Source organism: Podarcis liolepis (genome assembly GCF_965112155.1).
Source record: "Podarcis liolepis genome assembly, chromosome: 7".
Classification (NCBI taxonomy): domain Eukaryota; kingdom Metazoa; phylum Chordata; class Lepidosauria; order Squamata; family Lacertidae; genus Podarcis; species Podarcis liolepis.
The window spans coordinates 83,481,582-83,623,512 of record NC_139561.1 but is presented as its reverse complement, the minus strand read 5'-3'; the positions used below and the strand labels follow the sequence as shown (position 1 = coordinate 83,623,512).

At 48.8% G+C, this 141,931-nt stretch overlaps 4 protein-coding genes across 6 annotated transcripts; 2 read left to right on the top strand and 2 right to left on the bottom strand.

Annotated features, from left to right (window-relative positions):
- Window positions 1-4,491: 4,491 nt before the first annotated feature.
- MEGF8 (multiple EGF like domains 8) lies at window positions 4,492-69,697 on the bottom strand. Of its 2 annotated transcripts, none has more exons than XM_083515705.1 (43): window positions 69,600-69,697; window positions 67,594-67,857; window positions 66,118-66,281; window positions 65,597-65,803; window positions 63,889-64,069; window positions 63,637-63,725; window positions 62,225-62,447; window positions 60,972-61,152; window positions 58,935-59,080; window positions 56,932-57,051; window positions 55,881-56,047; window positions 54,751-54,858; window positions 54,016-54,163; window positions 53,056-53,219; window positions 51,520-51,711; window positions 48,753-48,953; window positions 47,413-47,652; window positions 45,230-45,348; window positions 42,979-43,110; window positions 41,971-42,084; window positions 40,000-40,248; window positions 38,999-39,195; window positions 37,520-37,730; window positions 35,013-35,232; window positions 34,030-34,162; window positions 32,698-32,912; window positions 31,309-31,419; window positions 30,399-30,517; window positions 30,107-30,311; window positions 29,453-29,624; window positions 28,988-29,151; window positions 26,890-27,034; window positions 23,282-23,516; window positions 21,863-21,992; window positions 20,202-20,412; window positions 18,691-18,905; window positions 18,332-18,539; window positions 17,395-17,557; window positions 15,938-16,130; window positions 15,087-15,257; window positions 13,303-13,433; window positions 12,114-12,246; window positions 4,492-10,005 (listed from the first exon to the last, which is right to left on the bottom strand). In XM_083515705.1, the coding sequence occupies exons 2-43, from the start codon at window positions 67,778-67,780 to the stop codon at window positions 8,809-8,811; spliced, it is 8,211 nt and encodes a 2,736-aa protein (XP_083371831.1). In that variant the 5' UTR covers window positions 67,781-67,857; window positions 69,600-69,697; the 3' UTR covers window positions 4,492-8,808. The 2 variants fall into 2 exon arrangements, with proteins under 2 accessions (XP_083371831.1, XP_083371832.1); XM_083515706.1 differs by having other exon boundaries at window positions 23,282-23,513.
- On the top strand, window positions 5,922-7,683 carry LOC310712730 (cornifelin-like). Its single transcript, XM_083516071.1, has 3 exons — window positions 5,922-6,052; window positions 6,376-6,512; window positions 7,187-7,683. Exons 1-3 carry the CDS (start codon window positions 5,935-5,937, stop codon window positions 7,277-7,279), a joined length of 348 nt encoding a protein of 115 aa, XP_083372197.1. The 5' UTR covers window positions 5,922-5,934; the 3' UTR covers window positions 7,280-7,683.
- A 10,562-nt stretch (window positions 69,698-80,259) lies between the features above and the next one.
- On the bottom strand, window positions 80,260-120,214 carry TMEM145 (transmembrane protein 145). Its single transcript, XM_083515897.1, has 15 exons — window positions 119,729-120,214; window positions 106,488-106,562; window positions 105,940-106,017; window positions 100,262-100,348; window positions 94,331-94,432; window positions 94,159-94,243; window positions 92,409-92,480; window positions 91,507-91,575; window positions 90,584-90,664; window positions 90,187-90,265; window positions 87,325-87,418; window positions 85,599-85,771; window positions 84,786-84,906; window positions 83,253-83,453; window positions 80,260-81,360 (listed from the first exon to the last, which is right to left on the bottom strand). The coding sequence occupies exons 1-15, from the start codon at window positions 119,861-119,863 to the stop codon at window positions 81,139-81,141; spliced, it is 1,674 nt and encodes a 557-aa protein (XP_083372023.1). The 5' UTR covers window positions 119,864-120,214; the 3' UTR covers window positions 80,260-81,138.
- A 9,655-nt stretch (window positions 120,215-129,869) lies between these two features.
- Window positions 129,870-140,127, top strand: LOC310712585 (uncharacterized protein). 2 transcript variants are annotated; one of them, XM_083515783.1, is made up of 3 exons: window positions 130,014-130,037; window positions 136,721-136,763; window positions 136,835-140,127. In XM_083515783.1, exon 3 carries the CDS (start codon window positions 136,875-136,877, stop codon window positions 139,770-139,772), a length of 2,898 nt encoding a protein of 965 aa, XP_083371909.1. In that variant the 5' UTR covers window positions 130,014-130,037; window positions 136,721-136,763; window positions 136,835-136,874; the 3' UTR covers window positions 139,773-140,127. The 2 variants fall into 2 exon arrangements, with proteins under 2 accessions (XP_083371910.1, XP_083371909.1); XM_083515784.1 differs by lacking the exon at window positions 136,721-136,763 and having other exon boundaries at window positions 129,870-130,037.
- The last annotated feature ends 1,804 nt before the right edge of the window (window positions 140,128-141,931 follow it).

Here is a 141,931-nt window from a genome sequence, read left to right as displayed (position 1 = left end):
ATCGTGCTCCGGCGGCGCGGTGGCAGCAGGAGGCCCCATTAGCTTAAGTGGTGCTTCAGGTTAAGAACAGTTTCAGGTTAAGTACGGACCTCCGGAACGAATTAAGTACTTAAGCCAAGGTACCACTGTACTAAATTAAAATGAAAGATAAATCCACTACTAAATTAAAATGAAAGTGGGTTTTCTGGAAAATTTTGGATTAGAAAAATATCCACGGTCCTGAACTAAACTGGGATCTGACTTCAGTGGCTTCTGTTTCCACTGTTGGAGGCAAGGCACTTCTCTGCTATCCAATTTCTGGGAATCACAAGAGCACTCTTGCTGTCAGCTCCTGTTTGCTGGCTTCCTATAGACATTGGGTTGGCCACTGATGAGTACAGGATGCCAGACTAGTGCAATTTATTTTTACATTGTTATAGGTTTGGCAGGGGTCAGTCTAGATGATACCTGTGGGTCCCTTTCAGACCTGTGATCCTATGACTGAGGTTAGAGTCTGCAAGATAAAACAGGGCAAACCAGTCTGATTCTGCAAGCTGGGAAGACAGAGGTATGTTTTGCTCTGTGCTGGACTCAGATGTGTTTGGGGCTTCCCTTGAACTCTAATGGGGAAGCAAAAACTGCTGGGGTGCTCCTGCTGTGCGCCCCTCCATCCTGTGAGGAGGTTGTAGACATGTGTAAACAAAACCAAATATCCTAAGGCCATCACATTCTCCATCAGTGGTTATTCCAAAGAAATGGAAGCCCTGGGACCACTGGAGCTTCTTGATTGGAGTGGGCACAACAATATGATTGTGCCAATGCTGATGTGTGGTGTTTCTTTTTCCTGTTTTTATTTTTCTTTCTTACATTTCTGTACTGCCCTTCATCCAAGGATCACGGGGCAGTTGACAATATAAAAACGCAGTCACAAGCGAAAACAGTACCCCCGTTACGTACACACATGCGCAGCTTAAAAAGCCCTAGCTTGTTTAATTAGCCAAAGGCCTGGGAGAAGAGGAATGTTTTTGCCAGGCGCCTAAAGATAAGCAACAAAGATGCCAGCCTTCCTGGGAAAATCATCCCCATTGCCAAATTTTAACTGGAATGAATTCATTGTGTAACTAATTAAAATTTTATAGGAAACTGCCATTCTAAAAATGGGGGGGGGGTGTCCACCGAAAAACATAGTAAAAAATATTGAATTTCCAAATGGGGGGATGTACCCCACATCACTGGTTTCAGCTGCTATTTGAAATACATTATCAGTCGCCCTGATCCTCCGGTATCAGCCAAAATTTATCTAACAGAAAAGTAAAATATGTTATCTCTGGCAGGTTGGAGTAGGTGCAGCCACAGAGAGATGACGCTGTTTTATTTTGGAGGTGACTGGGTTTATATCTTAAACTCATGCATCTCTTATCTGAGGGAACTGCCCTAGCTAATTCACCGGCAATAAATTGGAGGGGGAAAAGAAGGTAGAATCGCACTTGAAAAGCTTTGGAGGCCGTACGCCCAATTTCCAGGTGGAAGGGGAAGTGGTTGCCTCATTGCTCAGCCTGTGAGCTTCTCAGTCATCTCATCTGCCTATCCTGTGGTTGGAGGAACGAGGACCATTGGTGTTACTGCCGTAGCAATGATAAACTTTCGCTCAGTGCATTAGCTGCCTTACGGAACACCCTGCCACAAGAAAAGGGGACGGCAACAAGTTTAGGAGGTGTTAGAACACAAGATGGATTGGGCAAACTTGTGGAAGGGGATAGAGATCTACAGCTGATGTTCAACCCCAGTAGCAGCAACAGGAGCTGCGGTCCACTTCCAAGTCTTGCTCAGCAGGTTGGGCTGCACATAAGCTGCTTTTGGTGAGCCTGAGGTGTGGCTTCCATAATCTTTCGGTTGCCTTACCTTGATCACATTCTCTGGTTTCTGGTCAGTCGGCACTTCAAACAGGAGGCCGAAGAGAGCGAGCGCCACGGCTTGCACCACCTCCTGCCTCCCTATTTGATGGAAGCTGCACAGATCAGCTGCAAGAAATGTTTCTGCAGCACTTTCCAGAGGGGTAGCCATATTAATCTGTTGCAGTCATTTTGTAGCGCCTTCGGGATTAGCAGTTTCATTAAGCTTTTTTGTGGAGTGAAAAGCTGCCAGAATTACATTTTGGTGCTGCAAGACTCTCTGTTGGTTTTGCAGCAGTAACTCAAGCGCGACTCCTCCCATGCTAAGCATTTAACTCTGTTAGAATCTTGCTTTTCTGCTTACAGTGTAATCCGAACCCAGGATCCACCTGAATGAGAGTTTGGAGGTCTTGCAAGTGTAACTCCCTCATCCCCACTTAAACTGCCCAAACTTAAGCTGGCCTGTTCCCCAAAAGCAGCATGGCAGGACTGGGCAAGGAGAGATTTACAGCTATGCCAAACCCCTTCCAGCTCAGTCATGGAACTGGCAAGCTGGTACAACTTACACAGAAGTGTGGCATAAGTGAAATTCTCCTTTCAAGGCTTGTTTTCCCTCCAGCAGGCTTGGGATGACTCGTGTAAGCAGTATAGCCTTGCCCCAAATGGAATCTGGAGTAAGGGTAACTTAAACCACAGAGCCTAGGACTTGCCGATCAGAAAGTCGGCGGTTTGAATCCCCACGGCGGAGTGAGGTCCCGTTGCTCAGTTCCTGCTCCTGCCAACCTAGCAGTTCGAAAACACGTCAAAGTGCAAGTAAATAAATAGGTACCGCTCTGATGGGAAGGTAAATGGTGTTTCCGTGCACTGCTCTGGTTTGCCAGAAGCAGCTTAGTCATGCTGGCCACAAGACCCGGAAGATGTATGCCAGCTGCCTCGGCCAATAAATGAGCGCCGCAACCCCAGTGTTGGTCACGACTGGACCTAATGGTCAGGGGTCCCTTTACCTTTAAACCGGCGTTAAGTTCCACCAGCTTCCTAGATTTAGGATTGCTCTGCCTGATGCAGAAACAGACCCAGTAAGGCAACGCCTTTGGAACGGCTTGTGTTTAAAATTCTAGAGCGTTTCCAGGTTACACAGGACTCCTCTGCAGAGTGAAGCAAGAATGCAAAGTTATGTTCCTCTGCCAAGCTAATATTTACACCCTCTCCAATTCTTGTACACACCATTTGCATTAGTGGAAGTCACTTGCAGAAGTAGGTCACCAGATGTGGACACTGCCCCTGCCACTTGCCTTTATTTTAGGTGACAAACAAAAAGACAATTAATTCTGTTTTGTATGAAACACCCCTTATTAGTCAATGGTTTAATTAAGATTTAATCAGGCATCTATCTATGTTACCAGTTTGTGCAACTTGGCTAATAAATGTAGATGCACCATCAAAGGACTCTTGTTCCAATAATGGGGCGTTCCGGCTTTGCTTCCTGACTGGTGCTCGTTTCAAGTGGGATTTCACCATGCAGCAGGCAATTCGGGCAGCTAAATTAGGAGCTCATTGGAAGGACTTGCACAACGAAAGATTGGGCTTTTTGTTTCAATAAAGGATGGGGGCTGGAAACTGCGAGACAACCCCTTGCTTTTAGGAAATGTTGCTGAGCCGTCCCAGAAAAAAATCAGGCTCACGAAGCATCTAAGACTGCCTAACTTCCCAGCAAACGAAGCTCCCTTTGCCCTTTTAAATTTAAAGCCAAACTCCTCTTCATAGAAGCTGTTAATTAAAAACTAATCTGGGTGTGGACTTTTTCTCACTGTTTTAAGCCTTGGTATCCCTTTGGGGCTTGTCAGGGTGCCGACTTTGCCAGTAGTATATAGAAATGAAGCCGTGAGAGGGTCTGCATCTTGATGTAGTAGGGGCTGTAACAGGATACAAAACCTTAATCCTCCCATTTGTTTGTTTGTTTGTTTAAAAAAACAAATCTTTAAGGTCAGGAGGAAAAACTTTGGTGCTGGTAACACAGCGGTTTGATTTCACCCTCCAGAGGCACACTCCATTATCTCTAGAGACAAGATGGGTGCCAACAACACCGTGTAGCACACTCACCGATGTGCTAGTATTACTAAGGAATATCTGGATTTAGGGGGAAAGTATGGGTTGGCAGCAATTGGAAAATGCCGCATGAATGAGGAGGAATGAGAGGAAGCAGGCGAGATTCACAGGCCACGTTAAGCTGAGGTGTGGGTGGGTCCCTATGCTCAGCTGCAGAGGGTCAACACAACCTCTTGGGAACTAGGAGTGTAAAGATTAATTACATCTCTCCAGGAGCAAATACAGCATGACTATTAGCCATTGATAGACCTATGCCAGGCATAGGCAAACTTGGCCCTCCAGATGTTTTGTAGCACAATTCCCATCATCCCTGACCACTGGTCCTGTTAGCTAGGGATGATGGGAGTTGTGGTCCCAAAACATCTGGAGGGCCAAGTTTGCCTATGCCTGACCTACTATAAAACTGGTCTTACTTTATTAAAACTGGTCAAACCTCAGCAGTTAAGAAAACGAAGCCATCCTGTTGTCTGAAAACAGATAAACACACACCCCCTGCCATAAAGAGGTGCTCAAATAATTTATAAGATTTTATTGAAAAAAAACCATCATGTACTCATGTGTCAAATCCGTCAATAATTTACTTATTGGCTCGTGTCGTTCTTAACAATGAAGCAACTGGCATGCAGATGGGCTGCTTGGTGAGCTCGGCTACGTGAGCAAGGGGTCAGCTGCCAACTCTGCAGGGGGAAATGATCTGCACTGCTTTGACCCAATTTGTGGGGAGAGCTTTCAGAGTGCACCAGGTTCAGTCCAAGTCTGTTACAATCCCATGAAGCGCTGTGATGACTGTCGACTGAAACGCTCCCATGTTACTGAGCTGAAACGCTCAATAACGTGGAGGCAGCAGAACGGGGGGGGGGGGGTCTGCTGCCACAGTCCCCAGATCCCTGGAAATCAGTGCTCTTCCTTAGATCCCTGAAAACAACTGCTGCTAACGGTGCAGAGCAGTTTCCGAGGGGTCTTGCTGTTTTTAGGTGCCACTTCCAAGTTGCCAGGGTGGGCTGAATGATGCCCACCACCCCGCCATCCTACACTATTGCTTCTTCAAAATACACAAGTAACCTTTTTGCACTTTGGTGCACCTGTGCAAAGCTTATTGCACTTGCACAACACGGAACACCCTGAGGCCTGGCTTGTTTGCTTTCTGGAGAAGTGCTTGTTCCACCCACCTGAAGACAAACCCATCATCAGCGGTTACGCTACAGCCAATCTTGAGCCCCAACGGCATGCACATCGAGTCAGGATTCACCCCCACCCGGGCTTCTCCGCACTTACGCTGAACAACTTCCATACCATTTCCCAGCCACCCCATTTAGAAGAGTTCCTGGACAGTTCTATGCAGATTTTACCTTCCTGAATAATCTGGTGCCACCTACAAGGCTGGCATGTGGCAGACCGTTGAATGCACGTTTCTCATCGCTGTTCAAACAGCACAGCTTGCCACTGCACATTTGGGGTCAGGGGGCAGGGCTTTCAAGCCATTTCACACCTGGAGACGCCCTTCCCTTTAAAAGCCTGGCCACTGAGTGCAGCTGAAGGCATTTCTGAGTCAGTGGTTTGACACCCACGCACCTTCCTTCTCCAGCTGTGTTGCACGTTCAGCCTCCTTTTGAAATTATAATCTTTTCCCTGCCGCCAGTTTGGAGTGGCAGGAACAGTAGCAAAATGAGCTTTGGGATTCTGTGCAACCTGCAACCACCTTCTCTTCTGTGTGCCAAGACTCACACCCACGGCCTCCCATCATCGCAGGTGCGCTGTGTTCCAGCTGCAAGCCTTTGCAAATTCCTCCAAACTGCTCCGTAAGACACGAGTCTCGGTAATTCAAGCGCTCCCCCCCGGGTGATATCTAACTGGGAAAGTAGCTGAAAACTGGATCCCTGTGACTGGGAGCTGATACTTGGCGACCTCTTCCTTCCGATCCCCGGAGTGCCTTCTCTTCCTGGCACCATTCTCCTTCATGGCTTTCCAGCCTTGCCCTGTGGTCACTCAGCCTGCGGCCATTAACAGCAGCTGCCCGTGTCCATACAGGGATTGGAAATCGGGATTGACGGACTGCAGCTCGGACCAATCGATATGTGAGTGTTGCTGGGGACTGACCATGCTGGGGGCAGGGAGGAGGATACCCTGGACACGGCTGCTTCGCGCCCCATCTTGCAGCAAAGCCACCCTACTGCTGCCTGGCACCTCTTAGGTGCAGGGCTCAAGCCTCCCTCAAAGCCATGTCTTTCCCCAATGGAGGCTCTGTTCTTCTGTACCCGTTTGCTGATTTACAGGTATTCGGATCAGAGGCGCTCAGCTTCAGGGTCCAGTGCAGAGTGTTAGCGTTGCAGAAAATTGTCCAGGGCTCAACCTGGCAATCTCCATGTCAAACTGAAGCCCTCTCTGCCCCCTCCCCCAGGTTTCTGCGGGATCTTCTGCCTTCCCTGCCTCATGTGCAAGGTGGCCGCGCAGTACGGCGAGTGCTTCTGCGTCCCCTTCCTGCCGGGGGCTCTTGTGGCCATGCGGACGGGCCTGAGAGAACAGCTGCGCATCAAGGTACCCGTCTCCGGGGGGACTTCTGGGAAAGTTCCAGCAGGTGATTGCCAGGAGGCGCAAAAGCGAGCTCTCCGCTTGGCACACGGGAGTTATAGCCAGGGTGAAGGAGGGAGGTGCAGGCAGGCAGGCAGGGAGCAAATGCACAGAGCTCTGCAGCCTTTCGCACAATGGACACCAGAGCTCTATCCCACCGCAGCAGCTGTTGCAGCAGCCAACGTTCTTTGTCGGGCTGCAGCCCATCGTCTGGTAGAGTCAAGGAATTAGCCACTGGTGAGACGGAAGCTCGCAGCTCTTCCTCTTGACCACGACATACCAAAGTCCAATGTGGAGAAAAGGGAGAGGTTGCCGGATTGGTGCAGTTTGGCCAGAGGACAGAGTTTGGGGAGACACAGGCTGCTATGCAGATCCAGGGGGTCTCATCTTGAGAGCACATCCTATCAGTAGATAGTTCCCATCATGCCATCCCTGCTATTAGTGGGAACTGGTTTGAGGTGCTGAGAATTCTGCCGAAAACCCTCCACGGAACCAAAGATGGAATGGCTGTTAGATTGGGTTTAAAGCAGGCAATCTACACTGGCTATGTTCGGTGTTTAATCTGGGGCAGTGGGGAGGCGCTTGGAGGCAGGAGCGAAGACAAGGCTTTCCCCGACTGATGGTCCTCTCCTCTTCCACAGGGCTGCGTGTGCTGCGACTGGTGCGCTTTCTGTTTCTGCTGCCCCTGCGCTCTGTGCCAAATGGCACGAGAGCTGAAGAGCCCATGTTGTTAGCCTCATCCTGAGCTGGACACTCTGGAACCCTCTTGCTGGTCAGCCCCGTCCCCTACTGCGTTGGGGGTGCTGTGGGGCTCAGGTGCCTGGAATGAACTGAACCGAACCACTCGGGGAAGCTTTGAAGCTGAGTTGCAAAGCGCTGCCAAGTTGGTTTCCAGCCGACTGATGAAGCGCAGGCATAGGAGAACTGCAAGCTTTGGACTGTCGTGGCTTGTGCCTCTCACTGGACTTCAGGTGTTGCTTCACTAAGGACAGTCACAACCTGCTCCTCCAGTGTGTGTGGGGAGAGCCACATCGCCCTCTCTCCCCCTGTTAATATTACACTGTGTGCACATAGGAAGTTGCTGGCGTTGTAAATAAATAAGTTGGGGAGGGGGGTACAGCTCTCCTCCTGCAGCAAAGCGTCTCGATTCTTCAGCTTCCAGGGGTTGGGTCAAGAAGCTGCATACACAAAAGGCAGTTGACTCAGAACTGTGATGCAACATCCCTGGGAAGCGAAGCTGCGGTTCTCAAAATGCTGAGCAAAACAGAAGGGCCAGTTGTCTTCAGTCATAGAACTGTAGAGTTGGAAGGGACCCCAAGGGTCATCTAGTCCAACCCACTGCAATGCAGGGATCGAGGGAATAAAGCTTTTCCTAGGCTGTGCCATTTGAAGCCATGTGACACGTGCGGAAAGGCTTGGCACAAGCCCTTCTTCCTGGTGCCCTAGAGTCGTAGGTGCAGCGAGTGTTTCTCAAACCTGAACCCCAACTCCGCCCCCCATAGTCTGAAGTTGTACAATACATGAAAGGTTTCCGTAAGCCATCTCTTTGGCAACCTGGTGTGCGGGCTGGGGGCTGATGGGAGTTGTAGTCCAACAACATCCAGGTGGCACCAGGTTTGGCAACGGCCCATTCAGCACTTGATTGTGTTGACTCCACAAAACCACCTCCAGCTCGGCTATTTTGCTAAGGAAGGAAACAGTGTCAGGGAAACTCTATGACCTTCTGAGGGCTTTCGGTGTCTGTGTGCAGGGGGTGGGTGGGCAGGCAGTGGTGGCCAAAGGACTGTAACAAAAGTAGGTGGGAGGGACGGGGTTAAAACGCAAAAAAAGGAAAACAACACTGAGAAAAATCAGAGAGGGGATGTCAAATCCCCTCTGCAAACAAACACATGGAGTTTCCTTCCGACAAACCTGTCCCTGACTTTTAATGCAGAAGAAGAGTTGGGCTGGCGGCCACTTGCTGCCCACTCCTTCCTACGCAGCTGCACAAGGGAGACGGGGAGGGAGCTGGCGCTAGAGAGGCCCCCTCCCTCCCCACACCAACACTTTGGAGCTGCAGGAGTACAGCGGCGCCCTCTGGTGGCAAGGTCTGTGTTCCATGACATGATAACGGGAGATGCTTCCCTTGCCTTCCATGCGCAAAGGCGCTTCTCCTGCGCACCCCTTCTAGGCTGCCTCCCTGAGGCGGCGAAGGGTTGCTGAGCAGGCGACACAGGCAACGAGTCCCATCCCTTCCGAAGCCCGGCAGGGCTCCCCCGGCGGCTCAGAGGGACATGCTCGTGAGGTTCTCGTGGCTGAGGAGTCCTTTGCGGGAGCTGCTGACTCCGTGGCTGCTGCTGCAGTAGTCCTGGAGATTGTGGCGCAGGGTGACGAGGGCGGAGCCCAGGCAGGCACGGTTAGGGGCCTGCAGTCCTCCGGGCAGCTGGAAGAGGACCGTGGCCACCCCGGCCATCCCGTCGTCCGTCGGCTCCAGGGTGATGGGTCCCACCCGGAAGCTGGAGTAGGAGTAGCCCATCAGGTGGGAGAGGAAGGGCTCAGAGCGTCGGAAGTGGGCCACAGGGTAGGGTACCTCGTGGTATGGCTTCAGCCGGCTGGGCTGGGCAGCGGTCAGCGCAGGGTGCTTGTGGGGCCGCGCAGGGAGGAAGACCAGCTCAGCCGCAGCCCCCAGCGCATCTGGCTCGAAATAGATGGTCACTTTAGCGAAAGGCCGGCTGGCCATCTTGGTCATCTCCTGCAGGTGGCGCCGCTGCTCATGCCGCAGGTCCAGGAACTGCTTGACCTTCCAGAGCAGGACGCAGACGGAGAGGAAGAGGAAGAAGCAGGAGAAGAAGACGGAGAAGAAGACAAAGAGGTCAATGTGGGCCTGGTCTTGGCGGAAGAAGAGCAGCCCCTGGGACTCAGTGACGTTGGGGCTGGTGCCCCCAATGCCCAGAAGGATGACGTAGAAACGGCTGGATTTCAGGGCGTGGATCTCGTGCGGGTAGGTGATGACCACTCGGTCCCGGACAGCTCGCACGACCAGCACCGCTTGCTGCTCCCGCACGGTGATGTAGGTGATGAGCCCGTGGGTCCGCGCCTCTCGCACGGCCGGAGAGGGCTGGCTCCCGTTGCCGAGGCCGCTGCGCCCGCCCGCCTCTTCCCCCGGCGGCACGACGCGCACGGAGTGGAAGCCCGTGGCCCGGTCCACGTCCACCACAAACATCTCGTAGGAGGTGGAGATGTAGACGTCCACCCCACCAAAGGTCACGTCGATGGTGATGCGGATGTCCACGTTGGTGAATTTGGGCTGGACGCCGAAGAAGACAGAGCGGCCGAGCAGCAGGTTCTTGATGTTGGGCTCGTGGAAGCAGTTGAGCTGCGACGTCGGGTCAAAGCAGCTCTCTTGGTCCACGATGATCAGCCGGTAGCACTGGTGGCCGCCCACCGGGTTGCCGTGGAAAAACTCGCGGCACTTGGCACACTGTTGGGGACAAGGGGGGAAGGCAGATCAGTTTAGTGGGACTGGGGGGTCACGCAAGCTGTCTCATGCCCACCCTACACAAATTCTTCACTCTGTGAAAGGGGCACAAATGAAACGACTCTGCACTGTTGCTTCTTATTCGAAAATCTTTACTACTTTGCTAAATTCACTTTGCTTCTCCCAGTTGAACGGTGGCACAAGGTGTTCTGCAGGTCCTTGCCCTGACCTAGCCACTGTGATCCACGCAACGGTCACCTCCAGACTGGATTATTGTAACTCACTCTACGTGGGGCTGCCCTTGAGACTGACCCAGAAACTCCAGCGGGTGCAGAATGCCGCGGCGAGACTCCTTATGGGGTCCTTGCTGCGAGATCACATTCACTGGGTGCTATACCAGCTGCACTGGCTCCCGGTGGGGTACAGAATCAGGTTTAAGGTGTTGGTTTAAACCTTTAAAACCCTATATGGTCTAGGACCCTCGTACCTACGGGACCGCCTCTCCTGGTATGTCCCACAGAGGAACTTACGGTCTTCAAATAAAAACATCCTGAAGGTCCCAGGCCACAGAGAAGCTAGGCTGGCCTCAACTAGAGCCAGGGCTTTTTCGGCTGTGGCTCCAATCTGGTGGAACGCTCTGTCACAAGAGACTAGGGCCCTGCAGGACTTGACATCTTTCCGCAGGGCCTGCAAGACGGAGCTGTTCTGCCAGGCCTTTGGTCAGGGTTCAGTCTGACTCCCTCTCCCCTTTCATAAGAACTTGCATGAAAGTGGCCTCCCAATTTTTCTCACAGGCCCATATAAGTTCAGCACAAACAGTTGGGCCTGGTGAGCATTTAAGGTCCCCAACCCTAATCTGCGGGTTGCCATCTGATTGGATTTTATTCTGATCCTGATCTGATTTGAGGATGTATTTTAATTGATTGTCTGATTTTATGTTAATGTGTTATACATTTGATGTTAGCCGCTCTGAGCCCGGCTTCGGCTGGGGAGGGCAGGGAAATAAATAATAATAATAATAATAATAATAATAATAATAATAATAATAATAATTATTATTATTATTATTATTATTATTATTATTATTATTATTAGAAATGCCCCATAACCACCACATTGTGTGCTTTTGCTGTCCCTGCACAGATTTACAACACAATACGGTCCCTATTGGTCTTCCTGCCAAGATTAGTCATCCAAATACCACAGAGGGTGTGGCAAAAAGGACATCACCTACACTCTTTTTATCTCCTAGCAGTGGTATGCGATTTCTGAACAGAGAATGATGTTCTGGCTACCATGGCAGGTCACTATCAAGAGGCTACGTAGGTTTATGCAATCACAGCCCAACACAAAAGCATGTGGCAAGGAGTTCCATGGGTTAATTATGTGCTTTGCTCAGAAATCTTTGTTTGCCTGGAAGTTCTCCTGCATGGCCTGGAGACAGGGATGTACCTAGGGGTTGGGCTGCTGCCAAGGACACAGGCCCAGGGGGCCGCGAAAATTGCCCCTCCCCACTCTGCCTGCCCATCTATGCACTCCCTGGGCTGCTCTGCATGCTGGGCAAGGTATGCAAGCTCCCCTGGGTGCCTTGGCGGAGGAATGTGGTTGCTGGTGTGAGCAATCACAGCAGCCTCAGTTGGCCGATGGCGCTATTAGGCGTATGTGTGGAGAGCCCACTAGGGTTTGGAGAGAAGAAAGATGAAGAAAGCAGGTGAGAGTTGCAGGAGCAGGAGAAAGGGAGGGAGGGAGGAGCCAGAAGGGAAAGCAGCAAGCAGAGGGAGGGAGGCAGAGCAGAGCAGACCCAACCCTGATGGCTGCAGAGGAAGTCGCCGGCAGAGCACGAAAGGTGACAAAAAACAAACTTTTTCCATTTCTGCTACAAGATCTCTCCCAGCTGAGGGCAAGGGAGCCTAGGTACACCTCTGCCTGGAGACACTGTGCTTGGGAGAGAAATGATTCTGTCCCCTGCCCCATGTGTGATCTTGCACGGCTCCCAGTTATCGCAGTGGGGATTGTGCGGGAGAACTTCCGGATGGACTGCGCCTTGTTCCGTAAGCTTCTTTCATCCCTGCCAAGGACCCGCCTCCTGCGGCCGCAGCCCCGCCCCTCACCTGTTGCTTATAGCAGTCCTTTTTGTCTGACTGGGCACTGTTCTGGCAGCCTCCTGTCTCCGTGTTGTTCTGGCAGGGGCAGCCGGTCCCATCCAGCTCGTTGCACGAGTCAGCGTGGCCGTTGCACTGGCACCTGGGAGGAGAGGGGTCACCGGGAGACACAAGAACATGAGCAGAGCCCTCCTGGATCAGAGCAACAGCCAAGCCAGTCTGGCATTCCTGATCTCACAATAGCCAGATGCCTATTGAAAGCCCCAACCACAAGAGCCCCCACCGCTCCTGTGACTTCCAGAAACCAGTATTCAGAAGCATGCCTGCCCCTAGGGAGATACTGCATATTTCGCTCTCTAAGACGCACCTTTTCCCTCCTAAAAAGTAAGTGGAAATGTGTGTGCGTCTTACAGAGCTAATGCAGGCTGCGCAGCTTTCGCTGAAGCCAGAACAGCAAGAGGGATTGCTGCGCAGCAATCCCTCTTGCTGTTCTGGTTTAGGGATAGCCGAGCAAAGCCTCTTCAACAACATTTGATTCAGAATATTATTTTTCTTGTTTTCGTCCGCTAAAAACAAGGTGCGTCTTATTGTCGGGTGCGTCTTGTGGAGCGAAAAATACGGTATATGCATGGCCCACCCATTCCCAATTCCACTGGTTTTTAAATGGACACTGAACGTAAGACTACAATGGTACCTCTGGTTATGTACTTATGGAGGTCCGTTCTTAACCTGAAACTGTTCTTAACCCTGAAACACCACTTTAGTTAATGGGGCCTCCCACTGCCACCGCGCCACCGTGATGCAATTTCTGTTCTTATCCTGAAGCAAAGTTCTTAACCCGAGGTACTATTTCTGGGTTAGCTGAGTGTGTAACCTGAAGCGTATGTAACCCGAGGTACCACTGTATAAGAACGGTCATGAAAGGCTCCAGCCAGTGGCAGATCCGTGCCCGAAATCCCAGCCAACCAGATATTGTGGGAAACCTGTTTCTAAGTGCTTTTAATATGTGGCATTCTCTGTTGTTTTTACTGCTGCCGTTGTAGCGTCACAATGTTTCAGTTTGATACTGTGGTTTTATTGATACTGCATATGATGGGAAGAAGCCCTGGGATAGGTTTTGCCCTAGAAAGCAGCATATGTTTGTTTTTAAAAAAAATAAATAAGAACGAGACTCAGCCTTGGCCTCCCGGCTCCTTACTTGGTGCACTTTCCCTCCAGCAGGAAGTAGCCGTGCAGGCAGCTCTCGCATTTCTCCCCAAAGCTGTTGTTCTGACAGTTCACGCACACGGCGGCGTCCTCAGCTGGCCCTTCTGCCACCCATTTGGGGATCTGTGGGGAGGCAGGGAGACGAGCGAAATGTGACTTCCCACCCGTGCATTTTCCCCTGGCAGCAGACTAGGCTCCCCAGGCTCACAATCCTCTGACGCAAATGCTGATCCTGTCGTGACGCAAACGCATTTTCTCTCTCTGAAAGGCAGCTGGTTACAGTGGCGTAGCGTGGGTTGTCAGCACCCGGGGCAAGGCAAGTAATTTGCGCCCCCCTAACCCGTGGATTTGCGCCCCCTAACCCGTGGATTTGCGCCCCCTAACCCGTGGATTTGCACCCCCTAACCCTAACCCCCAGATGTTGCGCCCGGTGCGGCCGGCCCCCCCTGCACCCCCCACGCTACGGCACTGGCTGGTTATAGTGGAATGGGGCTTCAAGTAACCTGCCCAAGACTTGCACGCTGCTGCGTTTCCATTAGACCCAGCAGCAAGTGTTTTGTGTATTCGTGGGCGCGAAGGCCAGCTTCAAAATGCAACTAGGAAATATGTATTTCGAGGGAGGCAAGGAGCCTTAAATCACTGCCTTTTCTCAAGAAAGGCGATTTATTTCTCATGCAGAGAAAAGTGCACAGTGTGGGTGGCACTGAACTACCTCGCAGGGTTGCTATGAGGATAAAACGGGGAAGAAGAGAACCCCGTAGGTCACCTCGAGCTCCTTGGAGAAAAGGAGGGATAGAAATGCAACAGTTAAAACTATCTTTTACTCAGGGGAGGCCCATTGAAATAAATGAGCATGGCTAAATTGGGCCCATTAATTTCAGCAGGTCTGTGCTGAGCAACGTAGTTGAATAGCACCCCATGCGTATGCCAGCACTAGCGGCAAGTGCTCATTCGTCTATTTTACAGGTACACGGAGGAGTGACCAAAAAAAGTAGTAGTAATAATAATAATAATAATAATAATAATAATAATAATTTATTTATACCCCGCCCAGCCACTATGAGCGGCTTCCAATAGAATATTTAAATACAATAACCTATTAAACATTAAAAGCTTCCCTAAACAGGGATGCCTTCAGATGTCTTCTAAAAGTCTGGTAGTTTTTTTCTCTGACATCTGGTAGGAGGGCGTTCCACAGGGCGGGTGCCACTACCGAGAAGGCCCTCTGCTTGGTTCTCTGTAACTTGGCTTCTCACAGTGAGGGAACCACCAGAAGGCCCTTGGCACTGGACCTCAGTGTCCGGGCAGAATGATGGAGGTGGAGACGCTCCTTCAGGTATACTGGACCGAGGCCGTTTAGGGCTTTAAAGGTCAGCACCAACACTTTGAATTGTGCTCGGAAACGTACTGGGAGCCAGTGTAGGTCTTTCAAGACCGATGTCACCAGTCTAGCGGCCCCATTCTGGATTAGTTGTAGTTTCAGGGGCACCTTCAAAGGTAGCCCCAATTAGAGCGCATTGCAGTAGTCCAAGCAAGAGATAACTAGAGCATGCACCACTCAGGCAAGTACCTGTTCAAAGGTGTGGCTATGATGCAGTAAGCACAGGAGTTCTACAGATGATGGCACACAACGAAGGTGCCAACATGCATTGGATTCTCTGAAGAATATGGATGCCACTCTTTTGACCTGGCAGGTCTGCTTACACCAAAGGAGCTGCTAGCAGTTGTCCCGGCAAGCCAGGCCCGGCTCCCCCGCCACCCACCACTGGCACTCACCAAGGCCGGCTCCAGAGGGAAGCGGGCAGGATCCCGGCGGGCTCTCTCGTACTCCTCCCGCGTGATGCAGACGTTGCTGTTTCCCCGGCAGAAAGTGTTGCAGGGGCGACAGGAGCCGCCACTCAGTGCCGACCCCACAAAGAGCGGCTGGCATTTTTCACAGTGCTGCCCCTGAGGGGAAAAGAGGCGAGGGGGCAGAGTTGGGAGCAGGCACGCACAGAGAGCGGCGGTTTGCCTTTTTGGTCTGCCGGGAAGCCTTTAGAGGGAGGCAAGTCCGTGCAAGAATACAGGAGCACAGGGATTTGGGAAGCTGCTTTCTACTGAGTCTGACCATTGGTCCATCTAACTCAGCCTTGTCTACACTGACTGGCAGCAGCTCCCCAGGCTGCTTTCTACTGAGTTCAACCATTGGTCCATCTAACTAGTCTTGTCTACACTGATTGGCAGCAGCTCCCCAGGCTGGCTTTCTACTGAGTCCGACCACTGGTCCATCTAACTAGTCTTGTCTACACTGGCTGGCAGCAGCTTCCCAGGCTGGCTTTCTACTGAGCCCGACCACTGGTCCATCTAACTCAGTCTTGTCTACACTGACTGGCATCTACTGAGTATGACCATTGGTCCATCTAACTAGTCTTGTCTACACTGACTGGCAGCAGCTCCCCAGGGTGTGTCTCCCAGCTTGCCTGGAGATTGAACCTGGGTGCTTCTGCATTGAGGACAGATGCTCTCCCATCACCGCCCAGTGTGAACCCAGCTGCAGGTCTCCTCTTCCAACTGGCCTCCGCTTGCGCCCCCAGCTTCTGCCCTCTCCCTGCGCCCCTCGGACCTTCTCAGCTGCCCGCTGCCCTCACCATGGTGTTGTTGAAGCACTGCAAACACTGGTCCTGGGCCTCCACCCCCTGGCAGTTGCTGTGCTTGTTGCACTGGCACTCCACGGAGCAGTTCTGCCCCACGTAGCCAAAGTGGCACTGGCAGGCGTTGGGCTCCACGCAGGTCCCGTTCACGCAGCCCTGCTCACACACCGGCTTGCACAGCCCCGTCACGCTGCAAGGGAGAAAGGAGGAGGCGCAGAACAATTGGTACACAGCGTGTGCGATCCCCACCCCCGGTGGAAATTCTGCAAAGGTTTTCCCATACGCTGGTGTTGCCCGGCTAAAAACAGTGGCTAGAAATTGCTCTGCCTAATAGCAAACTTGAGTGGTTTACTGTGCATTACTATGGAAGTGAAAGACAGCCACAAAAAATTATGGGAGTGGGAGACGGAGGTACACAGAATTATGCGAAAAGGATTTTTAACTTAATGAGATGTTTTTTAAAACCCACAAAACCTGCCCAACAAGAACCTGTGAGTTTATAGCAGGGGTCAGCTAACATTTTCAGCTGGGGGCCAGTCCACTGTTCCTCAGACCTTGTAGGGGGCCAGACTATATTTTTTTTTGGGGGGGGGAATGAACGAATTCCTATGCCCCACAAATAACCCAGAGATGCATTTTAAATAAAAGCAAACATTCTACTCATGTAAAAACACCAGGCAGGCCCCACAAATAACCCAGAGATGCATTTTAAATAAAAGGGCACATTCTACTCATGTAAAAACACGCTGATTCCCGGACCATCAGCGGGCCAGATTTAGAAGGCGATTGGGCAGGATTTGCCCCCCGGGCCTTAGTTTGCCTACCCATAGTTTATAGGATGTTGATAGCCTTAGGAAGCCTTTCTCAGGCCTGAGTCCCCAGATGTGCTCAAACCACAACTCCCATCATCCCTGAGCTCTGGCCAGGCTGGCTAGGAATGATGGGAGTTGTAGTCGAACAACAGCTGGGGACCCCAAGTTGCGGTTCTGAGAGGGATAATCCTTAGCTTCACATCTTGGTTTGCTTGGGCAAAACAAAGCCTAAGCACTCTAGCTCAGGCTTCACAGGAGGCAGAGATTGTGCTTGCTTTGTCGCTTATGCAGGGAGGAGAGCGAAGCAAGGATCTCTGCATTCTCAGCACGCCATCAACAAAAGTCTGTTGTGATGTACAGACATAACCTACGTGCGTTTACCCTGGAGGAGGAAGGGGTGCTGAAGGGACAAGGGTTCCCCTAAATTTGGGAGGGTGAAGCTGCAGCAAATGCCACCCTCCATCAATGGAGAAAAGCAGCCAGTTCGTGCGCAATATCTAAAGAGACCAGGGTAGACAGAAGGGATTTCGCAGCTCAGTTGTCTGAAATGCAATGGTACTTAGTGAAGCTGAGGCAGCTACCGCCGAGAGCACAGGCTTACAGTTCCCTGCTTCATCTCCGTCCCCCTCCCACGGCACTCACTTGTCCAGCGTGTAGCCGTTCTTGCAGGTGCACTTGTAGCCGTGGGGCAGGTCGTTGCAGTTCTGGGTCTCGTTGCAGTCGTGGTGCCCGTTCAGGCACTCGTTCTCGGGAGGGCAGGCCATGAAGGCCCAGTCTGCTTTCAGGCCACACGACTCGACCAGCCCTGCAAGGAGGCAAGAGGGACAGGAGCTGCAGGCAATCCTTAAGAGCAGCTGCCCCCAACCTGGTGCCCTCAAGCTCTTCTGGGCTGCATCTCGCAACCGGCTTGTATCAGGCTCTCCAGGAGCAACCACTTAATCCTGGGCAAAGGGCTTCCCCAGACAACAAATAAAAGGAAGTATTTCTGATAAACACAATTACTATTATTATTATTATTATTATTAACCGCCGTATACCCGGGGGTCTCAGGGCAGTTCACAGAATAAAATCAAAATATAAAATCACAAAATACCTAATAAAAATAAAACAACAACCCAATAGCCCCCCCACAAAAGAACACATTTTAAAAGGGCATAATAATAATAATAGTAGTAGTAGTAGTAATTTATACCCCACCCATCTGGCCATTCTGGGCGGCTTCCAACAAAAGATTAAATATACATTAAAACATCAGTCATTAAAAACTTCCCTAAACAGGGATGTAAATCGGATCAACCAAAGGCCTGGTTAAAAAGGAACGTTTTGGCCTGGCGCCTAAAGATGTATAATGAAGGTGCCAGGCAAACTTCCCTGGGGAGAGCAGTCCACAGACGGGGAGCCACTGCAGAGAAGGCCCCGTTCTCGTGTTGCCACCCTCCGGACCTCGCGGACAAATGCCTTGTTTGCAACTAGGATTTGTGAGCATTACTGCCGGGCCGCCACTTTCCACACTCCTCCCTGAGAAGGTGCCATTGACCCCCCCACCCCACCCCTATTCCCGGTTCTGCTCGGTACGTACCGTGGTGAGGTCCGCTCCTCCCTCCCTCCATGCACCGCCCTTTGCCGTTCTCGCCGCGAAGGCCGCACCAGCCGCACCGGGGCTGCTGGATGCAGAGGGCGCACTGCTGGAAACGGGAGCAGGACGGGGTGCAGCTCTCGGCCCCGCTCAGCACTCGGCCGCACATCCCGGCTGCGCAGCGCATGGGCAGGTACGTGGGGCTCATGCACTGCGGGGAGACAGGGGCGGAAGAGGGTGCCTGTTAGAACTCACGTGGGCGCACTTTTCCCGATCGAAACCCTGCACCGTGAATAAATGACGCAGAGGAAGTTAGCAGAATTACTGCAATCACAAGCTCTCTCGCTCCCCCCAGGGATTACCTGCTGCAAGCTGACGCTCCAGACACACTGCTGCCAGCCCCCGTCGGCCCCCTTGGAGCTCAGGCACTCCCCACAGGTGCTGTGGTTGTGGCACGGCGTGGGGCAGGCCAGCGGAGGCGACGACTCCACCGGCATGGGGGACACGTTGAGGAGAGAGTGGCTGAAGCAGGTCCAGTCGTAGGTGGGCTGCACGCTCAAGATACGCCTTGTCTCCCCTGGGCCAGAAGAGGGAGGAGAAGAGTCAGAGATGGTGGCCTTTGCGGTGTCCAAAACGCCTCCTCCTTTTCCTCACACGTGGCCTTAGAAGGCACGTCAGCTGATTCCCAAGGGCCATTTAAGCACCCAGGGGCCTGACTCGTGGGACGCATGCACAGCACCCCACAGAAACAAAGAGGAGCTCCATGCAGCTGGGGCAGGAGAAATCCATGGTGAAATCCGCAAACTGCTGCTGTCAGGAAAGCTGCTTGGATTTCTTTGTCTCGGGATCCCCTCACAAGCCAAGTAACTACCAATTCACTTTGCTCTTTTCATCAGCTCCCCCCAAACGCTTCCATTCACCCTTCATTCCACCAGTGGCAGATCTTGGGGTCTCAAATTTGGCATGCCCCCCACCTCTCACCTTCCATTCCACATCATAATCCCAGAGTCCCTGAACCTCTGCGACTGAACCGCTCCCCTAAATCTGCCTTTGATTCGCTACGGCCTAGGACCCTCGTACCTACGGGACCGCCTCTCTTGGTATGCCCCACAGAGGACCTTATGGTCCATAAATAGCAACACCCTAGAGGTCCCAGGCCCTAAGGAAGTTAGATTAGCTTCAACCAGAGCCAGGGTGTTTTCAACACTGGCTCCCGCCTGGTGGAACGCTGTGCCTCATGAGACCAGGGCCCTGCAGGATCTGATTTCTTTCTGCAGGGCCTGTAAGACAGTGTTGTTCCACCTGGCCTTTGGCTTGGGGCCAATTTGATTCCCTCCCCCTCTTTCTTTTTTCTTTTTCCTTTCTCCTCCTGTGATGAGGCTGCATTTTAAAATTTTAATGTTTCAATATTGTATTTTAATCTTGTTTTAAGTTGTATTCATTCAACTTGTTTTTATTATTGCTTGTTAGCCGCCCTGAGCCCGGCCTTGGCTGGGAGGGCGGGGTATAAATAAAAATTATTATTATTATTATTATTATTATTATTATTATTATTATTATTATTAGTGGCTGTCTGACCAATAGCTGACTTAGTGTGGTGTTCTGTCCTGAAGAACCCAATAACGTAAGATCAGGCCATTGGGCCTCCTAATCCAGAACTCCCCATTCTCACAGTGGCCAACCAGAGGCCCCTGGCAAACCCTCAGGCAGGTCCCCTGCCCAAGAGCAGTCTCCACTCCTGGGGCTTCCAGCCACAAAATCCCCATTTGCTCTCCTGTGCAGCCCCTTCCCCTCAGCTCTTCCTCCCTCCGCCTGCAAGGCCCATCAACGGTTCCCTCCCCGCCCCCACCGGCTCCCACCTCTTGCCCCTCACCTGTGCGCTTGAACTGCCGCGTCCACATGCACTTCCCAGAAGCCGTGCACTTGGCACAGTCCGAGGCCTCGCACGAGATCTCCGAACAGTTGCTGGCGACGAAGATCTCGCGCTGGTTAATGCGGCAGTCGTTCTCCGAGGTGCAGCTGCCGGTGCTGCCGATGCAGGCGCCCTCGGGGCAGTTGGTGCACCACTTGCACTGGGGTAAGGCCTGGGGAGGGGGTCAGAATGCAAGGTCAAAGCCTCCCCAACTGGGGCGCGTTCACTACAAACCAAAGGCTGGCGACAATGCTTCAACCCCCCCAACCCCGTACAACCCCTTGGCTTATATAAGCCTATTTCACAAATTTACATTTTCATATGGTTTTGATTGTATGGCTGTCATAAACCACTTTGGTTTTTTAAAGTAAGGCAACAGTATGCAAATATTTTTATAAATAAACTGGCACTGTAACCTTTCTGGCGCTGGGAGTGATCTGAGTAGCATTGATGCTGATCTGCAGATGGAAATTAGGGGTTGCAATCAGATCACTTTCCATCATAGAATTGTAGAGTTGGAAGGGGCCCTGAGTGTCAACGAGTCCAAGCCCCCAGCAATGCAGGAATCTCAACTGGATCATACACGGCAGGTGGCTATCCAACCTCTGCTTAAAAACCTCCAAGGAAGGCAAGTCCACCACCTTCCAAGGGAGCCTGTTCCACTTTCGAACAGCTCTTACTGTTAGAAAGGGCTTCCTGATGTTTGGTCAGAATTTCCTTTCAGTGGTTTGGGTCGTAGCCTCCAGAGCAGAAGAAAACAAGTCTGCTCCAACCTCCAAGTGACAGCCCTTTAGATATCTGAAGATGGCTATCCAATCTCCTCTCACTCTCCCCTTTCCCAGGCTACACATACCCAACTCCTACAACCGTTCCTCATAAGGCTTGGTTTCCAGACCCTTGACCATCTTTGTTGCCCTCCTCTGCACACATTCCAGCTTTTCAATATCCATCTTAAATTGTGGTACCCAGAACTGGACACGGTACTCCAGGTGTGGTATGACCAAGGCAGTGCTATGACTTCCCTTGATCTGGACACTATACTTCTGTTGATGCAGCCTAGAAGAGCATTAGCCTTTCCCCCCTGCTACATCATACTGTTGACTCATGTTCATCTTGTGGTCCACCAAGACCTCTAGATCCTTTTCACGTGTACTGTTAGTAAGCCAGGTGTTCCCCATCCTATATTTGTGCAGCTAGTTCTTGCTGCTTAAGTGCAGAACCTCCCATTTGTCTCTACTCAAGTTCATTTTGGGCCTAGTTCTCCAATCTGCTAGGGTCATCTTGAACCCCCATTCTGTCCTCAATCCTTTTTGCCATTTCCCCCTCCCTGTTCTCAGAACCCACTCCCTTGGGACATGCTGGAATACCTGGCCACGCTTCAAATTCCGCACGTCCCTATCATTCCCCTGCACCCAATTCGGGGAGCGTCGGGAACTGGAGAGGTGGGGATTATGTGCTACTACAGTGTGAGCCGAAGGCCACCACCTGCCTTCAGTGCTCCCTGAAAAGTGAATGCAGAAGGGCAGAGTTTGGAAGCCTCGCAACCTCCAACACAGAAGGAAGAAGAGGGTGCTCCCCAGGCAGTGGGCCAGCTGCTAGAAAGAGGGATGGGGGCTACTCACTGGAATGCCCAGGCTGTGGGCCATGGCACGAGGGTGCTGGGCAAGGCACTCGCTGCAGGTCCTCAGCCGGCGGCACTCATCTGCGGACCTTGGGGTGGGGAAGCAGGAGGTCCCACCAGAACAGCCCTGCCTGCAGGAAGGAAGGGAGAGCAACCAGGAAGCTCAGTGGGGGAAAAGCTCTTCCAGACTCTCCTCCTATACCTATAGGGTCAACCCTATTTGCTCAACCTTCTCAATGCGTAATCTGCACCCCCCAGATTTACCGTATTTTTCGCTCTATAAGACACACCAGACCACAAGACGCACCTAGTTTTTGGAGGAGGAAAACAAGAAAAAAAACATTCTGAATCTCAGAAGCCAGAACAGCAAGAGGGATCGCTGTGCAGCGAAAGCAGCAATCCCTCTTGCTGTTCTGGATTCTGGGATAGCTGCGCAGCCTGCATTCGCTCCATAAGACGCACACACATTTCCCCTTACTTTTTAGGAGAGAAAAAGTGAGTCTTATAGAGAAAAAAATACGGTATCTGTTTTTTAAAAGGGAGCGAAATTATCTAAAATGAGAGGCTATCATGATGAATCACATTGTTAAAGGAGGTCACATCCATCTTCCTGTAGGCCTCCAGAGGACTACAACTCCCATCATCCCTCACATCTGGAGGGCTACAGGCTCCCCATCCCTGCTCTAAACAAATGGAGGAAGGGGATGAAAAAAAGTTTATGGGATGAGAGCAAACAAAATTGGCTTGCATGGAAACAATGAGAGGAAAATAAAGATGGAAGAGGACAACCAAAATAAGGGTCTTAAAGCAATTTTCACAATGAAAGAATTAAGAACAGGTGGTACGCTGTTCCCAATAAACGATTCAACCATCTATCAGCTGAGATTCAAAAGTTAATCGGTTTGGTTATGGAATTTGGTGTATCTATGGCAGTGCAAAGGTTCGGTAAGGCTCAAGGGAGTTTTCGGCAAAGTAGAAGAGCCTGGAAAACAAATTAGCAAGGGAGCAACAGGAAGGGGAGCACTCGTCTGTACTTTACGGGAAATTATGGATCTAGGAGTACAATGTGATTTTTTGGGTAGAGGATTCAGTGTCTCTTCTGTATAGAACTTTATGGAACTACGCAGCACGAATGTGAAATCCGTTTGCTAACCATTGTGCACTCCCTAGAATGGCTACATTATAATAACCTGAAAGCACCTGATGGAGCTTTGGCAATGCCTCATTTTAACTCCCATGACTACTGGGCATTTCCTGCCACCAATGAGCTCCACCCAAGCAGCTCCAGCCTCCAATTCTTCTCTCTGCTTTTGCCTAGTCCCACCCTAACTGCTAACCACACCGTCCTGTTTCCTAACAAGAGGCACGGTCCAGCCACTCTCTCATCTTTGCCGCTTGCCCAGACCCTGCCCCTCCTCACCTCTCGGCAGCATCTGCAGAGAGGCAGCTGGCGTGGCACCAGGTACAGCTGGCGTTGGACCTGTTGCAGGCTTCCGGACTGCTGAAGATGAGGCAAGGGTCGGAGGGCACGGAGAGAGCCACCATGCGCCCCAGCGCCACCCCGTTGAAGCCCCCGGAGAGGTAGATGCGCCCTCCGACAGCGGCCACGGCGTGGGCAATGGACTCCATGATGGGCTCTCCCACGACGGCTTCTGCTGCAGAGGGGAAAAGGAAACGCACAGATGAGCAAAACTGGAGAGAGAACACACAGGGCTAAGGACAGCGTCCGGAAGCACATATTTGCACCGATGCAGCCAAAGCGAACAACTGAAGGTGTTCTTTCAGAAATGTATGGAAGGAAACGATTTGCAAGGCAAACAGAGAAGATGAGGAAGCACTAGGGAACTTATAAAGCAGTAGATGGGAAGGGGATCTCATCCTCCAGCTTGGCCAGAGGACAGGAATGATGTGAATAATAATAATAATAATAATAATAATAATAATAATAATAATAATTTATTATTTATACCCCGCCCATCTGGCTGGGTTTCCCCAGCCACTCTGGGTGGCTTCCAAAAGAAAATTAAAATACTATGGTACATCAAACATTAAAAGCTTCCCTAAACAGGGCTGCCTTCAGATGTCTTCTAAAAGTCTGGTAGTTGTTGTTCTCTTTGACATCTGGTGGGAGGGCGTTCCACAGGGAGGGCGCCACTACCGAGAAGGCCCTCAGCCTGGTTCCCTGTAACTTGGCTTCTCGCAGTGAGGGAACCGCCAGAAGGCCCTCAGTGCTGGACCTCAGTGTCTGGGCTGAACGATGGAGGTGGAGACGCTCCTTCAGGTATACTGGATCGAGGCCGTTTAGGGCTTTAAAGGTCAGCACCAACACTTTGAATTGTGCTCGGAAACGTACTGGGAGCCAATGTAGGTCTTTCAAGACCGGTGTTATATGGTCTCGGCGGCCGCTCCCAGTCACCAGTCTGGCTGCTGCATTCTGGATTAGTTGTAGTTTCCGGGTCACCTTCAAAGGTAGCCCCACGTAGAGCGCATTGCAGTAGTCCAAGCGGGAGATAACCAGAGCATGCACCACTCTGGCGAGGCAGTCTGCGGGCAGATAGGGTCTCAGCCTACGTACCAGATGGAGCTGGTACACAGCTGCCCTGGACACGGATTTAACCTGTGCCTCCATGGACAGCTGTGAGTCCAAAATGACTCCCAGGCTGCGCACCTGGTCCTTCAGGGGCACGGTTACCCCATTCAGGACCAGGGAATCCCCCACACCTGCCCGCCTCCTGTCCCCCAGAAACAGTACTTCTGTCTTGTCAGGATTCAATCTCAATCTGTTTGCCGCCATCCATCCTCCAACCGCCTCCAGACACTGACACAGGACTGTCACCGCCTTCACTGGTTCTGATTTGAAAGAAAGGTAGAGCTGGGTATCATCTGCATACTGATGAACACCCAGCCCAAACCCCCTGATGATCTCCTCCAGCGGCTGCATGTAGATGTTGAAAAGCATGGGGGAGAGGACAGAACCCTGAGGCACCCCACAAGTGAGAGCCCAGGGGTCTGAACACTCATCCCCCACCACCACTTTCTGAACACGGCCCAGGAGGAAGGAGCGGAACCACTGTATGACAGTGCCCCCAGCTCCCAGCCCCTCAAGACGGTCCAGAAGGATGTTATGGTCGATGGTATCAAACGCCGCTGAGAGATCCAGCAGAACTAGGAAACAGCTCTCACCTTTGTCCCTAGCCCGCCGGAGATCATCAACCAGCGCGACCAAGGCAGTTTCAGTCCCATGATGAGGCCTGAATCCCGACTGGAAGAGATCCAAATGGTCCGCTTCTTCCAGGCGTGCCTGGAGTTGTTCGGCAACCACTCGCTCAATCACCTTGCCCAAGAATGGAAGATTTGAGACTGGGCGATAGTTGGCCATCGTGGCCGCATCTAAAGATGTTTTTTTAAGAAGCGGTTTAATAACCGCCTCTTTCAGCGGGTCTGGGAAGGCTTCCTCACGGAGGGAAGCATTCACCACCCCACGAAGCCCATCGCCCAGTCCTTCCCGGCTAGCTTTTATAAGCCAGGATGGGCAAGGATCAAGGAGACAGGTGGTTGGTTTCACTCGTCCAAGCAGCCTGTCCACATCCTTGGAGGTAACAGATTGGAATTGATCCCACGCAATTTGACTAGACAGGACTCTAGCACTCTCCCGCCCCGGCCCTGCTCCCACGGTGGCGTCCACCTCTTCCCGAATCTGAGCGACTTTATCTGCAAAAATGTGAAGTGAAATCTGCTGACGTCTGGAGGGCCAGAGGTTCCCCATCGCTTCACTAGATAAATGAATATAATTTCTACAAGGGCCCTGCGCAGACGTAACACTGGGCAGTCTTTTAGACAATTGAAAGCATCTTGCAGGCCACACTCTGTGCCCTCCACTCACAAAGGCACCCTTTTCAAGTTCAGAGCTAACCATGGTTAGCTTTCTGTCTACAGTGGTACCTCAGGTTACATACGCTTCAGGTTACATACGCTTCAGGTTACAGACTCCGCTAACCCAGAAATAGTACCTCGGGTTAAGAACTTTGCTTCAGGATGAGAACAGAAATCGTGCTCCGGCGGTGCGGCAGCAGCAGGAGGCCCCATTAGCTAAAGTGGTGCTTCAGGTTAAGAACCGTTTCAGGTTAAGAACGGACCTCCGGAACGAATTAAGTACTTAACCCGAGGTACGACTGTATAATGAACTGCTAACCATGGTTGATGCCAAGTGAGAGCATGCAAGCAGCTTCAGAAATGGATTTGGCAGTAGCTTTGTTTGGCAAAAACTCTGGTGTCAACGTAATGCTAAGCACAGCTAGCTGAAATGGAGGGATAGAGAAATACCCACACTAGGCAGCAGGAAGTCCCTAGGGGGTGCCCTCCGCTACCTAACTATGGATAACAGGTGGGCACAATGTCTACAGTCAGTTAGTACACGTTGTGGGAGGCTCACCCGCTCTCCTTCATCACGTGTGCGAACATGGAAGACTTGAAGCCCCAGGGATCTGTGGCAATCGACTCAAATTCTGAACCAATAAGGTATTGTTTCGTTGCAAATTCAAATGCCTTGCATCATTTATTCTGCATGTCAAATAGGGACCAGGAAGTACAGTGGTGCCCCGCAAGACAAATGCCTCGCAAGACGGAAAACTCGCTAGGCGAAAGAGTTTTCCGTTTTGGAGGTGCTTCGCAAAACGAATTTCCTATGGGCTTGCTTCGCAAGACGACAATGTCTTGCGAGTTCCTGCTGGTTTTTTTTCCTCCCCCCCCCTTTTTCTAAGCCGCTAAGCCGCTTATCAGCTGATCCGATCAGCAGATAAGCCGCTAAAAGCCGCTAATAGCGCTAATCCGCTAATCCGTCAATGGGCTTGCTTCGCAAGACGAAAAAACCGCAAGACGAAGAGAATCACACAACGGATTCTTTTCGTCTTGCGAGGCACCACTGTATTATTTGTAAGGAAGCTCAGGTCGTTGGGCCACAGACTGATGCGCTTGGCATGCCAAATCCTGTACCTCCGATCTTACCAAAAAATCCATCCCAGCCCTGACCTGTGCTGTTGGGTAGGATCCAGGTGTTGCAGTTTAGCTGGTAGAAGAAAAGGTGGTTGGTGAAATTCTCGCGCTCTGTGCGCCCTCCGATCACCACCATGGTGTCCTTCAGTACTGCTGCGACGTGGAAGAAGTGAGCCAGCGGCTGGTGAGGGTAGTAAGGAACAAGGGATTGAAGAAAGACAGGAAAGAGCCGTTTAGTAATAGCATATCACAATTCCCCCCAATATGAGCCTCGTACTCCACGGGGCCCCTTCTCAAGCCCATTCTTCCCACCAGATGCTCTGCTCACCCGAAAGACAGAGATGGCTAAGCTCTGGCTCTCCACGAAAGACTATATTATAACAATATATAGTCTTCATTGGCTCCCATTACGTTTCCAAGCACAATTCAAAGTGTTGGTGCTGAGCTTTAAAGCCCTAAACGGCCTCGGCCCAGTATACTTGAAGGAGCGTCTCCACCCCCATCGTTCAGCCCAGACACTGAGATCCAGCACCAAGGGCCTTCTGGCGGTTCCCTCGCTGTGAGAAGCCAAGTTACAGGGAACCAGGCAGAGGGCCTTCTCGGTGGTGGCACTGACCTGTGGAACGCCCTCCCAGCAGATGTCAAGGCAATAAACAACTATTTTACTTTTAAAAGACAACTGAAGGCGGCCCTGTTTAGGGAAGTTTTTAATCTCTGATGCTGTATTGTTTTTAATATTCAGTGGAAGCCACCCAGAGTGGCTGGGGAAACTCAGCCAGATGGGTGGGGTATAAATAATAAATTATTATTATAAATATAACAATTCTGTTCCAAATATACTGGCTGCCTGCACTGACCCTCCAAAGGAACAGCACTGGTTTTGACCTTTAAAGCTCTTCACGTCTTAGGACCCCAATAACAAAACCCTTGTGGTTAATGCAAGAAAGAGCTGGAGTGGGTGGGTTTGGACTCCCATCCCACAGTAAGTGCAAGGGAAGGAGGGAAAGAAAAAAAATGCTAAATTGTTCCATCACTGAAATTGCAAGGAGGCAAAGCGCCCTCCCTGGGGAAATGGTGGCTCTGTCAAGTGTTTGCAGGATCATGGGCTCATCATGGCCAACCTATACCAGACAGCAGATAACTCACTCGGGAGGAACAACGAAATCCTCCACAGGAAAGGGAAGACAAATTGCCGAGAGTGATTTAAGGCTTCAGCTGATGTCCTTATCAGCCTGACTCACACCCAGGGGATGACAAGGCTAAGCGTGCATTACATTGTTCTGTGCAAAGGTTTCGCTCAAGGCAGCTCGCTCCTCCTCCCATATCGGGGGGGGGGGGAGATCCAGGCCTTGAAATCACTGGGGAAGGGCAGTAGATCGGGGGCTGAAGATCTGCTTTTCATGCTGAAGATCCCAGGCTCAATCCTGGACCAACTTCAGATAGGATTTGGAAAGACCTCTGCCAGAAACCCTGGAGATCTACTGCCAGTCAGTGTAGACAGTATTGAACTAGATAGCTCTAATTCTGCATAAGGCAGCTTCCTAGAGTCCGATCTTCTGACCTCCACGCCACGTATTTAAACTTCCTGCTTAATTGTGCTTTGTGTGAAGCAACAGAGTCATTGGGATTGTCTACCTCAAACACCCAAACTTCTTGCACTGAGCTTGCCTACGTTCTACGTGATCTCGCCTCTCCTGGAATGTATATGCAAAAGAGGGCACACATGACACAGGTGCAGGCACACACACACCATGCATGCACACACACACACACACACACACACACACACACACACACCATTTTCTCATTCCCTCAACCTGATCTGTGAAAATGAATCTTTTCTCGCTTACACTATCCTACATTTCCCTGCAACACATGGACTTGTAGAGCTGGAAGAGACCAAGAGGGTCATCTCCCAAAGCAGGAATCTCACAGACAGTGCTAAACAGACCTCATAATTCATTCTGGGCCTCAGGGCTGTTCAATAGCAGCACCAAAGATGGGCAGAGTCTTCACACTGGGGAAACTCTCTAGTGGTTTCTCCATACCAGAAGCCCTGTGTCTTTTTGGGGAGGCTAGTACTTAACAGCACCCTGGCCGCAACTGTTACATTTCTGCCCTGGCAGCAACTCACCTTTGGCCCCTGAGACGGAGCCAGCAAGCTCCAGGTCAGGTTGGGATAATAAAGGCTGTAGAGCTCAGGGGAAGCAGAAACCATCTCCACGTGGAAGCGATGGCCGCCAAAGACATAGATGGCATCCGTGCCCTCGTGGTACACAGCCGAGTGTCCGTACAGACCTGAAAAGTAAATTCAATACCAGGTGTTTGTTTGCTGGGTGGGACTGGGGGCTGGGTCTGTGTTTGATCTCACTAGTGGAATTATGGAGTCAGACACTGTGGGACATTTGTAACGTTTCCCAGCCTGCATGCCTTGCAACTGTGGCACCAAGGGTTTCTGGGATTCCCTGTCTTAGAGCTTTTCAGAAGAGGCGGCTGTCTCAGATCAAGGCAACCTTGCCTTCTCAAGAGGAGCATTTTTTGGCTCCGTAACCACCTGGTTAATCTCAGGGCCCCACAGCGGGTCAAAAGGATCCCCTACCTGTAGGGGGCGTTCCAGCCTGGCTCCCGGCACGCCAGCTCTCCGACACGACGTTATATTCCAGCAGTTTCTTGTTGAAGCCGTTCTCAGGGGAGTAGCCGCCGATCAGGAGCAGGGAAGAGCCGCGGCGAGCCGTGAGTGTGTGACCGGCCACGGCTGGGATGAGAGGGTCCTGGAGAAGTCGGGAAGGGAACAGGGAACCTGTCAGGATCCAGGGCGTATGAAAGAGAAGGGCACAGGGAGTGGGGCACAGCGTTCCTTCCTCTTTCCACCAATGTGGATTTATCTGCAGCAACACTGGTGGAATGTGAGGGGGCCATTTATAGGCTAAAATGCATTCCTTCCCCTCCACCATGGGATGGCCGAGAAGAAACCAGTAGGCTGCATTGTGGAAACAGAGGAGCATATGCTTTGTGCATTAACCCCAAGCCTTTGCCCTGAGACCTCCCGCACTCAGGTGCTCTCCTCATTCCTCAATTGGTCATGTAATAATCTGCTGCCAACACCCACAGTTTCGGATCAGGAGAAGGTACACGCCCAGCTTGGGAGTGTCCTGGAAGCATCTGGTTGCCTGCTGTTGGAAGTGGACTGGCCTGATCCAGTTAACAGGGGCCTGCCAACCGATCACAGTCTAAATGAGGGGGGGGGGGTTACCTGCACGAGCCTCCATTGCAAAGTGGTGAGGTTGAGCAGCCAGAAGTCGTTGGCCACCCCGTCGGTCGTCAGTCCACCAAGCACATACATTGCCTTGCAGGAGGGGATGTAGGCGGCCGCGTGAAAGTACCGAGGGTTGGGTCCTGGGCCTCTGTCCTCCGTCCCTGCCAGCATCTGGGTCCAGCGGCGCTCGGCAATGGAGTATCTGCGGAGAGACAGCGCCCTCTATGGCCAGGATGGGAAAGGCAGGGGCAGCCATTGGAATAAGCCTGGCAGGGGGAGGGTCTCTTACCTGTACACGTTGCCCAGCATCCCCTCTCGCAGCGACATGCCCCCAAACATCCAAAGCGTGGTGTCCGGCCCCTCCACCATGGTGTGGCCCAGGCGGTGAAGAAACCGGCTGGCTGTGTCCTTGGAAAATGCACAGGTGAGGGTTAGATTATAGTGCTGGAGTTGTCCTGGGTCTTTCTGCATCTATGCTCACTTAGTGGCCAGTCATTTAGTGGCCACAGAGACCCTGAGTGCGTAAAATCACAGAATTGTAGAGCTGGAGGGACTCCAGGGGTCATCTAGTCCAACCCCCTGCAATGCAGGAATCTCAGCTAAAGCATCCATGGCAGATGGACATACAACCTCTGCTTAGAAACCTCCAAGGAAGGAGAGTCCCCAACCTCCCGAGGTAGTCCATTCCACTGTCGAACAGCTCTTATTGCCAGAAAGTTTTTCCTGATGTTTAGTCGGAATATCTTTTGTTGTAACTTGAAGCCATGGGTTCGAGTCCTACCCTCCAGAGCAGGAGAAAGCAAGCTTGTTCCCTCTTCCATGTGGCAGCCCTGGAGATATTTGAAGATGGCTATCATATCTCCTCTCCCTCTCCTCTTTACCAGGCTCAACAGCTCCTTCAACTGTTTCTCATAAGGCTTGGTTTCCAGATCCTTGATCATGTCAGTTGCCCTCCTCCTCAGATAGAGGACGAACTAATTAGATGCCCTGAGTGTGTAACAAGCCCAAAGCACAGCTATTTTCAAGAGTGACATTGCTCAGAGCAGCAAGAAATTTTTTATTTTATTTAATGCAGTATGCTCTCAGTGATAAATTACCCATTCTCGTGGCTCAAAGAGTCCCCAGGCCGGATGACAGATAAAATGAACTGAAAAGCTAATGTCAGAGGGAGCCTTCAAGGGATGTAGGGGTTCACTTACAGCTGTCAGCTGGGTGTCGATCAAGGTCTCCCAAATGATCTTGCCAGCATCTAGAGGGATGGAACAATCTTTGCCGGCAAACCGATCGCTGCAGACACACAGACCCAGGCTCTAGGGAAGAGATGGGGCGGGGAGGAGACAGAGAGACAAAGAAGGGTGTGAAGACAATGAGACTCGCAGGAGGAAGCATATGCACAGTGCGCACAAATTCTGGAAACTGGAACTGGCTCTGCACTGCCATCATGATGCTCAAAGGTCACCGTCAAACCACCTGAGGCTCATGGGAGACAACTTTAGATGCAATGGCTCGCACAAGCAAAGTGTTAGGATATTTCCGTTCCACCTTAAAAAGGGAGCAGGTTGTTGTGTCACAGCCTGCGTACTTCCGGCTCACAGGAAGTTTCTGTTTTGTATATAGCTGTTGTTTTCTCTCTGTGCCTGGACACGCAGGCAGGCAGTCATGTTTTTTTCTTTGTTCTGACCAATGCTGAATAAAGTTGTAAATATGCTCTCCTGAGTGCATCTTTCGTTGTGCGAACTCTGCGAAAGGGCGTGCACCAGTCCTTGGAATGTGGACTGCTGTTTCTGAGGCTTGTGTCGCTAATTGACTGATACTGCGTTTCTACGGGAGATTGATGGATCGTCTGGAATCGACGTGGGGGCATGACGGCCTTTGTCTCCCTGGCAGTATCCCAACACAAAGTACCCAAGTAACTCCTGTACTTCCCATCTGTCGATGAGCAACTAGATATGACTCCTGCACTTCTACCCACAGTCTGCTTGCCTGCTTTTTCCTAAGGTGTAGACTCAAGACCACCTCACCTATGTTCAGTTACCCACCCTGCCATCATTCTGCTCAGCAGAACGCAGCCAAGCCTACCTGTATCCAAGCACTGCTTTTGTCATGCTGTCGTGCAAGGCCCTTTGGACATACCTGTATCACTGCAGACCAGGCCTGGAACTTAATGGCTTCCAAGCTCGGGAATGCTTTTTGACTGGGCACCCATGTCAGCTCCTAAGCTCCCTGGGCAGAAACCAAAACTGGAGAGCCAGTGTGGTGTAGTGGTTAAGAGCAGTAGACTCGTAATCTAGTGAACCGGGTTCGCTTCCCCTCTCTTCCACATGCAGCTGCTGGGTGACCTTGGGCCAGTCACACTTCTCTGAAGTCTCTCAGCCCCACTCACCTCACAGAGTGTTTGTTGTGGGGGAGGAAGGGAAAGGAGAATGTTAGCCGCTTTGAGACTCCTTAGGGTAGTGATAAAGCGGGGTATCAAATCCAAACTCTTCTTCTTCTTTCCCCTTTGCCATCGAGGCCACCCTTGTCCCTGGACCTTTCTGAAATATTCCTGCCCTTCATGCACACACACAAACCAACCCCCCGGGGCTCACCCTGTTGCAAACCCCCTGCCCCACATGAGCGCTGCAGTTGCCTGGGCAGATCTGAAACTGGCAGCTGGGCCCCGTGTAGCCGTTTCTGCAGATACAGCTCCCCTCCTGGCACTCCTGGTTGGGGTGGCAGCTGGGACGGCAGCGGTGCACCGTGTAGGTAGCGTTGAAGCCCGAAGCCTCGGTGGAGTTGGCCTCGTAGTAGATGACCAGAAGGCCTGCAAGTACAAGGAGGGAGAGAATCGGAGGAGCAGCATTCCCAGATCGTGGAACTGCCGAGCTGGAGGGTCATCTAGCCCAGCCTTTCTCAACCTGTGGGTCCCCACATGTTGTCGAATTACAACTCCCATCACCCTTAGCTGGTAAGGCCAGAGCTCAGGGATGATGGGAGTTGTAGTCCAACAACATCTGGGGACCCACAGGTTGGGAGCTGCTGATCTAGCCCAACTCGCAGGATTCAGGAACATGCAGTTGTCCCGTATGGAGATTGAACCTGCAACATTATCAGCACCACAAGTCTAGGTAAAAAGGTAAAGGACTCCTGGATGGCTAAGTCAACTAGAGGGTTGCAGTGCTCATCTCACTTTCAGGCTGAGGGAGCCGGCGTTTGTCCACAGACAGCTTTCTGTGTAATGCAGCCAGCATGACTAAACCGCTTCTGGAGCAACGGGACACCGTGATGGAAGCCAGAGCACATGGGAAGTGTTTACCTTCCCACCACAGCAGTACCTATTTATCTGCTTGCACTGGCATGCTTTCAAACTGCTAGGTTGGCAGGAGCAGGGACAGAGCAACGGGAGCTCACTCTGTTGTGCAGATTTGAACCGCTGACCTTCTGATCAGCAAGCCCAAGAGGCTCAGTGGTTTAGACCACAGAGCCCCCCGTGTCCCTATACCACAAGTCTAACCAACTGAACTCTACAGCATTGCGTAGAAGGATTCAGATTTCCTTTATCAGGACGAGAGTATGGAGGAAAGAAGCAGGAATTTATATTGTGCTGCTTCTAAGGGCATCCAGAGGTCCCTTCTGTGGGAGTCAGCTTGCCTGTTATTAGACAGGCTGCTTCACAACACACAGCCAAAGAGATGCTCTGGTTCATGAGTGGTGATGCTGATCCCTAAGAGGCCGCTGGCCTTTCGTAAGCTTTCATTGCCTCTCACTAGTGGGAAAGGAAGCCTGCCTTTCAAATAAAGGTATGTGATTTGCCATAGTCAAGAGTCGTAACGTGGAGCTAAGCGGACCACTGATCTGACTAGCAAACGAATTCACTAATTTCACACCCCGCATCAAAACTCTGTTTTCCTTTTGACTCCAACCTCCTTCCTCCTTCCTACCTGATACAGCCTCCACAGTGATGGGACGGGGACGGCCCTGGCCGCAGAAAGCTCCAATGAGAGTGCGATCCAACTGGATCAGGCCTGTGTCGAGGAAGTCAGGAAGTCCATCAAAGGCATAGACATAGTTATTCTAAGAAGAAAGCGAAGGGGAAGCAAGCATGAGTTATCAGCATTGGATCAAACTTGCTTCAAAGAGACGCTAAGTTTTTTAAATACAGCCCTCTGGTTTCTGTTCTGTGACTTCCAACAGGGGCTCTGGATCAGGATTTCCCAGACTAGGGTCCCCAGCTCTTGTTGGACTATAACTCCCTTCATCCTTAGCTAGCAGGACCCCGTGGTCAGGGATGATGGGAACTGTAGTCCAAAAGCAGCTGGAGACCCAAACTTGGGAAACCCTGATCTAGATGAAGTTCTCAAGTGATTTTTCATACCCATTTCCTGCAATTAGTGTGCTAAAAAGCGAGTTCACAACAAACATATGCTTAGAGAAATACACATGCATTTTTGGGAGGAGATTTTGTGGGTGATTCAGCGGCAAGAAATGTGGAGGGGGGGAAGGTATTTGTCCAGTTTGGATTTTGTTTCATTCAGGACTGGGCTCCGTTAAATAAACTGGGAGAGATAAAGGAGGGTGGTGAAAATTCTTACAATGCCACTCTAATCTTTTGAGCCAGTATCTCATTGTAAGAGATGGGGAAAGATTTCAAACTTCCAGCGCCCCAAGAAACTGCCTCCCCCTTAAAAAAAACAAGGCTTCATGCTTCTAGACACGCTTTTGAGAGACAGCAGTATGTTTTTAGGCAAAATATGCCAAATGCCATAGAAAACAAAAGAATGAGGAAGCTTTAGTCATGTCCATCTCCTCCTGCTGATTTCTGACATTACTAATGTATTAAATGACAAGCATCTGCCTCTGGAAGATATCACTTGCCTACAGAATCAGCCCCCTGGACCCCACTGTGCCCACCCCCTGTGCTCACCATACAGAGGGTATCGGGTTGGATAGTAAGGGTGATCGTAGGGCAGATCTGCTCAGGCCGACAGGGCTGCATGTCCTCAGTGGTCGACAAGACCCAGACGCAGTAGGAGAGCCCACCCTGCGGGGGGCCCCCAGCCCGCTGAGAGCTCAACGACGAAGAGGAAGAGAGGTTGGCAAGCAAGGAGCGCCCCACACACTCCTGGTAGCAAACGCCCTCGTTTCTGGTGGATAAAAATAAAGCAGACAATAATAGCGCAGCCGTGGCACTGCCAAAACAAATCTTTTTGGTTTTGTCATGAAGGGCTGCGCGAAGTCACCCTGCCCTTTAAAGAACTGCTAAGTCTGGCCCAACCTAACAGAAATTCTGAAAATGACAGCATGGCCACTTGGTCTTTTGAGGAATCGGCCGGGAGGCTTAAACAGCGCTTTGTTTTGGTGATTTTGCAGCGTGTTTATTTTTTAAAACCACCAACTCTCTTCCCACCCTGCTAACTTAGGATGGGGAAGGAAAAGATAGCCCATAATTAGCTTCCGCAGGAGCCAGTCTGTCTTGGAGGTAAGCAGAAGCAGAAAAAAACAGAGAAGGCAATTACCGTATTTTTCGCCCTATAGGACACACCGTCCCATAAGGCGCACCTAGTTTTTTTGGGGGGGGAAATATGGGGGGGAAATTTATTTCCCCCCCAGGCACGGGGCTGGGGTGGGGGAAGCCCGAGCTTTCCCTGACCCCAGCCCCCAGAACAGGCAACTCTCCACAAGGCGCGGGAGCCCGGCGCGGGCTCCCACGGCTTGCGGAGATCTGCATGAAGCCTGAAGAGCGAGAGGGGTGGGTGCGCACCGACCCCTCTCACTCTCCAGGCTTCAGCGAAAGCCTGCATTCGCCCCATAGGACGCACACACACTTCCCCTTCATTTTTGGAGGGGTAAAAGTGCGTCCCATGGGGCGAAAAGTACGGTACTCCTCCAAATGTCAGGGATGAAGATTGTAAAGCTAATTTGCCTAACCCTCCCTATTGGAGTTAGAGTTTCTCACTGCAGGACAGCATTCTCCATGACAAAGAATTCTGCAGAATTCTATGCAAAAGTGTATAAGCTATGCAATTATGCACAAGTTTTCCTTTATAACTTATTCTGGTTTTGCAAGTAAGTGAGAGAGGCAAGCGGGCATGGAAGGTACTAAAACCAGCAGGGGCAGCACCCTTTCAGGTATACCATTACACCATCGTAATGACCAGAAAGCTTCTGTTACTTTTCCTCTTAAAGGAGGCTGAATTCTGCTCCCAGTCATATTCTGTGAGCTTTCCCTTTTGCAATGGACCCAAGTCACACACACAGCCCTACATAAATACTTCCTGTTCCAGGAAACCGGAAGCATGTGTGTGCATATCAGTCTTTGTTTTTTTGCTTGTACACGGCACACATCAGGGAGCAGGTTGATCCATTTTGCACCTCTTTAATGACGTGTGAGAGTTTTGCATTAAAAATACGCAGTTTGGGCCCAAATGAAGGGCAGCCAGAAACAAAAGACCTTTAAAATAAGAATATAACAACACTAAACATTAATAGAAAGTTTGATGATCCCCATAGCATGTACCGTATTTTTCGTCCCATAGGACGTTCCGTCCCATAGGAAGCACCTAGTTTTTTTGGGGCTGGCCGATGTCTGCCCGGCACGCGGGGCGCTCTGCGCCTATCGCACCGGGTGGCAGGCTGCTATCCACACCGTGGGGAGCCCTGCGGGGAACTCCTGCAGGGCTCCCCACGCTGCGGATGTCTGCCCGGCGCGAGGGGCACTCTGCTTTCAGCGCGCCCGGAGCTCCGGGAAGCAGGCTGCTATCCGCAGCGTGGGGAGCCCTGCGGGACCTCCCACAGGGCTGCCTAGGCTGCGGATGTCTTCCTGAAGCCTGGAGAGCAAGAGGGGTCGGTGCGCACAGACCCCTCTCGCTCTCCAAGCTTCAGCGAAAGCCTGCATTCGCCCCATAGGACACACCCAGATTTCCCCTTCATTTTTGGAGGGGGGAAAGTGCGTCCTATAAGGCGAAAAATACGGTATGTTGGAAGAGCTCTCTGTGTTTCATTGTTTTTCAGGAGGCGAGTCTTTGGAAAATCGGGGAACTGCAGGCTGTGGAAAAAGTAGTTCAACATGACCACTTTTATTGTGAGCTTGGCAAGTGGCCCGGTAGTCCTCAGCAACCACCAGGCGAAATTTCAAAAAGTGGGAGAATTAGAAAAGGTGGGCAAAGTTTTGCACAGACCAAACGAAGAGCTGCTTTGCTGTGTCAGACAACAGCTGCTGGCCAGAGGTGCATAAATGACTGTAAGCAGCCAATCCTACTGCTTGTATCTAGCAGCTGGTAGTCAGTAATATAGACAGCTCCTGAACACGGCAGCTCAACTTAGCTCTTCAGGTTAATAGCCTTCAATAGAAGTTGCTTATTTGTGCAACTAAGGTAGTATTGCCGTAATACAGGGGATGCAACCACAGTCAAATCAACCAGCTTCTCTCACCTGGGGTCCCCATAGTAGCCGGGGGCACAGCGCTCGCAGTGAAGCCCTTCGGTGGGTGGGGAGCAGTAACAGGCTCCTGTGGCCCCATGGCAATAGCCCATCTCTTCCAGGCCATGCCCATTGCAGGCACACTCCTGGCAGCCGCTCTGATTTGTGGCGTTCCCGTAGCTGCCAGGCCGGCAAAGGTGGCAGCGCTCACCATGGGTCCAGTCTGCAGAGGAGGAGAAAAAAGAGGATGAGACCGATGTGGACAAGGAACAGAGGAAACTGCATTCAGTCACAGACTGGCTGGACGCAGAGGAATGGTGGGGAATCCACAAAGGAAGAAGGCTCAGAGCCTGGGAAGTGGAGGTGGGATGACGATGAGTGATCAGAGGGAGAAGGAGAAGACTGGGAGGTGGTGTCGGAAGCTGAAGAAGCAACAGGGTTTAGTGAGCAGGGAGAATCTGTGGCAGAGAAAAGTCCAGGACCAGAGGCCGAAGCAGAAGGGCAGGAGGCGAGAGGCCAAGGGGCAGAGATGAGTCAGTCTAGTGAAGACTCAGGGGTGTCTGCGACAAGCTCCCCTCCCCACTTGTCTCCCCAAACCAGAAGAGGCATGAAAAGGGCAGGGCACAGGGCAGAGGTTGGCTGCAGGAAAACACCCTGGAAAGGAGGGGACTTAGAGGGTTGTGGGGAGGTGGGGACCTCCAGTCTCAGGAAAGGCTTCATGGGGGCAAGACCTGCCAGAGATGAGTTCAGCATGACACCTCTGTATCAAGCGTGCTTTCGCTAATAAAGAGTTAACCCCAACTTGCATGGTGTGATTTACTGCTGACTCGCTCCTGACAATTACACTGAGTCAGGCAGTTGGGTCCGTCTAGCTCAGTACAGTGCTACCTCAGGTTAAGAACTTAATTCGTTCTGGAGGTCTGTTCTTAACCTGAAACTGTTCTTAGCCTGAAGCACCACTTTAGCTAATGGGGCATCCTGCTGCTGCCATGCCGCTGCTGCGCGATTTCTGTTCTCATTCTGAAGCAAAGTTCTTAACCCGAGGTACTCTTTCTGAGTTAGCGGAGTCTGTAACCTGAAGTGTCTGTAACCCGAGGTACCACTGTATTGACTGCAAGGACTGGCAGTGGCTCTCCAGGGCTTCTGACAGGAAATCTCTCCCAGCCCTTCCTGCGGTGGGCAGGGGTTGTATCTGGGAGCGTCTGCATGCAAGGCAGATGTGTGCCTCTTGACCTATGGCCCTTTCCTAGAAGGAGAGAAGGAGGAGGCAAGAACTGAAGACCTGTCCTCTTATACCAAACCACCACCAACCTCAGGCCCTCCACAGGTTTTGGACTACAACCTCCATCAGCCCTAACCAGCACAGCTGATGGGAGCTGTAGTCCGAAAACCGTCTTATACCCTCCGAGGTCCACACTGACGGTGCTTTACTGGCCAAAGAACAGCGACGCAACAAAACCGTAGAAACAAAACAAGAAACATCCGGCTCACTCTGGCATTCGTCGCAAATGCCGGGCCCGCTGAGGCCACAGCTGCTGTGGAAGTGGCACCCGCAGTCCACATTGCACTGCACCCCGCTTGGCGGCGGGGTGGCCCCCATGATGGTCTCGGAGGTCCAGCCCAAGTCGCACACGCAGGTGAAGTTGGGGGCCCCGCTGCATTCGCCGTGTGCGCATTCGTCGTAGCAGCTGTGTGAAAACAGAGAGGGGGAGATGGAGAAAGTCCTGGAGAAAGCTTTTCCCAGAGCTACAGGGCCCATGCCCTCAACTAAGTGCAGTTCCCAGGATTCTCTGGGGGAACTCACAAGTTTTAAATGCATGTTGAAAGCGCTTTCAATGTATGGTACAGATCTGGCCAAAGTTCCTTCCTTCAGAAGGACTGGATTAATAGAGAAGGCGCAACCAAACTAACACAGAAGTTTCAGAAAGATGAGAGTCTGGGGTCACAGGACCATCACAGGCTCACAAATGCGTCCTGCCAGGGGGCTTCCTGGCATCAGAAGGTTGTCAGAAAAACCTCTGCAGGATCTTGCCACAGGCCCATCTAATCCTGTTCTCACAGTAGCCAAACAGATGCCTATGGGAAGTCCACACCTGAGAATTCTTCTCTGCTTACGATACTCAACATAGTGCCAGTGGAGAGAATTACAGAATCATGAAATCATAGAAGGTATCTCCAAGGGTCCTCTGGATGAACCTCTGGCAATGAAGGAATCTCAACTAAAGCATTCATGGCAGATGGCCATCCTGGTTCGTAGCCACTGAGAGCTGTACTCTCCATGAATCGGTGTAATCTTCTAAAGCCAGGCTGGTGGTCACCACTAAATCTTGTGGGAGCAGATTTCATTGTTTGTGAACACTAAGAAGAAATCTCTGCCTGCTTGCCGACCATCTCTGGTTCCTGTAACCAGAACCAAGCTCAAGGAACACCCCCAACCCCACCCCAAACCTGCCAAAAGCATTTTGCCCGCCTCTCGTGCCCACCCTACTCACGTCTGGTTGCAGTACGCCACCCCGTCCCCTGCATAGCCTCGGTTGCAGTGGCATTCAAAGGAGTCGGGTGTGTTCTTGCAGCTGGCAAAGGGATGGCAGTTAGCCAGACCCAGGCGGCACTCGTCTACATCTGGGCACTGCCCGTAGGACCACTGAGCTGGGTGGGTGGGAAGCAGCCCGTGAGATTCCCAGAGGGCCACAGAGCAGTTCAGGAAGGTGTTCAGGCCTGAGAAATCCCCAGGGAGGCACCTGCGGAAGGGAAAAGGAATAAGTTATTCCCCTCACAACGGTCCCAGGGTTGAAACTACCTTTGCTTTCAAAGGATTCCCTGCCTATAACACCTGTATGACAAGGAGAAATTAAGCAAGCGCCGTATTTCCCTCTACTGACCCTCCACTGATGGGGAAAACCTCTGGCTGTTGATTTTTTTTGCTGCCACTCAAAGAAAAACAACGACCCCATGGAAAAGACTTGGCAACCTTTCCAGCACAAACACAGCAGCTCGTAATTTCTTCCTTCACAATTTTACTCATTTTATTTACAGTGGTGCCCCGCAAGACGAATGCCTCGCAAGACGGAAAACTCGCTAGACAAAAGAGCTTTCCATTTTATAGGTGCTTCGCAAAACGAATCTCCTATGGGCTTGCTTCGCAAGACGACAATGTCTTGCGAGTTCCTGCTGGTTTTTTCCCCTCCCCCCCCCTTTTTCTAAGCCGCTAAGCCGCTTATCAGCTGATCCGATCAGCAGATAAGCCGCTAAAAGCCGCTAAAAGCGCTAATCCGCTAATCCGTCAATGGGCTTGCTTCGCAAGACGAAAAAACCGCTAGACGAAGAGAATCACAGAACGGATTCTTTTCGTCTTGCGAGGCACCACTGTATTAAATTTGCATACCACCCTTCACCTGTAGATCTCAGGGTGGTTCGCAACGTGAAAACACCATATTAAAAAAGACAGAATACATGATAAAAAGAAGAACCTCCACAAACCAATGATCCCCGCCCTCTCCCGCAAGATGTTTAAAAGGGCACTGGTGGTTGATCAGCCAAAGGTCTAACTAAAGAGGAACATTTTCGTCTGGGGCGAAAAGGTGTGTAATGAAGGCGCCAGGAGAGTCGCCCTGGGGAGAGCATTCCACAAACGGGGAGCCACCACAGAAAAGGTCATTGTCGCGTTGCCAGCCTCTCGCAAAGGAGGCACACAAAGAAGGGCCTCAGAGGATGATCACAGGATCTGGGTAGGCTCATGTGGAGAGAGGTGGTCCTTCAGATATTGCAGTCCTGAGCCCAACCACAACTGAAGTTAAAATGGTGAAACTGAAGTCAAACCTGAGGTTCCTAATTTGGTGCGACGCACTAAATGGTGGATTGACAGCCCTGCCCCCTTGTTCTACTCACCCCCTGGAAGTAAGCTTAATCATAGAATCATAGAATCATAGAGTTGGAAGAGACCACAAGGGCCATCGAGTCCAACCCCCTGCCAAGCAGGAAACACCATCAGAACACTCCTGACATCTGGTTGTCAAGCTTCTGCTTAAAGACCTCCAAAGGAGACTCCACCACACTCCTTGGCAGCAAATTCCACTGTCGAACAGCTCTTACTGTCAGGAAGTTCTTCCTAATGTTTAGGTGGAATCTTCTTTCTTGTAGTTTGGATCCATTGCTCCGTGTCCGCTTCTCTGGAGCAGCAGAAAACAACCTTTCTCCCTCCTCTATTTGACATCCTTTTATATATTAATAATAATAACAGTAATAATTTTATTATTTGTACCCCACCCATCTGACTGGGCTGCCCCCAGTCCTCCAACATATATAAAAACATAATAAAGCATTACACACTGAAAGGCTTTCCTGTACAGGACTGCCTTCAGATGTCTTCTAAAGGTGATATAGTTACTCATCCCTGGCCAGGCTAAAACAGGCACCTTGTCTGTATGGTGGGGAAGAAGAACCACTGTAAACATGAGTCTTACCTGCCCAAGGTGGGGTTGTCCGAGTTGCCGCACCAACCACATTCAAAGTTCTGCAGGCATTCCCGGCAGGTGTTGAACCGGGTGCAGTCCAGGCACTGGGGCACAGAGTGCACGCTGGGGGGAGGGGAGGGGGGGGGGAAAGAGATGGGTGAGCAGCTCCTGCATGCACTGGGTTCGAGAAAGAAGGAAAAGAGGGAAGAGGGGTCCAGAGGGCTAGTAACCTGATGCCTAGCAACTTAATTTGTCAATTGGATGACTCTGGTTTTGCTGTAAATAAATTGTTTTGAAATTTAAGTAGTCAAGTTACTAGCCCTCTGCACATCTTCTTTCCTTCTTTCTCAGGAACTTGGAACCAGCTACAAAAATATTTTTCTGGGGCAAGGCGGAAAGGGGCCTTTGCAGGCTCTTTCAATGGTGTTTCGAATATACGCGATTTCACTGAGGGGTGTGGTGCCTCGGAGTGTAACTCCTGCATAAATGGGATGCTTATATGCATCTTGTGGAATGAATGAATGAATGAATGAATGAATGAATGAATCGCCATCTCCTTTTCCACTACCACTTCCCCTCACGCGGTGCTTAACCTGGGCTGGGGCTCGCCCATATTTGATCATTCCTTCTGGAAACCTATTACAGTGGTACCTCGGGTTATGAACTTAATTCGTTCTAGAGGTCCATTCTTAACCTGAAACCATTCTTAACCTGAGGCGCCCTTTCACTAATGGGGCCTCCCGCTGGCGCTGGATTTCCATTCATATCCTGGGGCAAAGTTCTTGACCCGAGGTACTACTTCCAGGTTAGCGGAGCTTGTAACCAGAAGCATTTGTAACCCGAGGTACTAGCATTTTTATGAGCCAGGAGTGTTGCTCTTCCAAACTGCGGCCTGCTAGTGGAGGGAAGCTCCTCTGAGCCTGTGCAGATTCTGCCTTTCTTCTTTCCGCCGAACAACCACAAAGGAGACCGTGACTTCCTCATGCCCCGAGTCTTCCTGCTGCATTGCCAACGTACCTGTCATACCAACCACGGCAGTCTCCATAGGGGTATTTGGCCAGGTAGGCAGCAAAGAAGAAGCAGCTACGTGTGGACTGGCACCAAGCACACTGGCTGGAGTTGGAGAGGCACTCGGAGCAGGTATTGCGCCTGGAAGACGAGAGGAGAAACCAACGCTTTCAAGACCGGATCTCAGAACTACTTTGCCCCTTCTGCACCTTCCAGGGACGGATTAAGACCTTTAGAGGCCCTAAACATTTAAAAAGACTTTGGTGCCCCCATATTTATCTAATTCAAACTATAAACAACAATAAACCATAAAATAAAACTCAAAATGAAACAAAACCTACGGTACGATGGAAAATGAATGTTTATTTTTGTATACTTCTGCTTTGTATCTGATTTTCCCCCCTCCTGCTCTTTTCTAATTGCATAGTCTTGGATCAGATCCTCAAAACTAATCTTACATAACATATCTGCTTCTATACTAGGTAGAGATAAGGAATCCAGCCTGTCTTGTTGCATAGTTGTTCAGTTGGGATTTTTAATATGCTCCAACTGAGAAAACAAGGAATTTGCGGCCATTAATGTTAGAAATCCAACAATGGAAAATTTCTGCGGTGTTTCCTTGATGCCTTAAGCATGTGCTTACTTTGCGTAATGGTTAATCCAGCCCTGGCGCCCCCACCTCCTGAATTTTTTCCCCTGTTTCTGCCGCTGCTTGAACCAGGGCTTCCCAGGTCCAGGCTGTGCTAGGAATCCAGCATCTTTGATTCCTGCATTGCAAGGGGTCAGACTAGATGACCATCAGGGTCCCTTCCACTTCTACAATTCCATGATCTCAGGCTTCTTGATGATAAGACAGTGCTGCTGCTTCCCCACTGGCGAAGAGCAGGCATTAGATGCTGGATCAGAGCAAGCTTTCTGACCTGAGCAACCAGAGGACTTCCCAAATACTTCCAAGCTTCCCTTTTCTAGTTTTCCCTGCTGCCTCCTTCCCTGCAAGGCCACATGTCTCCCATCTGCTGGCTGGCACCTCAGCCCCAGCCACGGACTGCCCCTCGCTCTCCTGACCTGGCTCTCGTCCACATCTGTTTGTGGCCTTCATGCTTGGTAGGGCAGAGTCTGACCGAGGTTCCTTTCCACCGCGGCCTTGTCCCAAACCTTCCCGCCGCCCCCCTGGCTCACTCACTGGTGGGTAAGTACAGTGGTGCCCCGCAAGACAAATGCCTCGCAAGACGGAAAACTCGCTAGACAAAAGAGTTTTCCGTTTTGGAGGTGCTTCGCAAAACGAATCTCCTATGGGCTTGCTTCGCAAGACAACAATGTCTTGCGAGTTCCTGCTGGTTTTTTTTCCTTTCCCCCCCTTTTTCTAAGCCGCTAAGCCGCTTATCAGCTGATCCGATCAGCAGATAAGCCGCTAAAAGCAGCTAAAAGCCGCTAATAGCGCTAAGCCGCTTATCAGCTGATCCGATCAGCAGATAAGCCGCTAATAGCGCTAAGCCGCTTATCAGCTGATCCGATCAGCAGATAAGCCGCTAAAAGCCTCTAAAAGCGCTAACCCGCTAATCCTTCAATGGGCTTGCTTCGCAAGACGAAAAAAACCACTAGACGAAGAGAATCACAGAACGGATTCTTTTCGTCTTGCGAGGCACCACTGTAATATCCAAGGCAACACGATGACCAAGAACAACAATGCGATGTCAATATAAACTCTTTATATAATCTATACAGAACATTGAACAGCATGAAATATATGAAATATGCACTCTCTGCAAAACCAAATAAACAGAAATCTTATAAATCTCTGAAAGTCACAAAATATGCACTCTTGATGGATTCTCTTGAAAACATACAACCAAATAAACATAAACATATGCAGAGAGTGCATATTTCATATATTTCATACTGTTCAATGTTCTGAATACAGTGGTACCTCGGGTTACATACGCTTCAGGTTACATACGCTTCAGGTTACAGACTCTGCTAACCCAGAAATAGTGCTTCAGGTTAAGAACTTTGCTTCAGGATAAGAACAGAAATCGTGCTCCGGCGGCGGGGCATCAGCAGGAGGCCCCATTAGCTAAAGTGGTGCTTCAGGTTAAGAACAATTTCAGGTTAAGAACAGACCTCCGGAACGAATTAAGTACTTAACCCGAGGTACCACGGTAGATTATATAAAGAGTTTATATTGACATCGCATTGTTGTACTTGGTCATCGTGTTGCCTTGGATATTACTGATAATTGTTTGCAACACAGGTCACTCACTGGTTGCAGAGTTTGGGGCAGTCCTTCGGAGAGCGGATCGCAGTGGGGAGGCGGCCCCGGCGGCTGCAGAGGAAGTCCCCCTTCTTGCTGCTGTTCACTTGCCACTCGCAGAACGGGTCCTGGAGCAGGGGGACGAAAGAGGAAGCGTGGGGCTCGCATCCAAACGAGTGCCCAGTCTCTCGTTCCGTAAGTGCAAGGATTTACACTTGTGCAAGAGAACTCTCCCCCATTCTGCTCCCCATCCCACCCTCGCTAAATCTATTCTGGGATCGGACACTCAAATTAGTGGAAGAGATCAAACCAACACTCGCTCCATCAGCCCTGCCAAAGGCCGGCTCCATCGGGTACCTCTTACCCCAGAACTGAGCATAATGAGAACCACTGTTTAAGAACTGGTGCTCGATTTTGGGGGTTTCCCCCATTTTCCCTTGTTTGTCATGTTCTTTTAAATTTGCAGGCATGTGGGCAAGGACTGCCTTGTTCTAGCTAGTTGTATGTAAACCACTCTGGGAGACTTTTGGACTGAAGAGTGAGGTCCAAACGCTCTTTATTATCACCATCATAATCAGGTTGTGGGAAGGTGCAGCAAACACATAGATGTGTTGTTACCATTTATTTATTTCAGGGTGGATTTGATTTAAATCAAATTGATTTAAATCATGATTTAAATCACTGGTCAGTAAGACTTTATTTAAATCACTGGTCAGTACGATTTAATTTTTTTTTTTTTACAGAAGGACTCATTCTTGCTGGTAAAGGTAAAGGTACCCCTGCCCATCAGGGCCAGTTGTGTCCGACTCTAGGGTTGCGCGCTCATCTCGCTCAAGAGGCCGGGAGCCGGCGCTGTCCGAAGACACTTCCGGGTCACGTGGCCAGCGTGACTAAGCGGCATCTGGCGAGCCAGCACCAGCGCCGCACACGGAAACGCCGTTTACCTTCCCGCTAGAAAGTGGTCCCTATTTATCTACTTGCACTTGGGGGTGCTTTAGAACTGCTAGGTAGGCAGGAGCTGGGACCGAACGATGGGAGCTCACCCCGCCACGGGGATTCGAACCGCCGACCTTTTGATCGGCAGGTCCTAGGCTCTGTGGTTTAACCCACAGCGCCACCCGCGTCCCCCATTCTTGTTGGTATAATCTTTAATATTTACAACCAGATGAAGGTTTATTTTTGGAATAATGAATTTTCAGAGTAGTTTTTACAATTATATCGAAAATTGCTGATTTGGTTATACTATTAGAAATACATAGACAGGTAAATATGAAATTATTGTGTCGTTTAATAACTTAACTGTTTATATTTGGACAACTTTTCTGCTGTACTTTATTGGAAGGAGAAAAATAATCATTTCCGTAATAACAATTTAAACAATTTATTTAAGTATAGCAATAACATTATAGCATATATATCCATGTTTGTTAACTGATGTGGTTAAACAATTAAAAAAAAAAATCTAGACTGAGTTTTAGCACACATGAAAAAACTTAAAACAAATCCTTATTTCCTGATGAATAGCTTTTGGACTATAATGTAACTGAAATAGAAAACTATCTTTAGAAAGATTTTTCCTCCAAATAAATATATAACTATTAAATATTGTAAATATTAAAGATTATACCAGAAAGAATGAGTCTGACTAGTGATTTAAATCAGTTTGATTTAAATCAAATCCACCCTGTTTGAATTATGAGCAACAGAAGGAATTAAGAGACTGATGTTATGATATAAGAGAGAGAAGATAGGGAGCAGTAAGGGGGGGAATAATAAAAAAAACACACCATGGAAAACGGAGTGGGAAGTCAACAAAACAAAAAAAAGTTTTTGTATTGGGGTGTATATGTGAAATTTAATAAAATATAAATGCGGGGGAAAGAAAGAAAGAAAGAAAGAAAGAAAGAAAGAAAGAAAGAAAGAAAGGGTCTCTGATGTAACTGCGCTGCAATGCAGTGTTGACAATCCATCTCCATCGCTCCTATGCCTTTAAGATTTTATCTCTTAGCAGAGAAATGGGTTTCATTGACAACAACTTACCCTAGACAGATCAGACCCATCGTTCTCCATGCACAGATATTGTTGAAAATACAATGGTCCTGCCCGCTGCACTGAACTGCGCCTGCCTCCCCCTCTCCAAAAAAGGCTCTGCCCCAAGGAACACACAAACCCGCAAGCCATATCCCTCTCACCTTGCTGCAAGCGTGGCAGTCTCGGTAGTCCTCGCACAGGATGCAGTTGCCGGGGGCCAGGATGAGGCGCACGCTGCCAGCGCCACAGCCACCGGCATCGTCCTTATGCGCCAGCCGCCGGTGGCAGGTGGCACTGACTGGGCACCAGCCGCAACCCTGGTCAGCCAGGCAAGCCAGGCAGGAGCGGTAGGTGGCGCACAGCTCTGAGCGATAAGGCTCCAGGAAGAAGTAAGAGATCTCCTGGCAGGAGAAGAGAAACGAAGATAAGCATCACCTGGTATAAACATCGCCGCATCTCTCTGTGTCGGAGGGGATGCAGCGAGCGAGGTTCGCTTCCTTTATTTCTATTTCATTTCTTAAAATTTATATACCACTTGATTGTTTAAGAAACCAACCAACCTCAAAGCAGCTTACACGACAAAACATGGAAATAACCAGTAAAAAGCAACAATTGTAAAGCTTTAAAAAATAATTAACATCTTGATGTTAGCATTAAGATAAATTCAACTTGTAAATTCAAATTGTAAATAAGTTTTGATGGATGTAATAAAGTAATACGGAATGGTTTAGTTTATACAAAATATGCAGGGATTTATGTTACGCAAAATGAACCATGGAAACAGAAGAAGGGAAGTCACTGATATTTTAAGGTTGTTTAAATGAATATTTTAAAACGTAAAACAGAAAATTTAATAAAAATTACAGAAAAAATAATAATTAACATCTTCTTTTTCGGACAATTTAAAGAAATATTCTTATATGATGAATACGTTAGCAGGATTTGAACTGTGAGCAACAGAAGAACTTGAAGATTATAGCAGTGTTGTTATGATAAAAGAGACATGAGACAGGGCGCAGCAGAGAGAGAGTAATAAAAACACAATGGAAAAGGGGGTGGGAAGTTGACAAAAAAATAACAAAGAAAAATGTTTTACTATGTACTGAAATGTATGTGTTCAATTTTTGGAAAACTTGATAAAAAATATGATAAAAATTCATTAATATCAGCGATATACTAAAAACAGATGTCAACATTCTACATGTCTACATAGACAAAAATGTTTTGGCAGGCGCAGGAAAGAGTACAGCTGGTGTCAATTGGCAGGGAGTTCCAAAGTGCCACACTAAAAAAAAAAGCCCATGGGAAGCCCAAAAGCACCAGAGCCCTCTCCCCTCCTCCTGTTCCTCCCGGATCCTGAATATTCCTAAAAAGCCCTTGTCAATGGCAGCAGCCTGAGCTCGTGGCAACATGAACCAGAAAGCAGTGGGTTCTGCGCTCGAAGTCCCTGAAGACGAGCGAGGCTGTGAACCTCTCCCCACGGAGAGGGGGAAATACTCACGCTGCCCCCGGGCACTCCTGTGCGATCCCACGTGAGGGTCAGCTCGCTCGTCTGCCCGTTGCCAGAGTTGTTGAGGTGGCCTTCGACCAGGACGGTGTACTTATTGCCCCTCTCGGTGCTGGGGAAGAGGCGCTCAGCCCCGGGGCGCTGCAGTAGCCGCTTCTCTTTCTCCTGCTGCACTGCCCAGCGGCCCACCTCCTCCTGAAAGGGAAGGCTGGAGGCTTAGGAAGAGCATGTTCTGCAGCCTAGAGTGGCCTTCTAAGCGAGTCAGAAGTTGGGGAAGCTTTACAAAGATGCACTTACTTACTTACTTACTTGCTTGCTTGCTCGCCTGCCTTTAAGTGTAAGAGTCTCCTGTAGGCGAGCTGGTCTCCCCCACCAGCCCCCCATTACTCTCCTTTTAAAAAAGGGGGTTTCTGGTGACTGGGCCGCTGCCTATGTTTGATTATGGTCACCAAATGCTATGAATCGGAACCATTTTAACACTACAGTGGACGCTCGGGTTGCAAACATGATCCGTGTGGGATGCACGTTTGCAACCCACAGTGTTCACAACCTGCAGCGGTGCATCTGCGCACGTGCGGGTTGTGATTCGGCGCTTCTGCACATGCGCAAAGCGCGATTTAATGCTTCTGTGCATGCTCGACCGCCAAAACCTGGAAGTAACCCGTTCTGGTACTTCCGGGTTTCGGCGGTCCGCAACCTGAAAAAACGCAACCTGAAACGTCTGTAACCCGAGGTATGAAATAAAAAAATTCCTTCCAGTAGCACCTTAAAGACCAACCAAGTTAGTTCTTGGTATGAGCTTTCGTGTGCATGCACACTTCTTCAGATACACACGAAAGCTCATACCAAGAACTAACTTAGTTGGTCTTTAAGGTGCTACTGGAAGGAATTTTTTTATTTTGACTATGGCAGACCAACACGGCTACCTATCTGTAACTGGAACCGAGGTATGACCGTACTTAAAACGGCATCATGTAGCAGTGGTTAAAGTGTGGTACTAAGGCCATCCCCTGTTGGCCATGAAGTTTGCTGGGTGACAATGGAGTGCACTTCTGAGGGTGAAGTCAAGCCACTGTGTTAGCAGTGCCAAAGTAATCTCCTTGGGAGTCCAAGCTTGGGCAGTGTGGGGGTCCCGGGCTGCCCAGGTGATGAGACCCCCCTCTCAGACTCACTGATGTGGTCCAAAGGAAAGCAGAGGAAGACATTTGGCACCGGCTGGGCGGCAGGAGCTGCCGGAAGGAGGCGTACGAGACTCTATCCAACCGTCCTAGGGACTGAACTCCGGGTTTTTGCAGGGATCTCTCCTGAAGATATCCCACAAGGCAGCAGAGGTTTAGGGTCAAAGTTTGCCTTCTCCTAGATGGGCCACCTTCCCAGGTGGAGAAGCCCCATCTGCCCCTCACTTCCCTCTACAGCAGGTGTAGAAACCACCTTCTTGACTGTTGGACCCAATCTTGGTCCCGTCTGCTCAATCCACCAGAGTCTGTCTCTGCATGCCAGGAAAGTCCCTAGCTCACCACGGGTTTGAGATCCATTGGCTACTCTCACCTGGTTCAGACTCTTCCTTAGCTCTTAAGGCCCCCCACATTCTCTCTCATAGGCCCCGTGGGGAGTACAACTCTGATCTCTGACCACTGGCCATGATGGATGGGGAAGAGGAAGGCTGCCCCAGAACCTTTCAAGCAAACAGCCCCACCCCCACCCCGAAACCCCCCAGAATTGAAATGCTTTATTGTCACTTGTACAACTTGTATACAGTGAGATTACATGAGCAACCCCCACTCATCTCTCTTAGTCTTAATTCCCCTCGTTTACTGACACACACCCACCAAACCCGAAAGTCAGTTGCCCTGTTGTTATCTTTTCATTCAGCAGCCTAACAGCCCACGGATAGAAGCTGTTCTTTACCCTGTTGGTGTGACTAATCATGCTTCTATATCTTCTGCCTGAGGGCAGGAGATCAAGAAAGTGCCGGCCATGGTGTGAATCATCCCTGAGAATTTTCCTCACTCTCCTGAGGCAACGTTCTTCCGCGATGTCATCCAGCAGATTCATGGGACAGCCCATAATATCTTGTGCTGTATTCACCACCCTCTGTAGGCACTTCCTGTCAGTTGATGTCAAACCAGCGTACCACACCGTGATGCGGTATGAAAGGACACTTTCTATTGTGGACCGGTAGAAGGAGATCATTAAATGTTGATTGACATCGTTCTTTCACAATACAGTGGTACCTCAGGTTACATACGCTTCAGGTTATATACGCTTCAGGTTACAGACTCCGCTAATCCAGAAATAGTGCTTCAGGTTAAGAACTTTGCTTCAGGATGAGAACAGAAATCGTGCTCTGGCGGCGTGGCGGCAGCAGGAGGCCCCATTAGCTAAAGTGGTGCTTCAGGTTAAGAACAGTTTCAGGCTAAGTACGGACCTCTGGAACAAATTAAGTACTTAACCCGAGGTACCACTGTACTCTGAGGAGATGGAGTCTCTGTTGGGCTTTCTTAACCATCTGGGTTATATTGATTTTCCAAGTAAGGTCTTCACTGAGATAAACTCCTAGGAATTTAAAGGAAGAGACTCTTTCCACACAGCCCTCCCTGATGTACAGCAGGGCTAGTTCTCCTCTCTTTCTCCGAAAGTCCAACACCATCTCCTTTGTCTTGCTGATATTAAGGTATATATATTCCATACCCTGCGGCACCTTATCTCCCTGTCGTATGCTTCAAACCCGAGTTCTGCCCCCGGACTGTTGTACCCTTACCAGCTCAGACGCGCCCGGGGCCCGGGCCAGCTTGGCAATCACAAAGAGGCGCTGGATGCGTGCCCAGATTGAGATGTCTTCGGCAGGTCCAGAGCTGCTGACCAGCGGGTGAATGAAGCCCTTGTAGACCAGGGAGACGTCCATCTCCGTGCTGGGGTTGAGGGTGATCGTGGTGCTGCGGACGATGGAGACCTAGGCAGAGAGACAGTTGTCACAGGCTGATCTCTTGCAGAGTCCAGGGCAGTGCAAGACCACCTTGAGACGGCTGGTCTCCCTGCCGCTTCTCTCCATTGTCCAGAGCTGGGTGGCATCGCCCACCTGGCACCACTCAGGCCATCAGTTCAATAGCCACTGCATACTCAGAGAAAGTTGGGGAGAATGGCAAATTAGGGCGTTATTAAATTACTGTTTCGGGGAAAGAAATAAGAGGGTTTGCTCTTCAGATAGGGCAAGAGAAAAGGCAAAACAGTACCCCAGAGCCCCATCCAGACCAGGCAGTCAAGAAGGATTACTGTAGTCGATGTTATCGAAAGCTGCTGAGAGGTACGGCGGAACCAGAACTGTCCCTGCCCAGCTCCCAGCTTTATGTTATCTGCCAGAGACTTAATGGAATTAAGAGACTTAGCATGATGGTTAAGAGCATTGGACTAGGACCCGGGAGACCAGGATTCAATTCCTTCCTCAGCCGTGATGTTCATTGGGTAACCTTGGGCCTGCTGTTACCTCTCAGCCTCACATACCTAGCAGGGTTGTGTTGAGGATAAAATGGGGAGGGGGTGAACCATATATGCCACCTTGATCTCCTTGAAGGAAAGAGGGGATATAAACAGAGTCATAAATGAAAAATAAAATATCTGTGGCATCCAACTTCCTGAAGAATTGTGGGGAAAGATGTGTAAATCAATCAATCAACAAATTGGACATTATTTTATTTCTTTTTTTTTCTTCCCAAGTGTATTGTAATATTTTTTTTAATTAAAAAAACCCCATATTTTGAATAGGTTACTTTTCTGAACATTTTAATTACAGATAACCTATTATGGAGCTGAGTTAAATTAAATTGCACTGTATTCAGATCACGGCCCTCCCATGTGATGGATGCGAGTGTCTTTTAATGAACACAGCAGAGTCAAATATTATGAGTTATTGCAGGGAGGGAGGGGGGTGTTGTGTATGAATTTAATAGCATTTAGCTTACTTTTTAGTTGCTATCTTGTTAATATCGTTTTACAGATTATAAATGCCTTATTGATTTGTTAATCGCGTGGTACGACTTACGCTGTAATTGTGATGTTTAGCTTATATCTTAATTGCCTGTTTGTTAATTGTGTTTTATAGACTGCAATTGGTTTACAGACGATTTGTTAATTATATTATATGATTTATGCTGTACTTGTGATGTTATGCTTTTTGTTATTTATTGCTTGTAACCTGCTTTGGGATTCATTTGACTGGAAAGCGGCAAAGAAATGCAACCGATCAATCAATCAATCAGCTGATTGTGTTTATAAATCTGAAGACCACTCTCGCCATTACCTTATCAGGCTGGGAATCGTTGCGTGGCTGCTGGTAGGTGATGAGGTGAAGGCCAGGGAGGAAGTTTTCATGCTGACATTGCGCCAAGGAAGTGACAAAGAAGGGCTGAGGACCCCACCAGCCATAGGTCCCAGAGATTTTCCCCACCTGGCACCTGCCCTGCTCTGTGGAGGAAAAGGAAACAGGAGTGTCAGAGAGTGGATTTCTTCAGCACACGGTTTCTGTTGAAATATGAAAGGCGCCGTCTCCTTACGACACACCTGTTTGGACAAGCATTCTCCTGATCTGAATCTCCTGTTTTTATTTTTGATTTTCACTGCTATGCTGCTTTAATGGGCTTGTTTATTATGCATTTCAATTACAGATGTTTCAGCGTTTTGAATAAATCGCTTCAGGGTGTATTTAAATATTATTATTAAGAGCATTTACAACCCATTCTTCAGCCAAAAAGAGTCTCAAAGTGCCTCACATGCACTCAATTAAGAGAAGGCGGTTCCTGCCTGCAAGCTTACGGTCCTTTAAAGAAAGGCACACAAGGGGAAAAGAAATGGAGGGAAGAGGAAAAAATAAAACTCAAGCGCCCCAGCTCTTAAACAGAGGTTCTTCTAATGCCCAGCTGCAACTGTTCAGAGGTAGGTGGTGCCTGCCTAATGGAGTTTCCGTCAGCAAAGTAGATGAAGTGAGTCCCTGCTTCCCATTCTCCCTCACTGAGGCAGTCAACTGCCTTGGTTTTCCTTCTTGAAATCAAAGGCGATATACAACTTCTATTATTTATCATTATTTTTAATCTCTTTAAAAACAACAATGAGGAATACAGTGTTCATTCCTGTCAACTTGCTCCCAGGCTTGTGGCGAGCCTGTAGCCCCCAAGAGCAGTATTTGTAATGTCACTTTAAGAAGTGTGCCTCGTAAACGCAGGTTTCTGGCAACAGGAGGAATGGCCCGGCTTGGCTCACTTACCTGAGAGAGGCATGCAGGTCTCGTTCTGCACACACCAGCCAAAGGGTCCCGGGGCACGAGGCAGAGAAGCGTTGGTGCCGCCGAAAGCCAGGCAGGACTGGCAGTCAACTAAGAGGCGGGCCAAGCCCAGGCAGCCAGTATTGGGGCACTGAGGGGAAGGAGGGGGGAAAACATGAATGAGCCCTAAAAGCTTGCACTTCCAGTAGCCAGCATGGTGCGCTACAGATGTTGTCAAATTACAACTCCCACCATCTCACAGTGGACAACCAGTGAGATTTCCATTCCTGTCCATGCACAGCTACTCATCTCCAATCGTCACGCACCTCACACTCCCAAAGGTAAAAAAAGGTAAAGGACCCCTGGACGGTTAAGTCCAGTCAAAGGTGACTATGGGGTTGCGATGCTCATCTCGCTTTCAGGCTGAGGGAGCCAGCATTTGTCTACAGACAGCTTTCCGGGTCATGTGGCCAGCAGGACTAAACCGCTTCTGGTGCAACGGAACACCGTCCCGGAAACCAGAGCGCACGGAAACGCCGTTTACCTTCCCGCCGGAGCGGTACCTACTTATCTACTTGCATTGGCGTGCTTTCGAACTGCTAGGTTGGCAGGAGCTAGGACAGAGCAACGGGAGTTCACTCCGTCACAGGGATTTGAACTGCCAACCTTCCGATCGGCAAGCCCAAGAGACGCAGGTGGTGCTGTGGTCTAAACCGCTGAACCCCCAGAGTTACTCACAGTGCTGTGGGGCTGGGTACTCTGGCAGCCTCTCATACACCAGGCACATTCTGGGTCCTTGGCACACGTGGTTTTTTCGGTGTAAATGGAGCAGTAGTCCAAGTGGTACTGAGGCCGTGGGGGGAGAAGCAAAGGTGTGGGTCAGTGACCCCTCAAGTCAGTCCTGCATCCAGAAAGGCACTCAGCTGCCTTACAAAGTGCTCCACACAAAGGGAGGGTGTGTAACTCCTGCCCCCCACACCCTGCCCTCCAGCAGAATGCAAAGACTGTCTCTGCAACAAAACACATTCTTTATTTTTTAATGTATCCATTTTAAGGTGTTACAGACAGCTTGAAATAGAATAATGTGACAGTGATAAGCACATCCCCAAACTTGGCATGGGGATTTCCAAGGTGGGGGGTAGCAGACTCTGTACGTGTTTGGGGCACCAGGCACCATTTTGAATCAAGATGGCAGACTAACACTTTTGGCGTGACTTCACCTGATTTTTGGGAAGCGGGTCCAAAATCACAAACTGTGCTGTCCTTTTTAAAAGCGCAGTTTTTTGTTTGGTTTGTTTGTTTCCACAAATCACCAGACACCCCTGCTGGTTATAAATAAAGCAATAAATAAAATAAAATAAAATAATCTTAAGCGGTGAATAAGAGTACTGAGGGAGGGGAACATAACACGTAAATCATAAAACAAAATTTCAAAGCCTAATTAGAATTCCTCCATTGCATAGACTATCAGTTGCAAACTAAAACAACAGTTCATCTGGAGAAAGCTTGGAGGAAAATAAGGGTTTTCAACAGGTGTATAAAGCACAGAACAGAGGGAAGAAAGGAATTGCATACATGAACACCTCAGGAGAGAACATTACTTCCTGGAGCAAGTTAACCAGCCTAATTCTCTAATGAACCCCAAGTCTCATGCATTTATTTGTAAAATTTCCCAGTTTTACGATTTTACATCTGAGAGGCCCTAACTGGGGTGTATGTGGTTGGCCTGGTTAAGACCAGAAGGCCCTCTCCTGGAGCACAGGGGACAGGCCAGCTCTTAGGATGCTGAGGTTTCGATGGGCCCACAGTCAGGCAAGCCCATTGGAAGCAGGGAAAGGGAAGGGGTTAAGGGAGGCAGAGTCACTTACCATCTGAGAAGGCACCTGGAAGACAAAAGTGGGCACCTTGTACGCTAGGAGGTCTCCCCGCGGCACCCCGCTGTAGCCGCCAGCCACAACCAGCACGTTCCCGTTCATGACTGCGGCCACATGGGAGTAGCGGCCTCGCGCCTGGGCCTGAGTCTTGGCCTCGTGTTCTGAGGGAAGGAGAAAGAGACCAGGTCAAGGGCAGCCTATTGCGGTGTCACAACAAGGCGCTGGAATTGGGACCCGGGAAAAATAGGGTGCCATATAAAACTACACATTTTGGAAAATGGTTTGTCTGTCTATCTGTTCCCCGTGGGTTTAGCCACCTCTCGAGATATCGTTGCCAAACTTGGCACGAGTGTTCTGAGGTGGGGGCAGCAGTCTTTGTCACCAACTGGTCACTAGGTTACAAGTTGGTGGACCAAAATGTGACTTTGGCATGACCTTGCCCCCTTTTTTTTTGGCGTAAGTTCGTCCATCTCTTGAGATATCATCACCAAACACAGCATGAGAGTTCCTGAGGTGGGGTGGAGGGGGTCTTCATCAATATTTGGGAGCCATTTTGAATCAAGATGGCGGACCAAAATTTAACTTTGGCTTGATTTTTGGTGTGACAGATCAAAACTCACTGATTACACTATCCGTTAAAAAAAAAACAACCAATATTTTTTTTGTTCCTTTGCAAGAGGAATGAGCAATCTGTGATCTGGTTCAGATGTTGCTGGACTACAACTCCCATCAGTCCCGACCATTGGCAGGGCTGGATGAGGCTGATGGGAGCTGGAGTACGAGGAGAGATATAAGAGGGATACGGGCTCCTGCTTCATGAGCTCTGTGGCAAAAGGATGCTCAGCAAGCTCAGGTGCCCCCTTTCCTTTCAACGCTGCGATGAGAGAAGCTAGACCTGTGGAACTTCTCTCCTCCCCAGAGTACTTGATACAGAAGTGCTCTTTCTATAGGGAAGTTGACCACTAAAAATTCTGTGGCACCATCACGACCCTGCAGCAAACTAAGAGGGCGAGCGCAATTTCCTAGAATCAGAACCTTCCCTCACCGTGGGAGAGTGGAGGCGCCAGATCATGACTGGAGACCCACTGATGGCAGCCCAGGTGGTAGAAGAAGATTTCGTCCTCGTAACATTTCTCCTCGTGGTAGTGGATGTGGACGTTCCCCCCTGGATAGGAAGGGGAAGAGAAGCAAAAATATATATTATAATAAAAACTAGGTTGTGGGACATTGAACGCCAGGAACTAACAGCAGCAGCAGAGAAAACATGTTCCCCTCTTAACTTTCAACTTTCTTGGGCATATGAAATTAACCACAATTATCTTGAATTTTTAATCCTCAAGAAAGAAGGGCATTTTCGCTGGCCAGGTTTAATTCAAATCCTTCAAACCTCCTATGGGGAAGGTTCTTGGGAATGGTGGATGGAGAAAGAATTTGCCCATGTGAAGACCATCAGGTGGAAACTCTTACACATATGGTTCTTAAATGTAAACTCTATGGTGATCTCCACCAGCAGTTCTTAGATCAACTCAGCATCCCCAAATGGAAACCAGAGCTAGAGGTCATACATTTTCTATTACTGGGGAATAATCAGGAGTTCGCCAAGTTAATGGCTAAATATCTTTATCTGGTTTTTTGTCGTCGAAACACATTGCAAATGTCTGATCTCCCTGGTAACCTAGAGATGTAATGTTAGACTGCTTTGTGTCACTGGGAAGGAAGGAATTCTGTATTGATTTGCTATGGATGCTTGTATGTGATGCCAATAAAAGGTTTGATGATGATGATAATATATATATATATATATATATATATATATATATATATATATATATACACACACACACACACACACACATACACACACACACACACACACACACACACACACACACACACAATGGTGCAGTAAAATGTCCAGCTATTTCCAGTGCCTAAGAACACAAGGAAAGCCTGCTGGATCAGGCCAAAGGCCCATCTAGTCCTCTTCTCCAACCAGATGTCTGTGGGAAACAGGCAAGCAGGATTCGTGCCCAAGAGCCCTCTCCCTTCCTGTGGTTTCCAGGAACTGGCATTCAAAAGCATTGCTCCCTGATTGCAGAGGCAGTACATAGCCATTATGGCTAGTAGCCACTGATAGCAACTGATAGGGGATATGGGGACAGGGGGCAATACAGTCGTACCTTGGAAGTCAAATGGAATCCATTCCGGAAGTACGTTCGACTTGAAAAACGTTCGGAAACCAAAGCGCGGCTTCTGATTGGCTGCAGGAAGCTCATGCAGAAAATTGGAAGCCACGGACCCCCCGTCGGTCATTCAGCTTCCAAAAATAGTTCACAAACCGCAAAACTCACTTCCTGGTTTGTGGCATTCGGGAGCCACAGTGTTCAAGAACTAAGCTGTTCAAAAACCAAGGTACGACTGTACTTATTCCCTTCCTTCAATACAGGCTTTTCCCTTACTGAGACAACAGAAATTTTACAGGAAATGGAAGCTTTGGCAATGTTAATTTAACAATACCGTACTAAACTTGGTAACAGGGTCGCCAGTTCTTTTTCCTGGCTCTGCTCCTGTGCCTTTAGCACCAACCTGGATACGCAGCAATTTAGCACATGAAACTTTGCCTGGCATGCAAATAAAACGGCCTGGGGAGCCAAGTTTCTGTGTCTCAGGCTATCGGAGGAAAAGGGTCAATGCGAGGAGGGCAGGGGTTTGGGGAATGGTGGAAAACTGGTTTGTATTATCTGCACCAAAAATGATTAGGAACAGAGGAAGATACTGAGTCAGAACATGAATCCATTTAGCTCAATAGAGTCTACACAGATCAGCAGCGGCTCTCAAGGATTTCAGACAGGATTGTCTGCCGGCCTTACCTGGAGATGTTGATGGGGACTGAACCTGAGAACTTCGGCATGTTATGCCACCAAGCTACGGCCCTTCCCCAAATTCCCAAATATCCAGTATTGGAAGAGGAAGGAAAGATCTGACCCCCACCCCAATTCTCACATTCCTCCACGCACCCCTACCCTCTGGCTGGAGAGCCACACTCACCATACACAACCATGTAGTTGCCAATGACTGTGGCAGAGTGAAAGGCCCGCTCTCGAGGTCCCCGGTGCGAGTCCTTCGCGCGCAACGTGCTCCAATAGCGCAGGTCCACATGGAAGAGGTCGGTGGTGTTCACACGCACGCTGAAGCTGAGGGCAGGAGAGTTTCAGGTAAGCTTTTCTTCCTGCCTTGGTCAGACCACACCTGTGGGGCTATCTTTGAAGGTGACCTGGAAACTACAACTAATCCAGAATGCAGCAGCTAGACTGGTGACTGGGACCGGCCGCCGAGACCACATAACAACAGTCTTGAAAGACCTGCACTGGCTCCCAATACGTTTCCGAGCACAATTCAAAGTGTAGGTGCTGACTTTTAAAGCCCTAAACGGCCTCGGTCCAGTATACCTGAAGGAGCGTCTTCACCCCCATCATTCAGCCCAGACACTAAGGTCCAGCTCCGAGGGCCTTCTGGTGGTTCCCTCGCTGCGAGAAGCCAAGTTACAGGGAACCAGGCAGAGGGCCTTCTCGGTAGTGGCACCCGCCCTGTGGAACGCCTTCCCACCAGATGTCAAAGAGAAAAACAACTACCAGGCTTTTAGAAGACATCTGAAGGCAGACTTGTTTAGGGAAGCTTTTAATGTTTAATAGGTTATTGTATTTTAATATTCTGTTGGAAGCCGCCCAGAGTGGCTGGGGAAACCCAGCCAGATGGGTGGGGTATAAATAATAAATTGTTATTATATTATTATTATGGAATCCTGTGTCCAGTTCTGGGCACCACAAATGAAGGAGGATAGTGACAAGCAGAAACGTGTGCAGAGGAGGACAACCAAGGTGATCAAGGGTCTGGAAACCAAGCCTTATGAGGAACGGTTGAGGGAGATCTGTATTTTTAGCCCGGAGGCTGAGAGAAGATACAATAGGCACCTTCAAAGATCTAAAGAGTTGTCACACAGAGGATGGAGCAAACTTGGTTTCTCCTGCTCCGGAGGCTAGGACCCAAACCAATGGACTGAAGGTACAAGGAAGGACACTTTGACTAAACATCAGGAAGATCTTTCTGACAGTAAGAGCTGTTTGACAGTGCATCGGACTCCATTGGAATGTTGTAGAATCTCCTTCACGGGAGGTTTTTAAGCTGAGGTTAGGTGGCCATCTGCCATGGATGCTTGAGTTGACATTCCAACTATACAATTCCAGCTCTACAAATCCTATGATTCATATCACCCCCTTCATGTTTCCATCATTTCAAGTCTGCCCACAGCGCCAGCATCAATCTCATTTGGCCCAGAGGTACTGTTTATTTTAACACATATGTTTAAATTAGAATTGCTGGGTTTTTCTTATAGTTAACGTGAGTTGATATGGTCTCTTCCTTTTTCCTTCCTGTTATATTTGCAATAAAAATAGATTTTAAAGGAAGCAATTGCACCCGCAAGCATTGACTCAATAACCTGAGAAGAAGGTGGGAACTTAGCCTCTATCAGGGATGGGGAAAATATGGCTCTCCCAGGGTTACTGGACTACAACTCCCATCAACCCCAGCCAGCATGGCCAACAGCTAGGGCTGATGGGAGTCGTAGTCCAATGCCACCTGTAGAGCCACAGGTTCCCCATCCTTTGTCTATATGCCAGCTATACCAACCAAGGCGACTTCCTGCATCAATAGGCCAGAGGAAGTTGTAAATCAAACCCCCAAAGGCCTTTTGCACCAGTTTCCCTCGATGTTCTGAACAACAAAAAGATCTACTTCTGCTATATACATATCTTCCTATATACATAAAATTGTAAGGCTGCCGTCACGCTGCAGTCTGAATGGCCACCAATAGAAAGCTACGACTGGGTAGCAGGCAGCCAAGGGAAGCTGTTCAAAGGAGCAGGGTGGGGGGCGTTTCACAGAGGAGTGTGCAGGGGTGGGTGAGGTGTAAAGGGAGGAGGGTTTGGCCAGTTGTAGGGCAGATAGGTAGGGTTGGTTGGTGGAGTGAGCAGGGGTGGCAGCCCCTGGTGTGTATGCCCACAGTACTCCCAGTTTTCTCTTTACCGAGCAGTTGAGGGTCGGTGCCCGCCGTAAACCAGGAGAGTGCGGGAGGCTGCGTGGAACACCATGGAGTGGCCTGCGGCTGCGGGAGCCTTGCCCCCCGAGGGCACCACCAACTCCCAGCGCCACATCCTCAGATGGAAGCGGTACATCTGGGAGGAAAAGACATCCACCGAGGTGCGGCCTGCGTAAAGGAAGGGAAACAAGTTAGCAGGGCTAAGAGCGCCTATTTCCAGCTCTGGCTGGTTCACCGGCTAAAGCCCCCTTTTGGAAAGAAGTGACTCGGCAACCATGCTCCACGCTCATGTGACTGCTGGGCTGGACTGCTGCAATGTGCGCCGCATGGGGCTACCCTTGAAGACATCTCAGAAACATCCACAGGTCCGAAACGCAGCAGCCAGGTTACTTGACTGGGGTTCCGTACAGAATTCACACAGCAATCTGCTCTAAAACAGCAGAACCGGTCACCAGTTTGTGTCCAGGTCCAATTCAGGGGGTTCACCTGAGCGGTTAGAGCCCTGAATGACTTAGCACGTGAATATCTGGGCAATCAGCTCCTTTCCTACATACCCTCTCGGGTGTTAAGATTGGCAGAGGGGGCCCTCCTGGTAGTTTTGCTGCCCTCAGAAGCTCAGGGGGTGGCAGCCCAGGAGAGGGCCATCTCTGCAACAGCCCCATAACCAGTCACAGGCAAACTTCAGCCCTCCAGATGTTTGGGACTACCATTCCCAGCATCCCTAGCTAACAGGACCAATGCTCAGGGGTGATGGGGATTGTAGTCCCAGACAACTGGAGGGCCGGAGTTTGCCTATGTCTGCCCTGAACTATGAAAGTCCCTCCCCACAAGCCATAACAGGCACTTCCATTGTACCATTTCTGTTACGTGTTGAAGCTGCACTTATTTACCTCTGGTTTCTGACAACCCAGATAGATACTTTCAGGACCCACCCTAGTCTTCTGGTTTTAGATTATTTTGACTGATTTTAATCCTGTGTTTTTATACTGTTGCCACCCACCTGGAAATTTATGGTGACAGGCAGCTAAGGAATCCTATTATTATTATTATTAGTAGTAGTAGTAGTAGTAGTGGGTGAAGCAAAGTATTCCAGTACTCTACTTTTTCACATCCCATTCAAGTCGCTGCCCTTCAGGTTATTGGAGGCTTTTAGGCAGAGGTTGGATGACTATGGATGCTTTAGCTGGGATTTTTGCATTGCAGGGGGGTTGGACTAAGATTCTGTGATTCTTGCTCTCACCTCCAAATATGTAAAGCCATTCATTCACCACGGCAGAGGCGTGGCCGGCCAGCCCAGGAGGTGGAGGAAACCAGGTGGTGTTGAGGGGCACCAGCTCCTGCCAACGGCCTTCCCAGGGCAGGTACATCCAGACGTCGTTTGTAAGAAAGCCGCTGGCCAGCTCGCCCCCAAAGAGGACCAGGAATCCCTCCCATGCCACGGCAACGTGGGAGTGGCGGGCCGACTGTAAAAGGGGGAGGACAAAGGAGTTAGACAAGTGGGAGGTATGGGATCAAGGCACAGTGGGGCAGATTTCCCCCCAGGGCCATTTCACACACGAAGCAGCTGCAATGAAAGGCTCAAGGGGCAGCCTCCTGGCTCTGAGATAATAATAATAATACATTTCTATTTATACCCTGCCCTTACCGGGCTCAGGGCGGCTAACAACAAATTTAAAACACTTAACTGATGCAACAAAAAACTACATAAAATACAGTATAAAACGTGAATAACAATAAATTCAGAATTCAAAAATCAATTTAGGGGGGAAATCCATCCAATAAAAATTAGATGATCGCCAGGGCTAGCTGTCTAAATTAGTCCTCTTTGGGCCAGCGAGGAGACCAGGTGAGAGTTAGCTGTGGGATCCCAGAGTGGGTAATCTTCATAAAAAGGGGAGGGGGAGGAAAGGAAGGAAGGGAAATAAAAGATCGGGCTAAGTTCAAATTGAAAGGCAGGCAGAATAGCTCTGTCTTACAGGCCCTGCAGAAGGAAGTTAAATCCTGCAGGGCCCTGGTCTCATGGGACAGAGCATTCCACCAAGTCGGATGTGTGCAGACACACATTAATGATGATGCAATCACACACTACATTTTTATGAGGATGCTATAAACATCTCAGGTTCATGGGCCCTAAAGGGCCTTGTTTAGATTTTTTTAATCTATACTTATTTTTAATGTGTGTTTTTTTTAAAAAAAACTTCATATTTTAAAAAGAATGATGCCAATTTTATATATATAGTGGTACCTCTGGTTACGAACTTAATTCGTTCCGGAGGTCCGTTCTTAAGCCAAAACCATTCTTAACATGAAGCACGCTTTCACTAATGGAGCCTCCCGCTGCTGCCGTGCCACTGGCACACGACTTCCTCTCACATCCTGGGGCAAGTCACAACTAGGGGCATCTACTCCTGGCTAAGCAGAGCACGTTACCCGAAGCATCCATAAGGGGGGTGGTACGTAACACGAGGTTCCACTATACTGCACTTGTTTCTAATTGGTTTATGGGTTTTAGTCATGTTTTAGTTATCATTTCATTTATACACTGCTTGATATTTTCCCCCTGACCAAGTGGTTTATATATTTTCTAAATAAACAGAATTTTAAAGTGCCGCCTAAATCGCTGCTGGGCGACAAAGGAAAGAAGAAGCTTACCGGAGAGGGGCTGAGCACCCGCCGATGCCAGATGTTGGTGGTGAAGTTATAGAAGACAAGGTCCCCCAGGGCCGTGTTCAGATCCAAACCTGGAGAGGAAGAAGGAAAGCCATGGGGCTACAGAACAGGAAGGAAGTGCCCCTTGGGACTGCAGGAGGGAAAGGAAGCACCCCAGGACTGCAGACCCCAAATGCCCACAGCGGCTCCCTTCCTTCCACCCCACAGGAGTGGATAACTGGATTAATTTCTGACCTCCAAAGATGTACAGTCCTCCAGTGGAGGGCAAGAAGGCACCAGCCGCTGCCGTGCGGGGCCGGAAACTAGGATCCCGGGCGCTGACGTTGTACCACTTGCCGGCTCCTTGGTTCTCGCTCAGGGCTAAGTCACAGGCCCGGCCCACAAAGCCCGGTTCGCACCGGCAATGATCTGAGCCCTGTGGAGAAGCAGTACACCCTGTCAGGACAGCAAAACCTAAGGCTCCCTGCAAAGCGCCACTGGCCCGCAGGCAGGGAGGAGAAACTCATCTCAAGGGGGAAAGGTAGCCCTTGTGCCTAGGAGTCTAGGCTTGGAAGCAAAACTGCAGGTACAGTGGTGCCTCGCAAGACGAAAAGAATCCGTTCTGTGATTCTCTTCGTCTAGCGGTTTTTTCGTCTTGTGAAGCAAGCCCATTGACGGATTAGCGGATTAGCGCTATTAGCGGCTTATCTGCTGATCGGATCAGCTGATAAGCGGCTAAGCGGCTTAGAAAAGGGGGGGAAGGAAAAAAAACCAGCAGGAACTCGCAAGACATTGTCGTCTTGCGAAGCAAGCCCATAGGAAATTTGTTTTGCGAAGCACCTCCAAAACGGAAAACTCTTTCGTCTAGCGAGTTTTCCATCTTGCGAGGCATTCGTCTTGCGGGGCACCACTGTATCCGAGAGACGTCCGAATGAGATTTCCAAGGTTAGAGACACAGAGCAGGCCAAGATCTGGTGCTTGCAAAGAGTTCCCCAAGAGAAGCAAAAACCAGGGGAAAAAATGAGGCAAAATAACAAACACTGCAGAATAAGATTACACAAAGTAGCAGAGATTAGGCAATGTTTTATTATTATTATTATTATTATTATTATTATTATTATTATTATTATTATTACCCCGCCCATCTGGCTGGGTTTCCTCAGCCACTCTGGGCGGCTTCCAGCAAAATATTAAAATACAATAAAACATCAAATATTAAAAGCTTCCCTAAACAAGTCTGCATTCAGATGTCTTCTAAAAGTCAGATAGTTGTTTTTTAACACCTGGTAGGAGGGCATTCCACAGGGTGGGCGCCACTGCCGAGAAGGCCCTCTGCCTGGTTCCCTGTAACTTCGCTTTTCACAGTGAGGGAACCACCAGAAGGCCCTTGGAGCTGGACCTCAGTGTCTGGGCTGAACAATGGAGGTGGAGACACTCCTTCAGGTATACAGGACCAAGGCCGTTTAGGGCTTTAAAGGTCAACACCAACACTTTGAATTGTGCTCGGAAACATACTGGGAGCCAATGTAGGTCTTTCAGGACTGGTGTTATATGGTCTCGGCAGCTACTCTCAGTCACCAGTCTAGCTGCCGCATCCTGGAGTAGTTGTAGTTTCCGGGTCACCTTCAAAGGTAGCCCCACGCAGAGCGCATTGAAGTCCAAGTGGGAGATAACCAGAGCATGCACCACTCTGGCGAGACAGTCCAGAACAGAGAGCTGTGCAGAACTCAGTTGTTCCTGGAACTGAATTCGGATTGTCTCTCCGTTTTTTTCATTTTGCAAAAAGCGTGCCCCCACTCGAGAAATGCAAGATGGGGGCTACAGGAGAAAGACAGGAGAAAGCTGTGTCTAGGGCAAGAAGTTTGGGGTGATCACCCCCCAGCACACACACACACACACACGGCTGCTACAAATGCTCTTTATGGGGCAAGCACGGTGAGATCCGGAAAGTCGCAAGTCTTACCTGGCTGCAGCTGCCATGGCTCTGGCAGTAGGTGACGCAGTCAGGCATGGAGCAGCCTTCGCCGCCCCAACCTTGGAAGCATGTGCAGTGCCCGTCGTTGTTGCAGATCCCGTGTCCCGAGCAGCCCATTGGGCACAGCGAGACCGTGTAGGTGGCATTGAAGCCCAGGAGGTTGTAGTTGGCGTCACTGAACAGGTGCAGCAGCATCTGCCAAGGAGTTAAGAGGGTGGGATGGTGCCAAGATCGCAGCTACATGCCCCACATGTAACCCAAGATCACAATTACACGACTCGCGTGTCCCTTAAGAGACCACAGCTACGTGCCCCGTGTGCCCCTCAGAGTCTCCGCTCCTCTCCCCAGGATGCGGCAATCTCCAACCTCATCTCAACAAAAACTCATGAATGGCCACCTCCCGAACCCCAGAGCAAAACCTCCAGGCCACGGAGCCCTTCCATGCCCATGGGTCCAGGCCTATGTCTATTGGTTGCAACTTGAGCCCATCCAACCTCCGGGGTCAGTACCTTGCCAGAGGTGGCCTCGATGGTGGGGGGCAGGGTGCTGCCGCTGAGGCTGGCCAGCAAAGGGCTGCTGGGAGAATCTCCATCGTAGATGAACAGGTAGTCATAGGTGCACTCAGTGTCCATGAACATGAACGTCAAGAGGATGCGGTAGCTGCTGCTGGGAGCTGAACAGGGTGGAAAAGTGGGGCGGGAGGGTTAGAATACCAGGCACAGGAGCAAGAATGGGCTTTCATCATTTCCTGACTCCTGCAAGGCAGGGGGTACCAACATGGTTCCCATGAGCCCTGGAGGGTCTTCCCTTAGAGCCCACTAAGCTTCTTAGACCCCTTGGTCCAAGAGGCACTGAGTGGGGTCACCTTTTGTCCTGTGAAAAGTGCACAGAACTGAAGGAGGAAGTTTGAGGAAGGGCGCTCTTTCTCACTTCCTCTTTCACCTCTATGGGAACAAGGTTCTGAGCCGCCAACAGCTGTGTGATAGGCAGGCATTCAAGAAGGGGCCATTCCCATTTCTGCAGAAGGAAAACTGGGCACTTGCAAGATTTCTGTGCACCATGTAACTGCTGGGAGGCACAGAAGCCCACCATCACCCTTCTTCAGATCACACGACTGATATATTTGGCAGGACTTCTCAAATGTATCATTAAACGGCTGATTTATATTTAAAGGTAGAAACAAATGGGTGGGGGAAACGTTTTTTTATTATTATCTTTATTTAGTTATTAGATTTATATACCACCCTTCATCGTAAAATCTCAAGGAAGTTCACTGAATAAAATGCAAGATAAAAACAAGTAAATACAGTCATACCTCGGGTTAAATATGCTTCAGGTTGAGCGTTTTCAGGTTACGCTCCGTGGCGACCCGGAAGTAATGAAACATGTTACTTCTGGGTTTCGCCGCTCGCGCATGTGCAGACTCTCAAAATGACATCACGCGCATGCGTGGAAGCAGCGAATTGCGACCTGCGCACACGCGGGTTGCGTTCACTTCAGGATGTGAACGGGGCTCCGGAACGGATCCCGTTCGCATCCAGAGGTACCACTGTAAGTAAAGCAAAACAGCAAAATAAAAACCCCATCTTCCCACAGACACATTTAAAAGGCTATAGAATATTAATCAGCTAAAGGCCTAGTTGAATGTTTTTGCCTGGTGCCTAATGGTGTTCAATGAAGGCACCAGGCAAACCTCCCTGGGGAGAGCATTCCACAAACGGGGAGCCACTGCAGAAAAGTCCCTGTTCTCATGTTGCCACCCTCCAGGCTCTTGTGGAGGAGGCACTCGAGGAAGGGGCCTCAGAAGATGATCTCAGGGTCCAGGACTTTGGTTGCTGGTTTTGTTTGTAATTAAAGTCTCTGTTCTATCCTACTTTTTATTTTTAGTTCAGGTTGTTGCAGACAGCCACCATAGGACTTTCGGATAAAGGAGGTAGATTTATATACTTCCAATAATAAATAAAGAAGCCTCCCCAAATTCCTACCTTCCACTAGCCACTCGCAGTTGCCGTTGACAGAATAGTTGCCCGGCCCGTCCGTCACATAGCCTGACGCACTGCGCAGGACCTGGCGGTGCCCCTTACAGTCGCCACCGCTGGCCCAGCGGATCCCACACAGGGCTAAAAGCAGCGTTACCAGCAACCTCAGGCAGCCGTCCAATAAGGAGTCCATGATGGGGTTTGGATCTCCCCACAATTCGGAGGCTGCTCAGCACAGTCCAAAAGGTGAAGGGAATGCCATAATCCAGCCTGAAAGAGCAGAGAAGAACTTCGGAGGTCAGGCAGAGTATACTGTTTATTTTCATCATCGCCATCATCCGCACTGCCCGTTGCAACTTAAAATCACAAAAAATTAGGTGTATCCTAAAAACATACATCTCGAGTGCCAAAATAATAATAACAATAAATATAATTGTATTATTTATACCCTGCCCATCTGACTGGGTGTCAGGTGCATCTCTGTGGGGAGTTCCACAACTTAGGGGCTGCTGGAGAAAACGCCCTCTCCCGAACCGCCATCCCACCAAAGCTTTTGAGGGCAGTGGAACAGCCAAGATGGCCCAGAGAGATTTTGGGGCACAAGGAGAAAGGCAAGGAGTTGTTTAGCACAATAGAACAGCCTTCACCAACCCATTTCTCTCCAGATGTTTTTTGGACTACAACTCCCATCAGCCCCAGCTCCAGCATCTGGAAGGCACCAAGTCAGCGAAAGGTAACTTTTGACAAACTTCCCATTCCCGGAACGTAGACAGGGCTCAGATCCACAACTTGTTACAAATGCTGAATTCGAGTACATGTAATAGGTATAGGACAGGACAGGATGTAGACAGAATAAAGAAAGATGTGGTGTAAAGGGGACTGTGCCTCCAAACTGCAGTCAGGGCTTTCCAATCCTTTCTCACAAGCAGCTTAAATTTCAGACCATAAAGAAGCCATTGCCAAGCAGGTACCCTCCAGATGTTTCGGACAACTCCCACGGAGGGCACCGGCTTGGCGAAGGCTGTCTTACACCAATAACAAACCCACTCCCCGTAAAGCAAACCGGGTGTGTACATGCAGTGCTGTTTTTCTGGGGGGACGACGCAGGGGGACGTAAACCCCTAAAAATTTGTGACTCTTTGTACTTCTGTCCATTTACTGTGTATATTTTCCCGATTTGAATTATAAAATGGTGATTTTCTTGCGTCAAAATGACAGTACCCCTAAACATTATTTTTTTTAGAAAAAAGCACTGTATACATGTCACATGTGTGTTTAGTATCCCCCACCCACCCCAAAAAAAGGCTTTATGGGAAAAGGAAGAGAAACCCATACACAGAAGGGAAGAAATTCCCTGGAACTGGTCCCAGCTGGGGAATCAAAACAAGTTTCCTAGGAGGAAACTTAGGTCCAGAGCAGGATTTCCCCCCCTTTTTCCTTTTAAGCATTACTTCTGGAGTTACAGGTCCTTGAAAAGGAGGAGACCCTAAAGTGTGTGTGGGGGGGGGTGTCCCTGCTAAGTCTTTGGGGTTGTGAGAATCATACCTTAGAGATGCCCAAAGGGGCTGCAGCATGCAACATAAATGCGCCTACACTGTGTGTATATATATTGAAAGGGAGGTTCATGAGGAGAGTCCAGGAGGCGACGTGTGTTTGTGGGAGAGGAGAGGGCTTATTGTTTTTGTTTTGTCCTTCCTTTTATTGTGAATTTCGTGGTTATTTTATCTTGTATTTCTATACTGTCACCCTTCACCAGTAAATCTCAGGGCGGTATACATAATTAATAATAACAATAACAAAACTGAGTGGGGCGAATGTGGGGGCCGGGAAAGGGATAAATCCTGCAAACGGGTGACTTTGCAGCCAGGGGACTCTCTGGAGGAGGAAGGTGAGGGTCAAGGGGGGGGCTATTAGGGGGGCCTACAAAGGGGGGGCATGCGGAGGCGTGCAATGAGGGGGGAATGCGGGAAATGAGTAGACCCACCTCCCCCCCCCCCCACGCGAAGACCCACCTGCCGCCGACTCCGCTGCCCCCGCGGCCCATAGAGAGGCTGAGCCCGGGACCGATGAGGCGCAGCGAGACGACGGGGCCAGAGCGGCCCGCGGGAGGAGCGCGGCGCATAGAGAATGGAGGAGAGGGATAGAGGGGAACCGGAACGCGGACGTTCCCTGATTTCTATGGAAAGGCAACGGGAGATTGAAGAACCATAGAGGTCGCAGGGGGAAGCGAGAGGCTAGAGCGGCAAGCTCTAGGCCGGTGTGAGTGTGTAGAGGCCGCCGAGGACCGTTGTCATGGCAACTGGAGGGACCGGAGGCGGGATGTTTATTACCATGAAATTTAATACACCCGCTCATTTGATTATGTGTAGTGATTAATAATTGTTATTTTTATAACAGTTGTTTTTAATAATGAAAAAAATACCGTTTACAATGAAAATAGCGAGTTGGGATTGCTGCTGCTGTTAGATTCAGGCAGCCCTGTCTTCCGAGAGCAGCAGCACCAAGCATGTGCAGAGTGCCGTTCTCCTAAATTTGGGGTGGGGAGCACGAGCAGAGTGCCATTGTCCTGAATTTGGGTAGGGGGGGGATTTTGTAGGTTTTTCACGCGCACCCGCAAAGGCTTGTGAAGCTCATTATTTAGCGCGTGGACAGCGAGGGCGCAAGGTGTTGCAAGAAACCCCCTCCCCAGTCGTTCAGTTGGTGTTATGTAGTGTAGTTTCACCCTGGGCCAACAGGGGGATACTGTATATAGTTTTCACTCAGGTCTGTAGATAGTTTTCACTCAGGTCCGCGGCAGTTATTTTAGGCGGGAACTCTGGGCTGTTGTGGTTACAATGTTGACAGCCGGCTGCCTATAAATACAGGCCGGCTGAGCTGTTCGCAGTTAGTTCTATTCCAGCTTACCATAATAAAGAGCTACTTGAAGAAATCGCTGTGCCGGCTGCTATGTCAACCCACGACTCAACACTGGCGACGAGGATGGGATTGATGGACATCAGAGCACAGCCAGATGCGGCCAGCCTCTGAACTGAGCTGAATCACTGAGCTGAATCACAGAGCGAAATCACTGAGCGAAATCACTGGGCAGAACCAATTCAGAGCTGACTGTTCTGGCTAGAGCACTGTGTTCCATCCATCGCCCTTCACGCCGGCACCGGAATCATGGCTTCACTTGTGCCTCTACCGCCGTTTGCGCCAGCCTCTGAATCATGGGACTCCTACCTCGCTCGGTTCGACTGCTACCTCCAAGCCAACGAGCTGACAGCAGTATCAAAGGATCGGAAGCGGGGCCTATTCCTCAGCCTCTGTGGGCCTGAGGTGTTTGAGACGGCCCGAGCGTTGGTTGCGCCTGAAGCAGTCCAGGCAACACCATGGGACACGATCCAAGAGAAGCTCCGCAACCACTACGCACCAAAGCCGTCCAAGATTGCTGCCCGCCATGCGTTCTACCACCGGAACCAGGCAGAGGGGGAGTCAATCAACAACTACACCACCGCCCTGCGACAGGCTGCAATGCACTGTGAGTTCCGAGACTTAGACGATGCCCTGATGGATCGAATCGTCTGCGGGGTCCGGGACATCCATCTGCAACGGCGCCTCCTAGCCAAGCCAGACCTCACGCTACAGAAAGCCATTGAGGAGGCTGTGGCCTCAGAAGCTGCCCAGGAGATCCGCAAGTCCAGCAGCCCGCGTCTTGCTAGGGAGCCAGTTCCGGTGCATCATGAAGAGGCCAGCAGTGAGGAGGCATCCTCCAGTGAAGACGATGACGTGCACCAGACAAAGCGGGAGCGCAGGAAGTTCCAACAGAAGTCCAAGGGCCAACCGGAATGTGCTGGCTGCGGAGGCAACCATTCCCGTGCCAAGTGTCGATTCAGAGACGCCATCTGTAGGAAGTGTTCCAGAAGGGGCCACATCGCTAAGGTCTGCCGATCGGCTCCGCCTGACACCCCCCCTTCATCGACTCGCAAGTCCAAGTCTTCACTCCAGTCTGCCAAGGAAAGTTGTTTCGCTCTCACCAACTGCCGCTGCCCGTCTGGAACCACGATTGGCCAAACCGACTCGCCTACGCGACGCAAGCTGAACGTCACGGTACTCATTGAAGGAGCTCCATGTGACATGGAGATCGACACCGGGTCTGCCCTGTCCATCGTGTCATGGAGCACCATCAAAAGACTGGTACCCAGAGTGTCCAAAAGGCAACTCGACTCTCACCGCGTACACCTGAGAGACTACCAGGGAAACGACATTCCCGTGGTAGGCGTTGGCCGGTTCCGGATCGCCTTCAAGGATTTTTCGGGCCTGCTCCGGTTGGTGGTGGTCGAAGGTCAGCGGCCAAGCCTCCTAGGGCTAGACTGGTTTGATGCCCTCGGCCTGGAAGTCACCGGCATCAACTGCATCTCTAACGCAGAGACTGAGGGTCTGGTCAAAGACTTTGCCGAGGTTTTTGACGGCACCTTGGGCCAATATACAGGTACGCCCATCTCCTTTAGCCTTGATCCACAAGTCGCCCCCATCAAGCTAAAGCCACGCCGGGTTCCCTTTGCTCTCAAGGCTAAGGTGGACGAACAACTGGACAAACTGATCGCCCAAGGAGTTTTGGAGCCGGTTGACCACGCAAAGTGGGAAACCCCCATCGTCACGCCTGTCAAGCCAGATGGGTCGGTGAGAATCTGCGCTGACTACAAGTGCACGATCAACAAGGCACTTCAGCAGCACGCTTATCCGGTTCCTGTTGTCCAACACCTGCTGCATTCCCTGGGTGAGGGTAAGGTCTTCGCTAAGCTGGACCTTGCCCAAGCCTATCAACAACTGCCAGTCGATGATGCCACTGCTGAAGCCCAGACGATCGTCACCCACCGGGGGGCATTCCGTTGCCGCCGGTTGCAGTTCGGGGTGAGTGTGGCTCCTGGCATCTTCCAAAGCCTTATGGAGTGTCTCCTGCAAGGGCTTCCGGGCGTGGTACCATATTTTGATGACGTCTTGGTGTCTGCAGACTCACACCAGCAGCTGTTCGAGCGCCTCCGTGCCGTGCTGACCAGGTTCCAGGAGGCCGGGCTCAAGGTAAAGAGGGAGAAGTGCCAGATCGCCGTTCCACAGGTAGAGTTCCTGGGCTATCTTATCGATGCCTCCGGTCTTCATCCAACCACATCCAAGATCCGCGCTATCCAGCAGGCCCCCACCCCAAAGAACAAAACGGAGTTGCAGGCATTCCTGGGGCTGCTGAACTTTTATAACATGTTCCTGCCCCACAAAGCCACAGTGGCTGAGCCTCTTCACCGACTCCTTAGCACTAAGACGCCTTGGGCCTGGGGTCATCGGGAGTCGGCGGCCTTCAACGCGGTCAAGGCTCTCCTTTCTTCAGACAGTGTGCTGGTACAGTACAGTGAATCCAGGCCGCTGGTCCTTGCCTGCGACGCCTCACCTTTTGGCATCGGTGCTGTCCTTAGTCACCGTTTTCCAGATGGAAGAGAAGCACCGCTCGCCTACTTTTCCAGGACACTATCTCCGACAGAACGGAATTACAGCCAGCTCGACAAGGAGGCATTGGCACTTGTGGCTGGAGTGAAGAGGTTCCATGAATACCTCTATGGCAGGACTTTTGACCTCATCACTGACCACAAGCCACTCCTGGGCCTCCTCGCCGGTGATCGTCCAACTCCACCGGTCCTCTCACCACGCATGCTGCGATGGACTGTTTTCCTGGCTGCCTACCACTACCGGCTCATCCATCGCCCGGGGAAATCGATGGGCCATGCCGACGCCCTCAGCCGTTGCCCTCTTCCAGCATTTGTGGAAGACCCGGCTCCAGCTTCATCGCTCCTTCTGATTGAGGATCTTCCGGCAGCGCCTGTATCGGCTGCCACTGTGGCCTCCGCATCTGCCCAGGATCGCACCATCAGCCGGGTGCTCAACTGGGTGTGGAGGGGGTGGCCACAAGGGCCTTTTGCATCGGAGTTCCAGCCCTTCGCAACCAGACAACATGAACTCTCAGCTCATTGCGGCTGCCTGCTGTGGGGAGACCGCGTCGTGATTCCCCAGGGACTCCGTCAGCGCGTCCTGGAGGCTCTGCACGTTGGCCACCCGGGAATTGTCAAAATGAAGGCGTTGGCTCGGTGTTACGTCTGGTGGCCTAATATGGACGATGCCATCACTGCCTGGGTGTCCGCCTGTCAAGCGTGCCAGGAGTCGAGGCCTGCACCACCGGCAGCTAAGGGACACACCTGGGAGACGCCAAAGACACCCTGGTCGAGGGTGCACATCGATCTGGCTGGCCCCTTTCACAGCTGGACCTTTATGGTAGTGGTGGACGCCTATTCCAAATGGCTGGAGGTCGCCCTGATGCCCTCCACCACTACCGAAGCTGTCATCCGGGTGCTGCGAGGCCTGTTTGCAACGCATGGGTGTCCTGATGTCCTTGTCTCTGACAACGGACCGCAATTCACGTCAGGCACGTTTGAGCCGTATCTTTTGGGACTGGGCATCCGCCATGCCCTAACGGCACCCTTTCATCCATCCAGCAACGGGCAAGCGGAAAGAATGGTGCGCTCGACAAAAGAGGCACTGGCGCGCCTGGACCGGGGAGACTGGCATGAGCGGGTCGCCGAATACTTGTTCGTGCAACACATCACCCCTCATGCGGCCACAGGGAGGAGTCCTGCTGAACTGCTTATGGGCCGCCGCCTCAGGTCACCGCTCGACCGGCTACACCCAGACTTTGCCGTGGCTGAACCCCCAGGCTGTGCCAACGCACCACGGTCATTTGTCCCAGGAAACCAGGTCTTTGCCCGGAACTATGTGGGGGACATCCCTTGGGTGCCAGCCACAGTAGTGGGAGTCACTGGACCTCGCTCGTACCAGGTGGCACTCGAAGACGGACGCTTGTGGCGACGGCACATAGACCAGCTTAGGCGCAGGGTTGGGGACTTGGACACTACCGAGGTGCCCCCAACTGCGCTTGCGGCTCCAGAAGAGACACGTACAGATGGCGAGGCCCCACCTACACCTCCCTCGCAAACTGCCAGCGTGGAGCCGAACCAAGCCGTTTCAGAACAGACTCAGACCACTCCACTTGCGGAGGCTCCACCCACAGCAGCGGATCCAGGGGAGTTGGTTCCAACGCCACCTAGGGTCGCACCACAGCCTCAGCGAGAACTGTGTGGCCCTCCGTACTTGGCTACCAGTCCCCGGCGGTCTGGCAGAGTTTCCAAGCACCCAACTTATTTAAAGGACTATGTTGTTGGACAGGTATCACTGTTGGTCTAAGTATGGGAAATGTAACCGATATGCTTTTGTGCTTAATTGAACCATTACGCGTAGTGCTGTATATAAGGAAACCATTACGATTGTAACTAACGCCTTATCTCGGTGGGGAGGGGTGTTATGTAGTGTAGTTTCACCCTGGGCCAACAGGGGGATACTGTATATAGTTTTCACTCAGGTCTGTAGATAGTTTTCACTCAGGTCCGCGGCAGTTATTTTAGGCGGGAACTCTGGGCTGTTGTGGTTACAATGTTGACAGCCGGCTGCCTATAAATACAGGCCGGCTGAGCTGTTCGCAGTTAGTTCTATTCCAGCTTACCATAATAAAGAGCTACTTGAAGAAATCGCTGTGCCGGCTGCTATGTCAACCCACGACTCAACAGTTTGTACCAACTCGACACACTCACACACAGCATACGCGACGCTTCTGTTATAAATTCATAGAAAATCACCCGTACATCGGATCTGTACCGTCCCACTTTTATTTTACACCATGAAGGAAGGACTATCAAAGGGGAGAGACTTGACACAAGGCAGCCAACACGTCCGCAGGGAGCCCTACCCAGTTAGCATGCCAACCTTGATGGTCCTAGACAGAAAATCATTACACTCACAAAGCACCTGCATATGGAAGTGGATTCAGGTACGGACTGAAACAAAGGACAGTGACCAGCCCTTCCCTCTGGGGGCAGGAAACAGTGAACTCCTCTTTGTCCTCAGGAGTGTAATCATGGGGAGAGGGGAAGGAGGAACGGGACAGGTGACAAGACACTCAGGTTACCACCACAACTCCTCCCTGAACCCCTCCTCTTTGTGATGTGTCAATGATGTAGTCTTAGGGGTGTAGGATGGGGGATTAGTACTGTAGATAATAAAAGTTGGGGTCTTCTTTTGTTCAGGGCTTCCATCTTGCTTCATCCTGTGGTGAGTTGGAGTCCTGTTGCAACAGTCTCAATAAAGACCAAGCCTACTGGCTGCTGTTTTGCTCCAATTGTCCTGGTTGGTGTATTTGCTTTTTGTCCAAGGGAGCCCTTGTATTTCTCTGTTAACAAAGGCATGGTCAAACTTGGGTCTCCAGGTGTTTTGGGACTACAATTCCCATCATCCCTGACCACTGGTCCTGTTAGCTAGGGATGATGGGAGTTGTAGTCCCAAAACAGCTGGAGGGCCAAGTTTGGCCATACTGTAGGGGGAAGATCCCCAATGGGGTTCAGAAGCCGCAAGGACAGTGGCAGACGCACAGACGCCGGCACAGACTTCTGTGAAGGCGGCAAGGAGGCTCCTCCCGAAGACTACGCAGAAGGGATGGAGAAACCCACCCTACCAAACGGCTGTAGGGCAGCGGGACACAATATTTGCTAATCCTTCGGTTGGAAGGAGCTTACCAAGAATGCCTCTCTCTCTCCTCAAAGATTGTGCATCCCACACTACCAATGCAAAAATGGATCATGAACATGTGCAAAATTGTTTTTTGTGATCTATGTTCACATCCAGATTGAATGCCCACGTGAGTGTGTGTGTGTGTGTGTGTGTGTGTGTCCGGTGCTAAACCATGAGAAGGGAACCTTTGGCCCCCTGGATGTTGCTGAGCTACATAACTCCCAACAGCCCCAGCAAGCATGGCCAATAGCCAGAGATGGTTGGGAGTTGTAGTTCAGCAATGCACTCTTGCGCTAGACTGTTGATCCACAAATGTATTGTTAGTTATTGGTCATTGTACTGCTATTTATTAATGGCTGAATGAAATAGACTGATATTAACAGGCTTGTGGGTTGTTATGCTTCTGAATGCCCTCCAGGAATTCAGGAGTCTGGGGATACTTATTTTTGGAAATAGAGGAAACAACAACCCTTTATTTTGAACAGGTGTCTCCACCCATCACAAGAAAAACTGTATGGTTGATTAATGCCACGGACAAGCTGATGGGCTTGGCACATACAGTGGTGCCTCGCAAGACGAAAAGAATCCGTTCTGTGATTCTCTTCGTCTAGCGGTTTTTTCGTCTTGCAAAGCAAGCCCATTGGCGGATTAGCGCTATTAGCGGCTTTTAGCGGCTTATCTGCTGATCGGATCAGCTGATAAGCGGCTTAGCGGCTTAGAAAAAGGGGGGGGAACCAGCAGGAACTCGCAAGACATTGTCGTCTTGCGAAGCAAGCCCATAGGAAATTCGTTTTGCGAAGCACCTCCAAAACGGAAAACTCTTTCGTCTAGCGAGTTTTCCGTCTTGCGAGGCATTCGTCTTGCGGTGCACCACTGTATATGGAACGGAGTAACTCTGAAAGGTAAAAAGGCGAGAATCCATTGTCCAGTATTGGAATGTCTGTTGCAAAATGCCTTCTCCTAGGAATGACTGTTTTCTCTATTTAGCCATTCTTATTGACAATTATATAAGCTGTCTCTTGGTATCTGTTTTGTTATTATTGTTGTTTCATGTTTACATACGAATAATATTTTAAAAATATGTTTCCATTCACCATCCTTTGTCTATGAGGTGTGGGTGGGTGGGTGACTCTGGAATTCACTGCTAGTCATGTGCAGTGCACTCATTACAAATATGGTACTCTTCAGACGTTGGCTACCACAACATTAAAACTATTCCTCTGCTATCCAAGTCAGTATAAACTGCAGGGATTTAACAAGCAAACTCTCTGCTACTCAACCCTCCCAATGCTTTTCACCCCCATCCCACCCAACTATGAAAGAACACACAAATCTGACTTACACCAAGTCAGAACACTGGTCAACCTATCACAGAATTGTTACTGGAATAAAACTTTCAAATACAGTGGTGCCTCGCAGGACGAAAAGAATCCGTTCTGTGATTCTCTTGGTCTAGCGGTTTTTTGTCTTGCGAAGCAAGCCCATTGACGGATTAGCGGATTGGCGCTATTAGCGGCTTTTAGCGGCTTATCGGCTTATCGGATCAGCTGATAAACAGCTTAGTGGCTTAGAAAAGGGGGGGAAAGGAAAAAAAAACTGCAGGAACTCGCAAGACATTTTCGTCTTGCGAAGCAAGCCCATAAGAGATTCGTTTTGCGAAGCACCTCCAAAACGGAAAACTCTTTCGTCTGGCGAGTTTTCCGTCTTGCGAGGCATTCGTCTTGCGGGGCACCACTGTATCCAGATAGTAGTTGAGCCATTTCCACCTCAACTACTCAAGATCCTTCTAGGTGAAGATGTGGGAAATTGAACCTAGGACCTGACCTTCTACAAGGTCCATTCCTTACCTTCATGCAATCACTGCAGAGCTCCCTGCAACATTCAACCCACAAGCACAGTGCTCGACAAAAGTTGCGAGAATCCAAGTGTGGATAACGAATCGAACAGATGCAATAAAAAGCAGCTCAACTTGAGAAGGGGAGCTCTTTGTGCCCAAGTCTCAACAGATACATTTCTATTTATTGCTGCAAATCAGCTCCCAGGGGATTTCCCCAACAACAGATTTGCCAATAGCAGTGGTAACCGCCTCCTGTTCAAGTTGCTGTTCAGTTGCAAGCAATGCAGAACCTCGGGTCTTGTTGAAGTTTGAAGGAGTTTGTTCTAGACCTGGATGCTTCAATGCATTTTCAACAAGAATGACGGAAACTATGTGTGCTATCTGCAGGAATCTGGCTTCTTCTGCATCTTCCACACCCTAGAGGAGGCACTCACAAGAATTGGGACAAGCACAGTCACACTTGAGATTGTGAGGAGTCCCAGAGCTTACAAGGTTAATAGCTCAAGGGAAATGACGTCCTGTCCTGGGTGTGTTTCACGAATGTGAACTTACTTTTACTTTCTGTTTTGGCTGCAAAGGAGAGGCAACATATCGCTGCTCTCTCATGGCTGATTTATTGTTTTGCTGCTGTACATTAAAGCTTCGTAGAACAGAAGAAGCTGTGTATGAGAGTTTTACTGCAGTGCTGATAAATCCTTACACACAGGCACACTGCTGCTGAAGAAACTCTGCTGTAGCCGGGAGAAGCGGAATGACTCAGCACTGCGCCGCAAAAGCATTGGGCGCCATTGCAATTTCTGAAGATGGGTCCGACAGTCAAAACAGACAAGTCAGTTCCCGTTTCACTCAACAGAGATCCACGCCATTGTGACTCACCAAGATGAATGAAGGTCACCAGTCACACACAGTGGCTGTCACCCAAGTGATTGACGCACCACTCCCTGCATTTTGTCGGCCTGGAAAGTCACCCCAAAGAGGAGGAGGTTTCACAGACAAGTGCTTCTGGTGGAACCATCACTAGTGGTTGGCAGGATGTGTTCAGCTTGGTGGGTCTCTTAACTCCCCACCCCCCACCCCAGCCTGTGTTAGATTTTGCTCATAATGAAGTGGAAGGATGAAGCTAACACCATGGAGATTAGATGGTGGTCAAGCCACTTTGGGATGGCAATGTTTGCCCAGCCACAAATACAGGGTGTGGAGGAACCTTCATACAATCATGGACATTGTTGCAACCAAGGGCAGAGAAAAATAAGCAAATGTGGAACTGGCCATCAGTGGAAGGTTACTGTGGAAGGATGTGTGGTTCCAGAATTGGCCTCCACAGTCACTTACGGACTCATTGTTAAAACCGTGTTTATGGAAGACAATCTTACTCGGCTACGAATGATCGCCAAAGAAAGAAAGAAAGAGAAAGATTGTTGTGTTGAATTTTGAGGGAACCCTGAAGAAAAGAGTTAAATACATCCTATCCCTGTCCCCCACTAGGCATAGCTATGGATCATATACAGTTGCCAGCCGACCAGGAAAAAAATAGTTTGGCTGCTCATGCATCTTTAAAAGCAGCTTGATATGCAGAAGCCTTTCACAGCACGGGGATAAGCAGAATCTGTTCTTGTTGAAGGACCAGCTACAAGGGATATGTTGTGAATGCGCTGTATCTTTTAAGCAATCTTTTAAGCACCTTCGAAGCACCTTCTTTCCCTCAACAAATTTTGGGCACTCTAGTTTACTTCTCAGAGAGTTACAATCTTTAGCAATCCTTAACAGACTACAGTGCCCAGGATTCTTCAAGGGGGGAAAGGTGCATCAGGCGTACTTTAAAGGTATAGTTTGTTTCCACAACCTAGTTCCAAAGTTAGCTGCCCCACGATGAAAAAAGTGCTGTAGATGCAGTCTAAACAGCATGTCTAAGTCACAAATTCCAACCTACTTTAAACCAACATGAACTGTATTCTCCAATCCTTTCAAAGAGCTCGAGTTCCTAGGATTCCTTCTTCGGAAGCTGTGTCACTTAAAAAAAAAAACATGTTGGGACTGGCAGTACTGCAGATGTGTCCTGAGAGAAAAGAGTTTAATGTGACCATCAGCCTTTTTGTATACACGGCGATGGTTAAAGTCTTCCATGCCCAGTTTCCTCTTCCTCCTTTCGTGGCCACCTGTTTCCCCCAAAAGAGCCACATGCCTTCACAGTGAGATAAAAACACAAGAATCCTCTTTATTTTGGCAAAAAAAGCCCACTCTGGTGGATTTCAGAAATTCACCGTCATCAGGGAGCAGAACCCACAGCACCGTCACGGGGAAGGGGAGGAGGGCAAACACCGCCACCCGGGGGCAGGGTGTCAAGGAAACGGGAAAAAGGGGATGCCTGCTACCACTGTACAGTAGCAGGAAAGGGGTGGCATCGGAAGGGAGCAATAATACAGGAGAACATTGTTACAAGGCCAGCCTGAGCCGGGATGTCTGCAGTCCCTCCCATCTGCATCCAGGCAGGAGAGTCGTTCAACCACAATGGCGGCTGTGAGAAGGCTATGGTGACCTCCCTTTGGGGTCAAACTGTCTACAGGGGAGAAGGCAGCCAAAGATTGGCTTGTCACTCTGAGAGAAATAGGGGTGGAAGAAAATCACGCGCTGGTCACGTTAATCCAGTTCCTGGCTTCCCCCAGTGGCAGACAGCATACAACCATAGCTTGGGGAAGGACAGGGATGTATCGTACAGATAGATGTCTTTTAGGCAATTAATTAGGCGAGGAGGGGAGTCACGCCCCCTCTGTTGTACCGAGTCGGGGGGGCAGGAAGATGGGGGGAGTGGGGGGAACCCCAATTCTACCCCATGCCAAGCATCTAGTGTCCCCGTACTCTCACTAAACTCTGGCATTCCAGGGAAACAGGATAAAATAGCCCTCTGCTATGGTAGGACACAAATTGGAATAGAAGATGGCAGAAGATGGAGCGTGGAGGAGGGGGCCCAGAGGAGAAACCGGGGTTGGGGGTTGAGGCAGGCCCCCCCCCCCCAGAAAAATGTTGAGAAAGGAAGCGGAGGAAGCCACAAAGGATCAGGACAGTCAAGGAGAAGCCTAGACGGGCCGGGCACCCGTCGTGTGCATGCTAAAATACTCAGTGTAGCCATTGTGCTGGTGGAGTTGGGGCGCATGGAGCTGATAGGGGGGCGGTTGGCTCTCGCCCCCCAGGGACGGTTTCAACAGCACAGGGGCACCGCTGAGCTCCGAGGTGGTGACCACGCAGCTGGGGGTCAGGTTACGGTCGGCGGATGACGTCTCCTCCACCTGTTTGCGGGGCTGGATGGGAAAAGGCAGAAGAAGAGCCATGTGAGAGCGGACAGGGGCAGACAACAGAAATAAAGGACCCCGAACAAACCAGAAGCAAGTGAATCACGAGGGCAAGGAGGGATTCAGGGTTTACAAGACTTAGCGCAGGCACATGCAAAGGGATTGGCAAACAAGTTGATTCTGATTTCTCAGTTTTCTCATCTGAAGTTCACCTCTCATCATTTCCACATCAGTTTGTGCATATATATGTGTGTGTGTGTGTGTGTGTGTGTGTGTGTGTGTGTACTCCTGAAAATTCATCCGCATATTAGTTAGAATTTCTTCCAATATATTCATTTTTGGCAAAACAATTCCCCCTAATATAATGTCTTCTTGTGTTTCCCCTCCTAAATACAGTCATACCTCTTGTTACGTTCAGTTCAGGTTACATCTTTTCAGGTTGTGTCGCGCAGTGATCCAGAAGTACCGGAAAGGGTTACTTCCAGGTTTTGCCGCTCGCACATGCACAGACGCGCAAAATGACATCATGCACAGAAGCGGTGAATCGCGACCCACGCACGCGTGGGTTGCATTTTCAGGTTGAGAACGGGGCTCCGGAATGGATCCCGTTCACAACCAGAGGTACCACTGTAGGTGCATTTTTATGTATGCATTACAGTAGTACGCATTTTTATATATGCTACTTGGCTGGAGAACAGCACTGCAGAATTAGGAGATGTGTGGATTTTGAAGAATGGCTGCATTTATGTTTGTGTACTGTGGCCTGAGAGTGAGAATTCGATAAATTCGCCTTTACGTGCAAAAACAATCCAATTCCTCTCCCTTTCCTAACTGTACAGCAACTCACAAATGCACCCAAGCCACATAAACCAGCCCACGGTGAGATTTAGAAGCCTCCTGTTTTTTCGCCACTTCTCTGGTACAGCAAATAAAAGGGGGGAGGGGGGAGAATCAGGATGGGCAAGTTCTTGGCCAGCCACAATGCACAGCTGGGGAGCTGCACTCAGCATGGCGGTTCATGAGTAGCACAGACCTAGCCTCGTGTAAGAGGAAGGGAGTAAACCTGATCTACCTGCTTGGTAGCAACCCACAAATCTGTCAGCTGGAAGCCTTTGTAAACCAGGAGGAAGTACGGAGGCCAGGTAGTTTAAGGCTGTGAAGTAGGGTGGGCGGGATTTTAGGACCATCATCTGATGGGAAATTGGGGGGCTGTAACTGGGGGCAAAATGCTTTGAAGCAGAGGCAACAGGGAGGCTGCTCCATCAGGTGGCAAGCTTGGGATTTCTTGTGCAGTGAGACAGGCTTCTTTGCCCGAGGCCTGGCGCCCCAGCTGGGCAGGGGCCTGTAGAGGAGAAAACAGCAGGAGAACCTTCCTGGAGCCCCTCACCAGATGGGTGGTTGTGGGGATTCAAAGAGGAGGGGGAAATCCATGCACTTTCCCTCGGCTCCTTGGAGGAAAAAAGCAGTGTGGGATATAAGAGCAATGTGCAGAGCCCAGGGAAGCAGAGCCTGCACTTCCCAAAGGAGTGGGTGGGTTTCTAGGGAGACCGAGTGACCTCTGCCTCCAGAATCCAGCTGCCATGCAGAGGGGCATAGCTGTCAACTTTCAGATATGAAAATAAGGGATCGGCAGCCTCGAAAATAAGGGATCAGCAGCCTCACCTGTCCCGGGGACAGTCTATGGGATATCTAACAATCCGGGATAGCAGCGGGAAGCAGCAGGAAACGGCGCTGGAATAAGGGAATTTCCCGCAAAAAAAAAGGGAAGGTTGACAGCTATGTCACAGGGGAGATGCTTCCTCTTCCAGTGATTCCATGGAGGACATTAGCAGAAGCGCTGGAAGGGAAAACCGGGAAGACCAAGGGAAGGTTAGGAAGCGGGGACCCTCCTTAGCACTCACGTTGCTTGAGCTGCTCCCGGTACTCTGTGGGATGGAAAAGAGTTCCGTGAAGTTGGGCACCGAGTCGCTGATGAACGTCACGTTGCCGTAGACGTGGTGCGGGAACTTGGCCCCGGACGCCACCTCCTCCACAATCCCAATCTGCGATGTCCGCACGTGGTACGGGAAGTTCTTATTGGCTGCCGAGGGCCGGGTCATGATCTGAGGAAGCAACGAGAGTGGAGGACCAAGGCCTGGGTGGACCCGCAAGCTCAACTGCATGCATTTCCTCTAGGCCCTTAATGTCCAACCGGTAGATTGTGATCTACCAGTAGATCCCCAGCTGATCCTGGTAGATCGTGGGACCCTTATCGATCATGGAATTAAATAAGGTTTACTGAAAGTTAACAAATAAAAACTGAAGAACTCTGGGCAATCCACCCACCCCATGCACGCTCCTCTTCCCTCCAATGACAATGGGTTGATCACGTCCAGTTTTTTTCTACTGGGAGTAGATCACAGTCTCATAGGAGTTGGACACGCCTGCTCTAGGCAAAACACGTCTGCTTCCTCTCTTAATTTCTCTAGCATTGCTCCCTTTTGAAAAAAAGAGAGAGAAGCAAACTTCTAATCCTCACACTTGTAGATACATTATGAGTAGCTGAGAGGTAGAGTTCGGCAGGGATACTCAGCTCCATCTCCACCCACACTTGATGTAGGAGGACACCTCCAAAAAACTGGTCCATGAAAGAGGCTCCATCAAGAATTGACCCCTAAATGGAAGCATTCTATAACAGAAGGCAGAATTGACTGCTGATGGTATCAGAGCAGGGATGGGAAACCCGTGGGCACGCTCCAGAGGTTGTTAGACTCCAGCTCCCATCATCCCTGGCGGTTGGCCATATTGGCTGGGACTGATGGGAGTTGTAGTCCAAAAGGTATGGAGGGCACCAACCTGACAAAGGCTGTACTAGTAGATATTGTGAGTGCATGTTATGCAAGGGAGCTACAACCAGTGGCGTAACGTGGGGGGTGCAGGGGGGGCCGGCCGCACCGGGCGCAACATCTGGGGGTTAGGGTTAGGGGGCACAAACCCACGGGTTAGGGGGCGCAAATCCATGGGTTAGGGGGCGCAAATTACTTTCCTTGCCCCGGGTGCTGACAACCCACGCTACGCCACTGGCTACAACTGGTTTCTGAACCTAAAACAAACACCAAAAATAGAACCCATCAATGCACGCCAAGAGGCCTGCAAGTGTGATCTTTCCTTGCACCCAACCACGGAGAAAAATGTATGAGGGTGGGTGCCTGTATTTTCCCATCTGCAGGCAGCAAATCAGCTTGCAGGGGGTGGCTTCAATTGCAAAAAAGGGCTCACAGAACAGGATCAGATTCAAAGGTCATCCCTATCCCACCCCCAGATTGCATTTCAGTATATCAAAGTAAGAAGTCCGGAGACCCGGTCAATGGTGTCTTAATGTACTGTTTGGCCCCAAGACTTCAGTGGCTGCCAGGATAATGGGGGAATCCTCTAGGCTGCTGGCAGTTTCTTACCAGAAACACGGCATGGGCATAAAAGTGGATGCCCAGCTGGATCCCGTTGACTATCTTCTCCCGTGCCCACTTGGGAATGCCAAAGTTGGCAATAAGCGCAGTGACTGGGACAGCAAAGAACCTGCAAGAGACAAAGAGGGCTGTTCAGGACATGCTCCCCACACATTTTCTCCCCACTGCCTCCAACAATACTCCGTTTAACTGTAGCTTCTGCAGAGCTTTTCTTACCCCTTGGAAAAGCAGCCTCTGTTGTGCCAGACATTTGCATTGTGCCCAGCATACCCCCTTGTCTTCCTTTGTCAAATCTCACCTATCTAGCATGGTGGCCCACTCATTGGACGAGGGGCAAACATCTGTCCTGACTTTGGCCAGCTGAGAGTGAGGGAATATTCGGGGTGATCAGTTACATTCCCTTAGACCGGGGTGGAGAACTTCAAACCCAGGGGTTGAATCTGGCCCTCAAGACCTCTTTATGTGGCCCTCTGAACTCTTCCCTGGCCACACCCCTCACTGTCCCTGCCCTGAGTGTCTTTGCCTGGCTAGAATGTTCCCATGAACTCCAAGAATGCCTCTTGTTTGTCTGGGCACAAGATAAGAGATGGGTGTTGTGAGTGTATTTAGGAACCAGCCAAATGCAGGAATGTAAAATTTCCATCCATTGCTCCTCCCTCTTTTGCCTCTGAGCCCACCCACCAATAGCAGGTGGCCCTTGGAACGTTGTCCAAAAGGGGAAGTGGCCCTTGGGTTTAAAAGGAGGTCCACCCCCCCCCAAATTAGATTCCTTCCTCCTTAACGTCCTCTACATCCACTCACCAGAGGGTGTAAGCGGCAAAAAATGGCACATAGAAGGGCTGTTTCTCTGGGAACTGCTTGAGAGTGATCAGGATGGCGTAGCAGAACCAGATGTAAGCCACAAACTGCAAGGCGATCAGGCCGTATCCAGCCGGCGACTCGTAAGTGTACAGCACCTGTGCTTGATCAAAGAACTGGGGCCGAAAAGGAAGGAAGTGGTTGAGAGATGTGATTGCTAGAGCTGCACAAGCCGCAACAAAATTCACAGCTGGGGACTTCAACCACACGCCTCTAAGCACACAGAGGCTTGCAACGCCCTATTCTCTAGGCCTGGGCGAGATATCAATACATCATCCAAAACTGGTTTGAAGTCCGTATTGTGATATCGGTTTTGTAATTTTTGACCTGCCAATATAGTGATATAGTCATACCTCATGTTACGTTTGCTTCATGTTACGTTTTTTCAGGTTGCGTCCCGCGGCGACCCGGAAGTACCGGAAAGGGTTACTTCCGGGTTTCGCTGCATGTGCAATAGCGCTAAATCGCGCTTTGCGGATGCGCACAAGTGCCAAATCACACCACACACCTGCGCAGATATGGCGCTTCAGGTTGCAGGCTTTTCATGTTGCGAATGGGCCTCTGGAATGGATCCGGTTCTCAACCAGAGGTACCACTGTATTGCTAATCTCTCTCTCTCTCTCTCTCTCTCTCTCTCTCTCTCTCTCTCTGTGTGTGTGTGTGTGTGTGTGTCCACAATGCAAAAACCATGATGCAGGAAAAACCATGAAGCCAGCCATTGCCTCTAACGTAGCTCCACCCTCATTTCAGACATGGTCATATATCGGTATATCATGATGTTTAGCTGGGGATAGATCTTGATGTTGAAAACCAGATATCACCGAGCCCTACTCTTCTCGTCATTCTCATCACACCTGCGACCTATTTTGGGAAAGTGTTTGGATGTGGATACCTCTGACGATATCGTAATAGGAGGGATGTATTCAACTAATTCCCAGAGGTCCCTGTGGAGAGGGATTGACTGTTAAACCACTCTGGGAACTATAGCTCCATGAGGGGAATTGGGGCAGCACGTTTAACAAACTACAGCACCCACGATCCTTTGGGGGAAGAAGCCATGACTGTTTAAAGTGGCATCATAGCGCTTTAAATACATGGTGTAGATGTGGCCTAGATTAGTGAGGTTCTCAAATAGATAAGAAGAAGAGTTTGGATTTGATATCCTGCTTTATCACTACCCTAAGGAGTCTCAAAGCGGCTAACATTCTCCTCCCCCCCCCACAACAAACACTCTGTGAGGTGAGTGGGGCTGAGAGACTTCAGAGAAGTGTGACTGGCCCAAGGTCACCCAGCAGCTGCATGTGGAGGAGCTGAGACGCGAACCCGGTTCACCAGATTACGAGTCTACCGCTCTTAACCACTACACCACACTAGCTCTCATATAACGTTTTACAAGGACAGAATAATTGCCACACACAGGAAGAACAAAGGTATAGTCTGAGTGCCTCACTTGTAGTTCTGTAAATCATTTAATGCGTCAACATGAATGGAAGTTATTAATATTGCACTTGAGACTTCAGAGAAGTGTGACTAGCCCAAGGTCACCCAGCAGCTGCAGGTGGAGGAGCGGAGAAACGAACCTGGTTCACCAGATTATGAGTCCACCACTCTTAACCACTACACCACACTGGCTCCATCTAATCTGCTACAAGAGTAAACAGGTACTCACCTCAGCCTCGTAGATGAAGAGCACGACATGAGTGATAGTGTAGAGCGTCATGTACACAGAAAGCTTGATAGAGCCGGTGTGGCTGATCCGACCCCTGCAAAACAGGGAGCCATGAGCCAGGATTTGGGGGAAGAAGGAATGACTGCCCCACACCCCAAATCTCCCAATACCCTTTATCCATCTGGTACGCAGGCTGAGACCCTACCTGCCCACGGAGAGTCTCACCAGAGTGGTGCATGCTCTAGTTATCTCCCACTTGGACTACTGCAACGCGCTCTATGTGGGGCTACCTTTGAAGGTGATGCAGAGACTACAACTAATCCAGAATGTGGCAGCTAGACTGGTGACTGGGAGCAACCACCGAGATCACATAACACCGATCTTGAAAGACCTACATTGGCTCCCAGTATGTTTCCGAGCACAATTCAAAGTGTTGGTGCTGACCTTTAAAGCCCTAAATGGCCTCGGTCCATTATTCCTGAAGGAGCGTCTCCACCCCATCGTTCAGCCCGGACACTGAGGTCCAGCGCCGAGGGCCTTCTGGCGGTTCCCTCACTGTGAGAAGCAAAGTTATAGGGAACCAGGCAGAGGGCCTTCTCGGTAGTGGCACCCACCCTGTGGAACGCCCTCCCATCAGATGTTAAAGAAATAAACAACTATCTGACGTTTAGAAGACACCTGAAGGCAGCCTTGTTTAGGGAACTGTTTAATGACTGATGTTATAATGTACTTTTAAACTTTTGTTAGAAGCCGCCCAGAGTGGCTGGGGAAACCCAGTCAGATGGATGGGGTATAAATAATAAGTTGTTGTTGTTGTTGTTGTTGTTGTTGTTATAAATAATAAGTTGTTGTTGTTGTTGTTGTTGTTGTTGTTGTTGTTGTTGTTGTTGTTGTTAATCTCCCCTGTAAATGTTATCCGCACTAAATGTACTCTTCTCATTCCTAAAGTTTCAACTGCAAATCTTTTGACTGCTCAGTTTTCCAACATTCCTCTTTCTTCCCCCAGTCAACAAACCCATGTCACTTATAAGCCAAGTGCAATGCCAATGATTCTCCGACCAGCATCACAATTTGTCCAGATGCTAATTTGTGTCCCAGGCCTGGACTGTTTTAGGCCTGCCTGTCCTGCCCTCTCTGCGCCTCAAAATACCCATTGGGCTCTAAATGGGCAAGGCACATCGAAATAGTTTGCTTCTCTTCCTCTGTGTCCCATTGCAACCTCTATTGCCTTCCCTTTGAACATCACATCACGACGTGGGGACAAACAGAAGCATTCCCCATTTCTGACCTTATCGGGGACAAGGCACCCTTGGACTAGAGAGACTCAATAAAGTATGAGATAAGATACATGCGCTTTGTGCACTGCTGCTAACATGGTGTGTGCATCACTTCCCTGACCCGCAGCAGGAGCACTTTGAACGCAGAGCGTACAGGAGGTGTGTACACAGAATGTAGCTTGTCATTTCAAGGGCTTTACCAGTAGGGGGCATGTGTAGCCTGCAGAAATCTAGCGGCTGTCTCTGTGGTGCAGTCTATTTAATTTTGTTTTTAATGTTTTGGGGCACTTGCAGACAAGCTGTTTAACTGAGCTTTCATCCTGATTTGTTTGCAGAGAGATTAGATGACACCAGCTATTTAACGTACATTTAAAGCACCCTGATACCACTTTTAACAGCCATGCTCCCTCCAAAGAATTCTGGGAGCTGTAGTTTGTTAAGGGTGCTGAGGATTTCTGGGAGACCCTCCGTCCCCCTTGCAAGGCTACAATTCTCAGAGAGATTTAACCATCAATCCCTCTTCTCAGGGAATGTAGCTCTGGGAAGAGAACAGGAGTCTCCTAACAACGCCCAGCACCCTTAACCAACTACAGGTCCCAGAATTCTTAGCTTAAAGTGGTATTATGACACCTTAACTGTATGAAATGAATGGGACCTCTGGTTTGCTTGCTGGGAGGTTAGGCAATGTTGTGTCAGAGAAGTGTTATCCCTGTGCGCTTTTCCATCAGCTGCCACCAGTAGTTTGGGGAAGTGGGTTTGTGACGCAAGACCTCCTAATTCACTATAACTTTGCAAGCAGATACCAAGAACTAACTTAGTTGGTCTTTAAGGTGCTACTGGAAGGAATTTTTTTGTTTTGACTATGGCAGACCAACACGGCTACCTATCTGCATTTGCAAGCAGAGTCTGTCTTCCTGTCTGTCTGTCTGTCTGTCTGTTGGTTGGTTAGAATCATAGAATCATAGAGTTGGAAGAGACCACAAGGGCCATCGAGTCCAACCTCTGCCAAGCAGGAAACACCATCAAAGCACTCCTGACATATGGTTGTCAAGCCTCTGCTTAAAGACCTCCAAAGAAGGAGACTCCACCACACTCCTTGGCAGGTTGATTGATTGAATTTATATACCGCCCTATACCCGGAGGTTTCAAACCCGGAGTTTGCCAATGTGTGATTGAACTGCATCTGAATTTGGGATCCGAGAACAAATAGGAACTGGGATAGCTCAGTTGGCAGAGCACAAGACTCTTGCTCTTGGAGTCATGGGTTCGAGTCCCATGTGTGGCGAAAGGTCCATGAGCATTGGACCTTCATGGTCTTCTAATTCTACAATTCTATGACTAGAAGCATCTTGCCTGCAGGATGCTTCTCCACACCAAACAACCCTCTCACAAAGTAGCTTTTCATTTTTTGGAAGACATGGCACCGAGTCTCAGTTATCCGTGTTTCCAAGTGAAGCAACTCACCCGTCAATCATAGCCTTTATGGATCCCCACACCCTCCCACCAATTATTCACCACTAGGCAATACAGCCCCATCCCAACCTGACTCATTGGAAGGTCTGTCCCCCTTTAGTCATGCTGGTACCTGGTGACAGTGAATCCTTTCCCCAGCAGGATAAGCATCAGGAGGAAGATCAGGAAACTGACGGAGAAAAGGAGCTTGGCTAGAGGAAGGGAGGAAGGAGAAAGAGAGAAAAGGAGAAATGGAGTTAAGCCCAGGCCGTTAACAGGGTTCTTCTGGAATATGAGAATCAAAATGGTCCAAATGGCCCAGGATTTTTATATGGCCTTTAAATAATGGATCAGCAAGGAAGGGGCAAGGGATACTCACTAGGATACATACTAGAAAGAACGATACGGAATGGCCAACAACATTCATTGCTTCCCTTCTGAAAAGCTGCAGGACTGTAATTGATAAGCAGCGTCCAAGACGGCAACTTTTATGTGGCCCTGCTCACTCCGGATTCCCCCTTCGTACCTACCCAAGATCTTGAGGCTGCCGTTTCCAATGCCGTCGCTCGCATACTGGCCCCAGTATATGCAGAAGAACATCAGGCTGAGCACTGAGGAGGAGAAAAAGGGAGGGAGGGGAATGAAGCAGGTGGCAAGTGTGCAATTGCAAAGGCAGAAGGAGGATGGAGGGGTCAGTTGCCCATGCAGGGTCTCTTTCCTGATCCCTGGCAACTGTTCTTTGTCCTCTGACTGTAAAGGTAAAGGGTAAAGGGACCCCTGACCATTAGGTCCAGTCGCGGACAACTCTGGGGTTGCGGCGCTCATCTCGTTTTATTGGCTGAGGGAGCCGGCGTACAGCTTCCGGATCATGTGTCCAGCATAACTAAGCCACTTATGGCAAACCAGAGCAGCACACGGAAAGGCAGTTTACCTTCCCGCCAGAGTGGTACCTATTTATCTACTTGTACTTTGACATGCTTTGAACTGCTAGGTTGGCAGGAGCAGGGACCAAGCAACAGGAGCTCACCCTGTAGCGGGGATTCGAACCGCCGACCTTCTGATCTGCAAGTCCCAGGCTCTGTGGTTTAACCCACAGCGCCACCCGCGTCCCCTCCAACTGTATCAGCCATCTAATCCCTAATCCCAATCCCCATCTTTTGGCCCCTCCTTCCATCCCTTCCGACACCCCTTTTCCCTGCCAAAAGCATTTCAGTTAACTCCGAACCTGAATGCATAACCCTAAGCCTTTGGGGGCAGGAGACAGTACACAGTTTAATTGTAACACACCTGACGTATATAAAACCAGCTTTGGGACTACACGATAAAGGGTGGGCTATAATAAATGCCAAATCAATAAGCAAGTGAAAACAGAAACAAAGCCCAGACACTGGTGTCAGCAACTTGGCAGGGTTGCTTTCCTCCCCAGAATGTGCCCTCGCTGCCCATGACTCACCCTCCACCCCAGCCGCCGTCATGAACATCTTGTAAGTGGTGTGGAGAAGTTGCCGTCCCTTCAAAAGATCTGAGAGGGAACAAAGAGACAGAGAGGGTCACGGAGACAGAGAGACACAGAGAGCAGGGGGTCATTGGCAAAAGTATTGCTGCTTTTCTCTGCCCACCGGAACACACCAATGAGGCCTCTCTCCCTCACTTCATTGCCCAAGACACATTGGAGATTGGGTTTCTCTTAGAAATTCTTCTTCCGGAGCCAGGAGTAGGTACTATTGGGAACCTGCCATGGCCCATATTCCTGCGAAGGCCCGTCGTCCCATCATTCTCTGGAGACACCTGACCCCGCAGCTCCCCCTCCTTGCTGTCAAGCCTTTCCGTCACAACACCGATTGGAGAAGCTACTCCCCCCTGTCTCTCTACAGAGCGATGCCCCGTTTGCCTGGGCACTGTAAAGATAAAGGTAAAGGGACCCCTGACCATTAGGTCCAGTCGTGACCGACTCTGGGGTTGTGGCGCTCATCTCGGTTTATTGGCCAAGGGAGCCAGCGTATAGTTTCCAGGTCATGTGGCCAGCATGACTAAGCCGCTTCTGGCGAACCAGAGCAGCACACAGAAACACCGTTTACCTTCCCGCCAGAGTGGTACCTATTTATCTACTTGCACTTTGACGTGCTTTCAAACTGCTAAGTTGGCAGGAGCAGGGACTGAGCAACGGGAGCCCACCCAGTCACAGGGATTCGAACCGCCGACCTTCTGATTGGCAAGTCCTAGGCTCTGTGGTTTAACCCACAGCGCCACCCACATCCTGCCTGGGCACTGGGGACCCCCAAAATAAGTCACACTGCATGAGAAACAGGAAGCGTTGACCCAACTGCATCCGGACTGGGACTCTTTGGTACTCACAGCCAAAGTAGCAGGAGATGATGAGGATTAGGATGAAGATAAGCAGGAAAGTTATGTCTGTCTCCAGGATGCCTGAGAAGAAAGGAGACAGCAGATTCAGCAGCGGACCTGGGAATTGCCTTATTTTTTTATAAAGATTTTTATTCATTTTCAATTGCACTCCAATAATAGCTTCATTATAACAGTACCAAATTATAATACAATTACTACGGTAATACCAATCATTCAAATACCAAATTATATAATTTAGGTGCACAGCCTCCCGTGTGCTAGATTTGATTGTTTGATGATTTTCTTTATTTCTGCGTTCCAAAATCTTACTCATTTCAATTGCATTCCAGTCAAAACAATAATCCCTTATACAACAACTGCAATATTAATAACTTCCATTCGTGTTGACGCATTAAATGATTTACAGAACTACAAGTGAGGCACTCTGACTATACCTTTGTTCTTCCTGTGTGTGGCAATTATTCTGTCCTTGTAAAACGTTAAATGAGAGCCAGTGTGGTGTAGTGGTTAAGAGCGGTAGTCTCGTAATCTCCGCTCCTCCACATGCAGCTGCTGGGTGACCTTGGGCTAGTCACACTTCTCTGAAGTCTCTCAGCCCCACTCACCTCACAGAGTGTTTGTTGTGGGGGAGGAAGGGAAAGGAGAATGTTAGCTGCTTTGAGACTCCTGAAGGGGAGTGAAAGGCGGGATATCAAATCCAAACTCTTCTTCTTCTTCTTATCTATCTTTTCCCGGTTGTTGCCGTTCTCTATCATGCCTTGGGCAGAGATAATATCCTATCGTTGTTTCATAAATTTCTCCACCACTCCGTCTCTGGCTTTATTGTTTTGCAACTTAACAGCTGCGAAAATCACTCTGTCCCAATAAATAACCTGTTTTCACCCTTTTCCCTCTCAGCCTGGGAAGAAGAGTGGCCTGTCCAACTGCAGATGACTCAGTAATGAACCTTATCAGTTCCTTGGCAAGTTTGCGGATGAAAGGAATCTGCAAGATGAAAGGAATTGCCTTGTACCACTCCAGTCTGGAGCTTCAAGGTTATCGCTGTTGCGTGAGGGCTGCTGCTGCTGCTGCTGCTGCTGAGGAACTAGAATTGCCTGCCTGGGTGCCTGATGGCTGTTGTCACCTGCTCAACATCAGGTAGTTTAGGCTGAAAGATGCCCGACAGGCGCAAGGTAAGTTTCATGTTGTTGTTGTTGTTTAGTCGTTTAGTCGTGTCCGACTCTTCGTGACCCCATGGAGCAGAGCACGCCAGGCACTCCTGTCTTCCACTGCATTCCGCAGTTTGGTCAAACTCATACTGGTAGATTCGAGAACACTGTCCAACCATCTCATCCTCTGTCATCCCCTTCTCCTTGTGCCTTCCATCTTTCCCAACATCAGGGTCTTTTCCAGGGAGTCTTCTTTTCTCATGGAGGTGGCCAAAGTCTTGGAGCCTCAGCTTCAGGATCTGTCCTTCCAGTGAGCACTCAGGGCTGATTTCCTTCAGAATGGAGAGGTCTGATCTTCTTGCAGGCCACGGGACTCTCAAGTCTCCTCCAGCACCATAATTCAAAAGCATCAATTCTTCGGCGATCATACCTGCGTGCAAAACCGAACTCTGGTCTCTAAGTTCCTAGCTCAGTACTCTAACCACTCTGACACACTGTCTCTCTGTCAAGCCTCGGCAAACGTGCTGTAGGAATTCAGATTCCCAGAATCTGAACTTCGCAAACCTGACAGGAACTAGCAGGGAACTCACCGAACTCGTCAGCCGAGAAGTGCCGCGTCCAAAGCGATTTGCCGTTGGTGAGAATCATCTCATACTCCAGTTCCAGCCCATCGCCCTGTGAGAGAGCAGTCAAAAGTCATTCTGATCTTAGGGAACCAAGGCAGAGCCACAAACCCGAGTGGGCGGGCGTCACGAGACTCACCCCACACTTGCTGAGGGCCACATACCACCAGCGCTCACGAACCGAGCGGAAACTCCTGCCGCTGGCGCAGCTCAAGTACCGCACCGAATTTTCTGTCACCAACTGGAAAGAATAATAGCACGAATAATTTTATTATTTGTTCCCTGCCTATGTGACTGAGTTGCCCCAGCCGCTCTGGGCAGCTTCCAGCATATATAAAAACATAATAAAATATTAAACATTAAAAACTTCCCAGGGCTGCCTTCAGATGTTTCCACCCCTAAAAGTCAAATAGTTGTTTATCTGTTTATAATAATAATTTATTATTTATACCCCACCCATCTGGCTGAGTTTCCCCAGCCACTCTGGGCGGCTCCCAATTGAGTGCTAAAAACAATACAGCATTAAATATTAAAAACGTCCCTAAACAGAGCTGCCTTCAGGTGTCTTTTAAAAATAGGATAGCTGCTTATTTCCTTGACATCTGGTGGGAGGGTGTTCCACAGGGCAGGTGCCACTACTGAGAAGGCCCTCTGCCTGGTTCCCTGTAACCTCATTTCTCACAATGAGGGAACCACCAGAAGGCCCTCGGCGCTGGATCTCAGTGTCTGGGCTGAACAATGGGGGTGGAGACGCTCCTTCAGGTATACAGGACCAAGGCCGTTTAGGACTTTAAAGGTCAGCACCAACACTTTGAATTGTGCTCGGAAACGTATTGGGAGCCAATGCAGATCTCTCAGGACTGGTGTTATGTGGTCCGGGCACCCACTCCCAGTCACCAGTCTAGCTAAAGCATTCTGGATTAATTGCAGTTTTTGGGTCACCTTTACAGGTAGCCCCTTTGAAGGTGACATCTGTTTGACATCTGATGGGAGGGCGTTCCACAGGGAGGGCACCACTACCAAGAAGGCCCTCTGCCTGGTTCCCTGTCACCTCACTTCTCACAGTGAGGGAACCACCAGAAGGCCCTCGGAGCTGGATCTCAATGTCCAGGCTAAATGACGGAGGTGGAGATGTTCCTTCGGGTATACAGGGCAGACAAGAAGATTTGTGATATGGCAATCAGGTAAAACTGAAGGAGGAGCTTCTCCTTTTTAATTAGCCCTGGACCATTAGGAAATGTTTTTGCTATAGGAATATCATAGGAGTCTGTGGCTCAGGCCTGGACAGGCCCTTGAATTTCTCCCCAGGACACACAAACCTCTCACTGTCCCTGTTTTCCCCAAGGGTCTTTGCCTGGCTGGAATATGTCCAGGGGCGCCGACTTATAAAAAATATTGGGGGGGCCCATACCGGGGTCCTGCCGCTGGTTCGCTCGGGTAGCCGGGAGAACGCAGTTCGAGGTGGCGGTGTTGGGGAGACCCTCGCTCAGGGCGCCACTAGACTTGGCGGCCAGCGGCCTATCTGGGGGGTTTTGGAGCGTATTTCGGCGGAGCGATTGGGGAGGAGGGGGCTTGTTGCCGGATTCTTCAGCTGAGCCGGAGATCCGCTGCTGGGGGTCCCTGGGCCGAGTTGTGAGCATGGCCTGCTGAAGGGAGATCCAGCCGATTGCGCGACGGGTACGGCCGGGGCTCTCCGGCTAGGGCGCGCGGCTGGCTGGCTGGCGAGGGAGCAGGTGGGGAGGAGGCGGGGGTCCTCACTCTCTTAGGAAACGCAACCATGCGCCCGATTGCCACGAAGTCCGAAGGGTGCGTGTGTGGAATTAAAAAGCAAAAACGAGATACGGGCAGGGCAGGCAAAGAGTTTTCTGCAAGAGGATGGAGGGCAGGTTGAAGAGAAAATCACTCAGGATGAGACAGTCAAATCAGCCATGATAAAATGGGCTCAGGATATTGGGTATAACATCATGTTTGAGGACTGGGAAAGGTTATGGACCACCGGAATGAAATTCACGGCATGTAATGCCTTGAAGGAAAATATTATGAAAATGATTTATAGGTGGTACATGACCCCAGTCAAGCTTGCAAAAATATATCACCTGTCTGATAATAAATGTTGGAAATGTAAGGAGGCTGAAGGGACATTCTTTCACCTCTGGTGGACTTGTCCAAAAGTGAAGGCCTTCTGGGAAATGATCTATAATGAGTTAAAAAAGGTATTTAAGTATACCTTTCCCAAGAAACCAGAGGCCTTCCTCTTGGGCATTGTTGGCCAGAAAGTGTTAAAGAAGGATAGAACTTTCTTTATGTATGCAACTACAGCAGCAAGAATACTTATCGCAAAATATTGGAAGACACAAGATTTGCCCACACTGGAAGAGTGGCAGACGCAATTGATGGACTACATGGAACTGGCTGAAATGACTGGCAGAATCCGAGATTTGGGAGAAGAAAGAACGGAAGAGGACTGGAAAAAATTTAAGGACTATTTACAAAAACAATATAAGTTGTATGAATGTTAAAAATTTACACGATTCGGAAACTATAGCTTCAGCAATTAGATTTGGGAAACAGGAAATTATATTTTAAGTAAGAAAAGGTCAAAATCTAAGGTAATACTATGTTTAATTTAAGATATAAGTAACTGATGAAAAGTATGTTAAATTTAGAGGTATAGTATTTGAAAAGTACAAAATAAGCTACGAAACAAGGTAATAATTTGCTGATATCTTTATTATAAAGAATGCAGGGTAAGGGAGATGCGAGGAAGTCCAGTTAGTTATATAAAAAATGTGTTGAATGGTTGGTTTTCTTTTCTTCTTTTTCTTTTTTTCTTTTTCTTGTTCTTTTACTTTTTTCTTCAGTGTATGTTTCTAACTTTGTATTTGAAAACTTAATAAAATATTTATAAAAAAAGAAGAAGAGAAAATCCTTTCGCTTTTCTGGGGCGCAGGGAAGTCTCAGAGCCGGAGGTTGGGGAAGGGACCCCCTTTGCTCTGCCCTCTTCTCCCGTCTTAGATTCGCATGGGGGTCCCCGCCCGAGCTTGCCTGGCCACCGGGCCACACAAGGGCCGCGCTCTACGCGGCGCACCTTGCTAGCCAGGCAGCTGTCTTCCGCGGCTGTGGAGTGGCCCTGCGCCAGTGCCCAGCTCCTCTGGGCGCCCGCTGCACTGCCAATGACAAGCGGGCGACGTCGCGGGCGGGGAAGGCGTCGCTTTCTTTCCCGATCCTTCATCCTCCCAGTCTTCCAGCCCTTTTTTGGGTTGGAAGCTCGTCTCGTTCGCCCTTCTCCTTTCTTCACCCTGCGCGCAATTTTCCTCCCTCGTCTCCCTCCCCATTTCTCCTTCCTTCCTTCCTTCCTTCCTGACTGACGGGCTTGGGCTCAGGCTCGGGCTCGGGCTTCGGGTAGGGCTCGGGCTCGGGCTCGGGCTCGGGCAGCCACAGCGTCGGCGGTGTTGGCGATCGGCGGCGCGGGGGGATGGCCCTCCCCGGGGGAGCCGGCGCTGCTCAATGGGGTTGCCAAGGAGACAGGCCGGCCGTCCCCCTCCCCCGGCCCGGCGCCCCCCGCCGCACCGGTGCCCGTTATTGAGCTGGTGCGCGCCGGGCGCCCTATAAAAGCCGCGGACGCGCCCACCGCCGCCCGAGATTATTGGGGGGGCTGAGCCCCCCCAAACGAATTTTTGAGGGGGCTCGGGCCCCCTCAGGCCCCATGGAGTCGGCGCCTATGAATATGTCCTTGAATTCTGATCATGCCTGTTGCTTGTCGGGATGGAGGATAAAGAGGGGTGTTTGAGTGCATGTAAAAACTATCCTACTGTACAAAGGTTACATTTGCATTTGATGCTCAGCCTACTTTTGCCTCCAACTCCACCTGCCTCTGGCATGCAGCCCTGAAAATTCCCCAGCCCTGATGTAGCTGAACCAAAAAAGACCTGCTCAGGAAGCAAATGTGAGCTCCACATTCTACATGGAACAATATCAGCCATGGTTTGTGGGTCCCCAAGCCCTGCCTGTGTATGTGAGTTTGCTGTGAATTTTGTGGAGGGGGGGGGGGAAACATCTTAGCGGAGAAAGAAACCAGAATCGTAGCCCTTGTTAGAGTAAAAAGAGCCTGCAGCTGCACAGACAGGTTTAACTGTGTATGGGCAACACTGGCTGAAATTTCAAAGGCCCAACTTACTATGCTTGTAGGACAAGAAGTTTTGTAAGGAGAACTATATGAAATATTACAGAAAAGACTTATGAGAAGGGATTATAAGTTATTGACTATTAAAAGTAATAGGGCAATAAATGTAAGATTAAAAGAGGTTTGAAAATCATTAGACGTGGCTGATGGAAGTCTTAGGCTAAAATACCCAAATGATGTATAAGATGAGATGAGATGATACGTTCTGTTTGGAAAATATACGCAAAAAGCAATAAAAATGTATTTAAAAAAGAAAGAAAGAAATTTCAAAGGCCAGAGAGACGTCTAAATAAGAGATTCTATAACTGGAGAAGAGGTATCAGTGCCTTTGTCTGTCCCACAACTGGTCAAAGCAGAGAAATTCAAAAATTCAAATCACACTGCAGAAAAAATATGTGCTGAGTAAGATGATACATGCAAATTTGCTCCAATTGCATAAGTCATTTAGGTTGCTGAATCAAACTTTCCTTGCTGCATAAATCAGGATTCCCTTGGCACTCAGTTTGTTTTGTTTTAGAATGGTCTGCACACAGCCCTAGATTTATGCTTTCTCTGTTCTTCTCCACACTGAGAGACAACATATAATAGAGGACAAAGGCCCCATTTTTGCTGGACGCCCAGTCAGAACCTGTTCCTCTCACTGCAAGTGTCTTCTTTTGTGCCAAAAGGAATGCTAAAAAAGAGAGCTGGCCTGCTTGTTTCATGATAGGCTCAGTCAGTACAGCATAAGATTCTTAATCTCAGGGTTGGGGGTTCCCACGTTGGGCGAAAGATTCCTGCCTTGTTCTCGTAGTCCCTTCCAACTCTACAGTTCTATGATTTTCATTTACACCTTCCACGCAATATACAAAATTCAAGAAAATCAGCTAAAAAGCAGTTGCACACATCACAGAAAGGAACAGCAGGTAACATTTAAAACACCCGCGTTTTCTCCCATGGCAGAGATCTATGCATCCAGCTGGGAGAGCTTGTCGGAACAAAAAACGTCTTCAGTTGTTTCTGGAAAGTGCAAATAGCATTCACACGCCTTTCTGCTTCAGAACATCCTGTATCTAATTTGTTGTTGTTTAGTCATTTAGTCGTGTCCGACTCTTCATGACCCCATGGACCAGAGCACACCAGGCACTCCTGTCTTCCACTGCCTCCTGCAGTTTGGTCAAACTCATGCTGGTAGCTTTGACAACACTGTCCAACCATCTCGTCCTCTGCCGTCCCCTTCTCCTTGTGCCCTCCATCTTTCCCAACATCAGGGTCTTTTCCAGGGAGTCTTCTCTTCTCATGAGGTGGCCAAAGTATTGGAGCCTCAGCTTCAGGATCTGTCCTTCCTGTGAGCACTCAGGGCTGATTTCCTTAAGAATGGAGAGGTTTGATCTTCTTGCAGTCCATGGCACTCTCAAGAGTCTCCTCCAGCACCATAATTCAAAAGCATCAATTCTTTGGCGGTCAGCCTTCTTTATGGTCCAGCTCTCACTTCCATACATCACTACCGGGAAAACCATAGCTTTAACTATACAGACCTTTGTTGGCAAGGTGATGTCTCTGCCTTTTAAGATGCTGTCTAGGTTTGCCATTGCTTTTCTCCCAAGAAGCAGGCGTCTTTTAATTTCGTGGCTGCTGTCACCATCTGCAGTGATCATGGAGCCCAAGAAAGTAAAATCTCTCACTGCCTCCATTTCTTCCCCTTCTATTTGCCAGGAGGTGATGGGACCAGTGGCCATGATCTTCGTTTTTTTGATGTTGAGCTTCAGACCATATTTTGTGCACCTGCCAAATCTGTTTGTCTGTCTGTTTGTCTGATCTTACTATGACCAACATCCCGAGTCTTTGGGTATGGGGGAAATGGTGAGCAGAACCCCACAGCCCCTTTCAAGTCCCAGAGACGCTTACCTGGCATCCAGACCAGGCATACTGGGTGGTGAGGTTGATCACCTGATTGTTCTCTGGACGGATGACGGACTCCTTCATCAAACAATCCTAGGAAGAGGAGAGAGAAGATAAAAGGGAAATAGCAGGAGCCTCAACCTAACATCACCCTGAGCAGGATGACCACATGCAAAAGGGGACCATGGTACTGTTCATTCAGAAGTGGTATTTCCTTCCTTTCTTTTTGTTATTCATCCTTTACTATTTTATTCACATAATATACATTCTTTACAACAAACAACTCCAAAATAAAATCATATGTAACAAAACCACAAGTCTCATGTTTTCGTTTACACTGATCTCCTCTCCAATACTTGATATTTCTTGCTGCTTTCTGCTTTCCTTATAGAATCTTTATGAAAATTTAAATCTCTTAAATCCTATTCCAATCTTTAACAGTTTCAATTAATCCCTTCACCTCCCTCCCCCACAGCCCAGTACTTCCCTCCACCTGTGTGCAATCTTCTTTACCTACTATTATTTTTGTTATTGTTGCGTTATTCACTTTATTTGTTATTCCATCCTTAATATATTATTATCCTATCTCCTTGCGCCTTGTAAACTTTTGCATATTAATTTTTAAGCTCCAGCACCGACATTTTTCATGTATTCCTTAACGCATTCCCACTCTTTATTAATTATTTTATTAGAGTAGCCTCTAATTGATGCTGTTAATTTTGCCATCTCTGCGAATTCAAGAAATTTGGTTCTCCATTCTAATAATTCTGGTATTTTATCAGTTTTCCCATTTTTTGCCACTACGATTCTGGCTGGTATTTCCTTCTCCCTGAAATAAACATGGAGGCACATTTGGCTCTTCTCAGACCTGGAGACGATGTCCAGAGCCACTCTTGCTACCTATGAATCACTCACCCTCTGAAGATGCTCCAACCTGTACCTCACCCCTCTTTGGCATCTGTGTACAAAACCAAGGCTTCCTCTTGTCCTCCGTCACAAGTAAATAAAACAGCGAAACGCTGCCAGGAGACCAAAGCGCCAACCCTCAGCAGGATCTGCCAGCTGTTTTCGTTCCCAGACCCCCGATTCAGCACAATTCCCTGTTCTCAGAGGAGACTGCCTGTCACGTCTCTCGTGAGATGCTGTTCTGGGCCTAGATCCTGTCCAGGCTGGGAGTTGTCCCAGAACAGTGATGCATGCAGAAACACACATGGTAGGCTCCTTCAAGGTGGGGCGTCTTTCGCACTCTAAACCAGCGGTAGGGAACCTGTGGGCTTTCAGATGCTGCTGGACTCCAGTTCCCTTCAGTCTCAGCCAGCATAGCCAGTGGTCACAGACTGATAGGAACTGGGGAGTCCAGCACAGGTTCTACGTCCCCGCGCTGCTGGTTCTCTTATGCCACTCTAGTCTGTCTCAGCAGGAAGTCTGGGAATAACTAGATAAGCCAGCCAGTGTGGTGTAATGGTTAGAGTGTTGGACTAGGGACCTGGGGGAGCAGGGTTCAAATCCCCACTCAGCCATGAAGCTGGTTGGGTGACCTTGGGCCAGTCACCGCCTTCTCTCAGCCTAACCTACCTCACAGGGTTGCTGTGTGGGGATTCAGCAAGGTATTTTGGGAGAAGTTTCATTGGATACGATATAGAAGCAATGCGGCCGCGAGCTGCTAGCTTGAAAGCAAAACATAATGGGAATGTTGGGACTGTTCCGTGGGAAACAGAGGGACAGTCTATTCACAGTGTGAAGCACCGGAATTAGCTCAGAGTGTAATATGAGCTGTACAGGAAGTACAGGAGGAGTTTGTCTCTCGGCTGCTGGAGTTTGAAGAGAGCAGACGTGTTTTCTGTAACGCTGCAAAGACAGAAATAAAGGCATGTAAATACGTTTCTGTCTATCTCTTTCCCCTGCCCGGGGAAACAGTAGGCCAAGACAGGGCCATTTCAGAAACAGTAGGCCAAGACAGGGCCATATGTTGTGTTTGTGAGCTGAAAGTTGGAGGCTGGAATCTGTGCGGAGCCTCAGCTGGACTTTGGGGCTTCTCTGGAAATCTAATGAAGAAGCAAGATTGGGGGAGTGTTGATGCCGTGAGCCCCTCCATCCAGTGCCCATATGTGTAAATGAAACCTCATGTCCTAAAGACAGGAGCATCTCCACTAACCTTCTAAGGAAAGGAAACCTGGGTCAGCACAGGAATCCCTGTCGGCCGTCATCGCTCAGAGAATGGGATAGGAGCACACAATTAAGCAACTACTCTATTCCAAACTTAAAAATGGAAAGCATAATGCTGGTGGTCAACAAAAGAGGTTTAAAGAGTGTCTCAAGGCAAATCTTTAAAAAAAGTAGTATAAACACCGACAACTGGGAAACACTGGCCTGCGAACGCTCCTGTTGGAGAACAGCCTTGACCAAAGGTGTCGTGGGCTTTGAAGACACTCAAACTCAGGACGCGAGGGAGAAACGTGCTAAGAGGAAGGCATGCTTGACAATTCCACACCACGATCAACTCCCGCCCGGAAACCAATGTCCCCACTGTGGAAGGACGTGTGGATCCAGAATTGGCCTCCACAGTCACTTACGGACTCATTGTTAAAACAGTGTTTATGGAAGACAATCTTACTCGGCTACGAGGAATCGCCAAAGAAGAAGAAGAGGATGACAGAAAAGGATTGGGGAGCAATCCGTTGTCTCCTCTAGCAACCACCCAACCCCACCTCCTCCCAGTGTCTTTCCTTGCACACATGGAGAACCAGGCCTTAGTGCGGCTCCTCTGGCAGCAGGAAGGTTTTGTGAGCAAACACTTCTCATCACTAAGCCTTAACGAGCCTCCGCTGATAGCCGATGCTCATATCTCCGGAAACTGCCACATCTAATCTCACACCAGAAAGCGAGCAAATTACATCGCACAAGAAAGGCACCCAGCTGCTCCCTGACACCCACTGTCATCATGGAAATTATGTCAATTATGTACAGCTGAAATATGCAAATGTGCTGCAGCTTCGTAGCACCTAATAATGGTTCCCCCTCTCCAGCTTCCCTCTGCGCTGAAGAAATTGCAAGTGCTCACCCCCATCCCATTCTGACTTAAACCGCCTTGGAAGAGAAACCTCAAAATTCTTGACCTGTTCCGATTGAAGAGCAGTTTCTGTTACTAAGGAACTGCTGAGCAGAAGAAACTGCTGGCTATAGAAAATAGAGGATTATTCTGTCATTCCACCAACCTGCGTACCATAATACTTTGCGCTTTTTTCATGCAGAGCTTTCCGAGAGCTCAAATCGCTTTACATAAATTACCTGGGTAATCTGTACAACAACCCTGCAAAGTAAGTCATCATTCTTATCCCTATACTATTGGCCATCTGCACAGTGTGGAAAATACCTAACCTCAGACAACCTGCTTCATCAGGTTAGGGTGACTATGAGCAGGAGGAATATGTTCCTTACAGATTGCGAGCGCAGCTATTTCTGTTGTCTGCAAACATAGAAGCAAGGAAGAGAGAAAGAGAGACAGTATTTGATTTTTAGAATTTAGGCACTTTTAGCCTTAGTAATTCGGGACGCGGGTGGCGCTGTGGGTTAAACTACAGAGCCTAGGACTTGCCGATCAGAAGGTCAGCAGTTCGAATCCCCGCGTCAGGGTGAGCTCCCATTGCTCGGTCCCTGCTCCTGCCAACCTAGCAGTTCGAAAGCACGTCAAAGTGCAAGTAGATAAATAGGTACCACTCCAGCAAGAAGGTAAACGGTATTTCCGTGTGCTGCTCTGGTTCACCAGAAGCGGCTTAGTCATGCTGGCCACATGACCTGGAAGCTGTACGCCGGCTCCCTCGGCCAATAAAGCAAGATGAGCGCCGCAACCCCAGAGTCGGCCACGACTGGACCTAATGGTCAGGGGTCCCTTTACCTTTACCTAGCCTTAGTAATTAGGCACTATGAAAAGAACTCATAAGGCATAATGGTGTACCCGTATACCTTTCTCAGGTGGCCTTGCCACATTCCCCCCTTTCAAGCTTAGAAACAATTCAAACATTTGTTTCTTCGGCTTGACCCTCATGTTGAACTCCAGTATAGACAACGGTCTCTTCCAGGGGAATCTCCTCAGGGGGAGTCTCACGAACTAATCTGGCATAATCATGTTCTTCTTCTGGGACAGGGGGTAAGGCTCGATATATGGCCATTATAAAGGTAAAGGTACCCCTGCCCGTACGGGCCAGTCGTGACCAACTCTGGGGTTGCGTGCTCATCTCGCTTAAGAGGCCAGGAGCCAGCGCTGTCCAAAGACACTTCCGGGTCACGTGGCCAGCGTGACGAAGCTGCTCTGGCGAGCCAGCACCAGCGCAGCACACGGAAACGCCATTTACCTTCCCGCTATAAAGCGGTACCTATTTATCTACTTGCACTTTGACGTGCTTTCGAACTGCTAGGTTGGCAGGTGCTGGGACCGAAAGACGGGAGCTCACCCCACCGTGGGGATTCGAACCGCCGACCATACGATCAGCAAGTCCTAGGCACTGAGGTTTTACCCACAGCGCCACCCGTGTCCCTATATGGCCATTATATGCTTTTGCAATTTTTTCCTAATGTCAGGGGCACTTTAGGCCACAATACTGCAGAGGTGGATGGGGGGGCAGGGAGGTGCCATGTTGAGAAATAGCAGCTTCCCTAAGCCAACACACAATCCAATTCTTATTCAGAAGCAAGCAAGTCTTACTGACTTAAACGGGACTTCCTCTCAACTAATGTGGATAGGTTTGAAGCAATATCGCACGTGAGCTGAGATCCAAATAGGAAGATTTATGCACAATGAACTTAAACTGGGTTTAATAGCCATCACAGTGCCCTTCCACCCCCTAAGTTCATTATCGGTCAGAGAAGAATGAGTGGAATTCACTGGGACCCTCACCCAGGTCAGACTCTACTTGGGGTCCCAAGTTTCTCATCTCCTAACTGCCCTAGGACCTTCCAGTTGTCAAAAGCTCCTTCCATTCCTCCTCATCCTCCAAAAACCCTCCCCACAACATCTCCACAAGACTCATGACACCTGGGACTGCTGCTCTGTGAGGGGAAGCAACAGGGGAACTCTAGCAGACAATTCTCAGTCCAGTCACCAAAGAACAGTTCCCCCGATCCTCTGGGAGAAGCTATGACAGCGTAACAGGTGTAAAACAAGTCCTAGTCTATTGCGGTACTACAACTCCCATCACCCCCAAAAACTGACTATGCTGGCTGGGGTGATGGAAGTAGGAGTTCCACATCACTAAGGACATTGGTTCACCAGCATTTTACTACTGATTTCTCCTAATAAACACATTTTTTTAAATGCAGTTTTAGCTAATGGACACGTTTCTGCAAGCAATTTCCCCGTATACAATGTCTTCTTGTTTTGTTTTTTCCCACGAATACATCCATCCTTATGCAAACTTTCCCCTCATAGATGCATTCTTTGTAAACGTTGCTAGGCAAAATTTTGATAAGTGCAAATTTCCAAGGACAGGTGTGCTTTTGGTTCACATATAGCTTTGAAAAGCGTGGCTTTGATAAGATTTGGCTTCCAAAGAGGCCTAAATCGAATTTCTCTCCTTCTGCCTCGGTGGCGACTGTGCATAACCTGCAGAGAAGAAGCTAACCCACTAGGACATATTCACCTCTTGAAGGGAAGTCTAACTGCAGCTGAATGACCCATCCAAACTGACCTTGTTTCCCTTCTTGTAGACGGCGGGCCACTGGGAAGGATCATCAAAATAAAGAAGGATATTCTCGCAGCATTTGGCCTTTAAAGGGAAGCAGAAGGACAGGCTTTAAGGATAGCAACAGCAACATAGGCCCAACACGACAAATAGCTTGTGTACAACGACAGGGATGGTGAACGTGTGGTCGTCCAGATGTGGCCAGACTCCACATCCCATCACCCTGAGCACAGGCCATGCTGGCTGTGGGATGATGGGAGTTGGAGTCCATCCACACCTGGAGGGCTGTTTCCCACCATATATGAAAAAGGTTAGGCTTTTTATTTATTTTGCTTATTTGACAAAATATGTCAATAAAAGCAGTTCAATGCCATTAAAAATAATTTGGAAAATTAAGCAGCAAACAAAAAAGAAGATTAGAGCATGTCAATATATATGAAGTTGGGGAGGCTTGCCTTAAAAAAGTTTTATGCAGGCACCAATCTTTTTGAGATGGTAAAAGAGGTGGCTAAAAAACCAAAAAAAGGAATATGATTGAAAGATAAAAATATTACCTCTGGGTAGCGGAACCTGAAGTCCAGGCGCCCATAGTCAGAAAGGAAGCAGAATCGAGTCAAGAAGACCCAGTCCTGGGAAGAAGGAGTATGTGTTATTCCTTATCATACCAGCTCCGCCATTTTGGTTTTTTGTTTAATATATTTATGAACCTCACTTTCATATAATATATCCCAAGGTGGTATACAGACTAAACATACAATATCACCATGAACACATAAAAAAAAGTTTTTGATTTGAGTTCCTACTGAAATGAGGCTGCATTTTAATGTTGTACTTAATCTTGTTTTTAAGTTGTATTTTAATCATTTTTTTTTTACCTGGTGTTAGTCGCCCTGAGTCCAGTCTTGGTTAGGGAGGGCGGGGTATAAATAAAATTTATTATTATTTTATTATTATTATTATTATTAAACCCATCAGTAAGAGCTGCTTGGCAAAGAATCTCACATTTGAAAGTCCTGCCAGAATAAAACAGTTTTTAGGAGACTCCTAAATCCAAACCCAGGACACCACCTTCTGGGTCTGAAATCCTACACAAGTCACATGACCCGCACAAGACTGCATATTCAGGGGGGGCACTTTTTTCCGGAGTGAGATCTCGACCAGAAATCACGCAAGAGCAAGGCGCCCAAAATGGCCACTGTACTCTCACAGGGTGAAATGGGATGTCTGGGTTTTCTGGGACAGTTGGTGAGTACGATGGTCTGAAATTGTATATAGCAGCTTCCATGTTCCTCTTGAAATCTTTAGGGTCTTCTTGCATGAGGGTCTTCTCCCAGCCCTTTGCAAACCCAACCCAATGGAAGCGCGCTGTGGAAAGCATCCAAATACGATTAGAACATTATATTTCAGGAGAGATTAGCGTAAGCCCAACCCAGCCTGAAAATTATTCAAGTGTCAGCAGCCCAAACACGGCTCCAACCAGTTACCATAAAATTTTTTACGGCTTGGCTGTAGGAAGGATAAATAACATCCCAAACAATCCCCATAAAATGAAATCTATTAGGCGGTTAACGTCATAGTCATTAATTTAATAGAGCGCAGTGCACCAACTAGAGAGGGCAGGCCAGTCTGTACCAACGGCTTGTTGCTAGGTGTCAGGGGTTCAGGAGCAGAGGCGAGGGCAAGGGAGGAAACAGAGAGCGAGGGGGAGGAGTCCGAAGAAAAGATGAGTGATGACGACGACCCGAGATCTCCGAGTCATTCCAGTGAATCAGAAGATTCACAGAAAGGAGCGCCAGTGGCCAGAGCAAGGGGGGAGCCTAGGGGGACACCCCAGGAAGAAGGGTCCAGAGGGGGTTCAGAGGGCAGCAGTTGGAAATCGGGGCCAGCGTCCCCAACAGAGCGCAGGGGAGAAGAAGGGCGCCAGGTATATACCAGCTCCGGCGGCTCGCCGCAGGGGGGAGGGCATGAGTCAGGAGTGGCCACACCTCCATCGGGGAGCGAAGAAACGGTCAAACGGAAAGTGGAAGGTTGGGCGCGCGCGCCAAGTTCAAATGCACAGGAAGGCGGCGCAGTAAGCAGCCCGGAAAGGGAGCCAGGTCCTAAAGCCCGACGCAAGGAGACAGAAGGGTCCGGGGGGTCAGCGTCAGAAGAGTCCAGGAAGGAAGAGACCACGGGGGGCAGAGGGACCCAGAGAAGAACGGTCAGGCGGAAAAGGTGGAGTAAGGCCAGGGTATTAAGTTGGTGTACAGGAGGCGGGGACTCAGATGGAGCTTCGCCGGTCTAGCTTATAAGACGTAGAGCTGCACGCGGCAGCTTGGAAATGGAAACTGTAACTCAATAGAGACTTTTATAAAGTGAACGCTGGCTAGCGTGATCCTCTGTGAGCTAGGATCTGGGAGCAGCTCTGACACTAGGTGTGTAGACCCCTAAATGAAGGGGGCCACAGGGGCCCTGTCCTGTGGCCTGCTTCAGGAATTGGTTCTGAAAGCAGCAGAATCTTTTTTTAGTCAAGGGCAGGGGGCTACTTCACGATTTGGGCTCCATTTTAGGAAACCAGAATCTTGCTGAACAAACAGTAATGGATCCTGTGACCCCAGACCGCAGGTTCTGGGTGGAAGTGGGGTCGACATAGGTTTTCTTGTAAAGAAGTCTCAATATCATAGGCTCATATCATAGAATTGTAGAGTTTGAAGGCACCCCAAGAATCATCTAGTTCAACCCTCTGCAATGTGCAGAAATCTCAGCTAAAGCATCCATGACAGATGGCCATCCAACCTTTGCTTGAAAACCTCCAAGGAAGGAGAGTCCACAACCTCCAGTGGGGGACTGTTCCACTGTCAAACAGCTCTTTCTGATGTTTAGTCAGAATCTTCTTTCTTTTAACTTGAAGCCATTGGTTTGGGTCCTACCCTCCGGAGCAGGAGAAAACAAGCTTGCTGAGTCTTCCATGACAGTCCTTTAGAACTCTGAAGATGGCTATCATATCTCCTCAAAGTCTCCTCTTTATCCAACTCCTTCAACCATTCCTCATAAGGCTTGGTTTCCTCAGCTAATATAATACTTTGATTCTTTGGGGGAACCTACAGGTGTTGATCTCCTGTTTACCAGTTTTAGCACAGAATTTTTGTAGGTTTTGAATATAGGTATGGACTTGGCAGAGATGTGTACAGACTCCTAGAACCAACTTTCCTTTTCATCTATGAAGCAGATATGCTCCCTTACAGTGCATATTCAAAGGCCCGACCTCTCCAACAGTTGGACCTCTTCCAGATCTGGGAACAGGATCCAAAAGTGTTGGCTACTTGAGTCTCAAGATGCACTCTCAATGCAGATTATGTGCCACTCCACATTTGTTAACAGCGTTGTCATGGTTTCCCGGGAAGTGAGTCACTCGACTCAAAGGTTTTTACGCAAAACTTGAGAACGTTTTCCGATGGAGGGCCATTGACACAGAAAACGTCTATTAGCGGGTGTAACCACAAGTGGGAGGAGACAGGGGGCTGGATCTGGTTGGTAGGTGGGAACCAGAGCCAAAAGAGGGTGGAGTTTGCAGGATTGCATAGTTCTTTGGGTCTATTCTGTCTATTTCTCTCTCTCTCTCGCTCTTTCGCTCACGCAGAAGAGATTCTCATAGGCGGTGGTTTGAAGGAGGAGAATGGCCCTACAGTGTCCAGAGAGCCAGCTGATGTTTTGGATCACACAAAATAAGACTCAGGACTGCAGGTTCCCCACCCCGATTTAAATATTGAAGCTATGGTCGACCTCCCTGCAGCCCTTTCTTACAGGTTATGAAACACAGACTCTGCTTATAGATTCCTAGAATGGTACAGCCAGAAGGAACCCAAGGGCCATCTATGTCCAAGCCGCTGCAATGCAGGAATCTCAGCTAAAGCATCCATGGCAAATGGCCGTCCAACCTCTGCTTAAAATCCTAACCACCAGAGAGAATGAGAAGAGTGATGGGAATACAAACACAAACAGGGCTATAACCCTAAGTGCTCCAGTCACCCCAACCTGACCATTGCACCCTTAACCCCCTAGAGCTTCCACCTTGTGCAATTCCTAAGCTCTTTTCACCTTCCCAATCCCAGTCCTGAAGCCACTTTTCTATTCTGCGGCCCCACTTTGCACCCTTGTTCTCACTTTCACCACCACGTCCATGCCTTCCCCTCCTTTCTGTACAACTAATCCAGAATGCGGCAGCTAGACTGGTGACTGGGAGTGGCCGCCGAGACCATGTTTAGGGAAGTTTTTAATGTATGATGTTTTATTCTGTTTTTATTTGTCCAGAGTGGCAGGGGAAACCCAGGCGTATGGGCGTTGTACAAATAAATGATGATGATGATAATGATGATTACCCCCCTCCCCTTGCACCCCCCCAAATGATAACCTCCTACAACTCACCCCTCCCAAACATGGCAACTATGAAATCACCTTTTTCACCTTCCGCAAATACCTTGGAGCGACCATCTCTTCCTATTCTGCAAACACTTTCATGCCCCTGTTTAGTGGTGTAATGGGTCAGTGCGTCCGGCTGCTAACCAGAAGGTTGGCGGTTCGAGCCCACCCAGGGATGGCCGTGGGCAAGATTTCTGCATTACAGGGGGCTGGACGAGATAACCCTCAAGATCCCTTCCAGCTATACAGTTCTATTATTTTATTATTCATTTTCGCCCCCATTCCCATGCCTCCTATTCGCACATGACCTGTGGCCTAGGACCCTCATACCTACAGGACCGCCTCTCCCGGTATGCCCCACAGAGGACCTTAAGGTCCATAAATAGCAACACCCTAGAGGTCCCGGGCCGTAAGGAAGTTAGATTAGCCTCAACCAGAGCCAGGGCCTTTTCAACACTGGCTCCGGCCTGGTGGAACGCTCTGCCTCATGAGACCAGGACCCTGCAGGATCTGATTTCTTTCCGCAGGGCCTGTAAGACAGAGTTGTTCCTCCTGGCCTTTGGCTTGGAGTCAATTTGATTCCCTTCCCCTCTTTCTTTTTTCCTTTCTCCTCCTGTGATGAGGCTGCATTTTAATGTTTTAATGTTGTATTTAACCTTGTTTTTAAAGTTGTATTCCAATCAACTTGTTTTTATTATTGGTTGTTAGCCGCCCTGAGCCCAGCCCTGGCTGGGGAGGGTGGGGTATAAATAAAATTTATTATTATTATTATTACTACTACCACTACTACTACACAGTGGTGGCTGGTGCCCGTTGGTGTTCATAGGGCGGAGGGCAGGGAGGTCAACATTAGGGGGCGCCTGACTACTTGTAAGTAGGAAGGCAGACAGGTAGGAGATGCCTGAGGGCCGACTGATATTGGTGATCTGATGTCCTGTTTGTCAGCTTCCATGGATACTTTTTGCTTTTTGAGCCCAGCTCTTTATTGACTTCAGGGCAAAAACTTCAAAGTCAGAAGTGACCTTCCTTAGGGAGTAACAAAGAGGCGCAGCAAATTAGATACCTGGGTCATAAACCGTAAGCTCCCATTGCCCAGAGCATCTAAAAGGCAGCTACGTGACAGTTCACACTAATCAAATGGAGTAAAGGGTACTAAAAAAGGTCAGATCCTATCCCCCTTGACAGCGTTCTCTCCGTTTCCTTCTGGCACAAACTCTAATCTGCCTTGCTGATTGCAAATGCCAGAGAAGCCACATTCAGGCCACCCTATGAAACTGCTTTGAACAGTCGTGGCTTCTTCCCCCAAAGAATTCTGGGAGCTGTAGTTTGCTAAGGGTGCAGAGTTGTTCGGAGGCCCCTATTCCCCTCACAGAGCTACAGTTCCCAGAGGGATTTGATTGTTAAACCACTCTGGAAATTGTAGCTCTGTGACAGGAACAAGGGGGACGCTCGGCACTTTTAACAGATGACAAGCCCTGTAATTCTTTGCGGGGGGGGCCACGGCTGTTTAAAGTGTCATCATAGCGCTTTAAATGCACGACGTTGAGTGTGGCAGGAATAACCCCGTTTATTCCAGTTCAATGCCGATACGGAAGGGGTTTGTGTCCGACCATCGGGAACCCCCATTCTTCCAGGAATTGCATCCACCTCCTTTCCCCTTCCCTCTACATGGCCGAAACAGCGCAGCGAAATACCATGCGGTTATTGTTGTTTCTCAGGCACCTGACACCACAGACGGTGTCAAGTCACCGAACCACCGCAGGTTCCTGGGTCAATGCCATCCCTGCTGCAACTAGATGACAGCCACTGATAGCCTCAGCTGAGACAGACAAAAGTCTCAAGAGGAGGGGCTGAAATAATTCGGGTCAGGGGAAAAGGCAAGAGAGGCAGATTGAAGGACTTTGAGAACAGGCAGGGAAGGATGAATGTAAGCTAGACCATATCTGCCAGGTCTAGAAATGTATGTATATAATAGCAGGTGGAGGTATATAAAATCTCCCTGGGGAAATGGATATCTAAGGAAACAAGCCTCTTTCCTCCTCCCTCTTAAAATCCCCTTCGCGTCCGACTCTCGGGCCTACCTCCTTCCCCTTAAAATCCCCTTCGCGTTCCCATGGCAACAACCCATGCTCAAGGTTTCCACGGAAACCGTACCCGAGGCTGAAGAAGGCAGAGGAAACAAGCAAAATCCGAGAACTGGGGCAAAGGCAGGGGGAAGGATCCAAAAAAAGAGGGGGGGTCAGATTGCACACACCCCTCCCTGGATTTCAAGCAGCCTCCTGAGCTTTATCTGCCTGCCGCGGGTCTCTTCGAAACACCCCCCAAATAAACCCCTGGGGGTGCATTGCCTCAAAAAATACTGTTTTTTGGTGAGGCCTGCTGCCTCAGCGGCTGCATCCTGCAAGCAAGCAGCAATGAACAGGCGCTGTGTTAAAGTTGTGAGAAGGGGCAAAGCTCAGGTGAAGCACCTGCTTTTCAGGCAGAAGGTTCCAGGTTCGAATCCTGACTTCTCCAGGTAGGGAATGCCCCCCTTTCTGAAAACCTGCTGCTGTTTATCAGCAGGCAGTACCAAGCTAAATGGGTCAACGGTCTGCATTCACACCATACGCTTAAAGCACTACGGTACCACTTTAAACAGCCATGGCTTTCCCCCCAAAGAATTCTGGGAGCTGTAGTTTGTTAAAGGCGCTGAGAGTCATCCGGAGACCACTACTCCCCTCAGAGAGCTACAATTCCCAGAGTTCCCGATGGAGGAGGATTGATTGTTAAACCACAGTGGGAATTGTAGCTCCCAGAGGGGTGTCTCCTAACAACTGCAGCTCCCAGAAGTTTTTTGGGGGGAAGCCATCACTGTTTGACGTGGCATTGTAGCACTTTAAATATACAGTGGTACCTCAGGTTACATACGCTTCAGGTTACATACTCCGCTAACCCAGAAATATTACCTCGGGTTAAGAACTTTGCTTCAGGGTGAGAACAGAAATCGTGCTCTGGTGGCGTGGCGGCAGCAGGAGGCCCCACTAGCTAAAGTGGTGCCTCAGGTTAAGAACAGTTTCAGGTTAAGAATGGACCTCCAGAACGAATTAAGTACTTAACCCGAGGTACCACTGTATGGTGCAAATGTGGTCCAACACCATATCCAGGACAATTCCCATGTTTCAAATCCTTTTCTGAAGCTCTCTCTTCTCCAGGGCTCCCATTTCTGTGCCCCAAACCTAGAGCCCTTTTGTCCTCTGTGTGTGGTCAAGTGTTCAGTTTTCCTTCTCCCTGCCCCAGCCTCTGGCAGATCCCTTCTGCAATGCCAACTCCAGGATTTGGAGGGCATTAGTGACTGCATCTCCATCTTAACTGATGTCCCCGTGGCCCATGTTATACCCTTGCCCTCTGCCTCAGGACCCAATCTTCCCAAACACCCAGAGGGATGCCAAACGCAAGTAGACAACTGGCTGGCCGACTCTGAGTAGTCGCATCAGGCAGTTAAGGAGACTCGGGGGGGGGTGACAGCAGCCCCCCCCCCCGCAGGGGTGTAGTGGTTACCAGTGGTGACTAGTGTCCCTTGGGACTCGTATTTTTTAACCTAGGTTAACCAACCTCTTGGGACACGGGTGGCGCCGTGGGTTAAACCACAGAGCCTAGGGCTTGCCGATCAGAAGGTCGGTGGTTCAAATCCCTACAACAGGGTGAGCTCCCGTTGCTCGGTCCCTGCTCCTGCCAACCTAGCAGTTCGAAAGCACGTCAAAGTGCAAGTAGATAAATAGGTACCACTCCAGTGGGAAGGTAAACAGTGTTTCCGTGTGCTGCTCTGATTCGCCAGAAGCGGCTTAGTCATGCTGGCCACATGGCCTAGAAGCTGTACGCCGGCTCCCTTGGCCAATAAAGCGAGATGAGCACCGCAACCCCAGAGTCGGTCACAACTGGACCTAATGGTCAGGGGTCCCTTTGCCTTTACCTAATCAACCTCTTGTACATGCAACTTCAGAGTGGTCTGTTAGGTGTGGGCTAGGGAAGAGGACAGATTCATAGAATCACACTGTAAGAGTCTTACTCTCTGCCGACTGAGCTAATCCTCGTTTTTAAAGCATATTTCATTTACGGAAGACACATCCGCCCCATAGATTTAAATCAGGCATAGGCAAACTCGGCCCTCCAGATGTTTTGAGACTACAATTCCCATCATCCCTGACCACTGGTCCTGTTAGCTAGATTTGATGGGAGTTGTAGTCCCAAAACATCAGGAGGGCTGAGTTTGCCTATACCTGATTTAAAGCATATTCAGCACACATTTAAAACCCAAGTTGTCCCCCCAAAGAACCTTGGGAAGCGTAGTTTCTCTCCTCACAGAGCTACAACTCCCAGCACATTTTCAAACTACAGTACCCAGGATTCTTTGGGGGTGGCTCCGCACAAAGCGATTGTTGTAATGTGTTAATAGTGGTTGTATATATAAAAAAAGAGGTGCTGGTTATTCTGGTGGCCAAACACACAAAAATAGAAAATTCCTGCCGTCATTGGCTACTACGAGTCACAATGGCCATATGTTATCTCTAGTATCAGAAAACAACAACTGGCCAGGGTTATTGTGTTCATGTCACACCTGTGGAAAGACGTGTTAGGCCCTTAGTCTGATGCAACACAACTCTTATGCCCTTATATTTCTGTGCTTTAAAATCAGATGAATTAACCTGGAATAAATACTGTCCCTCATTCTGCGCTTTCGCATACATTTAAAGCACAAGGCCTTCATCCAAAGAATTGCAGTTTGCTATCCATTCTGAAGGAAATCAGCCCTGAGTGCTCACAGGAAGGACAGATCCTGAAGCTGAGGCTCCAATACTTTGGCCACCTCATGAGAAGAGAAGACTCCCTGGAAAAGACCCTGATATTGGGAAAGATGGAGGGCACAAGGAGAAGGGGACGACAGAGGAAGAGATGGTTGGACAGTGTTCTCGAAGCCACCAGCATGAGTTTGACCAAGCTGCGGGAGGAAGTGGAAGACAGGAGTGCCTGGCATGCTCTGGTCCACGGGGTCACGAAGAGTCGGACATGACTAAACAACAACAACAAAGTGTGGCTCTGTGAGGGGCAAACTACAGTTCCCGGAATTCTTTGTGGGGACGGCACCATGCACTTTAAATATGCTTTAAATGTACAGTTGTGACCATCACATGTAAAGTGGATTAGAATCTTCATTCTACTGCAAAATATCCAATTACAGGATTTAACCCAATTTATTAGCAGATGGGCTAAAGTGGGTCAATTAGTTGACATTAAAAACTCAAATATGTGCTTTGGATCAAATAACCCAGGGTATTTGGCGATTGCACCCTAAATCACTGGCTCATTCCCTGCTCCCAGACCCTCCAGTCGCAAAGGAGATACCGCGATCCCAATGCTAACTGCCCCTAGTCCACCCACCTACCCTTTCTATGGCCTAAGAAAAATATATGTGGTGGTACCTCCACTGCAGACAAATTTATTGCGTAGTAAGGTTTATTGAGCTAGCATGCAGTATATAGAGAGATTGGAAGGGAAGAGGGAGTGAAATGAGGCCAAATGACAACGAAGCGCAAAAAGTATGTATAGTCTGTGGCAACGTTGTAAATAGCTATAGAGCAAGTAAAGCGATCGTTTACAACAGAAGTTATGCTGCATTGCTGACTGTAAATACATAGAAAGAATATTTATTGTGGTTTATAACATAGGGAACTGTAGGGTTGCCATATTTCAAAAAGTAAAAACCAGGACACCCTGAAAGTAGTTGTTGTTTTTTAAGGAAACTCCCCAAATTGTTGAGCTTTTTACAGAAAAACCCAAAAGTTGCAGTAAAAACTACAATAATTTTTTTTTTTTACGTTTTGGAGCTTTTTAAGGCATTTTCGGCACGATTTAACCTGTTGCTGGTTTTCCAGAACATTTGCCCGATTCCCGAAAAGTAATCCAGGACACCATTTTCAGAGGCGGATTGCAGGACATGTCCTGGGAAATCAGGACGGACGGCAGCCCTAGGGAACTGCCTTATACTGAATCAGACCAAATAGTCCATCTGGCTTAGTACTGTCTACACTGACTGGCAGCGGCTCTCCAGGATTTGGAATGGGACCCTACCAGCCATACCTGGAGATGCCAGGGATGAAACAGAGACCTCCTGCATGCTCTACCACTGAGCCACAGTGACGTGTTAGGGTGAGATCTTGGTTTTATACAATACTGTCACAGAAGATGATTCAGTCCCATTTCCCTTCTTCCTGTGTGTGTTCATCTACATGGAAAGTATATTATACACACAAACCCGCCAACTTAAGATAACGCTTTCTGCGTCCGATATTGCAGACTCTGGATCATGTTAGTATGCTAGTCTTTTAAGGTGACATGAGACTCTTTGTTGGGGTTTTTGTGTGCGCAAGAGACCAAGGGCTCATCTTCTAGACTTCCTTTGGTGTCACAGGTCCGAGCTTTAAAGCTCCATGTCTGAAAGTCTATTTTAATTTTTTGTCGCAGCGCTTTCCTCAGGGTGTTTTACCGCCAAATCAGAGCAAATGGCAACTGGGTTTTCTGTGGGTTTCCTTTTCCCCCGATTTAGTGGTAAACTACGGGGTTTCCTGCAGAAAGTCAAGTAACCTTTATTGGCATCACATAAGAACATTCAGAATACATTTAAAATAGATAGGCCATTGCGATCTCGTCGCCACCCCAAGGGCACAGTCACCCGCCAAAGGGCAGAAGAGGCGAGCAATCTGCCTCATCTCTGAGGGTTTCCAGCAAGGGCAGGATCCTGTAGCATACTTCAGTGACAAAAAATCAAATAGAGGGACACTCGGGCAGAGAGCTTTAAAGTCCAGACCTGTGCCTAGAAAGAGCAATGAGAAGGGAAGTCTAGATGACTCCACAGCTACCCCTCTAAAAGTTGTTTCAGTGGCATAAGGCACTTACAGACAACCTGCTTATTTCACATTTAGCCTGATTTGTTTGCAAGGAGATTAAGAGGATTTTGGCTATTCCATGAGTATTCATTGTGATGTGTTTGCTGGGAGGTTAGACGATGTTGCATCAAAGCAAGTGTTATCCCACATATTCCAGGGCATTCTCCTTTCACTTTCCTTACTGCAAAACCAAAAAAACCACAACAACAGATCTGTTGGGAAATGAGGTTTTTGTTGCACAAGACCTCCCTATCAACCACAATTTTGTGGTGTGAATTTGTTGGTATGAGATGTGAATCCCACCCCAAAACAGTGACAGCCTGGAAGGACCCATAGTCATGCTCTCCCACACAGCAAAGAGGCAAAACAGCAAAAGCTTAGGAAGCCACTCTATAGTGAGCCAGGGCACTGGTCTATCTAGCTCACTGGTCTTCAACTGGTGGTTTGGGACACATTCATGGGTCATGGCCTGATCCAAGGTGAATTGCAACAGGAGCACTACCACCATACAAATGTATGAGTAGGGTTTACTCCTTAGCTTTTTCTCCTCCCGAAGATATCCCACAAGCCAACAGAGGTTTACGATCTGAGTTTTCCTTCTCCATTTGCCCCTCACTTCCCTCTATAGCATATGAAGAAACTGCTTTCTTGACCGCTGGACCTGTTTTGGCTTCCTCCACTCAATCCAACAGAACCTGTCTTCTCCTGCAGGGCAAGTCCCTAACTCACTGAGGGTTTGAGACCCATCAGCTACCCTCACCTGGTTTAGCCAGCCAGTCGAAGCCGTTCCTGGGGTGTAGCCGCTGTCACATGCTGACAGCTTCCAGGAGCCACAGGTGAGAGTCCATTGCAGGGTGAGGACAAAGGTGGACAAAGTACCCCAGAAGGAGCATGACGTGTCCCCTACCAGGGGTACTAAAGGTAAAGGTAAAGGGACCCCTGACCATTAGGTCCAGTTGTGGCCAACTCTGGGGTTGCGGCGCTCATCTCGCTTTACTGGCCGAAGGAGCCAGCGTACAGCTTCATGTGGCCAGCATGACGAAGCCGTTTCTGGTGAACCAGAGCAGCACACGAAAACGCCGTTTACCTTCCCACTGGAGCGGTACCTATTTATCTACTTGCACTTTGACGTGCTTTCGAACTGCTAGGTTGGCAGGAGCAGGGACCGAGCAACGGGAGCTCACCCCGTGGCGGGGATTCGAACTACTGACCTTCTGATCAGCAAGTCCTAGGCTCTGTGGTTTGACCCACAGCGCCACCCGTGTCCCTACCAGGGGTACTACTCCTCCCCTAACCCCACCCCCACCAAATGTCTGGTAAAAGAGTAAGCAGTGGGACCCCAAAAGCACATTTCAGTTAAAAGTGGGTTTTGGGTCTGAAAAGGTTGAAGGCTACTGATCTGGCAGCAGCTCTGTAGGGCTTCAGACAGTGGCTGTTCCCATCCCTAGACGGAAATGTCGAGGACTGAACCTCCTACATGCAAAGCAATTGATCTGCCACTGAGCCAAGACCCTCCCCACTGATATCAGATTAGTTCTTCCAGAATAACTAGCTCCCCTAGTTATGGACACACCAGGCCTGCTCCTGGTTTTTTTATTCCACATCTATGTATGCATTGAACGGGCGATAGAAACAGCCACCCACCTCGCTTCTATCTGCTCCACTCCAAACAGCCAAGGCTGATGACCGTGTGCTAAACGACAAGTGACCTATTGCATGGCCTTGAGCCTGCACCCTATGAGACAGGCCTGGCGGAGGAAGCTCCAGGGTGCAAAAGTTACAGCACCGTGAAATGGATCCAAACACTTAAAAAAAAAAAAAGCAAGCAGGCTGGCCTTTCTTGGTAGAGAACAAAGCCCCGGTTTGTCATGGGGTGTGTGAAGGAAGGCATCTGGAACGCCCCCCCCCCAAATAACCCACCATCCCAAATTCCAGCTACATCCTGGAATAACCTCCCTATCCAGCGGCTTCTCCAAGGCGTCAAGGCAGAAGAGGAAGCTGCCTTAGCAACCATCTCTCCCCGTCCAAAGCCCATCATGGGGGAGAATCCAAATAAATCTTCTGGGGGTGGGGGGTTGGAGGGGGGCATTATCTGATCCCTCTTGGGCTCCCCCAGGGGGGAAAAGGCCATTGCAAATTTCCTAAATGAATGGGGGGTGTCTTTTTTTTTTTTTTTTTTTTTTAAAGGTAGAAGGCTCCAGTGCTGGCAGAAGGGGGGTGGGAGAGAGAGGTCACATTTGAGAGCGCGCAGCAATGCCCCGCCAGCGCTACCGCAGCAAGCGCATCAGAAGCGAGCGCGCAGGGGCTTTGGGGAGGAAGGAAGCGGGGATGGGCGCAAGGGAGCCCCGGGAGGCCTGCGCCGCGTGGGCCCCCGAGTGGGGCGGCCCGGCTCGGTTCTGCAAGCGCCGATAGAAGGCAGAGCACCTCCTTCTTCCCGCCCCCACCCCCACCCCAAATCTCCCCAGATGCGCACTCACCTCCTTGGTGCTGATGTTCCCTTTCACGTACTTGCCCCAGCAGGTCTGGGGCGCCTGGAGCAGGAGCAGCAGGAGGAGGTGGAAGGAGACGGCGAGGAGCCTCGCAGCCCCGGGCAGCTCCATCCTCAACCCCATGGCCGGCTCCAGCAGCCGGGCTCGGCTCCCTGCGCGCTCCCGTTTAAAGAGACACGAGCTCAACGCCTCCCCCCAACCTCTCCAAAAAATGCACACCCCACAACGCAGCAGCCAGCAACCTTCTTCTTCTTCCTGCACTCCCAAATCCTGTGCATCGGGGCTGTGCCTCCTCCTTGCAAGAGATGGAGGCGCTGTGCAGAGAATGGATTAAAAAAAAATATTCACAAAAACCACACCGCTATTTATTTTTGGGCGCGGATTGTGTGTGTGTTGGTGTTATGAAGACGCACGACTTCCTGCGACCAATTTCGTCTGCACGGAGAGAAATATCACAGGGCTCGAGCAGACTGGGCGGTGCCGTCACGGATCTGTTGGGGTGAAAAGCTCGCAGAAACCGGCTTGGAGGCGTCCTTCGCGTCCTCACGTTTCCCCAGTAGGTTCTCAGTTTTTAAGACTGCGTATGTATGCTACTCGGGGCAGGGACCTCTCAGTTCCCAGACTACCTTGTTTTGTAACGTTCCAAGCACCGGAGATGCCGATATAAAATATTGGGGGGACGGGGGGACCCAGGTAAGCCCTGCCCCGCATAATCAATCACAATCTGTGGCACGCACACACCATTTGAATGGCGATATCCCATCAATTCGCATGGAGACCGGCTCCGTCATATATTTTAGGGGCCGGTGTCAAAGGGCCCTCGGGCCCTAGGAGTTGGCTCCTATGCCAAGCACATCGAAGCTTTGTTTGTTTATATGTGTTTTCTACCTGCACCCTTTCGTTGAAGAGAGAGAGAGAGAGGTGCTGGAGGGGCTCAGAAAATATTTTAAAATGACCCCCCCCACACACACACACATTCCTGCAAAAGGCCCTTGAGTGTTGTACATGCCTTTGATTTCACAGGAGGCATTGTAGCAGAATGATTTCCATCACTGATGGCCACAGGCCAAGGTAGAAATAAATACAGTGGTACCTCGGGTTAAGAATGTAATTCGTTCTGGAGGTCCGTTCTTAACCTGAAACTGTTCTTAACCTGAAGCATCACTTTAGCTAATGGGGCCTCCTGCTGCTGCTGCGCGATTTCTGTTCTCATCCTGAAGCAAAGTTCTTAACCCGAGGTAATATTTCTGGGTTAGTGGAGTCTGTAACCTGAAGTGTCTGTAACCTGAAGTGTCTGTCACCTGAGGTACCACTGTATTCTGTCACACCCTAGATTAGAGAAAGGCTGCAGATTTTTTTTCCAGACTGTGGGCTGCAATTCCTTCTGGGGAACATCCACGGCCATCTGTCGTGGATGCTCTAGCTGAGATTATTGCATCGCAGGGGGTTGGACTAGATGACCCTCGGGGTCCCTTCCAACTCTACAGTTCTCTGATTCTATGAACCTTCCAAGGGCCATAAGCTGCTGGTGGGCGGAGCCAGAGGCAGAACTTTCTTTTTTTTTATAAAGATATTTATTAAATTTTCCAATTTTTTACAAACAAACAAAAAGAAAAAAGCAGACATAAAAAGAAAAAAGTTAAAAACACATAAATTTCACAACTTATTTTCTCATAACATATTTCCCTGACCTCCTCATACCTCCCCTTCTTGTATATCCAGTTCAAATTATTTCTACAGCAAATCCCTATCTCAAAGCATTACAGCTTTAAAAACAAGAAAACACCTTATTTTCTCTCCATCATCTTAGGCTATTATAACCTTAAATTCTTACTTATAAAAAGAAAACCATTTTATCATATTCCTTAATACCATTACAGCTAGAAACCACTTAATTTCAATCCAACATCATTCAACATTCCTTAATTTTACAGTATTTTTGTAAATAGTCCTTAAATTTCTTCCAATCTTCTTCTGCCGACTCTTCTCCCTGGTCACGGATTCTGCCAGTCATTTCTGCTAGTCCCATACAGTCAATCAGCTTCATCTGCCAGAGGCAGAACTTTCTTCCTATGTGCAGTAGACTCATTTCCACACACATGCAAACACCTCTCTTTCTACCCTTTATCCAGACAAGCAAAAGGCATGATCAGAGTTTGACATATTTCAGCGGGACCAAAAAACCCTCAGGATGAAGCGTAATTGCTTCCATTCCATAAATTTCCTCTTTAGTTGGTGAAACGAAGAGTGTGGTTTCACTTCCCTCTGATGGTTCTGATATGCTAACCCAGGGGTCAGCAAACTTTTTCAGCAGGGGGCTGGTCCACTGTCTCTCAGACCTTGTGGGGGGCCAGACTATATTTTGAAAAAATAAAATAAAAATGAACAGATTCCTATGCCCCACAAATAACCCAGAGATGCATTTTAAATAAAAGCACACATTCTACTCATGTAAAAACACGCTGATTCCTGGACCATCCGCAGGCCGGATTTAGAAGGTGATTGGGCCAGATCCGGCCCCTGGGCCTTAGTTTGCCTACCCATGTGCTAACCGTAACAGAGGAAATATGAAAGAGGAATTTGCTTTTTAAGAGTAAGCATTTATTAAACTGTGGGAATATTTTCTTCAATACCTCAAAACGGTATCTATATCCACGTTGACTAAATGCTTTGAAATGTAACCAGCTCACCCGTTGGTTAAAATGCCAGTGGTTAATTCCTTCATCGGTTGACAGTCCTCAGATCTCACCTGCGTGAGCATTTTGCTATGCAGATTTTTAAAAAACGAAAACAAGTTTATCTGTCAATCCTTTTTTTTTTCTATTGTCAAGAATACAGTGGTTCCCAGCTGTTCTCCTTGACTCTGGTAAGTAGCGTCAGTGCATATCCCTGGGCTCGACAATTCTTAATATAAAACAGTTCTGGGGCCAAGCAAATGGTTTGAAACAACCTGATGGTCCCACCTGAATGATTTAACTAATGCACAAAATAACAGCTGTGCTTGGCACAACAAATATAGAAGTAAGAACATAAGGAGAGATGCTGGATCAGGCTAGTGGTTCAGCAGATCCACCATCTTGTTCTCCCAGTGGCCACCCAGATGCCTGCAGGAATAATAATAATAATAATAATAATAATAATAATAATAATAATAATAATTTATTTGTACCCCGCCCATCTGGCTGGGTTTCCCCAGCCACTCTGGGCGGCTTCCAACAAAGATTAAAAATACAAAATACATTAAAATGTCACACATTAAAAACTTCCCTGAACAGAGCTGCTTTCAGATGTCTTCTAAATGTCAGGTAGTTGTTTATCTCTGTGACATCTGATGGGAGGGTGTTCCACAGGGTGGGTGCCACTACCAAGAAGGCCCTCTGCCTGGTTCCCTGTAGGTTTGCTTCTCGCAGTGTGGGAACCGCCAGAAAGCCCTCGGCGCTGGACCTCAGCGTCTGGGCAGAACGATGGGGGTGGAGACGCTCCTTCAGGTATACTGGGCCGAGGCCATTCAGGGTTTGAAGGTCAACACCAACACTTTGAATTGTGCTCGAAAATGTACAGGCAGGAAGCCCACGAACAGGACCTGATCGCAACAGCACTTTCCTGTCCTGTGGCTCCCACCAACTGGCATTCAGAAGCAGCATTGCCTCTGCTTGCGGATGTGCAGAGAAATGTTTGAAAGGTTCTGTGGCCGAAGCAATCAGGAGAAGCTAGAACGGCCCAGACACTTTGCTCAAGCCACTTGGCAAATCCACACCGTGATCATCTCCCTCCCAGAAACCTATGTCCCCACTGTGGAAGGACGTGTGGATCCAGAACTGGCCTCCACAGTCACTGACAGACTCATTGTTAAAACCGTGTTTATGGAAGACAATCTTACTCAGTTACGAGGGATTGCCAAAGAAGAAGAAGAAGAAGAATATTGTGTTTTGATGTTGCAGCCCAGCTTAGGTGGGCAATTAACAACAACAACACAGTTCTTCATTCCAAGAAAAACAAAACCTGGATAAGTGCTGGCACTCCTGGAATCTCTTGCCACTCAGAGATTGCAATGCATGCAACAATGTAACCATTCTACCATTATTATTATTATTATTATTATTATTATTATTACAGGTAGGTAGCCGTGTTGGTCTGCCGTAGTCGAAACAAAACAAAACAAAATAAATAAAATAAAAATATTCCTTCCAGTAGCACCTTAGGGACCAAAAAAGTTAGTTATTGGTATGAGCTTTTGTGTGCATGCACACAAAAGCAAATACCTATTATTATTATTATTATTATTATTATTATTATTATTATTGCATTAAAATGGTTGTTGCTATTCACATGGGCGTTATGAAAACTAGTCCTGGAAGAATCTGCCTTCTGACAACTGTTCAGGAAGCAAAAATAGCACCTGGTCAGTACTTTCTCTGGTCTGCTGGCAACCTTAGCCCACATGAAAGCCCACTCACCCATGCGCACATACCACATCACTTTCCAAAACTCGCCACATCCTCGAATCGTCACATTCTCATATCAGCTGATGGAGTCTCAGGAAACCCAGAGATATCCACTTCCCCAGCTCACTAAGAAGAGTGGATTCCCCGCCCCCAATCTGATGATGTAATTTATTTTTCTTATTTCATAAAATTTATAGGCCGCTTGATTGTAGAGGAAACCTCAGCCATAGCTAGCGGAACCTCTTGCACCCACTTAGCTGTTGACGCATGGGAGAAAGCAGCACACCGTGACCTACGAGAAAGGGTCCCATGAATTGTTTTTACGGAGGATTCAGAGGCAGGTGTCGACAGCTTGATATGTGGAGCACACTGTGCGTTGTACCGCCATCTTTTTTTAAAAAAAACGGCAAAGTTATTGGGAAATCAATGTGCATCCTAAGCAAACAATTTTTCTTTTCTATCACTGTGCATTTGCAGGACTGAAAGCGATTAATAAACGGCAGTGGCAGGAGCTTGCAGGGTTGGCGTAAGGGCAAGGGGTTATTGCAAGGCTCGCTCCTCGCAGGAGCGCTTCTCAAGATGAAGCCAGAGCTTTTCAGTAGCATTAAGAGCATTTGTGCTGCTGTTCATGGATCATGGAAGAGGGACCAGGAGGGAAATGAGTGCACAATGCTTGCCTATTGACGTCAAACAGACACCTTCGCTGTATTCCTTCTAAAGCCATTTTTGTTTAGGCTAGCGCAACCAGATATATAAAATGTTGCCATGTGCTTCAATCTGCTCTTTAGCTTATTGTCAATTTTAGCAATTTTTTAATGTTTTAAATAGTTGTTGTTTTTAACTGATAACTTAATCATTTTAATCTTTTTGCCACCACTTGGGGGGTCGTTTTGTCACAATCAACCAATATATTGATTTATGAAATCAGTCACTGCATACATAAGAAATCTTAACCTGTTTTGGTATTTGAACTTTTGTGTGTTTTAAAGTAGGGTTGTGATTTTTATTTTCTTGATTCTATTTACAGTGGTACCTCGGGTTAAGTACTTAATTCGTTCCAGAGGTCCGTACTTAACCAGAAACTGTTTTTAACCTGAAGCACCACTTTAGCTAATGGGGCCTCCTGCTGCTGCCGCGCCGCCGGAGCATGATTTCTGTTCTCACCCTGAAGCAAAGTTCTTAACCTGAAGCACGATTTCTGGGTTAGCAGAGTCTGTAACCTGAAGTGTATGTAACCTGAAGCGTATGTAACCCGAGGTACCACTGTATTGTCTTTATCTTTCTGAAAACTGCTTGAGGTTTGTTTGTTTGTTTGTTTGTTTGTTTTACAAGGAGAAAGGGACGACAGAGGACGAGATGGTTGGATAGTGTTCTCGAAGATACCAGCATGAGTTTGACCAAACTGCGGGAAGCAGTGGAAGACAGGAGTGCCTGGCGTGCTCTGGTCCATGGGGTCACGAAGAGTTGGACACGACTAAAAAACATGTATAAATTTTGTGAAATAAATAAAAATAAATGTGTAACAGGTACAAAAACAGGAGCGCCTTAAAGCTATTCACAAAGATGCAACAAAACATCACCTGCCCACAGATGAAGGTGAAGAAGAGGAAGTACAAGCCAAAAAGATATTTTAATATGGTTTGGGCAGTTTGTTTTAAGTATGGAAAATGAGCTCACCCTAGCCTTATATAACCTGCGTCCCTGCTGTCCCTGGCATTGCCTGTAATAAACACACACACACACACACACACACACACACACACACACACACGTCTGATTGCCTCCCCCTCCTGTTTCCCAAACTGCACATTAGCACCTTTCCAGCTGTTCTGCATTTTGTGTCCAACAGCACACTAAAATAAAAACCTTGTCGGAGAGAGATGAAGGTGGCAGACTGTGCCATTGATGCTCGCAGCGGGCATGCTTAATTTGTTAATGCTTGCTACCATGCCGAGACAAACAAGCTTTGCAGGCGTATCTGCGATGCCTCAGAACCCTGTTCAATGTTCACGTCTTCTCAGAAGAAAGTTCCCTTGAGCTCCTTGGAACTCTGATAATCTCCTTGAACTCGGCTAATGCTTCTTGTTCGCCTGGATGGAGAGTATAGAAATATAAACATGGAATGTATGCGGTACAGTGCCATATTTACCTAGTATAAGCTAAACATGCTATAGCTTAGGACCCCACTTTCTTGCCCCCCCCAATGTAAGGGGGGGGAAAACTGGATGTACAATTCCAAAATCTAAGATAAAAAAACAAATAAAATAGAACCTATATACAGTACCAGTGTTTTGTGTTGTGTAGGCTCCTATGGTGTAAGTAATGGGCCCCGCCTGCTAGCCTGCTCCCTAAAATATCACTGGTTTGCTCATTTCTATATATAGGGTGCCTACATTCTGCATGGACTAGTTGCATGGCAACATGGGCAAATGGGACGCGGGTGGCACTGTGGGTTAAACCACAGAGCCTAGGACTTGCCGATCAGAAGGTCAGCAGTTTGAATCCCCGCGACGGGGTGAGCTCCCGTTGCTCGGTCCCTGCTCCTGCCAACCTAGCAGTTCGAAAGCACGTCAAAGTGCAAGTAGATAAATAGGTACCGCTGCGACGGGGAGGTAAACGGCGTTCCATGCGCTGCTCTAGTTTGCCAGAAGCAGCTTAGTCATGCTGGCCACATGACCCAGAAGCTGTACACCAGCTCACTCGGCCAATAAAGCGAGATGAGCGCCACAACCCCAGAGTTGTCCGCGAATGGACGTAATGGTCAGGGGTCCCTTTACCATTACCTTTACATTCTGCATGGACTGGTTGCATGGCAACATGTGCAAATGGCTTTAGATACCTATTAGGTCCTTAAATTACTATATAGCATCTATTCAACACCAAAAACAGCAACAATTTGTTGTTGACAAAGGACAGCTGGACATATAAAGGGCCCCATTACCTTCAGTAGCTGAGGGCCTCATCAAACCTAAACCCAGCCCTGATGAAGTGCTTCGTTTAGGGGAGCATGACAGGTTTGCCTGCCCTGGGTGCTGCGCCAAGAAGGCACTGCAGGGGTCACCGCAACAATGGTGCAGTTCAGAAGGTGAGAGGCGGGCGGAGGGGGAGGGTCAATATGGGTACCACACAGGGCACTGCTGAAATTTGAAAGCCCCAATTCCGCCACTGATATATGTGCATTGCTCCACACCTTTGACTTTAGCCTCTGACCCCACCTACCCACAACTAGAAAGGAAGGCAGTAAAAGATTCCCCTCTCCTGCACCAACACAACAAATCCATTTTTAAAAAAGGAGTGTCACTTTTGCAGTTAGAAAGGAGATGGGGAAATGCGTTGGAAAGTGCAGAATAAGCCAATGATTTGTGGGAAGACCTCAAAACACCCTCAAGCAAATCAGGATTTATGCACCCTTGTTGCATAAACACCCCGCAAAGAAATCGAGACAAAGGCCAAGTAGAGACTGGATTTAATCTAACCTCTGCGTAAGCAAATCAGAATGAATGATCAACGCAGGGCATCTGGAGGAGCTGCGGGATTGCAGTGAAATAAATGAACCCAAAGCACTTGTGCACTTGTGAATATTGAATCTGTGCTGTAAACTATAATGGTTATGCTATGCTGAATAATCAAAATGTAAAGCATGTTTTAAAATGAGTCATATGATCACTCTCACTGGCCAGCTGCAATACTCAGGGGCATGGAATTGTTTCCTCTTGAGTAAAAGCACAACCACTATAACAAGAAAGAGTGTTGAATGAGGCCAAAATATTCAATTTATTATCATTTTTTAAATGAAAAAGCATATATTCTTTCTCTCACAAATTATGATGTGTAATTGTATTGTTCTGAGAAGAGTGGAACGAGAAAGGTGCTATTTCAGGGCTGGAAGAGGCAAGAGCTAAGAGAATGGGAGAGCAGCAGAAATTTGCAGGGAAACCTGGTCTTGGGAGATCTTAAACGCATCCCACTTGTAGAAGCAATGGATTTTAAAAACAGTTGTGATAATAGTTCACGAAAACCAGATTTCAGTTTTGTTACCTTACCACTGAGGGACGCGGGAGGTGCTGTGGGTTAAACCACAGAGCCTAGGACTTACCAATCAGAAGGTCGGCGGTTCGGTCCCTGCTCCTGCCAACCTAGCAGTTCGAAAGCACGTCAAAGTGCAAGGAGATAAATAGGTACCGCTGGGTGGGAAGGTAAACAGCGTTTCCATGCGCTGCTCTGGTTTGCCAGAAGCGGCTTAGTTATGCTGGCCACATGACCTGGAAGCTGTACGCCAGCTCCCTTGGCCAGTAAAGCGAGATGAGCGCCGCAACCCCAGAGTCGGTCACGACTGGACCTAATGGTCAGGGGTCCCTTTGCCTTTTTACCTTACCACTAGGAACAAGTGGATCTGTTTGTTTCAGTTTTTCATTTTTCCAATCTTAAGTTCAGGAAGGAAGGGAGATAGACTTGATTTCTGATTGTATTCCTCGTTTTTTCAAGCTTCTAATCCCTAAGTATGTGGGGATATAGGGTTGTCGAAAGCACTCTTTAACCGATCAGCTTGGGAACACTTTTTTATTGCTCTGCTTGCAAGGGCATCCTGATCAAATTTGCAGATGACACCAAACTGGGAGGGGTGGCTAACACCCCAGAGGACAGGATCACACTTCAAAACGACCTTGACAGATTAGAGAACTGGGCCAAAACAAACAAGATGAATTTTAACAGGGAGAAATGTAAAGTATTGCACTTGGGCAAAAAAAATGAGAGGCACAAATACAAGATGGGGGACACCTGGCTTGAGAGCAGTACATGTGAAAAGGATCTAGGAGTCTTGGTTGACCACAAACGTGACATGAGCCAACAGTGTGACGCGGCTGCTAAAAAAGCCAATGCAATTCTGGGCTGCATCAATAGGAGTATAGCATCTAGATCAAGGGAAGTAATAGTGCCACTGTATTCTGCTCTGGTCAGACCTCACCTGGAGTACTGTGTCCAGTTCTGGGCACCACAGTTCAAGAAGGACACTGACAAACTGGAACGTGTCCAGAGGAGGGCAACCAAAATGGTCAAAGGCCTGGAAACGATGCCTTATGAGGAACGGCTAAGGGAGCTGGGCATGTTTAGCCTGGAGAAGAGGAGGTTAAGGGGTGATATGATAGCCATGTTCAAATATATAAAAGGATGTCACATAGAGGAGGGAGAAAGGTTGTTTTCTGCTGCTCCAGAGAAGCGGACACGGAGCAATGGATCCAAACTACAAGAAGATTCCACCTAAACATTAGGAAGAACTTCCTGACAGTAAGAGCTGTTCGACAGTGGAATTTGCTGCCAAGGAGTGTGGTGGAGTCTCCTCCTTTGGAAGTCTTTAAGCAGAGGCTTGACAACCATATGTCAGGAGTGCTCTGATGGTGTTTCCTGCTTGGCAGGGGGTTGGACTCGATGGCCCTTGTGGTCTCTTCCAACTCTATGATTCTATGATTCTATGAGAAGTCAGGTGACAACTGCCAAGAACCCCAGCTGGCATGGCAATGGAATATCCCTATTTTCAAGTAGAATATTGTCCCCATCCACTGCTGTGCCCTGCTCCCTTGCCACCCAGGCCCAGGTGCCCTCTTTTGTCACCTTCCTCCAGTCACCCGTCACCATAAAAGGAGAACACAATGTTTCCATCTGTCAGAAACAAAACTGAAAGACAACAGTCCAGTTCACTTCCCCCTTAAATTTAAATCATGCAACACACAACTCTCTCAAACAAGTTAGAAAGAAAGAGAGCAACTCATACTAGATCAGTAACTGTCTGAAAGCAGAACTAGCTGCACTGGTGCCAAGGAGAACATGAAGATCTAAATCGCTGGCGGAATCAGGTAGGAACTTCCCAAGTCTTGCTTGTGTTGTGTCTATTTATAGGATCCTATAAATATTCCTGGGAATAATTTCCCACCGTGGAATTTAAGAATTGTAAGCAGTATGTAATGGGATTTTTATGTCACATTTTGCTCACTGTGGTTGGAGTGAGAGAAATGAGCCACTCTTGCAATCTAATCAGCATCAACTTTATATGCTTTCCATATATATATATATATATATGTGTGTATGTGTGTGTGCGCGCGCGCGCACAACTTTATATACAGGGCTGGATTTAGGTTTGATGAGGCCCTCAGCTACTGAAGGTAATGGGGTCCTTTATATGTCCAGCTGTCCTTTGTCAACAACAGATTGTCGCTGTTTTTCGTGTTGAATATATGTTATGTGGTAATTTATGGACCTAATAGGTATCTAAAGTCATTTGCACATAACAAATAAGAGCCTGCACAACACAAAACACTGTTGCTGTATGTAGGTTTTATTTTATTTGTTTTTTATCTTATATTTTGGAAATGTACATCCAAGTTTTTTTCCTTTACTTTTTGGGGGGGCCCTCAAGAGAATGGGGCCCTAAGCTATAGCACTGCAATCTAACCCCAGCCAGGATCAACTTTATAGGCTTTCATATAGGAGGGGGCCACGTAGCTCTGGAGTAAGTAGGTCAGGGGAGATAAATTCAATTTGGTTTTCATTTGGAGGGGAAATGATGTTAGCAACCCTAAGAGCATTGGTCTAATGTGGAAGGAAGATCAAAGGGTCAGCACAAAAAGGACAGTCTAGGAAGACTGGAGGTTCCTCTCTATCTGCCCTTTCCATGCAGGTACTGAGGTAAAGGTAAAGGGACCCCTGACCATTAGGTCCAGTCGTGGCCGACTCTGGGGTTGCGGCGCTCATCTCGCTTTATTGGCCGAGGGAGCCGGCATACATGGCCAGCATGACTTCTGGCGAACCAGAGCAGCGCACAGAAACACCATTTACCTTCCCACCGGAGCGGTACCTATTTATCTACTTGCACTTTGAGGTGCTTTTGAACTGCTAGATTGGCAGGAGCAGGGACCGAGCAACGGGAGCTCACCCCGTCACGGGGATTTGAACCGCCGACCTTCTGATCGGCAAGTCCTAGGCTCTGTGGTTTAACCCACAGTGCTGTACCTTGGTACTAAAACAGCTTGGCTCCCTATGCCGCAAACCTGGAAGTGAGTGTTCCGGTTTGCAAACGTTTTTCGGAAGCCGAACATCCGACACGGCTTCTGTGGCTTCTGATTGAGTGCAGGAAGCTCCTGCAGCCAATCAGAAGCTGTGCCTTGGTGGTTTTCAAACTGTTTCGGGAGTTGAAGTGACCCCTGGAATGGATTAAGTTTGAGAACCAAGGTACCACTGTATGTCAATCTGCAGGGGCAGATGAGTTGCATCCCGTTGATTCCAACTGTGTATACTAGGTGTGCATGCAGTCTATTCCCTTTAAAAGGTGGAGGTGACTGCATTGCCACAATTATTTTGAGATACTAAAATGTAACCACAACAAATTGCCTTAAAATAGATGAAGAGGACTACTACTCAAAATGTACACCATGCATTTAAAGTCCAGCAAAGTTAAATGGGACTTACTCCCAGGTAGGGATAGAACAGAAATTCAATTCAGTTTATTTTTAAAGGGAAACCTAGCTAATGTGCACTTTCTGGAAAAAAATATGTGAACCAAAGCGCAGCTGCACTTCTAAATTTGCACTTGTCCGAATTTTGCAATGAAGTTCTCTGTCCAGCTAACGCGTATCAAAAGTAAATTGTGCATTTTAAATGGTGCATTAAAATTGTGCATATATTAGTGAAAATAACATGAAAACTCATGATATCAGGGGGAGTCGCTTAGCAAAAAATGTGTATATCAGGAAACATTTCATATAAACGGGTGTGCCAGGAGAAATTCGCTGATGAATGTTTGTGAGCCCTTAAAAAAGGGGGGGGGGGAATGGAGAATTGAAACCGACAGGAACTATAATTGACAGATTTGCCTATCCCTAGTGGTAGGATACAAGATTTGCATGCAGGAGGTCTTCAGAACATTTTTTTAAAACCTCCAAAATCCACAATAAGACAATGCCTTCATTAGGACCAAACCAAAATGCCACAAAATAGTGGCAGGATTTCAGGGCCTTCCCAAAGCTGGCTAAGCGAGTTGCCGTGTTTTGGGAAGGAGGCGTGGAAAGGAGGTGGAAAGGTTCTAGAATCCTGTCAGAGGCCTCATAGTAAAGTAAAGGTAAAGGGACCCGTGACCATTAGGTCCAGTCATGACCGACTCTGGGGTTGCAGCGCTCATCTCGCTCTATAGGCCAAGGGAGCCGGCGTACAGCTTCCGGGTCATGTGGCCAGCATGACTAAGCCTCTTCTGGCGAACCAGAGCAGTGCACGGAAACGCCGTTTACCTTCCTGCCGGAACGGTACCTATTTATCTACTTGCACTTTGACGTGCTTTTGAACTGCTAGGTTGGCAGGAGCAGGGACCAAGCAACGGGAGCTCACCCTGTCGCGGATATTCGAACCGCCGACCATCTGATCAGCAAGTCCTAGGCTCTGTGGTTTAACCACAGCGCCACCCGCGTCCCTTTGTCAGAGGCCTTATACCTTCTTTCCAAAGCCTAGTGGCTTGCTTACCCAGCTTTGGGAAGGCAGCATGAGGCCTGCGATAGGTGGGTGGGTGTGTCAAACGTTGCTGAGGGCCGCCGAAAAAGTCCTCAGGGTTGGGTCGCACATTGGTCCACCCTGTCATAATAGCTCCCAGCACCCTTACCAAAGAACAGCTCCCAGAAAATGTGAGGGGGGGTCATTCGCTGCTCCCCACTGTACAGTTGGCTGCTGGTCAGGGTAGATTCCGTGCTAGATGGACCAATAAATAACCAATAAATTCAGTTTTAAGGCAATTTCATATAATGAAACTGGGCAGTGCTTTTTTCCTGAGGGGATGCAGGGGTACGCATACCCCTAAACATTTTGTGAATCTAAATTTGGCCTCCTTGAGGGGCAGTATTTCAATATGAGTAGGAAAATGAGAGTACCCCCTAAACATTTTTTTTTTTTAGAAAAAAAGCACTGGAACTGGGAGGGATCGAGTCCTAAGCGCAACCTCTTATGGCAGGGGTCAGCAAACTTTTGCAGTGGGTCCACTGTCCCTCAGACCTTGTGGGGGGCCAGACTATATTTTGAAGGAAAAATGAACAAATTCCCATGCCCCACAAATAACGCAGAGATGCATTTTAAATAAAAGGACACATTCTACTCATGTAAAAACACCAGGCAGGCCCCACAAATAACCCAGAGATGCACTTTAAATAAAAGGACACATTCTACTCGTGTAAAAACACGCTGATTCCTGGACCATCCGTGGGCCGGATTTAGAAGGCGATTGGGCCGGATCCGGCCCCTGGGCCTTAGCTTGCCTACCCATGCCTGATAGCATTTGTTTTACGGCACAGAGCAACTTATTTGGTTATGCTAATTGTGGTGCTTAACTTGCCAGACAAATGCACTATCCAGACAAATGAGCTGGTTTGGCTAGCTTGCTTTCATACATTCTACATGGTCCCCCTGCCCCAGATCACAGGTCTGGAAGGTGCATGGGGTTCCGTTCAGACTGACCCTCCCCCAATATAACACATGTTGACTTACCCTATCATTTTTATAAAGCATTGTTGCAATGCTTGCTTATAAAGTTTTTTTGGGGGGAACTTAATACACAGTTGAAATAAAAGATAAAAATGCATCACCTATGCTTCCTCCAACTGTATGGTGCTACCTTCCCAACAGAGTAGTGGTGGTGTCTGAAAAGGTGCACAAAGATCAGAGATCTTCTTATTCTAAAATAAAGCTGAGAAGAGAAATATGCAGGGCTTTTCCCCCCAGCCGGAACTCACTGGAACTCAATTCTGACACCTCTCAGGTGGGCGCCATTGCCATTACAAGAGAACAAGGGAGGCATTCATTGTGAGTTCTGGCACCTCTTTTTCATGAAAAATAGCACCACTGTTGTTGCTGCACCAGACCACGCTGCTTCTCACTTCCTCCTCAGGCAAAAAACACAATTCTAATAGGTCCGGATGGTGTGGGGGAGAGGAATGGAGGGGCCTCTTTTCACATAAAAGGTTCTGCTTTTCCCAGCTTAGCAGCTGCAGAGCACCCCAAAGCTCTAATTTTGCACTGGTGACATTCTCCAATCACGCCGCCTCTTCCTTCCTTCTTTCCTTCTTGGGGCTGGAGAATGAGCTGTGGTTGGTGGCAGAAGCAAAAGAATAGAAGTCCATTAAAAAGTCAGGGGCAAGGAGCACTAACCTGTCGTCCCCCCCATGCAAATAAATGCCAATGTATATGGGTTAAACCACAGAGCCTAGGGCTTCCTGTTCAGAAGGTCGACGGTTCGAATCCCCGTGATGGGGTGAGCTCCCGTTGCTCGGTCCCTGCTCCTGCCAACCTAGCAGTTCGAAAGCACGTCAAAGTGCAAGTAGATAAATAGGTACCACTCCAGCGGGAAGAGAGCCAGTGTGGTGTAGTGGTTAAGAGCGGTAGTCACGTAATCTGGGAAACCGGGTTCGGGTCTCCGCTCCTCCACATGCAGCTGCTGGGTGACCTTGGGCCAGTCACACTTCTGTGAAGTCTCTCAGCCCCACTCACCTCACAGAGTGTTTGTTGTGGGGGAGGAAGGGAAAGGAGAATGTTAGCCGCTTTGAGACTCCTGAAGGGGAGTGAAAGGCGGGATATCAAATCCAAACTCTTCTTCTTCTTCAGAAGCAGCTTAGTCATGCTGGCCACATGACCTGGAAGCTGTACGCCGGCTCCCTCGGCCAGTAAAGCGAGATGAGCGCCGCAACCCCAGAGTCGGTCATGACTGGACCTAATGGTCAGGGGTCCCTTTACCTTTATATAGCAAAAGTCACCCAAAAAATTGGGGGGGGGGGCTGTGTTCCAGTGGCTCCAGGGGTGGTCCGTGCCTTGGGCGAGGCGAAGGCATTTGAATGAAAACTAGAATTAAGCACACACAAGGTAGAAATTTGGGTTGTTTCATTCTCATTTTCTGGGGAAGCAATGTTGTTGGGTGGGTTAGTAACATTTTAAAATAAAAAATTGTTTTATTTAGATATATCAGGGTACTGTCGTCAAGGTTTTATATCCTCACTCAAAGCTGAAAAGTTAATAAGAATTCCAAATAGTAGCATATTTCACAAGAGGCAATTTAACACAATTGTCATCATTAATATATAAAATCAGAGTGTTTGTTGTGGGGGAGGAAGGGAAAGGAGATTGTTAGCCGCTTTGAGACTCCTTAGGGTAGTGATAAAGCGTGATATCAAATCCAAACTCTAAACTCCAAACTCTAAATAAAATTTTGCCACATTGTTGACAATTTTTTGATTGTCGTTTAGTAATACCTTAATTTCTTAGTTACTTTTTCAGCAGTAACTATCTACCAACTTGACTATACCATAAATCTTTCTTTCATTCCTCTAAATATTTTCATTTTCCTGCGATGAGCATCCTGGCACCTAACAATAAATATAGAATAAATATACCAAATCAATTCTTCATCTAAACCATCTTTATTCAGCCCATCCCATATCCTCAGTAATGCTAGAAACGTAAATTGAATGAAAAAGGACTACGGTATTTGAAATGAGGCATGACATTTTTTCCTTCTCCTCGTCTTAGATAAATCTTGACAGGACACATGCGTACATCATCTAAAAAGAAAGAAAGCCTGTCTTGCTTCATGGTACTGTTCTTACTCAAATGGAGATTTAATTGATAGATTAAGGAATGAATCAACTACAACCAATTCCAACAATGAATCACCTAAGATTCCTTTAATCAGATGACGGCCCTATGCAGTAAAAGGTGCTGGGGCTTGATTGGTGCATTTTATGCACAGCTCCTGAGATGCCTTTGTCCATTGTCAGGACTTGCTAAAAGCTTCCCTCTTTCAGCAAACATCCTAAATTGAGATGTTTATTTGTATTGGTTTTATGTATGGGTTGTTCTTCTTTTGAATTCTTTGTGTGTGTATATAAAATATTGTCCTAAACACTTATTCTATTTTTATATATGTCACTGCCTATTAAATTATAATCACCTTAGGATGCCTTGTTGAAAAACATCCATAAATGGAATAATAATAATAATAATAATAATAATAATAATAATAATAAATTTTATTTATACCCCGCCCTCCCTCCCTCCCTCCCTGGCCAGAGCCGGGCTCAGGGCAGCTAACACCAATAAAATCACGGTAAAAACATAATAGGGGAAAAAGAAAAAGACCAATTTAAAATACAGGTTAAAATGCAATTTAAAATGCAGCCTCATTTTAAAAGTAGCCGATGAATCAAGACCAAAAGGGGAGGGAAACATAAGGGTCAGAATGAGTCCAAACCAAAGGCCAGGTGGAACAGCTCTGTCTTGCTGACCCTGCAGAAAGATGTCAAATGCCGTATTTTTTGCTCTATAAGACACACTTTTTCCTTCCTAAAAAGTAAGGGGAAATGTGTGTGCGTCTTATGGAGCGAATGCAGGCTATGCAGCTATTTCAGAAGCCAGAACAGCAAGAGGCATCGCTGCTTTCACTGCACTGCAATCCCTCTTGCTGTTCTGGCTTCTGGGATTCAATTTTTTTTTCTTGTTTTCCTCCTCCAAAAACTAGGTGCTTCTTATGGTCTGGTGCGTCTTATGGAGCGAAAAATACGGTAATACTCCTAACTTTCAAACTCTCACAGAAGTTCAAAGAAGTCTCACAGTTAATGTTCTTTGGTTCCAGGTTTTTCTGATGACCCAAGGCTGAGCATCCCAAATCAGAGATGGGCCGAATGGGTCTCCTGCTTCCTTTCCTGGCTTTCATTCTACTTCACACCCAATGGGCAACTGCTTACGGTTTCAGGAACTGCTACCATTCCGAGTGGGATCCAGGTTATTTCAAGTGCATGCAGCGCTTCCTGAAAGATATCTCCAGCGCCGTGAAGGACCTTCCCAACAATGCCACAGTGGTCAATGCATCCCATAATTTCATTCGGTTCTTGCCTTACGGGAGCTTCCAACACCTCCCAAAGCTGAAGGTCCTTCAACTGAGCTTCAACAAAATGGAAGTGATAGAAAGCGGGGCCTTCGAGAACCTGACAGACTTGAAGACCCTCAACCTTTCCTGCAACAGCCTTGTGAATCTATCCAAAGATGTCTTCCTGGGTTTGCCAAACCTCACCTCCCTCATCTTGCACCATAACCAATTGAGCAAAATCCAAGAGGATACATTTAGTCCATTTCAGAACCTCCTGGCGCTGCAGCTCCATTTCAACAAGTTGGAGAACTTTGAAGAAGTAGTTCTGAGCTTAGTGAGACTGACAAGCCTGAAGGTGCTGAATCTGTGTAACAATAACCTGACCTCCCTGGAGTCTGAACCAAGACTGCCCACTTCCTTGTCTACTCTCCTGCTATGTAACAATTCCCTGCATAGGGTGGACGTTAAGGAACCAGAGTTCCTGAGAAATGTAAAAAAACTGGACCTTTCTTACAACAGGATCTCCGACGCATCTTCTTTTGCCACAGTCCACCTCCGAAACCTCAGCAGCCTGGAGCTGATGGGGAATGGCCTAGACATTTTCCGGGTCTTAAAAGTTTCTGACTTGCGGCCTTGGACCCTAAATTACTCTGGGTTGCATTTAAGTCAATCCTATCAGCTGTCCAAGTTGTGTGAGCATCTCAATGCATCCAATCATTCCTTGTCTCTCCATCTTCAGAGCAACTACATCAGGAATGTGAATAGCGGCACCTTTGGGGCATGCCCTCCCATCCTGCTGCTGGACCTTTCAAGGAACCGTCTCAGGTCACTGGGATGTGTAAGGGAGAAGATGGGTTGGGTGGTACAAAACCAGCTGAAGACTTTGATTGTGGAACACAACTTGCTGGACAAATTAAAGTCCTGCTCTAAGACCGCTCCCTTAAATGAGCTGACAACCATCTCTTTCCGCTTCAATCGTATCCTTTCGGTATCTGCTCAGGCATTCTGCTATGCCCCTAATCTGGAGACGCTCCACCTCAATATCAACAGCATTGCCGTCCTGGACAGAAATGCCTTGAAAGGATTGCAACACCTCAGGGAGCTGCGCTTGGATAACAACCTTCTAACAGATCTCTACGTAACTAGTTTTGACGACTTGAAGAGCCTCAAGACTCTCAATCTCCGAAACAACCATGTTTCTGTCCTCTTCCCCGGTGTCTTCAAGAATCTTGGGAGCCTTTATATTTTAGACCTCGGGGGGAACAACATCCGTAGATTGACCAACACATCGTTTGAGGGACTGAGGAATCTCTCTAATCTCTATCTGGACGGCAATCATATTGAATACATTAGTCACTGGTTTTTTAAACCCGTGCAGAGCACTCTCCAGGTTCTGGACCTGAAAGCCAACAAGATAAACTACATCAGCATGAAGCAACACAGCCAGCCTCCCTTCTTGAACCTGCACAAACTCTATGACCTCAAGCTCCAAGGACAGCAACCTTATGGCTTGAAAATCATCCCTGCCAAGTTCTTCCAAGGCCTGAGGTCCTTGCGCTATCTCCACCTGTCAGAAAACAAAATCCTCTCCATTGCCCCTGATGTCTTTGATGACCTAGGGCAGCTGAGGTATCTAAGCCTGGCTGATAGCAGTAACGGCATGGGGAACCTTCCACCTGGCATATTCAAGAACCTTAGAAACTTGACTAGTCTGAACCTAGAGAACGCTGGCCTCCGCACGTTGACCCTGGAGGTCTTCGGCAACCTCAGCAGGCTGCGTGTCCTGCAAATGGGGAAGAACGAGCTTCAGACGATCAATAGCAGCGTGATGGAAAAGCTGACCTCCCTGAGAAACCTGGACCTACGCAAGTGCCCCTTGTCTTGCACCTGCGATAACATTTGGTTCCAGTTGTGGCTGAACAATAGCCAGGTACAGGTGGTTTACCTGTACAACTACTCCTGCAATTCTGGGCAGCCTAATAGCTATGTCTATAGCTTTGATACCCATGTCTGCTTCCAAGATGTGGGCGTGTACCTGTTCTTTTTCACCTTCCCGGCTCTCTTGCTGCACATGGCGCTGCCGTTCCTCTACCACCGCACCTACTGGCGCCTGAAATACCACTTCTACGTCCTTCGGGCATGGGTCAGTGATCACTGGAGGCACGGCAAGGACGACCACTACAAATTCGATGCCTTCGTCTCCTACAACTCCACCGACGAGAGGTGGGTGCTGGAGCACTTGGTGCCCAGTCTGGAAAAAGGAGGGGGTCCCGTCTTCCGTCTCTGCCTCCACCACCGGGACTTCCAGCCCGGGAAATACATTATAGACAATATAGTCGACAGCATCCACAACAGTCGGCATACCATCTGCGTGATTAGCCGGAGGTACCTGCGAAGCGAGTGGTGCTCCATGGAGATACAGCTGGCCAGCTACCGGCTCTTTGATGAACTCAAGGATGTCCTTATCCCTGTTTTCCTGGAGGACATCCCAGAGCGGGAGCTCTCTGCCTATCACCGCATGCGGAAAGTGATGCTAAAGAAGACCTATATTTCTTGGCCTGCAGAACCCGAGGCTCAGAAGCTGTTCTGGGCTAAAATGCGAGTGGCTTTAAAGGGAGGGCACTCAGAGGAAAAGGAGGAAAGCATTTATTGGTTTGATAACGAAGGCAAACCTGTGGTGGAATCAGCCTTCAAGGTGGCGTAGGAAGGTGACTAGTCTGAAACGCTAGTTTACCTGAAACTCTGTTGTTGTTGCTGTTTTAGAAAATGTTTTTTGGTTTTCAGATCAAAGTTTTACAATCACATATCCATATACAACATAAAGACAAGATTCCAAACGATCTCTCGGACTTCCCTCCTCCCCTTTGTGGGTCCTGTTCTTAATCATTTCTTCCTGCATCTTTTACGATAATCCAAATCTTTTACATCTCCATTATATCCCAAATTCACCATTAAACTACAAGTGTTATTCCAGTCCTACTAACTGTTTTAACTGTTTACAATGGTTTTTAAAATAAATTATAAATTTCTCCCATTGCTTATTAAAATTATGGTCTTCCTGATTTCTTCCTGTCATTTTTGCCAATTTGGCATAATTCATCAAGTTAATCTGCCATTCTTCTCTGTAGGGACTTTATCTTCTTTCCATCTCTGGGCCAATAACATCCGTGCAGCCTTGGTCACATACATAAATAGTCTTTTCTGCTCCCTTAGGATTTCAGTCTCTAGAATTCCTAAAAGAAAAGCTTCAGGTTTTTTAGGGGAAAGGGTTACTTTAAACATTTTTTTCAACTCATTATAAATCATTTCCCAAAATTCTTTTACTACTTTACGTGTCCACAGCATAAGAAAAATGTGCCTTCTTTTTACCAGGAACTCCTTTGAGGCTTGCTTGAAGGAGAGATAGCATGGTGTGAGACAGCTTCTGTTTTTCATTATCATCACTTCCTCTTTTCCCCTCTTTACTAGCAAAACACCCCATTTGCACTTCTCCAAATTTCACAGTGCAGTTCCCCCCGACAAGGAATGGGTACAAAGATGCGCTCACAAGGTACAATAAAGTGTGCATTTAAAAATGCATACATTTGTAAGAAGAAGATACAAAATGGGCAGAGCCTCCAAGTTCCCCCATTTTCCAGGGACAGTCCCGGATTTACAGTACAGAAGCCGCCCCGGTTTCTGATTTGATCCCGGAACGTCTTCCTTTTCCCTTAGGACATCCCTATTTCTTTTCATCAGAGAAATTTTGGAGGGTATGGAGTTATGCAGACACACACACACCCCCGAGCCAAGGGGTTAGGTCACTATACAACCTTTAGAAGACATCTGAAAGCAGCTCTGTCTAGGGAAGTTTTTTTTCATTTTTTAATGTTTTATTATGTTTTTATATGTGGTGGAAGCCTCCCACAATGGCTGCGGCAACCCAGTCAGATGGGTGGGGTATAAATAATAAAATTATTAGTATTAGTATTAGTATTATATAGGATGTCCCTATTTTCAACCTAGCAGTTCGAAAGCATGTCAAAGTGCAAGTAGATAAATAGGTACCACTCTGGCGGGAAGGTAAACGGCGTTTCTGTGCGCTGCTCTGGTTCGCCAGAAGCGGCTTAGTCATGCTGGCCACATGACGCGGAAGCTGTATGCCTGCTGCCTCGGCCAATAAAGCGAGATGAGTGCCGCAACCCCAGAGTCGGTCACCACAACTGGACCTAATGGTCAGGGGTCCTTTTACCTTTATTTTCATCAGATAAATGTTGGAGGGTGTTCAGGGTATGTATGCACCGCACACCAACACCCAGAAAGTTCTCTATCCGTGAAAGCTGGTAGAAGGGGCATTTTGCCATCACTGAAATAGCGGCCTTCTCTGCATGTGTGAGAGGTTTGAGCAGTAGAATGTGGTTGTGGCAGAAAGGACTGCACCACTTGAAGTTGTTGCAGGGGGGGGTATACACTGGTTCAGAATGCTCCTCCGCATTATTTATTATAATTAATTCATTTATTAATTACTTCCTACAAAATACATTGAAGTGCTTTCACAATGAAAACATCAACACTAAAAGCAGCCCCATGTTAAAACAGTTAAAAGCAATCCCATACATAAAACACTTCCCAGCTATACCCTAAAAAAATGGTACAGCTGGCATAGTGAACAGGCGTTCGCAACCTTTCAACATTTTCTTGAAGGCCCCACTTTTACCTCTGGATGGTACCTCTGGATGAGAACGGGATCTGTTCCAGAGCCCCGTTCGCATCCAGAAGCGAACGCAACCCGCGAACGCAACCCGCGTGTGCGTGGGTCGCAATTCGCCACTTCTGCACATGCGCATGATGTCATTTTGACCGTCTGCGCATGCGCGAGCGGCA

Excerpts from the sequence above, each read along its gene's own strand:
- LOC310712730 (XM_083516071.1), top strand. The coding sequence starts at position 5,935 with ATGGCTTTCCAGCCTTGCCCTGTGGTCACTCAGCCTGCGGCCATTAAC. Across the intron at positions 6,053-6,375 it reads CAGCTCGGACCAATCGATAT|GTTTCTGCGGGATCTTCTGC; the intron begins GTGAGTGTTGCT and ends CCCCTCCCCCAG. Across the intron at positions 6,513-7,186 it reads GAGAACAGCTGCGCATCAAG|GGCTGCGTGTGCTGCGACTG; the intron begins GTACCCGTCTCC and ends CCTCTTCCACAG.
- MEGF8 (XM_083515705.1), bottom strand. The coding sequence starts at position 67,780 with ATGGACTCCTTATTGGACGGCTGCCTGAGGTTGCTGGTAACGCTGCTT. Across the intron at positions 32,913-34,029 it reads CACTGTGGAGGCTGTATCAG|GCCTTCTGGTCATCTACTAC; the intron begins GTAGGAAGGAGG and ends TTGTACTTGCAG. Across the intron at positions 23,517-26,889 it reads GATCCTACCCAACAGCACAG|CAGAAGCCGTCGTGGGAGAG; the intron begins GTCAGGGCTGGG and ends TCCCCTCTGCAG.
- TMEM145 (XM_083515897.1), bottom strand. The coding sequence starts at position 119,863 with ATGGGGTTGAGGATGGAGCTGCCCGGGGCTGCGAGGCTCCTCGCCGTC. Across the intron at positions 90,266-90,583 it reads CGGCAGCCTCAAGATCTTGG|CCAAGCTCCTTTTCTCCGTC; the intron begins GTAGGTACGAAG and ends CCCTTCCTCTAG. Across the intron at positions 81,361-83,252 it reads CCGGGAGCAGCTCAAGCAAC|CCCCGCAAACAGGTGGAGGA; the intron begins GTGAGTGCTAAG and ends TTTCCCATCCAG.
- LOC310712585 (XM_083515784.1), top strand. The coding sequence starts at position 136,875 with ATGGGCCGAATGGGTCTCCTGCTTCCTTTCCTGGCTTTCATTCTACTT.